Source organism: Magallana gigas, chromosome 5, assembly GCF_963853765.1.
Source record: "Magallana gigas chromosome 5, xbMagGiga1.1, whole genome shotgun sequence".
Classification (NCBI taxonomy): domain Eukaryota; kingdom Metazoa; phylum Mollusca; class Bivalvia; order Ostreida; family Ostreidae; genus Magallana; species Magallana gigas.
In genome coordinates, this window is record NC_088857.1 from 22,974,316 (window position 1) to 23,118,494 (window position 144,179).

A 144,179-nucleotide genomic window follows, 5' to 3' on the forward strand; every position below is an offset into this window, starting at 1 on the left:
TCCCCTAATCTAACAATAACTTTTACAGCAAAATATTTGTTGTACTTAGAGAAAATGGTTAAGATTGAAGGGATGTTTAAATAATGAGAGGAGAGAAAAATGGTTGAAAATTATGTTTGGAACAGCAGCGATTTCAGCGAGGTTGACATATTGTACTTGCAAAGAGTCTTTGACCAGGATGTTTTGAATCTGATAAAGGACTATTGTTATCTTCTATGACGGGCTAAGGCACATCGCTCATTCCAAAACTCGGCGGCTGTAGGCGTCTTGTCTGCAGGCTTCGTGGTACGTTTTTGATTTTTCTTCTTAAAAAATGCCATCACGTGATTATAACCTGCCTATCTATTGAGAACAGACATGCGATGGAGCGATTGTTCAGCAGAAAGCATGTTCTCAACTGCTGGTTTCCGCCTGTTTTTCTCCCCCCTCTGCTTTTTCCAGTAATGGCGACTCTTCGGCATCTTCGCTCTCCTTGCCGCTGGCTTCTTCGTCAGAGGGTTCTTTGATCTCTGGGGTGTCTCGGGAGTTTAGGATTGGACTAGATTCTGAGACGTAATCGTTCGATGTGACGTCACCGTTCTGTTTGACAGATCCATTCGGAATAGACGCGAAACTGGAGTACTTTTCATCAGAGTCTTCCAAAAGTTTGTCATCCTCCTTGGCTTCAGTTTCCTCCTCTGTGTCATCTATGAATTTGATTTTGTCCAACTGTTCCTCTATAAAACAGAAAGGAAAGGAAGCATTTAATTGTTATGTGGTATTAATGAAATCAGACTTCAATAAAACTATAATTATCAAAATTGAGACTTCAATGGTTTTCGGAATGAAATAGTCATAAAACTACACAATTTTTGATATCCTACCTTTATTCAATAACGAAAAACAATTTATATCGTGTATTTTGCACTGATCCACACGTCTTTCATTACAGAACCTACATGTTCATTCCAACGAATCAAATTGTTTTCTCAAGAGTGAAGCCAATTACTAAATATTTGGGCGATAGAAATACACAGTAATCATGTATATAAACAAATCAAGTTTGAATGTTGTTTAAAAATTTCTGGAATCAAAAGACGGCAATTTGACCAGAACGGGGTAAGAGATTGCACTTGGATATAATAATAAATGCAATTTGAAACCATAATGTATTTTGGCGTACCGAGCTTTGGAGATTCCGGGGGGTTACTCTTGCGTTTGTCTGGCACTGCATAAACATCTTCAGTTGAATGTGCTGTTCCATTAGGTTTTCCGTTTTTGGTCGGGGTAGCCGAGTCTTTTTCAATCTCGTCATATATCCCTCCATCTTTGTAGTCTAAAACATTTGGTGTGCTACCCTTTGCCGAACCGTTCTCAATATCCTGTAATTTTACAATTTTGCAGATGAAAATATTAAAAAACTAATTACATTTAGATCGAGCATGTTGCAAATTTTGAATTTACTGAGTGGGTGTACACACAAATTTACAAAATGACATATCTCTTCTGAAATATTTTTTAATACAATTTTGTTAGCAAAATAGCAAAAGACCGATATTAATTTTTGAGTACACTTCTCATCAATTTTTATGAATATATCGATAAAAGCTTGTTGTTAGCTTCCCTACAGAGAGCAAAGGCTGGAAAAGATAATCCAGTATAAGCTAAGAGTTTTCTATATGGAGCAGGCACACCTCCGCCGATTTGAAATTCGTCTAATCTCACGGAAGAAAGTGGGTATTTTTTTAAGATGGTCGAAAACTTCACATAGTTAATTCAGTCTTATTCTAAAAGCTCTGAAAGATCACGTCAAGATTTTTTATTTGCACTAAAGGAGGAAAAACACCCACTCAAAATGACGTGACCCTTTATTACAAGAGGTACAGCTAAAATATTTGATGATAGATTTGAACAAGATTTAAGAACAATGTTGTAATTTATAGGTAAAATATTCCCAATTGCAGGCATTCATCACAATGATCTTAATTTCCCGTGACTCATTGCTATGACAGTCATAAACCGTTTTACATGTATACAAATCGTTTTGATTTTCTATTTGCAGATCTTGTTATGAAATCAAATAACAATGTTTAACAACGATGTTGAGTCAATCAAAACATCAGTGAAGGTTCCAATTTCTGCCTTCGATCTTTCTATTACTTTCTGGTTATTTCTGAGGCCTTAATTCGTTTGGTGTGGGTGTTAGATGGAAGCCCAGCGTTATTAAGCGAATCCGATGAAAAGATCAAACAGCTATTTTTGTCAAATTGTTTCAATTCGTTCTGAATAGCTTGACCATGGGCAGAATTAAATTGTTTTAAATATCTAAGAGGGTGAAAAAAATATAAACACTCTCGCCTTTCGTAGTGTTCTATATTCATCATAAGATTAGCAGAGTCGATAAGAAAATACAGCTTTTGGTAACAAATCTCGATATAATTTTCCGTTTAGCATTTCATTTGCGGCTTAAATCTTAATGTATGACAAGATTTGCAGGCAAGTCAATCTATTTCAGTTGGCTTGTCATTTATGGCTCTATAATTAATTGCTTATCAAAGTTTTAATGGATCGCTTTCTGTTATGTCTTCTTCCGGTTGTTTTGAGATGGACCGTGAAATCCAAAACGAGGTTAATCACCAGTGTTACACTGGTCGTTTCAACAACTCTTGTAACTTGCTTGTTTAGAATCTTTTTTGTCTTTGATATTTGTGTCATCGTTTTGTTAGAAAAAATTGTAAAATCGTTAAAAACGTTCCTCGTTGATTTATTTGTCATCAGTCTTATTGAAATCATCTCTGGTAAAGTTAACGCATTTACAGTTAACATATAACATGAATTTTACAGTGAACATTATTGTGTTAACTGTAATTACAGTTAACACAATTACATATTTTTAATAAATATTTGGGCGTATCTTTACAGATATTTTTTTAACCTATTGCAGTTATGCATGTAAACGTGGACTGCATGTATAAATCATCTGATAAACGATGACAATCCCGTTTTTGTCGATCAATTACACGTAATACTATATATCAGAGAAATACATGAATTGGACATTGATTTATTACCATCAATCTTACTAAAACCATGTTAACATATTTAAATACGTAAGAATTTTCAAGATCAACGTGAAAGGTTTCTAAGTACATTAATTTCAAAAATAAGATACTTACGTTTTTGACCTTGAATGACCCTGACCGCTTCTTCCTACAGTATCTACTGACGAGAAACCCGACGACAAAGAAGATGATGGCGGCGACGATAACAACAGCGACAACAATTCCAATCTTCACCCCGTCGTCGTCATCCTGTCAAATTAATTCGAACCACTTGACATACATCCATCAATGTATTATAGTTATAGCTGAGGTTATGACCATAAACAAGAGTCGGAATCTAAAATTAGGTCAGTTGTCAGAAGAAAAAAAAGACAAATGACTGTGTAAGTTTGCATTTTACGCTAATTTTAAAGTAATAAATTGAATGTAATATATAAACGAATCGTGATTGAAAAACGTGACCAAAACAAATACAGGAATATAGGAAACCTTTGTATCAAATGTTAAGAGGGTTTGGACAATGTACTATAGTGGGTTTGGGCTTGAGTGCAAGATATATTATAGGATTCAAAAGGTTAAAAGGTGTGACGTGACATCTTACCATTTTCTTTGAGCCCAATGCACCTGCTTTCAAAGGAGACTTATCTTTGGTCGCAGTATCTTTTAAAGAGTTATCTGAAAATAGAAAACAAAAAATATTATATGATTTGTCTTGATTCGAAACAGACCAGTACACAATTCTTCTATTTTAATTCCCATTGAAGCAAGTGCAACGATTAAATGAAACATGCAACAAATATCAAAGTGAAATAAAACAGACATCAGATTCATAATTTATAAATCTGTATATAGATTTCAAAGCATGACTATATACCTCTCAAGTCCCACCTTGGGTTAACTATACTCCGTTACAACGAAAGCTCAATGGCGCAAAAATTCCAGAAAACACCCTGTTTTATCTTGTTCTCGAGTTACAGTATCAATCTCAAGATACACGAATAGTATTAGGGCTGGTCTAAATATTTTGACGTCTTTCCAAGAATATATTATTATTTGATAGATTTTATGAGTGCACAGCACTGATGAAATTTGACGTTGAATGTATCAATGATTTGACTAATGACGTATTGATGGTGCAGCATGTTGTCGATCACGACTTGTTTGTATGTTTTTTTTTCTTTTTGCAGGTTTGGGTTTGCATCTTTTGAATTCCTGATTGAACTATTGAAAACAAACATGCTCTGCCAATATCACTCAGGAAATACATTTTGATAACGTTCCTAAACTAAATCGCTTATCTCTTTTAATGGTCTCTCTGGAATACGTTGGCTGTAGGGGGCCGCCTTGCAGCAGCATCTATCACGTGACGTGTAATACTACGCACAGGCGGTAAATTTAAATGTTCTAATACTAGTAATACGTCGAATTTACTTCTCAGTAACAAGATACTCTAATCATATGTTATGTATTTTAACTTATACATTTACCTAGTTTACTGGATCCTTTCACACGTATTACATAATCTAAACATTCAGGTTTACAATAATTTGACTGAAACGAATCAATTTTCATGCATTCGTGTCGTACTCAGTATGCCCTAAGCAACAAGTTTTGTCCCTAGCTGCAGCACTGTGTGTCTATGGAAAAAAAATCAGCACAACGCAGAGCTACATGTCTGCAGCTGGATTTAACCATTCTCACCTTGCAAGTCTATGAAGTCCTCCTCTTGTTTTCCTAGATCAATGACTATGCCGTTGTCCCCTGAGTCCAAACCTATCGTTTTTACGGTGGTGACCTTGTACTTGGGTCTCGGTGTGGGTGTAGTTCTCAGATCAATAATTGTAGAGCCCCTCAAGTCAATGATGACCATTCCGTCTTTGTCCGTATAGTGGAGAGGTTTTGTCTTTGTAGTAGTAGTTGTCGGTTCCGGCGTTGTTTGGACAGTTGGTGTGGTTATCTCGGGTTCTGTTGTAGATGATGTCGTTGACATTGTTGTTGTTGTTGTCGTAGATGTTGTTGTTTGAGGTGTTGGTGTACTTGGTTCAGACGTTGGTTCAGGTGTTGGCGTTTCGGGTGTTTCCAATGGTTCTGTTGCTTTCACCGTTGTAGAAAATGAAGTTGGTTCAGACGTTGATGTTGATGTAGATGTTGAAATTGCTTCTGATGTTGATGATGCTAATGGAGTGTGCTCAGACGTAATTGCATACCCAGTATCATTCGAACTAGAGTCAGTTTTAGATGTCGTTATATAAGCTGAAGTGTTTAGATTTTCAGGCAGAGAGGTAGGAGATTGCGTTACAATAAGTGGTTCTTCTGTTGTTGTCATTGATTCTGTAGATGTGGTGAATGTAACATTTTGATCAGTTGGTTCATATTCTTCTTCAGGAGACACACTAATCGGGAAACCTTCACCGCTTCCTTCCGTATCCAGAGTCTCGTTCTGAGCGTGAGGTAAACTAGTCACGTGATGCGACTCCTTTTCTATAAAGACGTCATCAATGACTGTTGGTTTGACTCCGTCACGGTTTATTATAAGTTCCCCGTCCCCTGATCCTAGGTCAATGGACTCCTCGGTGGTGCTTTCCCGCGGTTGATCATTTTGAATCTCCTTTCTATCATGAACACAGTCTATCCTATAACTACTTAAATCACTATACTCTTTTTGACTACAAGATCCACACACAGTATCTTGTCTAAATGTGCACGATTTGATCTCAAAGAAGCCCTTTCTACACGTTGAGCAGGAGAAACACAGTTCCCGTGTGTTAGATTTGGGGGTATATGTGCCCTCTGGACACTGGGCACATATCGTGTCATGAAATTCGTTACAATGTCTTTTAGCATAATGGCCAGCTTTACACTGACGGCAATCCGTTCGGGCACCCAGTACCTGAAACACAGAAGATGGAATAGATACTGATACAATGATAATTTAATCACAAAGAAGTATTTTCATAACTGATCTATGTGAAAAAATTCATTTTTTTTTTCAAAATCAATTTAAAAAAATTGTATTCAATATGAGTTCACTAGTACTCTTACTGCGTTTCTAACATGTTTCTTTGTGTGAAAGAGAACATAGCATGGGATTTATTATTTTTTGCAATGTAAATGCTATTATGTCATTTATAATATTAAAGACGTGGGCCATGAATAACGTAAAAAAATTATTTCAGTGAATGAAAAAACCCTCATCTACCCAGTTCTGGTTCAACAGATCAGGTGATAACAGCTGACAAAGTTTATTTTACTGGTCGATCTGTATTTATCTAGTACTTGTCTGGTCTTTAGCGAAATAAGAAACTCGCCAAAGATTACGATCAATTTAACAAACACGCACATGCAAAGTGTGCACCCTAGCTACCTTAACGAAAAAAAAAACGTCATTGCTCAAATTCAAATAACACTCCATTAAAAAAAGGGAGCTACATGTACATAGGTTTACAATCTATAAACCGGTCGGACACGATGCGAGAGATTAGTGGCAGTAGTTAACTACCTCAAAACGTTTAAGGATTGCGTAAGAATATTTCAGATAAGGTAAAAGGTATAACCTTGTTTAACATGCACAGCATGCACACAGTCAGATTACAATAAATTAAGCGAAGCTGTTCATTGCAACATTGTAGACATTGGCAATTAAACTGCTCCGCAAATACATGTTCTTAGATAAGAACGAATAATACTCTACGAAACACTAAATTTGAGAACTTCAAAGTATAATTGTAAAATTGTTGTCTTTGATACTGAATATCTTTTATTTTCTATTTCGACCATATTTTCTCGCGTGATGAAAATATAAGCTCATAAAGACCCTTATCCAACATTATTCAACAATATTGTCAAAAGTTTGATAAAAAAAAAATGAGAGAGAGAGAGAGAGAGAGAGAGAGAGAGAGGGGTGTTTTTTACCGATATTTAAAAAATGTCAATAGGCTGTTGACATCATTTACATTTAATAGTGATGGAGTGTATGAAAATATCAATATTGGCACGTGTAGAAAAAAATTGCCCTTTGTTCAAGAAATCAGAATTCACTAACTGAAAACGTGTTCATAAAAAATGGTTTTGGGAGTTTCTAATTATACAAATAAAAGTAATTGACTCTCTTTCTGAGTGTTGATTTTATGACCCCGTTTTATTGCCGTTGCACATGGCTGGACGATTTGCAATATCTGCTAAATTTTCTCCACTGTTCAGCTGCTCTGTATAAGATTCAATATTGATAAACATTCTCTTCCTCTTTGTTTACCTTGGCGTCTTAATAAAAGTGTTATACCAGGTCGACCCTGATGGATAATGCTTAAGTTCATCCTGCAATCACCAGCAAGGTCTGACCAGCTGGGAATGTTTAAAAAATGGTTCAGAAAGTGCAAAAAGGAATTCAAAAGATCTCAAAACTGCCAAAGATTGTCTGCTTCGTCTCTGTCGGTCTAGATTAAACTTTTATAAACCATCGGCTGGCCACAGCTAATTATCCCGAGATCACCGCGGCGGAGTAATGGCTAGGGTGTGTTCGAATCGTTTTCTGAGTTTGTTTATATACTCTATTACTACAATATTATAAACAATTTAGACATTTTTGTCCAACATGACCGCTAAAAATTTGCTGATGAGTAAATATTTCCATCGGAATCTTACTTGTGTGTATAACTGTATATCCATATGAACCCTAGATTTTTTTTTATTGAAAGTGGCATTTCGTTATATTAGTCGACAGATTCATAATAAATACAGTATACGGACATTTCAAGAGATTAAAAGTAATCAAGTCCATGATTTATTACATTTAGGGGGAAAATGTTAATCGCTTCACAATACCCAATTTACTGATACCCCATTTTATCATAAAAGGTGCGATATAAAAATGTTGCTGACAAAAAGGAATTTCTCAAATCAAATTCATATCAATAATCTCCATAAAACAATAAATACCAGAGAATGTCTCCTATCTACTCAAAACTGAATCCGATAAATGAAACATATGTTTGCTGCATGCAACGGAGCTGATAATTTTGGTGCAAACTCAAATTTAACAAAAACCAGTTAATTATGAATGTTCTTCCCTTATCTCTTCGACACCAAGGCCCCTGTTAATGTTGTGATATTAAATAATTGATCATTTTTCACATATTTTCTCTACCCTTTTTAAGGACAATTAATTTGTTTAATCAACACACAGAAAGTAACATCTGCATCCGTGTTGAGATAGATAGCTGTTGATAATTTCGCCTTTAACAAGTTCACACCAGGTGACTCGGATAAAGGGGGTCAGGGTTCGTGTGTGGCGCAAGTACATCGCGCAACAAACCCAGATGTCGGTCATGATGTTCGAACAGTAGACAAAAGAAATCTCACTTTGTCTTTAAAACATTCAACGCTTCAAAGAGGACAACGGTCTGTTCCATTTCAGACGCCTCATGCCTATCTGAATGTACAGCGGAACAGTGATGTCTTTCTGACAACACGGGTTACACCGCCGCATGGTCACGGTGAAGCTTTATTCGTTCGTAGTTCCTGCTCAACGGGCAAAATTGTTCCGTGCATTGAAAATCAACTAATGAAAACTTCAACGACAAATGGACGACATTTATTTCATGGTTTAGACAGGGGTGTCGGTAAGACGGTGTGTCAACATAGCAGGGTCTCGATTCCACAATTGATTTGTCAATCGTTTCTACGGTGACACAACATTTTCACTGCCATGTCATCACTGCCTTGCAAACTTTTCACCTACACACTTTCAGCAAAAACGTTATTTACGACACAAACTTTCAAGAAAAAAAAGAACCCCCGACTACCTCACCAAGTTTGTAAGAATTTGTTAACTCGCTTAATTGAAGAAAATTGATTTGTTCCGCTGAAGTAATCAACTTGCTTCTTGTGGATTATGTAACAGCGCATGAAATGTCTTAGATGCCATTAAATTAACCTATCTGAATAATTCATTCTCTGACGAGACGAAAATTTCCTCAGATTTACTCTTCACATTAAATATTCATTACGACAAGTGTGAAGTTTACACACAAAAGAACACACCAGTACCACCTAGTTTAAGCGTTGTAAAAAGGAGAGAAAATGAGGAAACAAAGAAAACCAAATACTTAAACGTCCCCCAATAAAATACAGATGAGTTTCACCACAGGAATCATTTCAAGCATTGCAATTTTTTTTTAAAAAAACAACGCCTATGTTAAATATTTAACGATGGATCGTTTTTGTAAACATTTGGTTTTATTTATTTTTCTTCAATCTTAAAGCATATATCACAGTAATTTTGCCACTCAATAACACATCCAAGAGACGATGCACGTATTTGTTGTTATAGTCGATGCTGATGTTCAGAAATTTGTTAGAAAACTCAAACTTGCTTCAGGTTATTGTACTGGATACCAATTTAGCTGATGAAACCCTGTTTTATATCATCAAACAATTCATTGACAGTTCACTACTTAGCTGCCCCTGGTCAGCTTATCACTTACATTATCGTTAGTGAATTGGGCTGTAATGTAATTGAATTATACACAGTCATAGGTACGAGGGGCTGGAGTAAAATCCTCTGAACCAAAGAAAAGGATAAAAAAAAAAGATCTCACGATTACGTACCAACTTAACTCTACACAATGAGTGTAAAGCATAAGCATACGGTTGGAAGCCAAACATATGTCATGCTTGTTACCATTTCATTTGCCTGTTTTCGTCGTTGTATACATCAATTGCATTTGAACCGTGTGGCAATCTGTTATTTGATAAACTATACAACTACTTGAATTGTGTTAATTCAATCAAAGGGCATTATCTGTGCAGTACAACAGGAGCCTATGTAGGTAATACACCTTGTACAAAAATTGCCCCATTATGCTCAACTCTTTACGTTTAAATCGCGTCTCTCCGATTTCCGACCGCCTATGGTCCACGGGAAAATCTGTATAACTTTGTATGTGAAAATTATTCCTACTTTTGAATAGTTTTTGCCTCCTGGGCGGCCAAAATACTACTCTTTAGGACATACTGACGCCATGACCATAAATGCAAGCATGTTAATTAATTTTGATTAAAAGATTTCTCTTTGAAAAGAACCAAAAGATTCTTTATTTGCTATCGTCAACCAGTTTCCGGTTTTCACTGCACCATTAGCGTTCAGTAATTGGAGTTAAGGCAAATTGACATGCCCTTTACAAATTTAGCATTTTTTGTGGCAAAACTCTCATTGTTAATTGAAATTACCTAATTATATAATTATCCTATGACAGTTAGGCAAAAAACAAAAATCCATGTATCGAATTTTTTGTTCACATTGTATGAGAAAATACAAAAAGTCCTGATTTTGCTATATGATTCCATCACCGCGTGTGGTACTAGGAGCAACTTATTTCCCAAATATTCTGTTATGTAAAGGAGGTATATGTGTTTAGTTAAGATATGTTTGAATGACAAATTACTACCCTGTGCATTAAAATTTTTTTTTTTTATGAGATACCGATATTCAGATAGAGTTAATAAACAACAGATTCAGAAAGATAAAACGATTCCCCGGTATCCTGTTGGAATCTGTGACTGTTACAAGGGACTTTGCAATTAAAAAAATGAATGCGTCGTGTTAACCCCAATTAATTAAGCGAACATCGTGCTAATCAAAGGAATCTTATTTCCGTTTAGAATATTAATACTATGTTAAAATGTTTACTGCTTAACCTAGCAAAAAGTGCAAAATGTCGCGAGCGGAGATGTGCGTTGTCTGATCAGCATTTGTCGTACGGGACAGTTCCTGTTACATGTACTCAGTGAATTGCGTGATATGGCTAGGAAAAAAAACACCATTTACCAAACAACCAACCAGCAACTGGAATTACATGTTCATACCAACAATAGTCCTAAAGAAAAACATTTAACGTGTTATATCCGTGATTTTATTATTGGTAAATGACAAAGACCCCCCCCCCCCAACCTTCAACATTCACATATTTAGTCCGAAAACCATTGTTTGGTCCAAATTCCGGACAGTATACGCCCTCGCAGATGAGTACACAAAGAATCTTCACCGGTTTTGAACAAAAAGAATCAATTTGAAAAATCTCATTAACTGACCATTAAATCGCCCCTTTAGTCATCTTATATTCGGAACATTGAGTCACGTGGCTGTCATGGCGCGGTCACCTAATGAAGGAAATGGTTGACAATGTGACCCCGGTTTTGCGGTTTTGTAGACGTCAAGTTAATCGTAAGTTTGGTGTTTCTACGAGAATAAACTGCTTGTCTCCGGTGATGCCGTAAAATGATTTTTGTCAAACAAGAAGAATGCCACAAATCAAATAAACCACAACTTATCTTAGAGTAAAAAGAACTTTCTGTATTGCCATAAGGACAATTCATTTATCCACCTTAATTATCTGAAAAATATCGGTAAATAGTTTCATCAGTGTAAAACTCTAGATCTTTGAGAGCTGTAGAATATGTGGGTTTTTTCAGTGATATTCTGCAAATGAAATTTTGTTCATTCGATAAAAGACAACATGACAATATTTTTGTACAGATATAGAATTTCAAAATGTCATATTTGATGAAAAGTTCAATACTTGTATCTTAATCAACCCAGTACTTCGACTTTCTACTCATTTCAAAAAGTTTGCGCTCTATTATTCGCTTTCTAAAAAAGCCTTTAAAGCTATTGAAACGAACATCGATTGTAATCTCTAGTCTTGCTTCAGACCAGGTCGTGGATCAATTTAGGTCATAATCTTTTGTCCCTTTTTTGTGTCACTGTGTCGAGAGCCATTCACACCGGTTGAAAACATTGTTTGAAAACATTGCGTCATTGGCTCTGTATATATACATGATTAGGAGTTAAATCTACCATAATCAGGCATAGTTAGGCCGCTAATAAATAAAACAAGGATTTGTATAAAGGGTGTACTATAAATTCTATAAATCGTCAAAATATTTTTCAATCGCTCGAATGGGTCTGATTGTAAGTTTGTGATCAGAGTGCCGATAGAGTAGAAAACCAGGTGGGTGGAACACCCTGGCGGAACGACCCTACGTCTAGTATGGTGGGCATTCAAGTCCCTTCTCAGTACACACAATTGCGCCATTGACCTTGCAAAAGACGCCTAACTTTATTAACTGTCAATAGCATGGTGTCACAAAAATTTTGTCTCTTTTCGTTCTCAGATAAAATTTGAAAAAAAAATTCTGGATAATTGAATAAATAAACTGTTGTATTGTTCCACAAACAATTCAGTTGGACAATATTTGAACGTTTGTGTGCAAAAAGTTTAAAATTTGATCAGATTTTGAGAGCATTACGAGGACCAATCCCCTAATCGGCCTCTAAACAAGCACAATGCGTTTCTTTGTAAAAGCAAACAGTTAAAAGTATTCAGTGTGTTCTTATAGACCATCCTAAAAGACGGCTAGTTGAATAAGATTATATGAAAATTCTAACGTTTGCAAATCGGACTAAGTACATGTATTTGTCGACTATCCTAAAGACTATTGTAAAATATGCAGGTCACTACAACAGAAAAAACCCTAAAACTCGTCAAGACAGTTAAGTCAAATTAATAAAGAAAACTTTTGGATGTCTCCCAACACCCAACAACCCTCTACCTTAAAAACTACATACAATCAAACCGATGCAAAAGGCGGTTGTTTCTTGAATTTCAGAAAACCCAATCTTGTATGGCGTGTATAAACAGAACCAATCGGTGAAATGCTTTTTGTGAATGGCCGGGTGTTTCTATGTGTGCACATGAACACGAGATTTATCTGTTGTCATCAAACAATATTAGTTATTGTTGACTGGTTGTCATCATACAGATCAAAGAATTAAACCCATTGACGGGATATACGTAAGAAAACGACAGACGACATCTTATAGTTGAGATTTTAAATTGACGTTTATGAATCGAATCCCAGAATCTAGGCCGTATTGGGAGTCTTTTCTCTTAAAGACCTTAATGTTTACAAAATATACGTGAACCCTTTATCAAATTATTAAAGTACAAACTACGTCATGTGATAAGTAAAAAAGACAGGTATATGGATCACCGCAGGGTAAATGTATACTTCGTATAGTTACGTAATAAAGTTGTAAAAAAAAGGGGGTGGGTGATTTTGGTGTCTCGATTTGACCGGTCAAAACCAGTTTTGAGTGGATCCGTCATGATTACTGTGAATCGAATTCTCCATGTGTCATGTATAGTTTATTCAACCGATGAAAAATGTCATGTACGTATATTCCATATCTAATTTCTCTTGAGAACCGTGTCCGCATCCTAAGACAAAACGACCTTGATCTGATGCCCTCATCCGAAATCCCCACGACATTTCTCGACTTTGATCACAGACACTTTATCAAATCTTGATTATCATTAACCACATGAAGTCTGTCAAGACAGGTGACATTACAGTTCATAAATCAATCTGTCAACTGAACGTAACCTGGGACAGATGACGGGGTCTTGTACATGGGCTAGATATGTCTACTTGAGGATAGAGGCTTTCATCTGCAAGGTCCTGTCCTTAGCCTGACTTACTGACTGTGATTCAGAAAGACACCATTTCCGGGTTTGTTGGTCTCAAATACTTCAAACCAACACCAAATATAGTATCTCTTTTATTTAGTTCAGAACGTTTGCCTGTTAGTTCAGCAAGTTTAACTGCTTTTCGGGTTTTACGCAATTCATGTACAGCAGACCAAATAACCTACGACGCAACCAGTGAGAGTATTAGCGGTAGTTGTACCCAATGAGTGACCTGGGGGTCATACAATGCTCAGACGATGACCCCCACATCTTAACAACTACCCCTCGTCGTTGTTCTCACCCTTGCTGTGATCTGAAGTTCGTTAGATGTCAACACGGACGAAATTCGTGCATGTTTGGTAACCCAGCTTTATCAGCTGATAGAGCTTAATCAAATAGCTTCTCTATCTCGTGTTTAAAAAGTTTTTCTCCTCTCTATAATATATTTAGAAACATCTATCAATAAAGCAGTGTCCCATTAAATTGTTGGCCAATAAATATCACAGGGTCAGCCATTCTTGTTTGACAACCATGAAAATGTCTTATCATTAATGTAATTAAGTACCTCGCCTTATTAATTTTTGGATGACATATCTATTTTGAGAGATTCTGGTTTATTCTAAATATAGACGAGACAATATATGCATCCCATAAGTCGGTCGTTCTTTGCACAAGGATTGGGGGTAGGGGCTTTTTGCTTGTAGACTCAAAAAGTCAGGTAGGGACAAATTAATGACGATTGCAAAGAGACAACAGAGAAACTATATACCGGGTATTGCAAAGTTGTTAACCATGCAGGGATATACTGCAGCCATGACGTATGAATTTGTCCCGTCTGGTTTGCAGAACAGTGGCCAGGTAAAATGGAAATTGCATAACTGCCAGGATACAACTAAAGTTGTCGTCAATTTATTGCAACTAAACGGGGAAAGGTATATTTATCAAACGAAGTGAGTCACTATTTCAGTGCAGACCAGCCCGGTGACAAGATTTATAAGCAGACAAAACCATTCGATCCAGTTCAAATCCATACAGATCGAAATCTGTGAATTCGAGAAGGCACATGTTTCACGAATTATTCATGTCGTTATCTCCAACCTCAGAATATCTTATGTCCTTCATAATTTCTGCAGGCAATTATTTTTCCAGGTTGCATGACAGCGGTCAGAGAAACCAATAAGCATACTGCGTAGTTTATTTTGTATAAATAGCCAACAGCTAAAGAGACGGTACGAATTTGTCATTGGCTGTAAGGCAACTAAATTTTTCTGTCCTGTGTTTTGAAAATCTATTTAATCCATATATAAGTTCCGCTGTGATTTTTTTAAAAATCAAACCCCGGTTGAAAATATCTCTTCTGCCGTTTTGTGAAGATCATTATATAATCTTCTTTGTCACTCAGAGAAATAATAAATTTACTGATTGAGTAAGACAGCTACAAGCGGGCCCTACTGATTCTGAGCCAGAGAAGCCCAGGAAACAGGAAATGAAATCCAGGACGGAAGCGACAGGGTTCATTACAACAAAAAATCTTAGTTAAATCCTTCTGTTCATTTTATTATTTTTTTGATAACAGTATGTGAAAAATCTGCTTTCATCACCAACAGCTTCTGTGCTATTATCGAACCGTGTGTCCTCGATGTGGCAGGATTATGGAAGGTCACTTCAGTGCTTAGCGTTTGAACAGAAGGCAGCGGAACGTCATAATGTATATCAGACGATTCCACATGCAAAAATCGTCTGCGGACTTCCCTTTATAGGTCTTGATATACAACGACCGCTCAAATTGTTTAAAATAAACACAGTAACACAATTTAAAGACATATTTGCTTTACCTTAAAAGATTGTTATGCTATATACTGTTGGTCGTTGAATTGTTAATAAAATGAATTTGAAACATCAATGCGTTCAAAAAGAAATGCTAATTGGGGAAACTCACCAAGAACCGTATATAAAGGGTAAACGTAAAAAGGATAGAGGACCTTTTGGAGATTAAAGTCTGTAAATGTTACAATTAAAAGACGTATACATTTTTTATCACAGTATCGCATTAAAATGGTGCACCCAGTAGATAACATAAAAGGGGACAAGATTACACAAGCTTACAAGTACGACAATGTTAATAGACCAAGGACATGCACGGTATTTAAGACAATCGATCTCCATGTTATATATGGGGGAGGGGGGGGGGGGTCCGACTGTGTATATTATTTATTGATGAGACCCATGTAATTACATGTTAAATAAAGGTTGCACATATCTTGAGTTTAATAATTTAGAGAGAGAGAGAGAGAGAGAGAGAGAGAGAGAGAGAGAGAGAGAGAGAGAGAGAGTTGCATCATTTGATGACTGTGCTCCTTTTCACCAATTCATGTTACGGTTGTCGCCGAATTAGCGTACAACAAAGACAGAACTCAAGATTTCTGACAGCTAAACGGTGGTGATATTTATACCGCAGGAAAAAAAGTGTTACGATTGCGTTCGTTATCATAAATTAGGAATAAATTAGCTCCCAAAGTGTCCTGAGTTAGAATTTTTATAGACGATTTACTACATAACCACTACCTGAAAGATTCCTTTCGTGTTTACTCGAGGAACCCGGAAAAATGTTACACTATAGGCAAACTTGAAAAACGTTGTCATTTTCGGTGAAATAAAAGAATATAAAGTGCTGTCAACGTAAGAGTAAAAAAAATCCCATTACAATATCTACGACAAATTTCCGACCAGTATGACATTTTTTCAGATCACTAGTCAACTTAAGTGGTACCTAAGGACCACGCCAAATGGAGTTCCGGAGTAACAAGGAAGCATGTGTCTGTAAAAGCCCAGTCTCTATGACATTGTCAGGACTGAACTAGTCTACACGTTGAAAAATTCATTTTGACCCCCCCCCCCCCCAAAAAAAAAAAACCATCAAATTTTTTAATTAAAATATGTAGCGAAATTAAAAAGCCCTACTTGTAAAATCAGTTTTAATATTTAACAAAATCAACCTTAATTAATAAAAGAATAAATTGAAAAAATACCTTCAAACTCAATTAAGAGCTAAATTGATTATATCTTTAAGTTGTTAAGCTTTGATTGATTTACATTTAAACTGAAATTGATAGAAAATATAAAAATATCTTACCTGTGCGACACAAATGAACATCAAAGCTATACATGACACCTTCATGGTAAAATTTTGGAGGTCTTCGATGTATATCAATTTCCCAGTCAATTAGAAACAAAATACTCGAGAATGGGGAAAAAATAAATAAAGCAGTCAGTGTAAATACTGGATATTAGAGTAGAACATATCCAAGGAGATATAAAGGTATTAAAACTCCTTGGTCTGTGACTGGATCACCCTTTCACACACGAGCGTCTAGCCCAACTGATCGCTTCATTTGATTTGACGAGAGGCCCGAACTAGAATCAACTGTCACTCATTCATGATTCCCTAGCGTACACTAGTACTACGTCATCACAGACATTTAAATTTTCCGATGCAATACCCATTCAGAGTATTAAAGTTTTAAATTTTTTAAAAATACTCTTGGAATTATTTTAAATCGTGAGTTCGTCGCGTCATTGATTATGATATTGTCAATGGTGTACGCTGGAGTGGTTGGAAGAAGGAAGGTAGGTATATATATATGAAATGATCATACACAGAGAGCTGATAACAAAATCACGTCCTGTTATGTTCAAAGGTTTCTATACATGTAGGACGATATGAGACTGGGTCAAAATAAGGACAGACAAAGGTTTATTTTCTTTAAACCTTCTTACGCTGAAAAAAAAATAGATTTAGAAATCCCACGTTTAAAAATATAAAATGACAAAGTCACTGAAAACATTTTGAAATAACATTCAAATTAAAGTTCCTTAAATACTTCAAATTCGAAGAATTGTATGCGATTTTATTTTTTTATGAAACACGGTGCTATAAGGCGTACACTACACAAACGTGCTGTTAAAGTTGTATGATATCATTGCCTTATTTGAATTAAACATTTAATTCGAATTTTTATTCATGTAAATTTTTGTTGTAGTGGAAGGAAAATTTACAGGTGTTTAGTTTAACCATTGAGACTAGAAAGGCCAGGTCAAATTTTTTTTACCTTGGTGCTTATAGATTGTAAAAGAAAACAGTTAGGAGAGAAAGCGAGAGCTGCAGAAACAAAGGATAACTGAACAAAAAGAAATAAAAAGAGGAGTCAAATCGATAGAGCCAAATAAAGAGCTTTTCAACGATTGGTTGAAAAAAATCGACTGAGATGTTACAACTACCCCCATAGGTTACTGACCGCGTGCAATAATGAGCAGATCTTAATGGCGTGCAGCTAACCCTCTGCTGAAATATGGCTTCAGATATGCTTTTCCTATAAAACAGCGCTTGAGTTTCATCAAAATATAAAAAAAGCAACAAGGTTTTGTTTAACTCGCGAGTGCATGAACGAGCAATTACTGCTAGACTCCGAAACTTTAGCTCGCTGAGGATCCGCAGGAAATCTCTGGTTCCCACGAACCCTTAGTTGAAACCAGAATAACAGAATGATCTTGTCAATTAAGCCTCATCATTGTACTTTTTCTGAATGTTATATAATCTAACATCGTCTGCGGGCGGTACAAATTATCACCGCCAAAATCTACGCATCGTGGTATCTCGTGTTGAAGAACTTTCATTTGGTTAAGCTTAATACTGACCTTAACCTGACCATTTCGAATTTTGCAGAGTACCTTTGCATGCAATTTTAGGCACTAAAATATTGAAATTTATTTGAATGAATTAAGACTAGTATATCGTTAAAGTGATTAATTTTACATGTATGGCTGAAGGAGAAGGCTATATGGAAAATCCAGTAAGTTTGCTGAAAAAGCTTAACTTTTCAATGAACGAGTTCCAGCTCGGTTCATATACAAGGAACTTTAACTCCCTTAACTCCCTGTCTTGATAAAAATTCTCTCGATGATATGGTATCTAAACTTATGTTCATGGAAATATTTGAACCAGAGAAGTCAAAAGTTCAAAAGAAAAAAATCTTGAGCATTAAGTCAGAAATATTTGTGTTTTTACATATTTCGGCATTCAGAATTTTAACCTTTTCCCCTGCCCTTGCGGAATCTTCAGCAGCCTAGACATTTTATTGCTCACTCACCGCAAGTCTTCTGAAATTTTTTTGACTGGTATATGTTGAATCCAAACGAATGAAAACATCATTTTTTTCGTATAGCCTAGAAATAATGGCATTTACTTATAAGAAACTTTATGTGATATATACATTATACAGTAAACGACGATGAAAAAATTGAAATAAAAGTATATGCTGTATCTATAAATATTTATTTAATTCCCATAAATGCCACTGAATACATGACAATTTAATAGAAAAATCGTTATATTTTTAGCAAAGCAAATGTGATTTAAATAGGACCAAATACAATTTACGAAGATATATCTTATTCACTAAACTCTTGCATTCCATAAAATGGTGGAGGTGCTTTTTATTAACTGGTTTGATACATTTTCAAGCTTATGGTTTACATTCTTGAAAAAGAGCCACGCAGTATTTTTTTTTTTTGCCATAGAAAAGACGATATTGAAAATAATTTTCCAATACTTATCAAATATAACTAATAATTGAATTTCAATAAATGCGACTTTTCGGTATTATCAGAAATATCTCGAGCAGATTTTGAATGTGTCACATGAAATATACAGCTGCAGACATGAATAAGGTTTTATAATTCATTTCATAATCCATCTTCCTTATGAATCACAATCAGTGCATCAGAATGACGTGTCAAAAATTGGATTTTGTCACCCATCATTACGTCAGTAAAAATTCAACTCAGATAATGAAATCTAAATCAGTTGATTGGTATCGTTGGCCTTAATCTATGTAATAAGGAAACTCAAAGACCATTGCTGCATATAATTGTTAGTATTTTATGGGGAAAATGTTTATAGATTTAATAAAGTAAAATGTTGAACTTGAGTTGAAACTCGAAAATGCTGCAACTTTTCATCAGAGAGAGAGAGAGAGAGAGAGAGAGAGATTACTAAATGTCTTAAAATTAAATTATTGGTGAGCACGGGAAAGTAGTTCAAAGAGCATCTCGTCTCCGTCAGTTTTAAAAGGTTTAGAAATCTGGACATGCCTATCATTTTTTTTTATTCAACAAATTAAAAAAGCTACCTCCTCCATTTATATCTTGTTTGTGTAAAAACAAAGAGATGAAAATCGCACAGTCAACCAATACGGTATCATTTCCAAGTAAACCTAATGAATATCTCTCAAAGAAAAAAAAACCCTTCACGATGGTCTAGACTAATTAAGATTCTAAGACTACAGCAACCAAACAGTAGCAAAAGGGTTAAATTAAAAAAAATCAATTAACTTTTGTAACTAAAACTGGTTTGTTTGGTTTTTTTTTTATCAAACTCAACCACAAAACGTTTTCATATATTTCAGGATGGAACAGTCGTGCCAAAAATGCGGATCTGAATGCATGTGACAAATAATGCTATGTACACGAATCAGGCTTCAATAAGAAGTTTTGTCATCCTTTGTCACCAATAATAGTTTTATTTTAATATCATGACATATAGAAATTTTTGAATTTGTTATCTTTAGAAAGAGATGTCTTGAACAAAAAAGACATAAAAAAAATAAAATACATCGATCAGAGGTACCCTTAGACAGTTAACAGACATTTGATAAATCAGGGAGTTTGTTCGACCTTTCAGCTTAGCTGGGCTCACTGGGAGGAAAAGAATGGTCATGGAAATCAAGTTATAGTTACGTTGATAAAAAGGAAAGTTCGGTATCCTTTCTGCAAACCAGTCAAATCAGTCTTATCTAAAGCAGTTTTTTATGTTCCACATGTCTAGAGAGAGAGCATCCTCCTCTACCCATGCTCAACCCCTCCCCCCTCCCACAAAAAAAAATACCCAGAAAGATGATATATTAAAATCATAATGATTTTCGTTTGATATTCTTCCTAGACATTTTATTAGACTTAAACAGTAAACAAATGTTATATGTATTGATGAGAGCCAGAAATATACCGAACACAGCGATATTTTACGGTATCTTAAGTTTAATGGACAAACGGTAATTAACTTATCTCGGTCCCATATGCTCATGGCTTGGGAAATCCTAGGGCACTGCTCGTTTTATTGCATCTGAAAAATATGTTGGCATTATTTTTCATGTATTTGTTGTTTTATTTTTTTTTTTTCATGTAGGTCTATTTTTTTGATAACTCTTCTGAAGATCGCATCATTGGAGACTTAGTTTTTTTTTTCATGAGATGCCCGAAATTTTACAGAATTTTACCATACCTAATTCATTTTCTTTACTTCAAATACTAGTAGTTTGTAAATATCATAAGTTGAAGGATAAAACATACAAATATATATTTATTGCTTTATCCTAAAATTATGTAAAAGTTACAGTAACAAGAACAATATTTGTTTTCAAAGTCTGCACTATTGCAAGCTTTCCTTTTCTAAGAATCCATTTAAAAAATATAACTACGATTCCTTTTCTAAGAATCCATTTAAAAAATATAACTATGATTCTTTTATTCAAAGGAATCCGATCGAATATTTCTATTTTCAGTCAATTTTGATAAATCTACAATATTGGGTACCTGACTTGCTCAATTTCCCGTTATTTTATTGAAACGGTCTAATATCTTTTATTTTACAAAATAATGTGAGCTCTCGGTTTTCAAAGCGGTGTTTAGTCATGTTTTCTGATTTTGACATGTCATATTTTTGAAAATTTTATAAGTGGGTGCTTTAATAGCGTTTCATCCGGGAAGTCAGTAATTATTCTCAGAATACCGGAAACAGATATTGTCATAACACCATGCGTCACTTTTGTTCAAAGAACACTAACTCCTGTACATGGCGTTAAAAAATATTTAGTACAATTAACGCGCGTTATAAAAGGGAGAGCAGTGCAAACATGGGGGGATCTAACCCCTATTTCATTTCACAAAAATTTCATTTCATTCAAAACTGTCACTGTACAAACGATTGACTTTAGTTGCGTAATTTACAGACAAGTTCTATCTTAATATAAAGTTAAATAAACAAATCGTAGATTTTTAAAAAAAATTTTGGTTAATATATCCGAATCATCATCAACACTGCGCCATATATACCTTAAATAAATAATTATTTGATTTCGGAATAATTATCAGGAGGGAAGCATTAACAACATATCATTTCAATTCCGAATGATTTTTTGAAAGAAAATTTCCATATTTACTAGGTACTAAGAAAGGTTCAAATGTAATCTGTTCAATACTTTGCGAAATGCTAGCGCTACGACGATTTTGATTTCTGAATCATGGTAATCTAAAATATGTTATCGTTAAAATTTCAAAACCACTGGGCAAATAACAATATGCCCGTCTCCAAATTTGCAAAATCAAAAATCAAAAACTCCTACGAGACGATTTGTATTCCTTTTCTTTTTTGTGGTACAACGACAAGAATTTATTTAAACAATAAAATGCTTTCTTTAGTGATTCATTCGGGATATGAAGGTAGCAACATTGCAGAAAAAATACATAACACGCGTTAGCTAACTATTAATTAATAAATTGAGCGTAAAAAGTAAGTAAAATTCACTAAATTACTGTTAATGTACAAAAGTACGTTAGCTAAAAGAAACATCCAAATCGTCTATTGTGAGACTTTGGGTCTGATATCATGATTATTTCGTGCAGTCCGTGATTTTTCTTAGGTAGCTGTAGGTCTCGACCAATCGATAAATAGGGTGTGTCAATTTCAGTCCTGTCACTTTCTTGTCATTTTCAGCCGCTGTAGATTTCGACTAATCGATAAACGGGGCGTGCAGATTTCAGTCTGGCTGTTTCTATAGAGCTATGAATTAACTATAAGTTTCCGTAAGAAATAGAGAGAATAATACTTGGTAGTTGTAAATATATACTTGCATATGATTTCACAGAGACTCATTGTTTTCAATCTTGATATCACAAAATCGCGCGAGTTCATGTCTAATTTTTAAAGTTTTCTCGGGGGTGGCCTCTCGAATCCCACAAACGGGAGGGGGCGATCCCTCCCGTACCTACCCCCTTTCGTATCTACATGTACGCGCCTCATGTGAATCTCCATTCACATTAGCCTACACATGAAAAGAAGGGAACATACGCCACTGCCATCATGTTCTAAATCTAAAATGCATACACCTTGCTGCTGATACCATAGCTTTTACTGGAATTGCTCAGAAGTACATGAAAGCAGGTGGTTTACAATAATCCCTAGGCATTTAGCATCTGTCAAGTACACATGTAGTATAATTAAGCTCCTAATTGGTAAAATTTCTGTTAGTGTTCTTGTGTATGAAATTGATAATTTTTATGAGTCAAAAATATGCATTAATTCTTAATTTTTGAAACTTCTTTGTGATGTAAAACAATTGATTTATTAAGGGTATTTTATAGGGCTCATAAGAAGACAAAAAGCATTGTGGAGAGAGGCATGGGCAGGGGTTCAAATTTATTATGATGGTCAAGTTCATCAAGGACTTTTTAGGATGGATTCATTCTTTTCATATTTCATGTATTCATAAAATGATGAAACTAAGCCTGTAAAGATTTTATGACATGCACATTTCAATAAAACCAAAAAAGTGTAGGATCATCTTGCTTAATTTTCTATGAAGGTCATTTGAAATGTCAATGCTAAAAATAGATTTTTTCCATGTAATAACACAGTAATTCCAAAGTGATATCTTAAATTGATGGTTTAAGGAAAAAAAGATGATTAAATGTAAAAAAAAAAAACAAAAACAAAAACAAAAAACAACTGAAGTCTAAAGTTCTATGATAAAGCATGGTATTAAGTAGTAAAAAAGCGAACTTTTGTTCTTGAATCACACAAAATATATTTTCCGAATTTCCTCTGTAAATCTATTAATTGTATTTTTGTGTTCCCAAAATCCCTTTTTTTATTGATTATTTCGATATAATCATATATCCAGAATTTAATTTTTTTAGGATCATAGAACAGATCCATATTAAAAAAAAATTAACAGTAAAGAAATCATTGGGTATTCATGCTCACAAGATTGTCAGATTAGCTCGAATTTCCTCATCTTAATATTTTCATTAAAAATGAAAATATTTTAATGCATTTTCTTAGACAATACTCAATAAGGCCGGACAAGCAGTTTGATGATATATCCTTTATAAATTGTGATATTATGAATTATTGTTTCAAGTCTATAAATAGTAAAAATCTTTGTCCGAATTTCTTAAACATTTTCCAAAGAGATGGTATTCTTTGCTGTCTCTGTTATAAACAAGTTGTAAAAAAAAATGATTCTTTTCATATTTCTTATATTATCATAACCTTAACATTTTGCAATAACTGAGGTGAATTTAACAAGTTTAATTGATACAAACTACATGAAATACGTATTTTAAAATTACTATGAGGTTTATATAAACCAAACTTGGGAATATGTATGCAGTCGAGTGAATGAACTTTTTTAGAGTTGTCTGCCCCTTGCAAAGATTAGGAGAAAATCAATTTCTAAATATATGTACGGTAAATTGTAAATTTTTTGGTATTTTCAAAGAAAGAGAAAGCTTTTGCATCTTTTTACTATGAAATTTGTGAGAAAATTATTTGTACTATATTTTAAAAATTAATGCATTTTTTCCATAGACTTCAATGTTAAATTCAAGATGTGATAAATCTAATATTCAAATTTTCAAAAGTTTGAAAGATGAATCTTTATTTTTTGATGGACCCCTGAAAATCACTCTAAGATTTTAGTAATCATACTCGCAGTCTATCGGATATGAAATTTGATAGTTATGGATGGACTACCTTAACAAACTTGTATCCGCTTTACCTAAGATGCTTCGTGCCAAGTGTGGTTGAAATCGGCCAAGTGGTTCTGGAGAAGTAGTCGAAAATGTAAAAAGTTTACAGACACACAGAAAAACAGACGGACGCCAGACAAAAAGTGATCAGAAAAGCTCACTTGAGCTTTCAGCTCAGGTGAGCTAAAGACAGAAATGGAGACAAGTTTTCACCTTGCTGTACCCTAATAAACAGGTTATAAAATATGAAAATATATCATTTATACTGATAAATTCTTTGGTACTAGTATTAATGTATTTATTAAAGGTTCCAATAACATATGTTCATGTTTATTTACACCTGTAATTTACTGATTAGTTGTTGGTCTCTTTGTCAGGTGACATCTAAATATTCATTGCACGGGTTTTAACTGACCAACGTTAGTTCAGAAAGTTATATAGCCATTTGAAGGCTCTTTTCAGTGCAGATAACTTAATTCCTACTTACCAGCTCTTGCTTCTGAGATGTATACAAAATGTATCGGAAAATTATGTTAAAAGTATTGTTTTATTTTGTAGAAATGAAAAGAAGAAAATTTAATGTATTTCAGAAATATACAGCACACCCTGTGAAGCTCGAAGGGCTTCTTGGTAGATTTGATCACGTCCCGATCAACTTCATATCCCGTTGAACTTTTTTACATTACTCTTTATTACTTTTATTTACATTGGGAAAAGACGAATCGTTCAGAACTGTTAAAATAACCGAGATTTTATGTTTACAATAATCAAAGCGACAAGCGATAAGCACTTGCTATGATCATTGTGACTGCACAAAAACATTTGCACAGAATTAAATGTTTTTGATTTTCTAAAGATTCGTATCAGGAAAAATATTTGCAAATGTAAATATAAGTAATAAAACTGAAATAAGTAAACTGCACTTCAGAGCACTTCACATCCTAACATATGTGTTTGTGTTTTATTTTATAAATTATTTAAGTTCGTTTGAATGAAACGAATAAGAACATAATTAACATGTTTTTAATGCAAACAAAACACTTCCAATAAATAGCATTTTATACAATAGACCACCTCTCCAAATAGTGTCACAAGCTTGCTTAAAATCAATAAAAGTAAAGAATGCTACCAATTTACCGGTATGTGTCTTTTTTGTCGTAAAAAAAAAGAAAAAAAAGATACAACAATTATAAAAAGTGGGGGGGGGGGGGGGGGGGGGGGTGAACCCTCTATGATGCTATGTGCCTAATGGTTAGGTCTAATGTTGCAAAAAAAAGTGGGGGGGTGGGTGGGGTGGGGGGGGGGGTGGCTAAGCCCCCCCAGGTTCCAACGTCTATGCCCAATTTTTATGTAATCTACAATAACTAGTTTCCCATAATAATTGATTTGCACCTCCTGTGGTTAAATGCATTAGAGTTGTGATTAAACAAGAAATAAATGCCCTGTACTATCAGTAAACAACGTCATTTTGATGCCAATTTCAACCATTCATTATTGCTCTGTACTGTTTCTGGTCTTCCACCATTTTTCTGAACACCTGATACTTTTTATCATGGAACCTGAAATTACACAAAAATGTATATGGTCAATCAATTCACTAAAAGATTTTAAGTGCACTTTAACTTTCTTTCAGCCAGTTAATATCACCTACATGTATCTTACCTACATGTATCTTATTCTTCAAATAAAAGGTTCACATTTATTTGTTTATTGACTACAGAGTACATTTTAAGTCTTATAGATAAAAGTGAATGTTTAGGGTATAAGTGCATTTTCTAGATCAGCAATTAGTTGAATATATTTGCTTACTTTTACAAATGATAATGTTTTAAACTACCCTTTCCTTCTTCACATGGTGAAATTTTTTGCAATATGGAGATAATATAAAATGTCTATATAATTTCATGTTTACCATTATAAGGGTTCTTGATGCAAAGAAGACACACTTGAAATATGTTATTAGCTATGAACAAAGTTTATATTTCTCATACTCAGTCTCTGACTTGGATGGCTCTGTAACTGTTCCTTCTCCACACATACTCAGCATGGCATCCTATTAAAAATTGTAAGAAAAAAAAAATAAAAGTATATAGATGCCAATCAGTGTAAAGCATCAGATGATATTGATTGATTTGTTATGATTGACCTAAATTAACACATGTGATTTCCTGTATAGATATCACTGTTTGGGGTTGGGCACTGTAACTAGGTATTCAAAGAATTGTTTCATGAAATAAAATTCTATCCCTTAGTACTATTATTAGTAGTTAATGCTATTCATTACAAAACTGTTGGTATTTTCAGTACCTGTATGGTACTGAAGTCCTTGGACGCACTGGCTCCCAGTACCGCTGACCCTACAAGCACCGACTCCTCTTCTAGTGGCAGAACCATAGGTAAACCTTCAAGGAAGAAGTACAAAGCGTCACTCTATGAAAATACCAGGGCTGTACAAGAAGGAATAATGGACGTGATAATTCCTACCATACAGTTATCAAGACACTAATCGCAAATCTAACATTGGTGTACACGCTGCGAGCGATGGAGGATGCATTGAGTGACGACACTATTGGGATCATGAGTTGCAGTTTATAAAACTAAACACTCAACCGTACCGTGTACTTTCATGTTAAATTTGCGATAAACAGTATGCAAAAGTTCTAGGGACAAACTGTTTCAATTTTTTCTCACATCATATTGGATTTTTAAAAAAAATACTAGATATAATAAATATTACTCAAGTGGTGTTATCAGAAGAAAATAGCTGTAGCAATTCTTTCATTAAAGATTTGCTTGACATCAATATAAAGATAATGCTTAACAACTGTTACCTAAAACATTGGCATGGGTTTCCACATACAGGGAATTTTTGCTAAGACCTCCACAAATGTAGATAATTTCTACTGAATGTCCGGCCTTTTTCATTTCATCAATGATGTGCCTAGTCCCATACTAAAAATATAAAATCAAACTAGACTTTTGTTGCTATGGCAACAGAAAGGTATTCTGTTCTTATACACATGTATCAATCTGTAAGAAATTGATTTTTATGTAGTAAAAAAAAATATGCAAATGTTAACTGTGAAGGAAATTTCCAGGACACCGCAAAGCAGAGCATCCCCTTGCGTAATAAAAATGTGAGGGGAAATGCATTATTAAGGAATAAACATGCAGCTGAAGAGACCAATACTTAACTTGTAAAATACCACTTTGAATTAAAATATTTCATTTATTCCTAACCCCATGCACGCTCTAAGGTGCATTTACATGGTTGTACAAAATCCTTTCATTAACACTACAGGGCTCTACAATAACTTTTTTTCCTACTTGTCCATTCGGACGAGTGACCAAAACATTTACTATAGTCCAAAGTTCAACTTCACTTGTCTGTAAATATTCTAACATTTAAGATTAAATATTGACAGCTTGAAAACTACAGTTTTGTATTGCTAAAATAAAGTCCTTTATTATTAATAGTTCTTGCTTTAATCAATAACCCAACTTTTCAAATGGAAACTTAAAGTGTTTTCCCTAAATGTATTTGTTCCAATGTAACATTAAACATAATTTGCCAGCTTTAGCTTTGTCATGGCAAATTTTACAGGATATTTTAGCATCAGGTTTAACTGTTTGTCATCCAATATTACATTCTCAGCTGTTTTTTAAAATATACATGTAAAGTCGTCATAGTGTATCAATGATTCCTGAAAAAAATTACATTTCTTTCCATATAATCTTTCATCATTTTGTTCCTTTGTCTTTCTTAACATGTGTGTTTTGTCTGGTGAACCAAAACTTTGTAAGAACTTAGATCCACACCTTTACAGTTCTATATTAAAAGTTGTTTGAAATTAGTGAACTTCAATCCCAATCAAGGGTAACTCAATTGCATTTCAATTTGATGTCAGGATCGAAATTCAAAAAACTGATAAACTTATAACAAGACTACAGACAAACTTAACACCGAACTTTCTTTTCTTTTTTTTTAATTTTGGAGACTTTTATATATAAAACTGCACTTGTCCTGTCCGACAAGAGGCCAGCAATATTCACTTGTCCCTATTTATTTTTAACTAGTACCGGACAAGCATTAATGTTGAGCCTTGCACTAGCGAAAACACCACAAACCTGTTAAACTCTAGTAATATTGTAAATGACTGACCACGTTTTCACGTCAAAATGTTGTGTACGTTCTAAAATTAGCTTGTCACATCACATGCTTTGGAATATTTTAAAGTTGGGCGTTCACTGACCGACCCGGTTAGTAAATAAATTAATTAGAATTTATATCTAATATTTTCAAACGCGTTTGATTTAATCTGTATAATTTGCAGAAAGTGTATATTAACTTTAAATTTGTAGCTTACTGGAAAAACGCAAAATTTCTTTCTTTTAAAGGCCGGATCTGACCTAGTTGAATATCCACACGGACGGCAATTAAGCATATTAGGGAGAAGGCCACACCCCCAACTGATAAGACTACAGAGTGAAGCTATAAATAGATACCTGCATAGCACAAACACGTGTTGAAATAAAAGACAGCAGCACATGGTTTCACTATTTATTTTCCCCCGCTTTGAGTATACTTGTTTAATATAGGGTTTATATATATATTTTGAATAAAACAATCATCAAAAATCTCAATTTTCCCTTTTGTAGAAATAAAATGGAATGGACCAGTTACAATGAATCATGTGAAGTTGAAATATTTTTTACAGTGGGGAGGCACTCCCTGCATCCCGCCAAATGTCAATAAATCTATTAATCAGCCTATCTCCTGGGATGGGCCCTCAGTGGGGATCAAAATATTTGTGGATGCGGGGAAAAAATATGGTGATAGTTATTATGTTGTAATAGATTTCCATGTAAATATTTAATAACAACTTTGATGGACAGAAAATAAGAATTTAATGCTTATAAAAATGGCCACATACATGATGCCATGGTAGAGAAATCTCCTTTGGTACCCCATGCCCTAAAACTTTCCCTCCAATTCTGGCCATCATTCTTGTAACAAACTGGAGGAAAACGAGGACACAAGTATAATTACTTTGAGGGTGAACTCTGATCAAAGGGAATCAATAATTCAATTCATCAATTTTAATGAATGGGAGTTAGAAGAAATGATATGTGAAGAAAATACAACTGGGAATGAGGACATCAGTGCTGACGATTTTGAGAGGACATTCTGTATCCCGCAAAGTCAAAACTGTGATGAATGTGAACATTGTTTTTGCAAACCCAGCATAACAGACGGGAGAAACAGACAAATGTGGTGGCCTTCTGAACCAGCATTACCTGACAGAAGAAATACCCCGTTCCGAAAGGAAAAGTATAAGTTTTTTGGACAATGCTTTTTCATAGAGGAGTTTTTCTTGATGAAAGATATAGAGAGAGAAAAAACTAAATGTTCTTCAGTTAGACCCTCGGTTTACCAATGTTGCAAGCCATCGTAGGGACATTCTACCAGAATGTGTTGTCAACTTGGTGCGAGTTTGGATTCCCAACCCCAAAAATATCCCATACATGGGACACTGTTCGCAGTGACTGTTATTTTTTATTAATTAAAAACAATATAATTATACACATTATTTTTATTTAAATCAGAAAATTTTGTTCAAAATTTCTTTTTATTGGAATTTGTTTTTGTGAAAATTACATCTGCACTGGACTCTTATCTGGTCACTGAAAGGTTCGTGTAAATTGTGCTAAGAGCAGTGGTCAGGAGATAACAGCCGGACTCGGCAGGATGCACATTCACGCTTACATGCAGTGTATGTGTTCTTTATTTATCAAATAAATGGATTTATTGGACTTAACTCTTTCTCTCTTTGCTGAGGTAGGATGATTAAGACATAATCTTATTAGCAACCATTTTGAATGCGTCTGTGGAGATAAGAGCTTCCGGTGTAATGTAAACAAAACGTCTGCTGTCAATCAAAATGGGCAAATTTGAAAATCAGTGTCACTTCAGAATTTTAATTGATTAATTCTCCCTTATTACATACATTTGAAGTAAATTATATGTATTTTGAAATGCAGAACACATAACTTTATATACACAACAACTATCTTAAAGTGGTAATTGGTGATATTTGTATAAATTTGAAAAAATATCCCCTGAAGTGAAGAGTGGCAAGAAAATTGAAATTTCCTCCATTTCCCCGATTGGCTGCTATTTATACCCCAGAACCGGCCTTTAAAATTTTCATTTCAAACAGCATATATACCTTTAGAGGAGGTTGACAGGTCACATTTGAACCAAAGGAAAGAAAATGGGCTTTCTATGTATGTTACACCATTGAACCCATTTTTGAACCTCAGTCTAATGTAGAGAAATCTCATGAATTTCCAGAAAACAGGATAAAAGCATTTCAGAGGATTTTACCGGTACTCTCTTGACCTATGAGTACGAAATTTTCCAGTTAGCATAGGTTTTTAATTCAAACTCATTTCCCCTTACCAACAGGGGTTTTGGAGTTTAATCTGAACAAGACTGATCACTATAAGTCACTCACAGAGCGGGACGCTAACAAAAGCACAAAAAAATGAAGTACTGGAATGTAAAAATCTAAATATTGGTTCACTTACTGCTAGTGCCTGTATGGAAGCCAAGTATTGTGTGGCAAGATCCTTTAAGTTTATCGAGAAGGTCAATCCACATTTCTGCAATCAAATCAAAAATTTATTCAAACATCATTTTGTGCACCTTGAATAATTTTCCTCATAATTTCACCTTTATAAAAATCAATAATTGATTACAATTTTCTACAAATCGTATTTTTCAAAACAAATTGTTTTAAATGCAAGAGGCCAATAGGCCTTAGCGGTCACCTGAGTATTATAGCCCATGCACAAACTTGTCGAGGAGCCTCATATATGCATTTAATTAAGTTTCATTCTGGAGTAGAAAATTATAATATTGTAATGACGACCACCTTCCTGCCTAAAATCTTTCAAAAAGGACTATGAAACCTATAATTTTAGCGAAAAGCTTATAAATTTCATAATAGAGTGCACAACCTGATATTGAAAAGGTACAAGAAAATAGTCGAAAATAATTTTCCAACATTTGTTAACTTTCAAAATAGGTTTATGTGTATATGTAATCCCCTTTGCCTAAGGATACTTTGTGCCAAGTTTGGTTGAAATTGGCCCAGTGGTTCTGGAGAAGATGTTGAAAATGTGAACAGTTTACAGACAGTCGGACGACAGACAAAATGTGTTCAGAATAGCTCACTTGAGCTTTCAGCTCGCAAGACACACGACAACAAAAGAAGACCAATTGCAAAAGGTCACCTGAGTGACTCAGGTGACCCAACAATGTGAGGGAGTATGCATCCACAAACACCAAAACACCCATGGCTAATTACATGTAGTTTTTGCTAACTTGGCCAAATCATCTCTTGAATAAATTTACTGTTATGATATTCACCATTCCTTTAAGAGTAGGGTCAGCTAATGGTGACCTATTTCCATAGAAATCTGGATACAGATGGAAATCTTTGGTCAAGTAACTAACAAATCGCAAGTTGTCTCTCGTTTTGTAGGTGTTCAGCCAATCATTCAAATAATCATGGATATGAACTGGTTTGCCTCTAAATGAAAATATTAGATAATATCAATTCATTACTTAAACTTGTTATGGCTAATAAGCTATACTGATACTAAATTTTAACTTGTTAATTTAATATGAAACATATACATGTAAAATTTGGTTGCAGATTTAAGATATTATGCCCAAAATAAATTTTCAATTTGAATGCATAAAAGTTAAATTTCATTGAATTCTTTTCATGCATAAAATTAGGTGTCACCTGAAGCGTGTTCAACAAAGCCTGTGCTTGCAAGCACTCGCCAAAATTCCCATTACCAGCAACACATATTTTGGCAAGCACTTATGTGCTAAACACGCCTTAGGTGCGATATTTTTTTAGCTATTATATGTATGATGTTTATAGAGGGATCAAGTCCATCCTGAGACTTGATTTTCCAAAATTCTTTTACCTTTGTTTACTGAGTGCCTCAGCATCTTTCATAGCCTCGATGTAAGCTGGGTGAGACTCAATTATTTCATCTATCTGAAATCAGCACAAAAAATCAGCTTATAGATATGCAGTATGCCCCTTGCAAAAATCATTCTTTATACATGTAGTATGGCCCTTGATGACACAATAAGACTTTTTTAAAAAGTTTTTATTTGCTTATATATGGCCTTATCCCTGAAAATAAGGACCTTTTATAGTTCTACACTGAAAAACGAGAAAATTTGGCACATACCTATTTTAGTGCAAATGCAAGTGCCAAGATATTGATACAATTAAATTTTAGCGAACGCACCTTTTATTTTAAAAAAGGTTAAATAAAATTTGTTCTTTTTAAGATCAATGGTTATTCTAAAATTTAATTCCAGTATCAGCCCTCGTATCAGCCTAAGCGGTTGGTTTCGGCCTGTGCCCTTCGGGCTTGAGCCGATACCATTAAAGGGCTGATACCAGGGACGAGATCAAAACAACAGTGTGATTTTGTTTATATCATATATCTTAAATCAAAGACTTTTATTAAAATCAAAGTCTAAATAAGGAATATAATTTATCATGAAGAAGCTACATCATATATTTTTCCAGATTCACAAAACTCATTCGTTTTTATTCCTTTTAATATGTGTTAAGAACTATAAGAGTTGTCAGACTTTGTTGACAAACCACCATCATTTGAAATATACAGCAGAAGGGGGTCTGTCGTCTGAGATGAAGCACTAGTATCTTCTAGATTTCAAAATTATTGAGAGAGAAACTTCAATCCTACGCAACTTCGTAATGAGTCAAATTTTTTCACTGGGATTTCATAATTTTCCGTCAGATTCCATTAATAAAAATCCATAACGTTAAAGCAAGTTGTTTGCCAACGTTCATAAGCGCGTCCATTACTTTTACAGTACTGTTAAATTGTATGCTATGGCAATGTATGTAATGTATACACCAATAAACTACTACTACTACTACTTAAACCACTTAATTTTTTACAATCTAAACTCTGGTTTTATACGATTTGGTCTTGTTCCATCCTTCTCTATATCCTCCATAATTTAAATGTTAATTGATATTAAACAAAGCGTGCTATTGTTCTAAATACACAACCTTAGTATAGGTTACCTCCCCTTACTTAGATACATATTGCTCTTTGGGGCTATTTTTTGAATTATTATTTTTCAATTTTTCAGCAATAAATAAAAATATTCAGACGTGTATTCTACTGACTAACTGACATTTCACTGATTCCTGCATGTACATATTATATAATATAAAGGGTAACAATTACTATCTATACAACAAGTAATTATAACTGACCAGTTTACCCCCAGCACTCTGCCCTCCCTCTGCATTGTAGAGACCTGGAAGAATGGCAGAATAGTATGGACCCCAAACACCAGGCACAAAATGGGGATTCCTGCTTATCTGTAGAAATAGGAATGACTTAATTTCACCAACACTATATTCACATCTGCAAAGTAAACATGTGGTATTTTTTTTAAAAAGCTGTTTTATTCCTGAAATAACAAGTACTATCTTGTATATTTCACATCATGAATAAAGTGATACTTTCTTGACTTACGATCATGTGACAATTAGATGTTCCACAGATAAGAACCAATCTGGATGTTAGATCTGGTAAAGGAAATGGTTTTTCCTCTGTGGTGGCCTTTGGAACACAACCTACAGACCCTATCAAACACAAAATAGTGGTAATTTAAATCAGTCCGCCTAGATACCAGACAACTTTAAATCAGCCATTGATGCCTCAGTATGAGAAAAGGAATTACCGGGTACATAGGAGTATCAGTTTTCGGTAGAAGATGATGGTAGATTCACTAACCTATAACACCAGCATGTGCATCAACAATGGATGTTCCCACTGGAGTCCCTGCATTAAGCCCCATTGCCATGGCTACAGAGTCACACAGGCCGCTCCCACAAGGGGCCCCTGGAGACTGGATGTTCTTTCCTGAGAATATGAATGTGAAGGTTTAAAAGATATCAATGTAACAGTTGGATTAAGCTTTGAGAGAATACAATTTTCACAACCTTAGAGTTAGTTGACTCCAACCAAACCTCAAGTCTGGGATCTGTGTCTGCTCAGGGTCTGATTTGGGTCAGCTAAGACGGACCGAAAGCTGACCCTGAGCAGACCCCCAGGCCAACCCAAAGCTGACCCAGAGCAAACCCCAGAGCAGACACAGAAAGCAGACCCTAAAAGCAAACACGGGGTCTAGTCTAATCATGATAATTAAGAAAAAAAACAACCACTAACCAATCAGAGCACCGACCAATCAGATCTCTAGTTGACAACTCAATCGTGCAGGGAAAATGTTTGTTCACATTCAATACTGAACAAAGTACAAATCTAAAGTTATATATATATAAATAGATGTTTATTACGGTAAAGTCTTGTGTAAATTAGGGTCTTTTTTAAAAATTAGATATAAAGTTAGGATTGCAAATTATACATAGGAACAAAATTTAACCCCATTTTTATTCAGGACTTGTTTCTAGATCATACATTGCTGCAGGAGTAAGCTGGTAAGACAGTTAATATTGTGTGTAATGCAAATTGTAAGTTTACAGAGCATCTTATCGAATCAAAAATGCTTCATTCTACTTTTTGAAAACGCACCAATTTTTGTAGCACTGTTACTCAGCAAATCCTCAAGTCCAATGGTCTTGTAGAAATCGTGGTTCCACTCTCTAGTTCCCAAACTGTCTGCTTGATAAGACCACTTACAAACCAAAGAACACAAGGATCTGTAGCACATATATCAAATGTTGCATTAAGATTACTGATATATCAAAGTTAATTTTTTGTTTTGATCTCTATTCTTTACAAGACCAGTTTAAATGTATAAATTTTTGAAAATATTTTTTTCAAACGTACCTTGATGTGTCTCCTGTTGCTTTCCAAGTGAGAAAGTCCGGCAAATCAAAGAAATAACCGGCCTTATTCCAGGTGTCAGGCAAATTCTAGAAAGAATTTACCAGGTTAACCTACATGAATTTCCATTTCATGTCTTAGAGTTCTCACTAAAATGCTTAATTTAAAATTTTTATATAATTTAGTATAATATAGTACCTGCAACATTTTTTTAAAACTCTATCCAATATAATCGTTTATCAATCCTGTCATATCGTGTGTGTATACTGTTCTATCGTGCATTAATCCTATCCTATCGTGCATTAATCCTCTCAACTATAACAGTTTTTCCATTTATCCTATCATGCTGATCATTTGGTGCCTTTGTATAGGCAAGTGATTTTATTTTGAAGTTACCTTCAGTATGTCTTATTCAAAAATTTATCAAACAAGTAATATACAATTCTATTCAGCATTCTGTCATACTAATTTCCAAATTCTTTAGACCAAAATTAAATAAGATATTACATGTAAATCATATTTTTAGGCAATGGAAATGAAAGATTAGTGTAAACAATCAAATTTCTTAGGAACAAGGTAACAATATGTTTACCTGTATGTCGAATATATTAAACCTATGGGAGTGTATAACAGCATAAACATTAATTTGTATGTAAATAATATAATTCATTATTTTATGCATTTTTTTTACTGAAACTAAATCTTTTATGATAGATTATTTTGATATTTTGTGATCGGCTTGGGTGTTCGGTAATGAAAACATTGTTAACAATACAGAAAAATAATTAATCATTTAAGCTCATATTTTTAGTTAATAAATTTTAACTTGTCATTTTTAGATGGGGTCACGTGACCCCGTCTATTGGTTTACTGTCAGCCGAAGTCTCAAACCGGAAGGCACGCATAGAACACATGAATTGAGTCTACGCGTAAGAAAATAGTGCAGAAAGTTTTCATGCGTTTCAGTATATATGTATTATAAAAACACGCATTTAATCTTTTTAAGTCCTCTGGGTATCAACAAAATTCTATTTAGAAAATAAACAAATAGTTTTATTAATCAAAATATTCTTGCTCGGGTTCAGATGTGGAATGAGTTACGTAACTGAATGCACAGCGCTGTTGATGATTCAGTTGTGTACGAGCTCATTAATCAATAGAAGAGGTTGATGGTGGAATCGAAATTAAAGTTCCCAAACGCAATGTGCCATTTTTGAAAAGTTGTGAATTTTATTTTGACAACCTTTCACCTTAATACTACCAAACTTCATGCCCAAGCCGAAGTTAAAATCGGGACGGGTTATACACAGATGTTTTACAAATTAAATAGGTGTTTCATTGGCTTCCAGTCTACTTGCGGTATGACTGCTGTTCGTCTCTAAAGGAATTTTGTAGTACAAAGAAAATAAAAACAAGTCTGAATTTGCCTTCTCGTTCATTGGCTCTTTAGTTGAATAAACTGAATTTAAATTTTAAACAATGCATTGTAAGCAAAATCTATAATAGAATATACATTTTGGAAGACTTATACATCATATAATATATACAATCTTATCGATTGAAGAACCAAGTTAAATGTATATGTTCATGTTTTCCGGCTTAGTTGGAATCAGGCTTACGGTGAATTACATTGTAAAATAATGCATTACATTACCATTACTTCATGAACTAGGGCATTAAATTACCATTACCATTACTTAATTTTCTTGAAGTAATGCATTACATTACCATTACATGAGTAAAGTAATGCATTACCATTGCTTTGTGAAAAGTCAATAAATTTTAAAAAAGTAATTTAAAAACTAAATAAATAGTTTTTGTAAATATTTCATAAATAAAACATGCTTAAAATATTTACAGGTTCATGTTCATGTTCACCATCAGGTTCAAATTTAATGACTTATACAAGATTGCTGTTGCACTTGTAGTTCTCAAAGTAAGGTTGGTCCCGTAACATTTACACGCTAATGGCGGAGTTGACAATCTCTGTTATTGATTTTTAATGAAAGGAACGGTTGTATCGTAATTTGTGTAGGTGATGCACGAGTTTACACAAAAAAGTAGGAAGTGGCGAACGGATTCACTTTTACCTATTAATTTTGCATGAAACGCAAATGAAGAAAATCGTGTCAGATAAGTCGGTCTTAAAAATCAAAATGGCGACCGTGACAAATCTTTTTATTGTCAAAGTTCTTGGAATCTTATTGTAATAAAAATATTTCTAACGTCAGGTGCCTGTGTTTGTTATCGGTATACAAATGTTCACTTTGTTTGTTAATTCAGCAGTTTTAGAGTTTTCGGGGTTTTCATAAAACTTTTATTACGGATACTGTCCGACTTGTGGATTTTCCCTTGGATCACAAAATTGAATAAACTTAATGATTAAAATTATCTACTTTCAATTGATATAGTTGTTTGATTTTCCCGGTTAGTAGTAATTTTTAAAATTTTTCCTTAGGGTCTTATTTTACATAATATACCGTTGTGTCAATTTTCTACAATTATGAAGGCCGGGATTGAGTAAAATTTAGACAAGGTATCAGACAATTGCAAAAAAACCGAATTAACATAAATTGTAACAACTAAATCAAACTCGTAAATTTTGGAAGCATATTTCGAGGAAATCCAGGACACTTTCAAGACCCCGTCTTTCAGTACTCTCAGTACTTTGATTGTATATTCTATCAATGAAGCAGCTAGGATTAACGACTCGGCATTTGTAAATAAAAAGAACTTCTGCATATATCTTGATTTGTGCGTGTTCAGCTGTTCTTATCAAATTCTTCCATTACCAGGTTAATCATGAAGATCATTTAATGTGATTATATATTTATCATGAATAACATCTATCGTATCATGCTTGTATACTGTTCTATCATGCGTTAAATCTGATCCTAATGTTGAGGGTACTGTATATCCAGCTTTTCTTCATTTTCATTAACTACAGTCATTTCAAAGTTAACAGTACCTTCTTCAACCACAAAAGTTTTGGAGGCTGCATCTCCAGCGACATTTGACCCCCCATGCATTTCAGGGCTTCATGGTTGGTCGAGTTTATAAATATGGCTTCCTCTGACGCTCTGTGGTCCATCCACATTACAATGTTACGTTCCTCATGAGAATAACCTTAAATTAATTCAAATAAATCCCTGTACATATCATTTGTAACTGAATCTAAATTACACATGTAAAGTTATAAATAGAAGTATGAACATAATTCTATTTTACCTACCGGGTAATTATGTCATACATGTATTATATCATTGCTTTCAATTTTGTTGAGTATAACAGCAAAATGAAGGATAAAGAAATCTGCATGAATAGTTTTATTTTTGTGTGTGCAGAATCTTTACATAACACATATGATGAGTTTTGACTGTATTTTTAGTACAGAAATTTGAATACAGGTCTGTATTACTGGTAATTAACAAACTAAGAGATTAGTATTGATATGTACATGTACTTCTTATAAATTAGAGACATAACAACTGTAAATTCCTAATTAAACACGAGGAATTAATATCCACGTAAAATCGCAAGAAGCATGTTTCACGAATTTTAAAATCTCGCCATTATTTTCTGAGAGTTGAAAACTATAAAAAATAAGGAGAAAATTTCAAAGTTTGCAATTTTATATTTTCGCTATTTGATACAAACCAGTGGGATAGCGGAATTAAGTACTCGCGTAATATAAGGAATTTACAGTATCAAAATTGTGTTTGAGAGAATACTCACCATGAGAAATTGATACTGGCTTTCCATCAGCATCAAGAACAACTAAGGAGCATGTTGCATCAAAGCCAATTCCATGGATAAAGTCCTTTTCTACACCTGACTTTTCTATCACTGCCTATTCATAAAAAATATAGATATAAAGTCATTAACACTTACTAATCAATAAGTCACTTTGTATCCTGGAACCCAAGAACTAATTTTCACTGTAACAGCATGAGAATAAACATGATGGACCTGACTGGGATTCTGACCAGGGCCCCCTGAATCTTGAGTCAGGTGATCTACTAACTAAGCTACCTAGAGCTGACAATAGAACAGATCTGACCATCACCCTCACCCTACCTCCTTATTGTTCTTTGAAAGCAAAGATCTTATCCAAGAATCTTTAAGTCTCCTTTAGTCTGTCCCAGGTTGCCGTTTCCATCATTTTTTGACAAAGGATGACTGCACTTAGTGCCAGGTTTTGGGTCTTTTTCAGTTGCTTCTGTTGCGTTTATTTCTTAACCTAATATATCACTTTTGTTTATTTTTTTAAAGAGTCTAGTCAATTTTGAATATGAATTAAGAATTTAGACTGTGATACAATAAGATCATTCTATGTTTTTCTCCTTGCAACTTTCGAAAAAGAATAATTTTTGCTTACCTGCCCTTGATCGAACATAAGAATAAAGATTGACATTAATATGCATGAGAGGTGGAGCTGACATAATCAGAATGTACCAAGAAGGATGATCTCTAACAATTCCACTGCTGGTACACTCAAGCGACATACTCTGGTTTCAACAATATTCGTCAAATACTAATTTTCGTGGATTTTGTAGTTAAATTGATCGACAAAAATAATTTTATAAATGTTCATTGAAGTGTAATTTCTACTAACATTTTGTACTGATAAGATCATTGGCCACGAAAAAGAATTGATTGTGCTTGCAGTCAGCCCATTGTGCATGCCATGAATGTGAAATGACAACTCATGGCATGACATGACATACAGTGTATGAACACCTGGGAGCCCAGTTATTTAAATTACCATAATGTGATAGGTATGGCATGCCAAATTTACAAAAATGAGCTAAACATAGTTTCACAGTCAATAAACTAGATTTATCAGCTGTTAACTATAGTTTACGAATGATAATCATAGTTTATCTATCTGTAAAAAACGATAACAATAGATTTTGCTGATAAATATAAATTTACATTTTTTAATTATAATTTACAATCGTAAACTAAAGTTTAAAATTGTTAATTATAGTTTCACAAATCGTGAAACTATATTTATCAGACAAATTCACAAAAATGAGCTAAACATAGTTTCACAGTCGATAAACTAGGTTTATCAACTGTTAACTATAGTTTACGGATCGAAAACTATAGTTAACGACGTTAATCTATATTTCACGTCTGTAAACTATAGTTAACGCAATGGTGAAACTATATTTATCAGATAAACTATTTTTAACAATCGCAAATGATTGTTTTCAGTCTTAACTATAATTTACAGATGTGAAACATAGATTATCGCGTTAACTATAGTTTACAGATGTGAAATATAGATTAACGTCGGTAACTATAGTTTACGATCCGTAACAGTCGATAAACCTAGTTTATCGACTGTGAAACTATGTTTAGCTCATTTTTGTGAATTTGGCGTGCCATAGATAGGAACCCAACCTTATGTGAAAGGTACTTTTAAGTTATATATTTATATCTACTGAGTATGATTCCCTCTATTTCATACGGAAACTTATAGTTAATTCGTAGCTCTACATGCCCCACTTATTGACTGGTCGAAACCTACAGCGACTGAAACTGAAAGGACTGAATTCTACAAACTACTAGAAACCTACAGTGAATTAAAAAAAATCACGGACTGCATAAAAAAATTACATATATGATAATGTCAGACTCAGGTTCCCATATGAAACAATTTTGCTGTTTCTTTTAGCTAAGGTACTGATGAACATTAACAGTAATTTTGTTAATTTAACTTACTTTTTACATTCAATTTATTAGTTTGTTCAAAGAAAGATGTAAATATAAACATTAAAATGCTTTCTTTGATGATTCGATCATACCTGTTATGAAGGCAGCAATCAGTGCAGATAAAATTTACATAACCAGCATTAACGGCATTCTCTCACCAGAGGTCATGCTACACAAGTTTCGCTTACACAAGTTTCGCTTACAAGCGTGTAAGCGAAACTTGTGTAGCACGCCCTCTGGTGAGAGCTAGAATGGCATTAGCGGGTTAAGTATTTTTTCTGCAATGTCGCCACCTTCATATTCCTCATGAATCACCAAAGAGAGCATTTTATTGTTTAAATATAGCATTTCGTTTTACCTATATACACAGAATTTGAGTATATGCGTCCCTGATTACAGCACACGACTGTATTTGACGCATGACAAGATAATCATTTATTTATGTTTCGATTCTTTTTAGAATCAATGTTGAAACCAAACACACTCTCACAGTTTTATTTCAAACACAAATGAAAGTACACTACCTTAACAGCATGAATCACTGCTTCCCATATGTTCTCTGATGACTGGACATAAAAATCTTCATCGGGGTTCCAAATACGAATATCTTTGGTTGCCTTAGCAACAACCCTTCCATTCCGATTAACGACTGCAGCTCTAACACTTTTAGTTCCAACATCAACGCCAATATAACAAGCTGTCATCGTTTTTCCCGCGATGATCTAGCAGTTATTCGGAATACCTCGGTCAGTCCTCTACTTTCACTTTGAATTATAGTTGTGAATTCATTGTAAATTTAACAAGTTAACGTCATTTGTGAATGAAAGTCGTAATGTTTACATTTTACTGTTTAAATTTATAAAACTTTTGAAAACGAATTGGTTAATGACAACAAAAATACATCATTTTCCGGAACTCAATCATAGATTGAGTCGTAAAGTATATGTGACAATTTTTTACCCATAATTCCTCGTGCTTGCTTGGTTACAGTGACACAAAACGGCAAGGTAAAAACGAGGGAAAGGATACCTTTTGTTTTGGCAATGTAGGTTATGTTTTACACATCTCCTCGGTAGAATATATATTTTTTCTACTTTATTGCCAAATACGACACCTATATTTTGAAAAAATGAGTTTCCAAGAGACCAAAAATGAGCCAAGGCAGGATTGGCAGCAAACATCAACAGGAGTTGGTCACCATCACAGACCAGGATATTATTTCCCGAATTCTGATTTTAAGGTATTTACACCATCAAATATAATGTTATTTGGCATTATTGTCAATCGCAACAATACAGCAGATGGTGGAATGCGGATGATTGAAAGAAGATATAGTTACTATGTTTTACGGTGTGACCATTTTGAATTAAGCCAATAAACACAATTGCATTTTCACTATTAATTTGCAATAGAGATTATTCGGAAACGTGCACAGTTGTATTAATAATGCTAAATGTTGTGCGCTCATGCAGTCTACATGACATCATATAATTGGTAGAAGCAGACATCATTTCATTTGACAATTTCCATCAAAGATCCGAACATATTGTTTATTGAAATTAAGTAGGTACATGTAAATAAACCAGTTTCAGAAGAATAACATATTTCATTATTCTTTTAAATAAGTTTATTTCATTTGGAGTGTGTTAATTGTTATCACTCATTTTACATCACAAACAATATATATCCCCAAACATAAAGTTTTTACAAGATTCAGCATGGATGCCAGTAGTAGACAGATAAACTTAAATTAGTGTTTTAAAACTATACATAGTTTACAACCATTAAATATGGTTTTACAGATGAAAACAATAAAGTAAAGAATCATAAACTATAGTTTACAGTTTGTAAACCATAGTTAACAGCCAATAAATCTTGTTTAGCACATTTTTGTGAATTTGGTGTGCCATAATTCTTGCTTATGTACATGTATACACCATGTGTATTTCTTAGGCATTGATCTATGATCCTGTCCCTCCACCATTGGCTAGGCAGGATGAAATCACGAGAGATCAGCACTTCAAAACAACATACGGTGATTTCCACGACACCAAATATGGTAAAGGTGTCTATGGAAATCCAATCCACCAGAAGGCACCTGGACACTGGAAAGTGAACTATGTCAAGGATCTTGCAGAAAAAGTAGGAACACTTTAAAGGAACATCGTCACGATTTTAGTACAAATTTATTTTTCAGTTTTTAAGGTTTACAATGCTTTGAGAGTGATTAAAGCATTTCTAATATATTATATAGTTATCCAGAATTTGAGTCGTAAAGTTTTAAGCAAGATACAGAGCTCACAATTCTTCGACGAAATTAGCAGCATGTTAAAAGTTCACCAGGATATGAACTTGGTTGGACACATGATCAAATCTTCTGAGAAGCCCTTTGGGCTTCACAGGATTTAATCACGTGACCAACCAAGTTGATATCTTAGTGAACTTTTAACATGCTGCTAATTTCGTTAAAGCGTGTGCAGTAACCATTGGGACGTCAAGAAAAAGTTCACACAGAACTGAACATTTTCACTATTCTATAGGTTAATATAGGAAACATATTTGCAAATAAAAATTTTGTTATGTAAACAAAGCTCAGCTACCTTTAAATATTATTTAATTTGTTTTACATTTTGAATGTTAAAAATAAAATTCAATTTTTAAACCTAAAATGAATGTGACAAATGCTAAGAACTGTTTATGTTCAAAACGAATCAGAAGATAGTTAAAAAAAATTAGCTGAAAAAAGAATTTTTACTAGTATATTGAACCAATTATAAACAAAAACAAGGCACATCAGCCTTGTTAAAATAACAAAGAATTGTAATTGAGCTCTGTGTCTTGCTTATATATATATAACTCTACAACTATAACACTCAATTTTGGTTGATCATTACAATGAAGATATGCTTTACTAAAGCATTGTAACAATGAAAATAGAAAAATAAAATTTTGACCTAAATTGTGACCATGCATGCCTTTTTAACTTTTTGTCTCAAACTTATCTATCTCATGTACAATGGATTTGTCAAATGAGTTGGATTTCTCAACCAATTGTACAATTGTTAACTTTTATGATTTATATGTCTCCAACTTTGTGTTTCCCAAAATTGTTCTAAGTACATGTATCATATATCAAGTTCATGATAGATATAGTATGAGATTTTAATATATACAATGTTATAGGCATTTAGAGGGATTTTTTTGTTAGATTTAAGTTTCGGTATATCACTTGTGCAACAGTTTTTATACTTAATACACCATTCTCATATGAAACTTTTTCCCACCTTATTATTAAGCTTGATAAGGGAGGATGGAGAAAACCCCTCACAATGGGAAACCAGTTAACAGAGACCAAAGAGGAGTTCTCCAACAAGGCAGGTGTGAGACAGAGGTATCACTTTCAGGACACCGCTGGTCTAAATTTACCTCAACCATACAATCTGAATGATCATCACAAGGAGGGCCCATCTAAAGTAAGCACCACATTCTGTGGATATAATTATATAAATTACTGAAACATACTTATGAAAGTATTTAACCTTTTTGTTGAGCCAGTCGATCAGTTTTTGCAATTCAAAAAATTTACCCAATGACAAAGTGGAATATAATTTAATTATCTGTGTACCAGGTATTTTATTTTTGGCAATATAAATCTGATTTTGAAAATGGAGAAAATTAAATCAGGAAAAAAGTGGATATATGGTAATATATTATCTCATACATTTCAAACTGTTTGCATTTTTTTCTTTTTAGTATGGACAAGGAACAACTCAGAATCCAAAACTTCAAGGTCAACCCTTCTATGTTAGAGACAAAGGAGTATTAAACTTACTAGACCCTTACTTGTCCACAACTCATAAAGACCACAGGTCCTTTAAACCCAATGAACTTAAAAAATACCCCAAAAAGGATGTGGCCACATACTGGGAATGTGAGGAGTACCCCAAAGCATGGGGCCATGGGCTCAAACACAAGTAAGCATCAGGCTCATTTTACTTTTGGTCAACAATATAAATTTACCCAACAGATGCATTTTATCTCAATTAAGCCAAATAAATCTTCAAATGATTAAAAAATGTGATGTGGCTTTCATGAAATAGTTTCTAATATATACATGTAAAGCACCCTAAAAAATAAATTATAAAAATTGTAAATTATAAATCATACAATAGTGTGTTTTTTTGGTAAAAAAATATTAAAATGAAAGTATATTTTTCAATCATATTTTGCCCCTGTTTTTTTTATTGACATACAATTTTGCGAAATTTTTCCATTTATTACATTTCATGTGAAATGATACAATATTGTATATGATACAATATTGTATAATATGATACAATGTCATATCATGATACAATGTCATATCATCATTCATGATACAATGTCACAACATGATACAATATCATATTGTATCATTATGTTATACAGTACTACATGTATATTGTACCATATAATATATAAATAGACACATTATAGTATCACAGGATACAATACTGTGGAATCATTAGAATTTGTGGTGGCTCAATATTTTACATCCTCAACAAAAACAAATTTAGAAAGAGTTATCTTTGAAACTGAAACTGAAAACCGGTGCATCCACGAAATTACATCCCCACAAATAAGCCAAAAACCCACAAATTGGCTCCCACGAATTTAAATGATTCCACAGTATTGCATTGTATAGAAGTATATTGGTAAATATTGTATCATGCAATGCACTATGAAATTTACATATAATAAGATTATTATACAATTTTGTAAATTATGATTTTATATGATATTGTGTCAGACCACACTTCAGTATCCAATATTTTAAGACCATAGACTATGATTTTTATAATATAATAAAGCCTGTCTCAGTGAGCTTTGTAATCTATGATTACCTATGTTTATACATGTATTTGTTAATTAACCATTGTTTTGGTTTTTTTTTTAATGTATTTAGATTTTAAAATTTAAAACTCATCAAAGTTAACTCATTATCACAAACCCTACAGTAACGATGAGGAGAACTCTATATCAGGTTATCTGATATTAATAATTCATGTTTATGATACAGAAATGGAGGAGGAAAAGACAATTAAAAGGATTAATACAGTTTGTCTGTGGTTCTCTGCATTTTAATAATATCTCTTAATGTTTTTCATTTTTCAATTAAAGTCCTGTTCCAAAAGACAATGTACCACGAGAAAAACTACCTATGGTGGACCCCACATGGTTCAAAACCCGCACCACCATACCGAGGCAGCCCAAAGCCCTGCTGCCAGTTCCCCATGGGGGCCTCAAGTCCCTGTACGCTGAATCATTTCAGCAACCCACAGATGTCAAGGCCAAGGAGAATTATTACTGCGCTGTGGATACACCTTTTGTCCTTCCTGGTAAGTTTTCTTTTATGTGAATCCTCAAACATTAAAGGGACTTGCACACGATTTGAGATCAAAAATTTTATTTTTATTTTTTATATATAAAATGGTTTATTGGTGCATTTTAAATGATTGACCAAAATATTAAATGTTAAAGTCAAGTTACAAGCGAGATACAGAAGTAAGAATTGATTGTTATGTAAACAATGCTCGAGTCTTATAGTTGTTTACAAAAAATATAATGTAGAGAATTACCATTTCTTAGACAAAATGGCATGTAAAAAACAATTTAAACTAATTCAATATCTTCTTAAATAATATTTTCAACAAAAGAAAGTTACATTTAATGGAAAATTTACACCAATACAACGAATATGTAAAAAATTACAATATTCGAGCTGTGTTTACAAACAAAGAATTATAAACTCTGTATCTTGCTTATAAATTGATATTTGAGTTTCAAATTTTGACATGGCATTATAAAGTTCTATATTTTTCAGTATAAACATTGAAAATGGAAAAATAAAATTTGAAAATTTGAGGTCAAATCGTGTCCAAGTCCCTTTAAATTAAGGTTTATACATGCTCAAATCTCCATGTTAAAAAATGTTCAGACTTAATTACATATAAATAAGTCTTTATGATGAAACTGAATTGTTAATCAGTAGCAATTGGCACTAATTTTTACACAGATGAAAACTATAGTAACAAATCGTTGACTATAGTTTGTGGTTCGTAAACTATTGTTCCCAGCCAATAAACCTAATTTATCAAATGTGAAACTATGTTTAGCTCATTTTTGTGATTTTGGCATGCCATACATATGGTGTCTTCATCACTGGGCCTTTAATGAGCTAAGAAACTTTTCTTTTCTGCTATAGAACCTGGATCCAAGTCTGTGATGACAGCCCCAAAGATGTACAACACTGAATATCAGCATGTTGGAAGCAATAAGCCAGTCATGGTTTGAAGAGAGACCATTAAAACAACAAACAGTTAAATAAAAAAAATATGTTTCTGCTTACCAACGTTTGCTACATAAACTGATTTTACATCTCAATTTATCTCATTCATTGGAATACCAACTTTCACAAAGTTTTTTTTAAATTCTGAATTGTACAAAACATACAGTATATTTATGAAAGAAACCATGTTTCTTACCTCTTGACTAGGTTATAAATTGTAAAGAAGAATATGGATATGGACGGAGTTTATTTTGTTAGATATACTTTTGTTTATCTTCATCTCAAATTTTATTATTGTTTTATAATGCATGTTACTGTCTTTAAGGAATTTTTCCTTTTGATGTTCTTTATGTTGATTATAACAACTGTGATATTTTATTTAAGAATAATTAAGATTTTCACTATGCTTTATAAATTGTGTATATTCATGCAGTTTATATGCTGACAACCCAAATAAATATATGAATTTTTATAAATGATAAATATTGCACTTTGTTCTTGATGGAATATTAGAAGAAATTGTGATATAATGTGTCCAAAAATAAATGGATATGTTCTATAATTTTAATGTTCGTTTTTATACGTTTTAATAAGGCGCAGTCACAAAAAAATCAATAAAGCCTTTATTTCCATATAACTTTAATTTTTTCGCCATAGTTATAAGCCAACCGTAGGCACTTAGCATTGTTTTTTAAAGTGTAATGGGTGCGCTGTTTAAGGGGTTGATCGATGGCTTGGTCAATAGGGGCTTTTCGTTCTGTTAAAATACACCTAAAGTACGGTCATATAAAACTCTTCAATAAGGGTTCATCTAAATAATTAAGGTCAAGTAAGGTCTATTAAACGAAAGGTGCCTTCAGGTTCATGAAATTCAGGATTTAAATTTTATCAATGATGCTTCATAACAATAGCATTGTTTAATAGGGTGTACCAGGGCTTAAATTCTTGGTATTAAAACACAATGAAAATCATATTTTTAGCTGTCGATTTTTACGTAATATCAAGGAAATGAGTAACAAATATCGGACGGACAACGGATGTCAGAAAAACTCACTTGAACCTTCGGTTTAGGTGAGCTAAAACGATGTTCAGCAATGAGTTCCAACTTTCTATCCGATTACTTCTGAATTTTCCTCGATGAATATGAAAAGATTAAATGAAACCATAATGACATAGGCGTAACAATCAATGACAAGAAATAACCAAAAATAGGCCTTGGAACCCCCCCCCCCCCATGGCAAACAAAATTATCCCGAGACAAAGTCTCAAAAGATTATAAAGCAAATTCATTTGACAATATTATGACCATGTTCTATTTCCACAGGGTTATTACAGCATTATGAAATTTCTGGAATCACTGTAAGATCACAGCCAGGGAAATTAAAAAGAATTGTAAAATTTCATAATTATGAAAATTTTTACAAGGAAAGACCAAGGCGCTTCTACAGAGCTCCCAAGGAACTGCATTAGTATGGGGTTCTTATAATTTTGCATTAGTGCTTATGAAGAGTTTTTGCCTTGCATATGAAGAGTTTTTGCCTTGCATTTACAAATATGCGCCAATTGCTAGCACAAGACACATATTGTTGCGACACAGTGAGGACTCTGAAAAGTCTCTGTGCACATTTGACTTATCACTGCGTTTATACTGCGATTATGCGCGTTTGATATATAAGTTCACTGTGCCATGCAATGGGGCTCTTTTTGGCATCGCTGGAGACCCTACTATGCTCAATGGCATGTCCACTTCAGTTCTCATAACTGCGTGTTTATCAGATGGAAGAGCCACAGCTCATACTTTGTGTATGCTTAAAGTGCATATTGTTTCATGGAGTTCTAGGCAACCTTACTACAAATAAAGATGCTGCTGCATATTGTTGCGCCACCATAAAAGACTCTACTGCACGTACCTTGGTTTTCCGGGTTTTTTCCATGGACACATCAGGATCAACTTATTAATATGGATGTAATTGTGTTGTAGTCATTTGTAACATTATATCTTATGTGGGTTTGAGATTTTTTTCTTGAATAATTATCATAATAAGACAATTTCATGATTTTCTTATTTACCTAGAAAACATTAAAAAAAATATTCCTATTCTGCTTTGCATACCATTTTAATTATAAGACTTTATGATATGGCACAAATGTCTGTGTTTTGAAATGATTAACTGATTATTTGGTTTGAACGAGTTACATTCAACTAATTAGCAATTCTGCAAACAATTTGCCATTTATCGATCCTAGCTAGTTAAATATATATCTATGATTTTACACATGTATATTGCTAACAATGAGGATTAAATTTCAAAATTCTTGATACTTCATAACCAACCTGAATCCATATATCTAACATGTTTATGCACATTCAATCATATTTTTCAGGAGCAAGGATACCATACATTTAATCTTGTGATGTGTCGGTGTATCTTTTGCTATGGTGTGGCTGGGGTCCGAAACGACTATCTAAGTATAAACAAGACAATGGTTACCGTTTTTACATTGCCTGCCACATGGTGATGTCAAGGTTGCGTGCGACATTCACCAGGATTACCTGTACATGTACCTACTAGTATCAACTTGCATGCCCGAGACACGCCAGAATGCTCAACCCTATGATGTTTGGGAGCTGGTCAACAAGATAACTGGAGAGGTTATGTCTGGTGGATGCTTAAGTGTATAATTTCCTAATTTTGACAACCTTGTGTAAAAACACTGAGTTTGCCTTTTATCATATTAATTGCTTTTTTCATTGTATTGACGCATGGATATTTATATTAATTAAGCAACAAATAATATTAGTTTCATTGATCAATTTTTGTTATTTAATATTCTTTAAATAGCTACTAGGTAGAATATATTATTAAATTAAAATTTTTTCATACCTCTGACCAGCTCTACCAATTTTATGTCAATACACAAAATAATTTGAATTCATCCAGATTGTAGTTAAAGAAAAATTGTTCAAACATTTAAAAAATCATTTGTATTTTTTTTTAGGGATAATGGAACTTGCAAACATTGCGTTACTTTCTTGTTCTCTCACACAAGTTTTTGCGAGCGGCACAGAGACAGGGGAACGGAAGTTGGCACGGATACGCAGTGTGTCTGGAATAAGTCCAACCCCCAGGAGATCATCGACACGAGGGTGGACCCGACACAAAACCGACCCTAAACCTACTGCTGTTACATGTACAACGGATATCGATTCCTTCAACCCAATTGTACCGGCTCAGGGACCCCAACCCTACCTTGAGAAGGAGTTATATGAACTTGTAGAGATACTGATGTTCTTGTTTTGCAGACTTTTGAAAGTGATGATGGTACCGTGATGATGATTATGTGATACTGCCAACTATGGCAGATGCTTGAAAAATAAGGCAGCCTCCTTTTGATATTTTGTCAATTACTGAAAACTTTTTTTGATTTAAATTTTTTGATTTATAGAACAAATTGTAAAATTGAAGATCAGCCAAAATGAAAGCATATTACCGGTAACCATTTAGTTTATATTATATAGTTGATTTTAAGCATCCACAGGTTTTTGACGGAAAGATGAAGATTGCTCCACCGAGGCAGTCATTAAGCCGATCATAATTCTCAGGTAGTTAGAATTTTACGATATAAAAAAAAATGATTTTCTGAATCAAAATGTTTTTTTATATCATAAATTGGATTTATTGATATCAACATTAATTTTTAATATGAAAAATCTACTTTTTGATATCAGAAAATCATTTTTCAAATTAGAAACTCGAATATGTAATAAATATAAAGAATTTAAATTATTGATATCCAGAATTTATTTTATTATATACTTTCAGTTTACTTTCAGTTTAATTATTGTCAAATAAAATTCAGAAAGAAGTTAAGATATACAAGTATAAAAAAATCCATAAATAGATCTTATAAATTAATGTCAAAAGAAATATCTTTAAGGGGAATTTAATGCATGAGTCTTTCCTATATATAAAAGGTACTTAATTATAGCATACTAGTATATATGATACGTGTTGTTGAAAAGTAAAAGAATTAGCAAAAAAGACTGGAATGGATTGTACCATTGATGCCCTTTTAAAAAAATTGTATTTTTAGATTTACAGGAATATGCATTTATTTCTTATATGTATATTTATTCTAATTTAACTGAGATGGGACATCAATGTGGACACAGGTAAATTCTACCAGTGCCCCTTTAGAGGACCCCATAGTTGCCTAAAATAATTAGACAATTTGTAATTAGATAATTAATAATTAGATAATTTTGGCGAGTAGCTGTTCGGGGAATAAACCGTTTAATCACCCTTTATCACACTCCTTATAACACCTTTCCGAAGCACCTTTGCATTTTTTATTCGGATTACCTCGATTCCTCGAAAACTGGCTTTCTAAATTCAAATATATATTAATATATCGGACCTCGGGCTGATATTGGAGTCTCGGGTTGATATGGGATGTGATACAAATTTTGCCCTGTATTATTCTCTATTTATCATACCAGAAAATACTTAAAAAATATATTAAACGGCGCCTCATATATTTCTGACATTAAAAATTATCAGAACACATTCAAATCTGACAATGGACTTATATGGGTGCATAGCGGCTCTTTCTTTGATTCGAATAGTTTTGGCAGACTATGAGCGACCCCCTACAATATTTGTTGGACTTAAATATTTACTCAATCTTTAATGGTGTTTTCACCTGATTCTTTATTTGGGATAAAAAGTGCAATCAATTCCGATGTACAGTTTTTAATGTCCACAATTATCAGTTCACATTGTCCGGTAACAAAAATAAATCTTATTTAAAAACGCATGTACATCTATTTGAAAAAAAAGAGGCAACGAATATTTAGTCTAGTTAACACAAATATATTGCAAATTATAAACTAAAAAGAATACCACTGCCATTTTCGTTAATTTTGGCATCTTGCTAAAATGCCATGTGCAATTGATACACTTGTACAAGTCATCGTAGATCTTGTGATATGTTCGGCTTATACTGCTTAATTACCTCATGAATTTCTGAAGTATATAAGCTTTCAAATTCATGAAATAGGTAGGCATCAACACAGTTAAACATAAAAATCATATTTCAATCGAAGGATGCTGGGTGATCGACATATTAAAAATGTCAGATCTACCTTTAGATTTTAAAGAGGTATAGCGCCTTTTCCCATTATTTCGGCTACAAAATAGAGCTTTTGCAAAAATCAGAAATGTTTTCAAAGAAGACACATCACACTATTACCATGTTTAAAGACTATTAAAGAGTCTTAATTGTCTGACACTACTTCATTTAAATCTTTAGGTTTTGTTTGGGATATATAGGAAAATAATTAGTATGCAATAAAAAGTGTGTGTATATTTGACTATTTTAACCATTTTAAACCAAAGAAATCCGATTAAAATAATGTTCTACAGGTTTTGTAGTAAACGTTTACATTGAATTAATTTTGGTTTAACGTGGTCTTTGTACTAAAAATTAGACAAATATTTCAGTACAGTGACTTTTCTAATACAACCATATAAATAACAACATAATTATATTGAAAAGACGTACTATTTAAAATTTGTTATATGCGTGGCCTAGTGGTAACGTGTAGGTCTTTTCATTTTGCGGTCGCTTTTAATTTCAATTTCAATTCCATCAATTAATATTTTTTACCTTTTTACTTTAAGCATGAGAAGAATAGCGATTTTAAATTACATGTATCTAATCTGCTGGATTTTTATTTTAAATTTATTTGTTTAATTTTAAGTATGGGCACAATCAATATGAACAGATCTTTTCAATAACTCTATACTCCATTTATATTTATATTCATTCTATTTTGCTGGAAGACATAACGTTTCAGAATATCAAATGTTTTATACACGCAGTTCTACATATTCATTTCTCGATGCAGGTTTCCTGAATTTATGACAAATAAGTGGCTACAGTCATTAACAAAAAATCAGTACCTAAGTATTGCGACAGTTACCTGTATCTTTTTTTATTAACAGGTACTTTCCGTTCACACACGGGTGTAGGCAAAATAATGGAAGAAGGCACTAAACCTCTTTCTTTATCCATAAACCTTTTAATCTAGTAAAGAGAAAATCCAAATATTTTGGAATTACTTAAAAAAAAAAATGCTTTCTTTGGTGATTCATTCGGGATATGAAAGTAGCGACATTGCTGGAAAAAGACATAACCCGCGTTAGCGGGTTATGTAAATTTTTCCTGCAATGAACGATGTGAACATCATCATGATTATTTCGTGCAGTCCGTGATATTTCGTAGGTCGCTGTAGGTTCAGACCAATCAATAAATGGGGCGTGTAGATTTCAGTCTGGCTGTTTCTATAGAGCTATGAATTAACTATAACTTTCCGCAAGAAATAGAGGAAATTATACTTGGTAGATGTAAATATAATATATTGTTATATTCAGTAGTATATTCTCACTATATAACTCTATATAGACGAATAGTCAATAAATGTAATATTAGCTCGTCCGAAAAATATTGACCGGTCAATATTTTTTTGATATTGACCGGCTAGGAATAATATCTAGAGAACATTCCCTCTATTTCAAATAATCGACTCTGATTTGTTGATTCGTAAACGATGACGTAAATAACTCTTCGCGACTCCAAAACAAGGTGACGTCATAATAGACAGTCAGTCAAGGCAAGTAAACAATGGACGCGCAATGCGACGGTTTGCTATCATAACGGATATAAGGATTTGCGAATTACTGTGAAGTAAAATCAGGTAGAACATCTGTATTTTCATTCTTCCGGTCGGCGGAATATCAACAGTGACCGTTTGATGCTGAGGATATTTTGGAAATGAACTTTGCACAAATTTGAATTCTTGAATTCTTTGTTGAGCTGAGAAAATTACGGCGATCTGTTTTCAATTACTTTCTTAAATTTTTGGTTTGTTTCTTCATATAACAAAACAAATGTTGACTGTGTTTTCGGGCAACATTGATTATATTAGCCCCCGAGGGACGAAATATTGCCCGACGCAATATTTGTATATTATAATACAGAGCTCTTCATCCCAAGGAGAGTAATATCGTTAAAAAGGGACCACGACCATCTAGTCATCGTATGATACAAAATAGTTCAATATCCGTAGTAGTGCTCATTTTTTGCCTGATTTCGCCAAACGTGACAGATCATCACAAAGGAGCAATCCGCCAGTAACACAGAGGATACAGATCCCTAGATAACCAATATGCGCGGCGCTTGGTCGGGGGTCTGATGCGCATGTCAAGGATCGGCGGTACGCACTCGTGTTTTTGGTATCAATCGTGAGATTCTTTTTCAGGTCGTCTACTTTTTCTTGTAAAGTTGTGATGTTGTATATTATTGTGTTAGTGGTAAACACACAGGCAGTTAATCCTAATAATAAATAAAAAGAAAACACAAAATATGTTGAAAATATGCGGAACCAAAATACAATGAATTCATTTTTTGAAATAATCTTGAGACAAGTTAACTTTACCTTAATGCAACTTTTGAAACACATAACGCATACGCGTCGGAACCGGGGGGCTTAGCCCCCCCCCCCCCACTTTTTTTTGCAAAGTTAGACCTAACCATTAGACACATAGCATCATAGAGGTTTCAGCGCCCCCCCCCCCCCCCCCCCTCCACTTTTTATCGCAGCAAACATAATTGTTCTTAAATTTACCTTGAAAAGATTGAAATATTGAGAAGTTGGAGTCATAGGTATACTAGCCCCCCCCCCCCCCCCCCCCGGATTTTTCATGATTTTGGGAATTTGGTTTTGTCAAGATTTCTGAGGAGTAGTCTAGCCCCCCTCCCCACTTTCAATTTGCTTCCGACGCCACTGCATATAAACATTCCAAAAACACATACATTTACTAACCACAGCTGTGAGGAGAGAAGCATAACTATCCAATATTAAGATGCGTATGTAGAGCGTTTCATAACTATTACATATTAATCTTAGTAACATGAATGTGTGCTATTTTAGACAACACATAATTATATATAATACGTACAAGGTCATTAGTTTCTATCAAGGGATAAACTTAAGAACGAAGAAAAAATATATATTACATGAATAAATGTAGTGCAAATTTTTTAGATATCACCTATAAGTAATGCACCCTTCATCAATTATTGAAAAATATGAGCATGTGCAAGATTTTCATTTTTAGCTCACCTGAACCGAATGTTCAAATAAGCGTTTCTAATCACCTGCTGTCCATCGTCTGTCCGTTCGTTTGTGTACTGTATTTTTTGTAATATATTTGAAAAATCAATAAAAAAAACCCACAAAATCGGGTATATCTTGAACGAACTGCCAATGTTTCGAATTATCTTCCACTTTGTGTGCACATCGAACACGTGTGTCGTTCATTTAGTGCATAAAGTCTGCATTATATTGTAGTCCCCGACACATCTCTTTTGTTCAACCAGCATTTTGAATAAGAAGTTGTCATATTTTCTTTCACGTTTCTTTAAGTTTTTTCAGCCATTGTAACATTTTAGGGCGAGTGAATCGAATGAATGCACAAAAGCAAGAATAGTGTTTTTATTTTTATACATGTATAAGAAATGTGTAAGCGAAAGCGCAGAAATTGAAAACTAATATGGCTGACGGGTAATCAGAGATAGAGGGAATACTATTCATTTCCCCGAGCTTATCACGAGTGCTTGAATATTTGTTCCTATTTGGTTTCATTATGAATGAATGTTTATAATTAGACGAAGCTTCGAAATCAGTACAAACAAATATGTTGTCGATTATTCTACGACTAACGGTCACCATCGTAACTAGCAATTAACCGTTAACCGGTTAACAACATATACAGAAATTTTTACATGTATAGATGTAGAAGTAGACACATTTTACCTGTATAAATGTAGAGGTATACACATGTTGATTTTAACACTTTACCTTGTACTTTTGGAGGGGTTCATGCATAAGTGCAAGTGTGCCTGTACGCATACAAGGCAATGCTTACCTGTACAGTTGAAGTCCGTCTGCTCCCATTGAGTCCCTGTGTAAGCAATGACACTTTTCCCACCATTTGATTGGTAGCCAGGCATGCAAGTATATACAGTGGTGTTATAAGAGAAAAATTTGTAGGCGTTCGCGATATCATCTGGGGGACTTGTTACACCTTTTAAAAAACCACCATTAATACTGTATTAAAATCGGTTAAACTTTTAATATATAACAGTTTTGACACAAATCTGAAGTTTTTCTCTGTAGTTTAGTTAATCAAAAGCTTCTTTATTTAATTTAATTTTAATTCTTGTCGATACACAATATGTTTTCTTCAATATGCAATATCACGTTAGAGGCATATATACATGTATATCAATATAGAAATAAGATTTGATTAGATGGGAATTAAGACAATTGGCATTTTAGTATTTAAATGTGGTTAGTGTGTTCCTAGTACCTACATGAAGTTGTAGGTGTTTTCTTAGTAATTAAATGGAATTGTTGTTCTCTTATGCAGTTCTTGTTGTGTTCCTAGTACTTACATGTGGTGGTAAGTGTGTTCCTGGTACTTGCACGTGGTGGTAAATGTGTGTTTGGTACTTACATGTGGTGGTTAGTGTGTTCCAAGTATTAACATGTGGTGGTAAATGTGTGTTTGGTACTAACATGTGGTGGTTAGTGTGTTCCTAGTATTAACATGTGGTGGTAAATGTGTGTTTGGTACTAACATGTGGTAGTTAGTGTGTTCCTAGTATTAACATGTGGTGGTTAGTGTGTTCCTAGTATTAACATGTGGTGGTTAGTGTGTTCCTAGTATTCACATGTGGTGGTAAATGTGTGTTTGGTACTAACATGTGGTGGTTAGTGTGTTCCTTGTATTCACATGTGGTGGTAAATGTGTGTTTGGTACTTACATGTGGTAGTAAGTGTATCCCTAGTACTTGCATGTGGTGGTAAGTTTGTGTTTGGTACTTACATGTGGTGGTAAATTTGTGTTTGGTACTAACATGTGGTGGTTAGTGTGTTCTTGGTACACACATGTGGTGGTACATTTGTGTTTGGTACTTACATGTGGTGGTTAGTGTGTTCCTTGTATTTACATGTAGTGGTAAATGTGTGTTTGGTACTTACATGTGGTGGTTAGTGTGTTCTTGGTACTTACATGTGGTGGTTAGTGTGTTCCTGGTACTAACATGTGGTGGTAAATGTGTTTGTGGTACTTACATGTGGTGGTAAGTGTATTCCAGTCGGACGAACAATTGGAACATCCGCATCCTAGCAGGTTGACAACAAATGAAAGATTAACTTAATTAGGTGATTATTTCATGAATAGCTATACTTGGTCATTAAACAACATGAGTGCCTTATTTTTCGTTGGTTCATACCGAATTGCAAAAAAACAAATTATAATTCAGGTCATAATGTCATCCCTGTATATAATTTATTTTTGCAATGTATGATAACTGCTATATGAATTTATGAAGAAAACATGACATTGTTTTTTAACAAATGAAATTGGTGTAAGATCATTAAATTAAAGTAGTGAATAACAATATTCGAACTGCATGTTTGCCAAAACTTAAACTGTTATAACCAAATATTCAACCAGTGTTTGTTAAAAGAAATCAAAGAGATAATACTTTTTCTGATGAAAATGATTAGTTTATATACAACCAAAGAAAATTTCATCATAGGAGGTATATAAAATAACAGGATTACCTATAATGCATTGTAATGTTTTTTAAACTACTATTTCTGAGGAAAAGTTCAGTGTTTAGGTGATAAAAACAAATTTGCAACTGATTTGTTAAAAAAAACCAAAAAACATTTCTTTACTGCATAATTATAATTTATAGCCAAAATATCTCATTTGTAATTTTAAGGCAAATCTGATTTATAATTTGATGAAGGTAAATATTAATGTGAGAAACAATATTTTAAAACAAAAGAGGTTATACTTTTCCTATATTCTCTGTGCAATGGTCTGTTTTATTGTATTCATCAATTTTTAGAAAATTAGCTCTTCTAAGGACATTATCATCAGGCTTTTTTTTAAATGATTTGGTTTTTAATTTCGATAGGAAACTCCTGAGTAACTAGTATTACTCGTAACTTACCCGGCAATGTTGAATCCGCTTTAAAAACTTTGACTGACACACTGGCTGTAGTGGATTGCTGTGTAGGGGCTCCAAGACCCCAAGTACCACCAATGAATATAAGGTAGTCTCCAGCACCCGGGTACCACAGATTGATTTCGTCCTGATTGTACGAGTACACCACAGCACCTATCCTCGCGAAGAAAGCCGAGCCGTCACTAAGCGCTGACCCTGCCCCCTCAAACATGTAGTTGATATAGCTTCCGTCCACAGCTTGTGACTTGAATAAAACAATGTTCCATTTTTAAATATCTCTTTTTGGTGGGTCAAGCAATAAAGAAGATGGGGATAAGATAGCGCAAATGCCCATTTAATTTGTTGCAATCGTAAAATACGTACAACTTTAACTTTATTTTTTCAAATTAAATATATTCAAATATATTATAATACAAGTTTGCAAAAGCACAATTTCTGACTATATTCAGTTTCTAATAAATTGGACTAATGATTAGAAAAAAATATTGCTTTAATTTCAAATTTGATGGCATCGAACACACGGCATAAAAATCCTAGGTATATAAGGTTTAAATTATGTCTAGTGCTTTAACTACTGAGACATTTCAGATACAACAAAGTATCTGTTTGAATACTATGTGTGACTTTTGCCACGAATTTACGGACTTGTATCATTTTTTCAAAACGTTTAAGGATCCTCGACACCCCGTGACTTCTACTTTTTTATGACTGTACGTCACAACATGGCGATTTTAAAGCATTGTAAAACAGTTTATATCTCCAAGATTCGATGTCTTACTCTGTGGTGCAATGGGGGTAGCTTCAGTCTACCAACAAGCAAGATAAAAAAAAAAAGGTCTACCAACCAGCAGGTCCAGAGTTCAACTACTGCAGGGCCTTTTTATTAATGGAAAGCTGTAAAATTTAAAAAGATGATTTTTCCTCCGAAATTGAAAATTTTGGGTCATTTTTAAGTCGAACACATGCTAAAAATCCATATCTTTAAGTATTTAGAAGAATTGTCTTGTATGCAGAACATTTCCCTGGTGTGTGGAGGACCCTTAATTGTTGGGATACAAAATGATATATTTAATGTTTAGTGGGTCATCTTTCCACGTTTCTGTTTACTTAAATCGGTTTGTTTTCAATTATACCTTATTTAGAGTATGAGAAACATATGGAGCACAGACCACTCTATGAAAGAAAAGGCCCTGAAGTCTAAGAAATGAGACTATTTGGAGGTTTGATACGTACACGCCTGTTTGAGTCCAAGTATTCCGAATATTGAACATATTTGAAGGCTAAATATCAATGATATATATATATATATATATATATATATATATATATATATATATATATATATATATATATATATATATATACCGGTATTCAATAAATCCTTTTTCTTGGTACCCGGTAGGGCGGAAGCGCTATAGATAAAAGATATTGTTCGTGTCGTTGGTTATTTTTAGTGCTTTTATATATATATACTAGTATACACACACACACACACACACATATATATATATATATATATATATATATATATATATATATATATATATATATATATATATATATATATATATATTTTATTTTTATTTTTTTGAATATTAAAAAAAAATATATCAGATTTATTGAAATCTTAATTTTTGAGCTAGTATCTTATCCGTGTATAGGTATTTACACGCTTAACCACACATCTTCTTTGGTACCTTCACTGTAATCCACCGTAATTCACTGAGATGCGCTTTTATTACTACATACCTGCACAAGAAATATGTGGTTATCTATATTAAATGGCTGTGGCAGAGTGATGGTGGAAGAAACAGATATTCCCGAGCCTCTTGTGTCCGTCTGAGTGAACAGAATGTCCGAAATGCTGAATTTCCATGCTTGCACATAGACATCGGCGGATGAAAATGTATATGCTGATTCAATAGTACTCCATCCATCCGAGACACAAAATACTCCATCTGAATCAAGAATTCAATACTGTGTTTGCAATGACTTTGACCAAAATCTTGGAAATCAGATTAATTCTGTGACTTTTCATTGTCAATGAAAGTTCTCTAAAGCTGTTGTGAAGATGTAATTGAGTATTTTGACAACGGTAACTGTCGGTGAGGTTTAATACAAGTAGTTTGCCTCAAACGATTCGATAAGGGTGGGATGGATGTGTGTCAAAACAAATATGGCTGCAAAAAACAAATTTTGGAAATTTTACGTCCTTATACACAAAAGAGACTAAAACCTTTTATTTGGGAGTTTCATGGTGGTATTATTTTGATCACAATGTCCAGTGTAATGTAAAACTGGTATCAAAACAATCTATTATTTTTATTGGAAGTGCTTTTCACCCCTATTCCCCTTCTCTTGGATGTGTTCATTAACAATAAAAGATCAAAACTTTGAAACCTTGATGATCATAAAGTTAACAAAAATGTTCTATTAGATGTGAACCTGATATTGATATCAAAGAGTGTTTCATATATTAAACATTTCCGTAAAGCTTTTATTGACGTTTCAAAAAGTAACGGTAATAGCAATGCATTACTTTACAATGTAATTTGCCCAAAGCGTGATTCAGTGAATATTTTTAATATCTGTATTTTATCTACATCCACTAAGAGTGATTTCCTCTGGGGTTTTTTAATTTAATTTTTTTTTTGCGGATTTGATTGTAATTCACATCCAATTGCGCTACCCTATTGGGGGTTACAATGTTGTGGAAAAAAAATTCACATTGAAACTTACAAGACTGAAATCTACACAATCAAGTTCAAACCAGTTTATCGATCGGGTGAAATATTCAGCAACCAAAGAAAAATCAAGGAATGCACGAAATAATCATGAAGATGTCAGACTAAAATTCCAATATACATGGAAGACCATTTGGCCATATTTTTGATCCAACGTACTGATGTACATGAACAATAATTTAGTTGCTTTTATTTCCTTTTACAATCAATTCAACGAAAGATGTTAATTAAACAATAGATGCTTTATTTGATCATTTATGAGGGTTATGAAGGTTGCGATCAATTCAGAAAAAATTCCGTAACGAGTATTGTGTAACTTTTCTGCAATGCCACTACCTTCATACCCCTCATGAATCTCCATTACCTTATATATAGTGTCTGTTTGGTGACAGTTGAAATTACCATCCCGAGAAAAACATTGTCAATCGACGGTTGAAAATGTATTTTGAGGGATATCAATTTTTAACTGTTACCCTCCCAAACAGCCACTTCTGTATATAAGTCAACGCGAGGAATTATTTTTCGCGGAAAATCGCAAGAGGCAACTCTTGCATATTTTCTAATATCGCTTTTATTTTACAGACAGTTTTAGACTATAAGAAATTTTAACTTTAATTGGTGATCTCGATTTTATTTCTTGCAATTTGATAAAAAAAACTTCGGAATGAAGTACTCGCGTAAAATAAAGAATTTACAGTATTTATTCTATTATTCTAATATCTAAATTTAAAAGAACATATATTTACATTTGACACATTTTTGCATGTAGTGTTGAAAGATACTGCAGTTATAAGACCGTAACATACACAGGGTACACAAAGGTTAAACTGACGAGTTTTATTATGAGGTCACAAACGTAGAACGCTGTAAAATGCAACGTCACAAGCAAGAATCAAAGCTTCTGTTGATAAAAATACATTACAATCAAAATATTTTCACAGGTTTAGAATTTTCAAGTTTTACAATATTTCACACACAAAAAAACTGAGTGTGTTTTAAAAAGATTTGGAAAGATTAAAATCATAAAAGCCTCAGCAGGATTACCTACAGACTCGTTGTGTGTGCTCCAACCAAATGCACTACCCTATTAGGGGTTACAATTTTGTGGAAAAATACTTATAAAATTATGCTTCATATTGTTAAACAATCAAATGAAGCATAATTTTATAAGTATTTTCCCCCACAAAATTTTGATAGGAAGTACGTAACAATATGGAGGTGTCCCATACCATAATTTTTACAACATAGCATTAATTCGCAGAAAAAAACGCATACAATGAATAAAAAACTTACATTGTCCAGACCCAATACCATTAGTCGCTGGCCAAAGACGAATGTTGCTGCTGTCATATGCCATTATTACTCCACATACACTGTTATAGGAATTAACGGCTTGCTCCTTAAATACTGCACCTTGTATTACATACAAAATAAATCGTTTAGTGAAATATGAGAGAGAGAGAGAGAGAGAGAGAGAGAGAGAGAGAGAGAGAGAAGGTACCTTGTGCTTCAGAAACAAAGCCATTTGGCAGTTTTAATTGTACAACAATAAGATCTGGATAATATCCAATGTTGTGTGGTATATCAGTGTAAGAAGAGCCTGTAAAATACAAACGATGAAACAAATCTTTTTATTACAGTAATAAAGTTGCATTGCATCGTTTCGGACAAAAGATAAGGCTATGCAAAACTTTTGAACCAGTTGATTCCATTTTCCTAGATTTCTTGGTTACACCAAAGATTTTACAGCCGTAAATAAGGGTGACACAATGTATTTATTTATTCATTGATTATTAAAGTAAATCTGTGTATAGATTATTTTTAAGTTAGAGCAATTTCTTTTTTATATAATAACAACGTACAATTTATTAGTAGAATAGACAAAGTACTAGTGTTTTTTTTTTTGTGGCGATACAATCATATATAAATGCCTTCCGCAAAAATGAATCACAAAATCAGAGTCAGTAGTTATGTGCTGTAGAAAAGAAAGTTATATTTGTTTAAAAATAAGATAAAGGAGAAAATATTTGTTTTCTGAATCTTGAAGAAATCGCTAAAACGGGAGGGGGTAAATAAAAAAAAACCTCCCAACAAAACCAAATGAAAAGTCATAACAATATATCTGTTACATTAAAAGTTTAAAATTTATCAATTTAAACTTAACTACAACAGTTTATCAAAGTTAAGTTTAAATTGATAAATTTTAAACTTTTAATGTAACATATCGAAAGCTGTTGACGCAGATAGAAACAATATCAATTAATATTTCTACTAGTACTGTTCTGTATTGTTTAAATGAGCTGTTAATATCAATATCAGATTCACAACTCCTTTACCTGAAGTAGACACAGTGTGAACATTTGCAGACGTAAAGTTTGCTGGCGGGAAATCGCACATTCTCCAAACCCTCACTCTGATGTCGGCTGTTGCGTAATTACCCTCAAATGTTCCGTTGAACACAGCTCCACCTTAATAAAATGAGCAAGTACACCTACTATAAGAAGAGTAGTTGAATTTGGCCTCGGAACATAGTTAAAAATATTATAAAAGACAATAATTTTCCTCCTCTTCATTGGCTGAAAGTACATCAAGTGACATTCGTCCTTTTCCAATATCGACGCGAAAGCGCGTCCGTGAATATGGTATTTAATTATTCTCTTATATAATATTAGTGATTATCACAAAAGGGATAGCTTGAATAGGCATATATATATATATATATATATATATATATATATATATATATATATATATATATATATATATATATATATATATATATATATATATATATATATATAAAGCACTAAAAATGGCTAACGACACGAACAATAGAAATTGTCAAATTTTCGGGACAACCAGTCCCTTCTTCAGGACCAAAAAATAAATTACATGAGTACAAAACAAAGAAAACAAAATCTAAAGCTACTACTAAACTACTTAAGAAACTTAACAATACGTCGGTGAAACAGGTGACCTCCGCAGAAGGATTAACAACCACCGCTCTACCATAAAGACCAAAAAAATCAAGGAGCCCGTCGGAGAACGTTAACATTTTAATACAAGTGGCCACAAATGGGAAGACATGACAGTATTGGTTATTGACCATAATCCTCATTGGACAGACGCGGAGAGGAAGAGCAAGGAAAAGTTCTGGATGCACAGACTCAAATCATTCAGACCTGATGGCATGAACAAACAAATGGACTTCACTAAAATGAACGTCTCATAGCCACACATCACCTGACACCCACATAGTAATTTCATGAAATCTGTCAACTGCGCCTCTTCCATTCATTTATTAGTTTCTTTACTACCTTTTATTTGTAAATCATTTTTTCTTAATTTTATTTATTTATCTTCATTTAATTTTATCTCTTTTTAATCAAAATTCGAGTCTATATCTTAAGTGCCGTACGAGTTAACAACGGGGGTTCAAATTTTCATTAGTTAACTCGGACGCCAATTTTAATTAGCTAATTAACTTAATCATGCGTGAAGTTGGCAGTCGATTGATTACTTTAGAGCGATCGGCGACAGTAGCAACACCTTCTTTAAGAAAGTGAACAAATGTTTATAATGTAGCTCTTCTTTTTTATAGTTTCTTAAGTAGTTTAGTAGTAGCTTTAGATTTTGTTTTCTTTGTTTTGTACTCATGTAATTTATTTTTTGGTCCTGAAGAAGGGACTGGTTGTCCTGAAAATTTGACAATTTCTATTGTTCGTGTCGTTAGCCATTTTTAGTGCTTTTTATATTCAGTTTACTGGCTTAGTATCTATATATTAGATCCGACACTTTAAAGATATATATATATAAATGAAAGACAACACAGAGTAAAACGTTAGTGCTTTCATTCAATCTTCAGACGTCTGAAGATTGAATGAAAGCGCTAATGTTTTACTCTGTGTTGTCTTTCAATTTTAAAATTTTCTTTATATAAAACCGGACAGTGTGATATTTTTTGGATATATATATATATATATATATATATATATATATATATATATATATATATATATATATATATATATATATATATATATATATATATATATATATATATATATACACACACAAGTACACCGATGAACCCCCTTCATATTTTTTTTCAAATTTTTAAATTTGACAAATCAAAACAAGTCTGTACCTGCGCAGTTCGACAGCTGTTCTGAGTGACTAAAAAGGCATTGTCCGGTTCTTGTATGCATACTTCTCAAACAAAATGGCAAGAAGAACTTTATATTTATTACTTTTTTATCTTTCGGCAACATTTATGGCCAGTTTCCGGCAGAAACAAGCCAGTTCAAGAAAGGTTTACATTCTTTTTCTCAAATGTACAAGATGGCCGCACATCCTCCTTAATTGTTTTCTTAACATAATTCTTTAAAATTGAAAAAAAAAAACAAACCACCAAACTGAATAGCTGGTCATTTATCTTAGAGATGAAAAATCTAAATTGTATTGGTTTATATATACTAATGTACATGGCCTAATTTCTGTTGCAGCTGTGTGGAAAATGATAACAATGATTTTTTTAAAAACCATTTAGTGGGTATTTAGGGCGTCATATCTCTAAATTGTGTTCTTTAGGTCAAGTTTCACACATTTTTTATCACTGTTCCAATTGAGAATTTCTGATAAAAGACTGATTCGGAAAAAAAACAATTGGGGAAGGTGGTCACCCTATCCAATTGAACTTCATACTGTTACTGTCATTTTTTCATTTACTAATTGACTTCTAAAGAACAAAATCTGTTTCTTGTTTACAAATTAATTAATTTCTTAGGTTAACTTCACTTTTCCCGATGACGTTAATTATTCAGAGAGAGAGAGAGAGAGAGAGAGAGAGAGAGAGAGAGAGAGAGAGAGATTTTAAAAAATGACGAAATCTATTTGAAGAAAAAAGAATTTTGCGAAGCCTCTGGATGACATTCATGACAAAAAAAGTCTTAACAAAGTGTATTTACTATCTAGACTTTCTGATGAGTGATTTTAATACATAATTATTTCAAAAAATAATTATGTATCAAACTATTCTTGTTGAAAAGTCCCAAATTTATCAAATTAAACAATGTATCTGAGTGTTTTATCAATGTTACTATTGTAAAATGTCTTACCAGTATAAGCAAACACGCCGTCCTGGTTACTGGATAGAGTATTGGAGATGATAGGGGTGTAGAGCTTCACTTCTTGATGGTTATAGATGTAAACAATTCCCCCATAAGGATTAGGATCATCATCATCACGCTGACACGAACCAATCCCAGAAAATATCTGCTGCTGTGAGCCTTCGGTCACACGGATCTGCACGTCCACTTTGGCGGGGTACTCGTTGAGGGGGTGGGGGATAATAGTCGGACTGGGTTGGTATTGTGTGAGGGTTTGCCAAGTACTCAACCATGGTGCTCGGATACAGAGCATATGATCTGTTATTGCTAGTGAAGTGAATATGATTATATATATCTTAGCGGTTAAATTATTGTTCTTAAGGTTTGTTGGAAATTAAAATTAATGATGCACATGTTATTTTTTCAAGAAAAAGAAATTATATAGCTATATGAAAACCGCTTTACAAATTCATAATTTTTTTTAAAATTCAGTTATTTAAATGATATTTATAAATGTTAACAAGAGGCCCATGGGGACACATCGTTCGCCTGAGCAATAATGACTTTAAGTGGGCGTTCAAAAGATATTGTGCCATATGGCCCCTCGGTAGAATAACAAAAAGTGAATATTATAAAGTATTCTAATTTTACACTTATTTTTGTATATGTAATGCAGGGGGTACACTATCTGTCAAACGTTACTATGGGAAAAAGGCCTGCGTAGAATCAGACCTCGGAGAACAAAACAGATAGACGCAACGTATGTACAAGATCCTGGTCTCCCTTGACCTGGCTATGGATGAAACCGAGCACTGTCTCAATTTCTCAGTTAGGTGTCTTAGACCTGTGGCCCAAACCAGTGTCTCTAACCAAGCGATTTAAATCAAGCACAAGGTCTTCGTGCTACCTGGTGACTCTTTACCAGGTTACTTCTCAGTAACAAAGGTTACAGCGTACTACTGGGTCTATAAAACAGAGGTTCAAACACCTCGTATACCCCAGTTCACAATAGAGAATACCAACTGCTCTCGTAGCCAAAATGCTCAACCAAGGATACAAACACCTCCAAGAGCCCGACACCCAAGAGAAGATGCCAGCATACGGCCTGTATTATACAGAAACCTCTGTAATCTCTAAATCTAACTTTTTATATACAATGATTATTATTGTAAAGAAGAAACAATAATATACTAATGATAAGAGATAATTAACAAGTATTTAATTATGTAAATTAAAAAAACTAAAAGAGTCTACTCTATCAACAAAAATGCGTGCCTCGCTACATACCCCCTTCTTAAGTTTATGCGCCCTCGCATAAAATACGTCTTTGCCTAAGACAACTGGCTAGTATCTCACATAGTCTTGCAACCCGACTGGTGGTCTCCGTGTTTGCTTATTCTCTGAGCAAACACCCTCATGACTGCTTTCCCTATCCGATTCGTCCTCATCGGATCTTGGTATCTTATCATCATCAGCCTTTAGATCAGCATCTAATACTTCATCTGCCAACACTTGCGACTTGTGTAGCTTCAGTCTGTCTGCATGAATGACCTGTAACTTGCTACGATATCAACATTCCACCTCATAGAGCAGGTCAGACTTCTTGCCTACAATAGTGTATGACCCTCTCCAGTAACTAGTAAACCTGGGATTGTGGCCTGCCTTCCTCTGTGGGAAGAAAACATACACTTTGTCGTTCTTAGCAAGACGTTGCCAGTTCACCTTTGCGTCCCCCCAACTTTTGCGTCATGATACCGCTTTTGTCTTGCCCTGTGTGATAACGCACTGCACTGTACGCCTCTTCCATACGAGCTTTTAGCTCCCATGCCCAAATATGCGTTGGAACTTCATTAACTTCTGGCAGCATCTCGTACATAATATCGAGAGGTGTCGCAACATTTCTCCCAAGCATCAGAGAGTTTGGAGTAAACCCCGTAGTCTCATGCTCTGCAGACCTGTACGCCACCATAACGCCCGGCAAGTGAACATCCCAAATGAATCTTTATGGTGTTCATCTACATAGGCGCTAAGCATTGTTGCAGTGTTTTTTTAACGCGCTCGACCATGCCGTCAGACTTGGGGTGATACGGCGTTGCCCTTGTCTTCTTTATCCGTAATAGTTTGCAAACCTCTGTAAAAAACGACTTTCAAACTGCGAGCCTTGATCAGAGTGAATTACATTGGGAACCCCAAGCCTCATAATGTATTGTTCCACTATAACTTTGGCAACGGTTTCAGCTTCCATGTTCTTCATAGGAAAGCTTATTGTCCACTTAGAATAATAGTTAGAAACTACCAAGATATATCTATTCCTTTTCTCTGTAATTTGTAGTTCTCCAAGTATGTCAGTGGCAATGCGCTCCATTGGCACTCCTGCCTGTGTTATCTGCATAGGCGCTCGTTTGTTTTTCTGGCACCCTTTTCGTCTGCTACATTTGTCACATCCAGCGATGTATGCCCGAACATCAGACTGGATCCCTGGCAAATAATAGCCCTGAAGGATTTTAAATATTGTCTTAGACACATCAAGATGTCTTGGTGATCTGTTGTCATGGTATTGAGCCAGAACCGAGCGTCGCTCACTGTATGGCACAATGGCTTGCATCTTTGCACCTTGGTCATCGGCCCATTTCCGATACAAAATACCGTTGTCAATAGTCAGAATTTCGAACTGAGACCAAAGTGACTTAAGAACTCGTCCTTCACTGCTGATTGTAGCTTAATCGATATCGGGTTTCTGTCCACTGTCGACCCATTGTTTTACCATCTTTAAGCTTTGGTCGCTATCTTGGAGAGTTGGCATGGGCATGGAGGAAGGTTTAACTTCGACATTAGAGACAAATGGTGCAGTTTCACGTTTCTGGTCCGCAGTAAAACCACATTGCTTACATAGTTTGCGACTGAGTGCGTTAGCATTAGCATGTTGTTTGCCGGGACGTGTTCAATTTTCATGTCAAAAACGCTTAGTGACTCTAGCCACCGAGTCAACTGTCCCTCGGGATTCTTGAAGTTTAGCAGCCAATGCAAGGAACTATGGTCTGTGCGAACTGTAAACTGCTTTCAATACAGAAAATGTTTGAAATACTGCTGGCATCCATATCCAGGATGAATTCATGGGTAAAATTTATGATTGCCAGCACAGGTGCTTTACATAGTCTCTCTTTCCAATCAAGAAAGGCTTCTCTCTATCCTTTGTCCATTTCATGGCACTTCCTATCTCTGTAAGCTTGGTCAGAGGTTTGGCTCTTTCAGCAAACTGTGCTATAAACCGTCTGTAAAATCCACAGAGACCAAGGAAGGAACGCATCTTGCGCACATTGCATGGCTCAGGCCAATTTTTCACTACCTTAACTTTCTCTGGATCTGTTGAGATTTCTTCTTCTGAACTGACATGTCCCAGGTATAACAATGTACACTTTTTAGCTTTCAGTTTAAGGCCAGCATCAAGAAGTCTTTCAAACACGGTTCTTAAATTCTGAATCATGTCTTCCCTACGATGATAATATCGTCTAGGTAGATCAAGCAGGTTTCCCACTGCAAACCTGTCATAACTTTCTCCATAAGTCTCTGAAATGTTGCCGGTGCGCAAGTTAGACCAAATGGTATTTTCTTAAATTGATATAGCCCTGTCATAAATGCTGTCTTTGGACAGTCTTCTGGCTTAATTGAGACTTGCCAATACCCGGAAAAGAGATCGAGAGTATAAAACCACTTGTTGCCTGACAAGCTATTTAAAGACTCGTCGATCCTGGGAAGTGGGTACGCATCCTGTATTGTCACTTTGTTGAGCTTCCGATAGTCAACACAGAAGCGTGTGGAACCATCCTTCTTACGTACTAAAACTACTCCAACAACCCATGGGCTCGACGACGGCTCAAAGATTCCATCTCTGAGCATTTCTTGCACATGCTCATCTACTGTGTCAGCTGCGTGGTATGGAAGCGACGCAAAGGCTCTTTTACTGGTTTGGCATTACCAACATTTATCTCATGTTTTACAACATTGGTAGAACCAAGCTCAGAGTTGTCCTTTGCGAATAAATGATATAATATTCTGAGAAGACTCCACACAGCTTCTTTCTGTTGGTCTGACTGCCGGAAGTGCAAGGCAGAAAAAACGAAAGTGTGAAAACAATTAAACCTAACTATGAAAATAAATCTGTTATTGAACCTTTTTTAGTGGATAATTAATAATTTTAATCTATTTAATGAGATTATGCATCATATCCAATGATGATGGAGCTTTGAATGAAATTACTACTTCAGATAGAACCACATGTAGTTTTCCTAGTGTCGGTTCATTGCGACAGAAGTATTATTTGGCTGGATATATTGATAGATATACGGGCAAAACAAATGCAAATGGCAACCACTTATCATCAATTACTATTATAAAGAGTTTTAGTGAAAATTCAATTTCATAAAGTAACGCAAAATAAAAACTGTTCAAGTCCAGTTTCAATTTGACAGGAAAACGGTACGATTAAAATAACAATCATATTATTTGTTTTAATAGCATATTTCCACAATTATTTTCCCTTCTTCATTTATAAGTCTATTGGCTATTTTGAAATTAATTCGCTCCAAAATATTCGGTCAGAAGTGATAGAGGGTGCTTGATTCGATACTGGAAAACGTATTCGAAACTAGGAAAATGGAGGGGGTGTTGAAATTACTATCTCCGTATTTTCGGAAGTTTGATACATTTTAGAAGGACAAAGAAATGTGATTTAAACAAAAAATAAAAACATTTGGAATTCCGATAATAATAGTCGCATGCACGACGAAACTGCATACTGATTCGTTACCGGTAAAACGACTGTATTGTTACTTTTCATTTACAACCCATGGAGAAAAGAGTTCCAAAAGTTCGATGATGAATACACCGACGAGGGCCCAAACCAAAGTACCGTGGTACACGAGACACTCTTTATGATACATGTGTATTGCTCTTTATAGTTTATAGCATTGTCTTCATGCATTTCACAACGGAAGGGTAAATTAGATATACATTGTAGGCTAAGGTTATGCGTGTACCCCAATACCCACTGAATGTATTTATTGTATGTTAAAACCTTGAGATATGCTGTAGGACACAATTTCAGCAAGATTATATTAATTTCAGACCAGGATTTGTTAACTAACCCATTCAATCCTCATTTGTTCAGGCCAGCAACCCTATTCATGTCATATTTGAAATTTGATAAAAAGAGTCCATCATAACACGAAATTTGTAATTTGGTGGAGTTTAATGTACATTTGCAGGTTAAGTTAATGTTTATATTGTAACTTTAATTTCATATCACCAACGTTTTTCCCAGAAATTGTGATCTAATATGTCTAAATGGAAAAACAAAAGAAATGCAATTTTACTTCATCTTCAACCAATCATGGTACTATAACATTGTGTTCTAATTGTGAATACATGTACTAGTAACCTTCAGAACAAAGTCTACGCAGCATTTCTTTATCCCCCAAAAAAAGAAGAGATAAAAGAAGCGATAAAACCTAATTTTCCGTTTATTATAGGGAGACTCTCTGACGCACCCTGTGAAGAAAGATTTTTCTTCCCTTTCGTTCGCGGACTTCGCTGCTACCGAAAGCGACTGAAAATCAAACGGCCATTGGTTAACTACACCGAGTTCTGAGCCTCGTTTCATTCCAAAAAGGAGGAAGAAACTCGCGCGTCATTTCGGTCGCAAACAATATATACCCCGGGGAATCAATCAATGAACAGGACAGGGAGACCTTAGGGGTCAGGATAGGGAAAAAAGTACTCATCCTCTGGTGTCAGGGCAGGCACGTAGCATCGGGGGGAGGGGAGGGGGGCTTGCCCCCCCCCCCCCCCGGATTAGGATTTTCAGGATTTTGGATAGTAACCTTTCCCCCTGTTTTATTTTATTTTTTTTATTTTATTTTTTTGCTTGTCAAGATTTGATTTTTTGGATGAGTCTGGCCCCCTACTTTCAAAAACGATGCTACGTGCCTGCAGGGAGAGGGTCTCCTTCCACAACTGTGGAATAAGACTGTGACATTATAGTCAAATAAATCATGGTTCGGCCATCTTATAAGAATAGTGTTTTGACGTATATGAATTTAAAGAAAGCAAATAAAAGGCGAAACATGTTTTAAAAAACAAAGCGCATCGGCTAAGTTTAAATGAATAAATTTAAATTTCATGAATACATTCAAAACATGCTTGAATAGCATATTATGAATAAATACATTAAAAACACACTGTAAACCATTACGTCCTCTATAATTTCTGTTAAATTTTAATAATGCAATGAACATTTTTTTTTTCTAAATAATTTTAGAAAAGAGAGATATTGACAGGGAAATCCCTCAATCAATGCAATTAAAAATAAATAATATTGTTAAAATTGAGAGGGGGGGATAGAGTATTAGTAGAATAAAACTTCAATTCACATTATATAAAAAGTAACCAAAAAAAGGGCAAAAAAACTTACATGCAAATAAGACTAAAACTTTCCAACAACACAACTTCATGTTCTCTTGTTTAGAATCCATTGATAGGCACAGAAATAACGCGCATCTCCTGTTGTTTTAGACCTAAGCTCGAAATCATTGATTGAACGGGTACTTCAATGTTTCACAGCATCTATACAAGCAGAGGCTCAACCGGGCACAGGAAATGACGTATGGTTAGATCAAAAATAACATTTAGCTGTGATGCCCAGTGTTTCATAAGATCCCCGCTGCGTCATTGTAATTCCTACAATTCAGAGACAAATAAATCCATCGGATGGCTTTCATTCTGTATAGTTTAAACTCAATCAATGCACTTCTTAGCGATTTAAGTGTAATTTAAATGTACTTAAATTGATCTTCGTATACTTTTGTCGTTGAATAACGAACTTTAACCAAAAAATCAAAGATAAAAAAATCTATACCGCTGTTGTAATAAAAAGAATTAAAAATCACATCAAAAAAAAAAACCCACGAAGTTTCGTCCGTGCTGCTAATTTTAGCTTTAGATAAGGAAACTGATTGTAAACATTTCTTGATTCTTTTTAATTATAATATAAAATAGTTTGCCATTGTTATTTAGAATTCGTTGTAATTGAGTGTCCTTATTTCCGGACAGTTTAGCAGAAAGATGGTCTACGTATACATTGATGTAACAATGACATCAATAAGCGTTAATTTTAGGAGAAGCAACCTTGTAAAATATCTCATTATTCTACAACTCTGAAAGTTAGCTTTAAGATTAATCATGCACCGAATGTCTTTCCATTGGGTAAAAACGCTATTGTCAAAGAGAATGACTTAAATATAATTTTAAACGTTATTATAGATGTTTCCATGAAAAATTAATTTGGATGCCACCAGTTTTTAAAGCCCCGAACATTCAAAGAAAGTGTAATGGATAGACTATGTCAATGATGACAGAAATATTCTACTCGTAACCAATGCCCGGAATGGCATGGAGAACGGTGCCTATTGACTTACTTCACAAGTGAATCTAGCTTACAATTACTTACTTTTCATATACTCTTTACAAGAATTATGTAAAACGGTACGTCTGCATCGCTTAAAATGAACGCCAACAAAAACCGTTGACTTTGCAAACTATGAAAGACTGTTATTTCATCTATTTCAACATCATTGTTCAACAGAATAAAGGAGTCACTTTACACTGTTTCAAAATTATTAGTACTATATATTCATGTAAAAAAAAATTACCTCCTACAAATCCAATAATCAAGACATTTAAAAGAGTTTTACATACATTGGAGGCATGGTCAGTAAGAAATGTTGTAAAGGTGAAGGCTTGGAATTAGAAATAGAAACCGGGGAGGGGGCAAACTTATCCGAATTATTGACAAGCAAAATAAATAAATAAATAAATAAAGACTAATCGCCAATCTTCACAATCCTAATCGCCAATCTTCACAATCCTTATCTGTGTGTGTGTGTGTGTGTGTGTGGGGGGGGGGGGGGGGGGTGCGTATTGCCATGAACTCGTATTTTAATGTTAAAGTTAAAAAAAATATTATTTTTTATTTTACACCACTCCCCCCTCACATGCGTGTCTGCTGAAACATCATCACAGGATCTCTAAGGACACACGTGTTTTCTGTAACCTTTATAAATATATTTATGTTCATATTTACCAGTTCAACCTAACAATAAAATAGTTTTTTACGATTGATAGAGTCAAATGCTTTGGAGAAATCTATAAAGACACAATAGATCTTCCCTCGTTTTTTTGTAATGTATTTCTGCACTATAGATTGTAGAACAAAAATATTGTCAGTTGTGGAATATCCGTGACGAAATGGTAAGATGATCACAATATTACAGTCTATTTATCACCGTGTGTTAAGTTGTGTTAAAATTGGAAACAAAATTACTGAATATTTTACATGTAATGTCGGTGTTCGTCAAGGATGTATTTTAAACCCATGGCTTTTTTCAATGTACATAAATGAATTTATTGAAATGTTACGTAACTCTCAGTGTGAATGAATCTATATTACAGAACAAATATCGGATATAACCGCTCTCCTGTTTGCTGATGATCTTCTTATGATATCAGACACTGTAAATGGACTACAAAAGAAAATAAACGTACTACAAAAGTACTGTCTGAAGTGGAACCTAACAGTAAATATGTACAAATCAAAAGTAGTGGTTTTCAAGAGAGGTGGAGTAGTTGCAGGCACAAAAACGGGAAACCTATGGATGTTGAGTCTTACTACAAGTACCTTGGTACCACATTTTCCTGCCGACTGAAATGGACCCAATGCTGTAAGTCACTGGCACTACAGGCACGAAAAGCATGAAATATGTTAAAACATTCCTTGAAAATCCCGAATCACCGTGATCCTAAGGTGTGTTTTAAACTTTTTGACAGCATTATCGTTCCTATTTTAACATATGGAGCAGAAGTCTGGGGAACTGATATCAACGAAGAGATTGAAGCTGTACAGAATGACTTTTGCAAATGGATATTGGGAATAAGCAAAAAGCCACCAATATAATGGCTAGAGGAGAATGTGGAAGACTATACTGGCTGAAAATACAAAAAATGGAAACTTCAAGATATCCAAGACAGTGTTTCGAGATGCTTTATAATTTGGATTTGTGCAGCAATCGTTCAACTCCAAACTGGGTATCTTAATTGAAATCAGTTTTAAATCACTACGGCTTTGGGGACGTTTGGTTAAGTGGTGGCCCAGGAGATTTAAAGGTCTTTATGTCAGAACTGAACCAAAGGGTGAGAGACTGTGCCCTACAGGAATGGAACTCAAAGTTAGACAATTCACAAAAGTGTGCTTTCTATGTGATGTTTAAAAAACAACTTGTATTTAAGAGTTACCTCTCATTTCTAAGCTACCCCTTAAAACAGGCATTAGCCTCTTTTAGGTGTTCCTTACACAAATTACGCATTGAAGAGGGTAGATTTGAGGGAATTGATAGTGTGGATAGATTATGTCAACTTTGTAATTTAAGACAAATTGAAAATGAAGTACACTTTTGTATTTCACTGTCCAATGTTGGAGGACTTTTAAAAGAAGAATTTTTTTGTTTCACTGTCCATCATTCAGAAAAGATGTTCCAATTTGTATTTACCATCTTTTTAACAGCAATGACCAAAATGTCATCAAATGTACAGCAATTTTTATTTAAAAAAAGGTCTGTCAATAAGACAAGAAATGCTAACTCTATGACAATCTATGTTAAAACAATACAGTATTGATCCTGTTTCAAATTTTCTATGTATTTACATTATGTATATAACATGTTTATGTTGCATATAGATATGATGCCTAAATGTACAGTGGGCAATGGCCTTTAAGTACCAAATAAACATCTTATCTTATCTAGTTCAACCGAACATAAATTATTTATAAATTAAAACACAAACACATAATTTATAGGATGAGCTCGCATGCGCGAATGCAACAGACTTCGACAATAAAGAAAGCAATGGTGGCATCTTGCTAAAATGCCATATGTATTTGATACACTTGTACATGTCATTGTAGATCTTGCGATATGTTTGGCTTATGTGGTAGAACAGATTTATTACTATCTATTTCATATGTATTTATTCGTTTTTGGATTTTCTATTTTCGTTTTGTGCAGTATATTCTTAAATATTATTCATCTAAAGTTTTATTGCGCGCGTATGGTTCTTTAATTTCATTGGTTCATATTATTATCCAATAAATTTGATTCTCTATAGTATAAGTAACCGTTCAACCTAAGTCCAATTGGGCAGTATTTCATTTTAAACGACGTCGGACAATCCAGTGTATATCAGCTGCATCTTGTGGTATGTTAATATTATATTAAGTTATATATTTCTTTACTACCATGATAGTGATTAGGGCATATTATTTTAATTGCAAGGTTTATACTTTATCGTATTTTTGCAGTTAATCTTGCCATTGTAATTTCTGAAACTTGTTTGTAAGTTCTAATATTAAATTGCTACAAAACATGTTTTACCATATAAATGAATACTGAAGTAACGGTTGCATTTTTATGAACAAATTATCGAAACTAAAACATATTGAATTTACATGTAAAATTGTATTTTGTCTAATGTATTTTTCTTTGTTATAGGTCAATGCTTTAAAACGTTTAATAAATCTGTTAAACAAAACGGCTGTCTTTTGGAATTCCTTACTGCTCGGTTACACTTATACTGCTTAATTACTTAATTAATTTCTGATGTATATAAGCTTTCAAATTTATGGTATAGGTAGGCATCAACACAGTTAAACATAAAAATCATATTTCAATCGAAGGATGCTGGACACATTAGATGTCAGATGAAAGATTAAAGAGGTATACCGCCTTTTTCCATTTATCGGCTACAATATGTTTTCAAAGAAGACAAATCACACTATTACCATGTTTAAAGACTAAAGAGTCTTAATTGTCCTACACTACTTCATTTAGATCTTTAGGTTTTGTTGTATATATATATATATATATATATATATATATATATATATATATATATAAATATTTATATATATATATATATATATATATATATATATATATATATATATATATATATATATATATAGTATGCAATAAAAATTAAAGTTGGTTTTTGACTATTGAAAACACTTAAAACCAACGTAATCCGATTAAAATAATGTTCTACAGGTTTTGTAACAAACGTTACATTGAATTAATTTTGGTTTAACGTAGTCTTTGTACTAAAAATTAGACAAATATTTCAATTAGTGACTTTTCTAATACAAACATATTTATAACAACATATATTGAAAAGACTTACTAATATTTGTGAAATGCGTGGACTCGTGGTAACGTGTAGGTCTTTTTGATTTTGCGGTCGCTTTTAATTTCAATTTCAATTCCATCAAGTAGTAATTTGTTTTCCCTTTTACTTTAAGCATGAGAAGAATAGCGATTATAAAATTACATGTATCTAATCTGCTGGATTTTAAATTTTACATATTATTGTTTAAGTATGGGCACACCTAATATACACATATATTTTCATAACACCATATTCTACTTTAGGATTACAATATATTATTATAATGAGATCTTCATCCCAAGAAGATTAAAAGGGGGCCACGACCAACCAGTCCTCTAGTGATACAAAATAGTTCAATAATCGTAGTAGTGCTCATTTTCGTCTGATTTCGCCAAACGTGACAGATCAGCACAAAGGAGCAATCCGCCAGTAACACAGAGGATACAGATCCCTAGATAACCGACATGCGCGGCGCTTGGTCTGGGGTCTGATGCGCATGTCAAGGATCGGCGGTACGAACTCGTGTTTCTGGTATCAATCGTGAGATTCTTTTTCAGGTCGTCTACTCTTTCTTGTAAAGTTGTGATGTTGTATACTATTGTGTTGGTGGTAAACACACAGGCAGTCGATAATACTAATAAAAAGACAACACAAAATATGTAGAAAAAATGCGGAACCAGTTTAATACAATGAATTCATTTTTTGAAATAATCTTAAGACAAGTTAACTTTACCTTGATGTAACTTTTGAAAAACATAACGTAAACATTTCAAACAAACATTGTGTCACAACTGTGAGGAGAAAAGCACAACTATCCAATGTTAAGAGGCGTACATGTATGTAGAGCGTTTCAATAACTATCACAGATTAATCATAGTAACATGAATGTGTGTTATTTTAGACAACACATAATTATATATAATACGTACAAGGTCATTACTTTCTATCAATGGATAAACTTAAGAAAGAAAAATATATACATTATACATGAATAAATGTAGTGCAAATTCTGTAGAGACCACCTATAAGTAATGCACCCTTCGCCAATCATTGAAAAATAAGTACATGTGCAAGATTTCCATTTTTAGCTCACCTGAACCGAATGTTCAAATAAGCGTTTCTAATCACCTGCTGTCTGTGTACTATATTTTTGTAATAAAGTTTGCATTATATTGTAGTCCCCGACGCAACGTTTAAAATATTACAATGTATTGTCATCAGTTTCTACATATAAAGACGATATACTGCAGAGTATGTTTGCGCATGTGCGATATTTAACAGAGCGACACAGGAAAATGAAGAATTTATATATATATATATATATATATATATATATATATATATATATATATATATATATATATATATATATATATATATTTCGTTTTTTTGTTGTTTAACCAGCATTTTAAATAAGAAATTGTCATATTTTCTTAATCCTTTCTATAAGTCTTTTCATCCATTGTAAAATTTTAAGGCGTGTGAATCGAATGAATACACATAAGCAAGAATAGTGTTCTCATTTTTTTTATTACATGTATAGGAAATGTGTAAGCGTAAGCGTAGAAATTAAATACTAATTTGGCTGACGGATAATCGGAGATAGGGCAGAGATTGGGGCCGGAATACTATTCATTTCCCCGAGCTTATCACGAGTGTTTGAATATTTGTTCCCATTTGGTTTCATTGTGAATGAATGTTCATATATAGACAAAGCTTCGAAAGGTGTCCAGGTAGCGTAGTGGACAATGCACTCGCTTTTCACCGCTGCGACCCGAGTTCGATCCCCGTGATCGACAGAGGTCGTATGTGATAGGGTTTGGCGGTCGCCCGCTTGGACACGTGGGTTCTCTCCGGGTACTCCGGCTTCTTCCCACACCAATGACCCCCTCGCGCTAATATCCGTGCCAACGAGAGATATTAATATAAGTTGTAGAACTTGTTTATCAATCGTTGTAAAATAAATAAAGTTAAGTTTAAGTTTAAAGCTTCGAAATCAGTACAATGACGTTAAAGAAAAAAAAGATTTTGTCGATTATTCTACGACCAACCGGTTACCATCGTACCTAGCAATTAACCGTTAACCGGTTGACAACATATACAAAAATGTTTACCTGTATAGATGTAAAGGGTATATATATGTTGACTTTAACACTATAACTGGTACTTTTGGAGGGATTTATGCATATGTGTAAGTGTGCCTGTACGCATACAAGGCAATGCTTACCTGTACAGTTGAAGTCCGTTTGCTCCCATTGGGTCCCTGTGTAAGCAATGACACTTTTCCCTCCATTTGATTGGTAGCCAGGCATGCAAGTATATACAGTGGTGTTATAAGACACAATTTTGTAGGCGTTCGCGATATCATCTGGGGGACTTGTTACACCTTAAAAAAAAACACCATATATACTGTATTAAAATTGGTTAAACTTTTTAAAAATATATAATAGCTTTGACACAATTCTGAAGTTTGCCTCTGTAGTTCAGTTAATCGACACACAAAATGTTTATTCAACATGCAATATCACGTTTGAAGCATATGTACATGTATGTCAATATAGAAATAAGATTAGATTAGACGGGAATAAAAAACATTTTGGCATTTTAGTATTTAAATGTGGTGTTTAGTGTGTTCCTAGTACTTACATGGAGTTGTATGTGTTTTCTTAGTAATTAAATGGAATTGTTGTTCTCTTTGAAGTACTCACATGCGGTTCTTTTGTGTTCATAGAACTCACATGGGTGGCTTGTGTGTTTGGTATTTACATGTGGCGGTAAGTGTGTTCCTGGTACTAACATATGGTGGTAAATGTGTGTTTGGTACTTATATGTGGTGGTAAATGTGTGTTTGGTACTTACATGTGGTGGTAAATGTGTGTTTGGTACTTACATGTGGTGGTAAATGTGTTTGTGGTACTTACATGTGGTGGTTAGTGTGTTCCTTGTACTTACATGTGGTGGTATATGTGTTCTTGGTACTTATATGTGGTGGTAAAGGTGTTTGTGGTACTTACATGTGGTAGTTAGTGTGTTCTTGGTATTTACATTTGGTGGTTAGTGTGTTTCTGGTACTAACATGTGGTGGTAAATAAGTGTTTGGTACTTACAGTTGGTGGTTACTAGTATTAATTCCTAGTACTTGCATGTGGTGGTAAATGTGTGTTTGGTACTTACATGTGGTGGTCAGTGTTTTCCTGGTACTTACATGTGGTGGTTAATGTATTCCTAGTACTTGCATGTGGAGGTAAATGTGCGTTTAGTACTTACATGTGGTGGTAAATGTGTGTTTGGTACTTACATGTGGTGGTTAGTGTGTTCCTAGTACTTATATGTGGTGGTAAATGTGTGTTTGGTACTTACATGAGGTGGTTAGTGTGTTTCTGGTACTTACATGTGGTGGTAAATGTGTGTTTGGTACTTACATGAGGTAGTTAGTGTGTTTCTGTTACTTACATGTGGTGGTAAGGGTATTCCAGTCGGACGAACAATTGGAACATCCGCATCCTAGCAGGTTGACAACATATGATAGATTAATTCAACTAGGTGATTACTTCGTGAATAGCTATACTTGATCATTAAACAACATAAATGCCTTATTCGTTGTTGGTTCATACGGAATTGCAAAAAAAATATAATTCATATCATAATGTCATCTCTGTATATAGTTTATTTTTGCAATGTATGATAACTGTTATATGAATTATGAAGAAATCATTGCCATTGTTTTTTATCACATGAAATTGGTGTAAGATAATAAATTATCATCCGGTTTTAATTCGATTTATTCATTGAAATAGTGAATACATGTAACAATATTCGAACTGCATGTTTGCCAAAACTCAAACTGTTATAACCAAATATTCAACCAGTGTTTGTTAAAAGAAATCAAAGAGATAATACTTTTTCTGATGAAAATTATTAGTTTATATACAACAAAAGAAAATTTCATCATAGGAGGTATATAAAATAACAGGATTACCTATAATGCATTGTAATGTTGTTTTAGATAACTCCTTCTGACGAAAAGTTCTGTGTTGAGGTGATAAAAAAGTTTCGTAGCTGATTTGTTAAAAAAATCCATTTCTTTACTAAATAATTATAATTAAGGCCAAAAATATCTTATTTAAAAATTTAAGGCAATTTATTATTTTATAAAGGTGAGACAATATTTTCAAACAAAAGAGGTTATACGTTTCTATATTTTCTGTGCAAGGGTCTATTTTATTGTATTCATCAATGTTTAGAAAATTCGCTCTTTTAAGGACATTATCATCAGGCTTTTTAATGACCATGTCTTAACTTTCGATGGAAACTCCTGATTTATTACGCTTAACCTACCTGGCAATGTTGAATCCGCTTTAAAGACTTTGACTGACACACTGGCTGTAGTGGATTGCTGTGTAGGGGCTCCATAACCCCAAGTACCACCAATGAATATAAGGTAGTCTCCAGCACCCGGGTACCACAGATTGATTTCGTTCTGATTGTACGAGTACACCACAGCACCTATTCTCGCGAAGAAAGCCGAGCCGTCACTAAGCGCTGACCCTGCCCCCTCAAACATGTAGTTGATATAGCTTCCGTCCACAGCTTGTGACTTGAATGAAACAATGTTCCATTTTTAAATATTTCTTTCTGGCGGGTCAAGCAATAAAGAAGATTGGGATGAGATATCGCAAATTCAAATATATTATAATACAAGTTTGCAAAAGCACAATTGCTGACTATATTCTAATAAATTGATCTAACGATTAGAAAAAAATTATTGCTTTAATTTCAAATTTGATGGCATCGAAAATCAAGCATAAAAACCTTAGGTATATAAGGTTTAAATTATGTCTAGTGCTCTAACCACTGAGACATTTCAAACAAAACAAAGTACGCTGTTTAAATACTATGTGACAAGTTTACAGACTTTGTAACTTTTTCAAAACGTTTAAGGATCCTCAACACCCCGTGACGTCTACTTTTTTATGACAGTACGTCACAAAATGGCGATTTTAAAGCGCTGTAAACCAGTTATATCTCCAATATTCGATGCCCTACTCTGTGGCGCAATGGGGGTAGTTTCAGTCTACCAACCTGCAGGTCCCGAGTTTGAATACCAGTAATTGCAGGACCTTTTTATTATTGAAAAGTAGTAAAAGTTAAAAAGATGATTTTTTCCTCCGAAATTGAAAACTTTTTGGTCATTTTCAAGTCGAACACATGCAAAAAAATCCATATCTTTAAGTATTTAGATGAATTGTCTTGTTCACAGAACATTTCCTTGCTGTGTGGAGGACCCTTAATTGATGGGATACAAAATGATATATTTAATGTATAGTGGGTCATCTTTCCACATTTTGTTTACTGAAATCAGTTTGTTTTCAATTATACCTTATTTAGAGTATGAGAAACATATGGAGCACAGACCACTCTATGAAAGAAAAGGCCCTGAAGTCTAAAAAATGACACTTTTTGGAGGTTCGATACGTACACGCCTGTTTGAATCTACGTATTCCAAATATTGCACATATTTGAAGGTTAAATCAATGATGTATCAAATATATATACATATATTGTTTTTGAATAATAAAAAAAAAATTAAGAAAATATATCAGATTAATTGAAATTTTAATTTTTTGGCTAGTATCTTTTCCGTGTATATGTATTTACAATCAGATTAATTGAAATTTTAATTTGTGAGCTAGTATCTTTTCCGTATGTATTTTCATTGCAATCATGAGATGCGCTTTAATCACTACATACCTGCACAAGAAATATGTGGTTATCTATATTAAATGGCTGTGGCAGAGTGATGGTGGAAGAAACAGATATTCCCGAACCTCTTGTGTCCGTCTGAGTGAACAGAATGTCCGAAATGCTGAATTTCCATGCTTGCACATAGACATTGGCGGATGAATATGTATATGCTGATTCAGTAGTACTCCATCCATCCGAGACACAAAATACTCCATCTGAATCAAAAATTCAATACCGTGTTTGTAATGACTGACCAAAATCTTGGAAATTCAGATTAATTCTGGGACTTTGCATCGTCAATGAAAATTCTCTAAATCTGTTATCAAGATGTAGTTCAGTATTTTGACAACGGTAACTGTCGGTGAGGTTTAAAAACAAATTTGGCTGTGAAAAACAAATTTTGGAAATTGTACGTCCTTATACACAAAGAGACTTAAACCTTTTATTTGGAAGTTTCATGGTGGTATTATTTTTATCATAGTGTAATGTGTAAACTTAAGATAAAACCTATGAAACTTTGATAATCATAAAATCAACAAAAATGTTGTATTTATCATTAATTAGATGTGAACCTGATATTGATGTTAAAGAGAGTTTCATATACTGTGGAATCATTAGATTTCGTGGTGGCTCAATTTTCGTGGAATTCGTGGGTACCTCTCATCAACGAATTAACATCCTCCACGAAATAATAAATTAGGGTAATAAAGTCATATTTCCTCTGTAGGTTTGAGAGAATACACGAAATTACGTCCCCACGAAGCTGTAAATTTGTAGCAATCCACGAAAATTGGCCCCCACGAAAATTAATGATTCCACAGTATTAAACATTTCCGTAAACCTTTTATTGACGTTTCAAAAAGTATTGGTAATAGCAATGCATTACTTTACAATGTAATTTGCCCAAAGCTTGATACAATGAATATTTTTAATATCTGTATTTTATCTACATCCACTGAGAGTAATTTCCTCTGGGTTTCTTTTAAATATTTTATTTTGTTTTGTTTTGCGGAATTGATTGTAATTCACATCTCTATTGAAACTGACAAGACCGGGATCTATGCAATCAAGTTCAAACCAGTTTATCGACCGGGTGAAATATTCAGCAACCAAAGAAAAATCAAGGAATGCACAAAATAATCATGAAAATGACTTAAAGACTTAAATTCCAATATACATGGAAAACGATTTGGCCATTTTTTTTTTAATCCAACGTACATTAACAATAATTTAGTCGCTTTTATTACCTTTTACAATCAATTCAACGAAGGATGTTAATTTAAACAATAGATGCTTTCTTTGATTATTTATGAGGGCTAAGAACGTAGCGATCAATTCAGGAAAAATTCCATAACGCGTATTATGTAATTTTTCTGCAATGCCACTACCTTCATACCCCCATGAATCTCCATTACCTTATATAAATAGTGCCTGTTTGGGAGGGTAACGGTTGAAATTGACATACCGAGAAAACCATTGTCAATCGAGGCGAACGAAGCGGGGATTGAAAATGTTTTTGAGGGATATAAATTTTAATTGTTATACTCCTTTAAAACAGTTACTATATAACTCTATACGAAAAAAAGTCCAGCAATTTGACTGTTGGGCTGGAATTGGAATCTTGGGCCTTGGTCAACAGTTTGCGAGCCGGTCCGACAGATCAACTGTTGCCCTCGACCCCAGTCAACAAACTGTATACTGTTACCCTCCCAAACAGGCACTCCTGTAGATAACTCAACGCGAGGAATTATTTTCCGCGTAAAATCGCAAGAGGACACTCTTGCGTATTTTCAAATATCGCTTTTATTTTATTGACAGTTTTAGACTAAAGGAAATTTTAACAAAAAATTGGTGATCTCGATTTTATTTCTTGCAATTTGATATAAAACATCGGACTGAAGTACTCGCGTAAAATAAGGAATTTACAGTATTTATTTTATTATTCTGAATGTCTTAATTCTAAAGCAATATGAGCTGTATTTTTTCGAATTTTATTTTGCTGCAAAAACCTGCTAGTATGATAAGTCTGCATGTAACTTAAACTTTTATGGTAAATAAGATTGGAAAAAATCATTATTTTTTGTAAGAAAAAAATTCTCTTCTAAAGAATTTATAGCAGATCAATTTGTACAGAACGACAATAATACAATTTCGCTCAATTAAGGCTTCTAAACGGCTTTTTTTGTCCGTTTTTGACTAATGAAATATATCAAGAATGTCTACAGTCTCGTCCAAAAACGGCATTAAACAAGCTCTTGACCTCCTCTTTAAAATGATGTCAAATCGAATATAGGTACCTTTGTCCGTGATTGAATATAGAATGTCAAAATATTGTTTTATTTTCCTCATAATTCCTTTAAGATCAATTCTATGTAAGAATCAAAATTCGGTGGCCACGCATAGTCACGGATTTTCTTCATATTTGACAATTTGATAGACTTTGGTGAGTAAAATAGCCTAACATCATTTGTTTGTTGCTATGTGGTCCCGTTGCTATATAATGGTAACCGAGGGCAAAGATGTAAAAATGGCATTTTAATGCGTATTTGAGAACATATTGTGAGTAATGTGCAGAACTTGGGGTTTCCAGGGTAAAATACATTATTAAAAATAGTTGTCATTTTTCAAAAGAAAGAAAAAAATTCATGGAGAAACGCACATTTTTAGAGCGTTTCCATGGTTACTAAACAGAAATTTAATTTTTTGGTAAACACTATTATGATTGTGCAATCAAAAATTTAAATATGAAAATTGAGAACCGTTGCTATGGTAACAAGCTTAAAAATAAGGAAAATTATAATATTTTTAGGCATCTTTAAATGGATATTATTCACTTATATTGAATAATTATATAAAATCAAATGGTGAGAAAAAATAAAGTATGTCCTTAACTTTAATGACACTTTAAAAAAATCTGAAATTTTCTAAAAAATAACTGCCTTTGCTATGGACTTTTCAAAAAGTAAGAATTTCTGTGTGATTTTTTACGCAACTTAATTTTCCATAGCAACAACACTTCTCTGTTGCATAACAAAGGTTTTTGTGGTGTATAATGAAAATTTAGATATATTTTTACAAGTTCCAACTAAAACAATTGCAAATAAATTCTAAAAAAAAAAAAGGAATGAAAGCATATCAAAATAATTTTCAATTTCTCAGTTTTTCTAAATTTTTGGCCTTGTTGCCATAGCAACGGATGTCAATTTTCATGATAAAATATATATTCCATTGACATTGATATGGATGTAAAAAATTTACAGTTTCCCATTTGGGCTTATTAAGAAACCGCAGAAAACTGATTTCAAAAATTTGTAACGGTTTCCATGGTAACATTTTGAAAGTATTGGTTTCTCCATCAATTTTCTTATATAATTAAATAATTGAAAATAGAACAAAGGCTGTTTTATGTCTTTGATAGTTTACATTATTTGGCAAAACCTTCTAATATGGCTTCAAAATAGATAAGTTTTTCTTTTTTCGCATCTTTAGCCTCGATTTCCATGGCAACGGTTACCCCCAGCAACGAACTTTTAGTGGGTTTTTTGTCATTGATTCTTACATAGAATTGATTTTAACGAGGCCGAGTACAGAACGAGTACGCACGCTTTCGCGCAGCGTTTCATTTGTATTGTGACATCATCTTTTTGCTTGTTTGACGCCAATTTGTTGAAAATTGCTCGTTTAATGCGTAAAATTAATGTTATATTGTGGAATAAAAATAACTGTCTCGAAGTATAAGCAATATTTGGGCTCGGGTCGAAAAAGTGAAGAGGGTTCAGCAGGCCAAACCCTCTGTCACGTTTTCTTAACCCGCCTAAATATAGCTTAATTCATATATTTCAACACAGTAACCATGTATTTTATATTAATGACCCTTAATATGTGATTTTATATATTTTTTTATTACTTAAAAATGTCTGAAGGCTTTAATAATACTATAAAGATCACCTTTTCCGCCTTTGTCAAATAAAAAATAGCCATTATCTGACAAATCTGGGAAATTGGGCATACAAAAATCAACTTTGATAAGACCCCTGGAACAAACCAGGAGGTAAAAGGTTTTTTTTATTTGACCATTTGATGCCTTTTAGCAATAACTTTAATATGTAGAACAGAAAAAGAAATCCCTAGGGCAGAAGTTTAAAAAAATGTGCAAAATTGATACATTTCAAGCAAAATCCCATAGGGTCCTATGTTAAAGATTAACAAACTTTGAGATGACCCCCTAAACAAACGGTGTGGTAAATGTCTTATTTTTTAATCTTAAAATAATAATTATATCAGTAGAAATTCAGGTAAAAAATTTCATTAAAAAATCTAGGGCACAACTAATTAGACCCGGCCTCGTTAAGCTATGTAACTTGCGTATAATTGAACGAATATTGTAGACACTTTTCACAGCGTTTTAAGTTGGTATGGGACGCTTGACGATATTAATGTTGATTAAAGTACATTACAATCAAAATACAATATTTCACACACAAAAAAAAATTGAGTATGTTTTAAACAGTTTTGGAAGGATTAAAATCATAAAAGCCTCAGCGGGATTACCTACAGACTCGTTGTGTGTGCTCCAACCAATTGAGCTACCCTGTTAGCTTACAATTTTGTGGAAAAAATACTTATAAAACTATGCTTCATTTTATTAAACAATAAAATGAAGCATAATTTTATAAGACTAATATCTTTCCCAACAAAATCTCGATAGGAAGTACGTGACAATATGGAGGTGCCCCATACCACTTTAATTTTTACAACATAGCTAAAAACGCATGCAATAGATAAAACACTTACATTGCCCAGACCCAATACCATTAGTCGCTGGCCAAAGACGAATGTTGCTGCTATCATATGCCATTATTACTCCACATACAATGTTGTAGGAATAAACGGCTTGTTCCTTAAATACTGCACCTTGTATTGTATATAAAAAAAATCGTTTAGTTAATTATTCAAACCGCGCGCGCGCGAGCGAGCGAGCGAGAGAGAGAGAGAGAGGGTGGGTACCTTGTGCTTCAGAAACAAAGCCATTTGGCAGTTTTAATTGTACAACAATAAGATCTGGATAATATCCAATGTTGTGTGGTATATCAGTGTAAGAAGAGCCTGTAAAATACAAACGATGAAAAAAATCTTTTTATTACAATAATAAAGTTGCATTGCATCGTTTCGGACAAAAGATAAGGCTATGCAAAACTTTCGAATCAGTTCATTCTTGGTTCTTGGTTACACCAAGGATTTTACATCCGTAAATAAGGGTGACACAAAGTATTAATTAATTCATTGATTATTAAAGTTAATCTGAGTATTAGATTATTTTTAAGTTAGAGCAATTTCTTTTTTATATAATAACAACGTACAATTTATTAGTAGAATAGACAAAGTACTAGTGGGGTTTTTTCTGTGGCGAAACAATCATATATAAATGCCTTCTGCAACAACGAAATACATGTACCAAAATCAAAGTCAGTAGTTTTAAAGTGCTGTAGAAAAGAAATATATATTTGTTTAAAAATAAGATAAAGGAGAAAATATTTGTTTTCTGAATCTTGAAGAAAACCCCCCGCTAAAATCGCTAAAACGGGAGGGGGGGGGGGGGGGTAAATTAAAAAAAAACCACCCAACAAAACCAAATGGATAGTCATCACAATATATCTGTTACATTAAAAGTTTATAACAGTTTATCATAGTTAAGTTTAAATTGATAAATTTTAAACTTTCAATGTAACATATCGAAAGCTGTTGACGCAGATAGATACAATATCAATTAATATTTCTACTAGTACTGTTCTGTATTGTTTAAATGAGCTGTTAATATCAATATCAGATTCACAACTCCTTTACCTGAAGTAGACACAGTGTGAACATTTGCAGACGTAAAGTTTGCTGGCGGGAAATCGCACATTCTCCAAACCCTCACTCTGATGTCAGCTGTTGCGTATTTACCCGCAAATGGTCCGTTGAACACCGCTCCACCTTAGATATAATAAAATGAGCAAGTACACCTACTATAAGAAGAGAAGTTGAATTTGGCTTGGGACGATAGTTAAAAATATGATATAAGACAATAATTTTCTTCATTTTCATTGGCTGAAAGTACATCAAGTGACATTTGTCCTTTTCCGATATCGGCGCGAAAGCGCGTCCGTGAATATGATATTTACTCAGGGGCGAAAAAAAATCCACTAATAGGAACTAAAAACTACTTATTATTCATAGTAGCCCCACTATTGTGGTGTTATTTTTCATTTTTAAATAACTAGGTCAATGACCTACTTTTTCTGCTAGTGACCTCTAAATGTTTTTTGAAAAAATTGTCAAAATTTGTCAAAATTGTCCACCATTTTCAAAGTTTTCTTTATTTTTAATTATCAAAAATAATAAAACGATTTGTAGATTGGGAAATGATAAAATACGAATAGCTTTACTAATTTTATATTTAAATGAATATTTTAAAGCTCATATATTAACTTTAATTTAGTCCGAATCTGCTCTATCAATTTCTAAAATTGTACCAATTTTTGATCGAGTTTTACAAAAAAAATGACTAATAGGAGCTCCAAACCATCGATTGCATAAAACTGTTTTTATTGTCTGTATTATGTTGTCATTAACATTATATTAGGTAAATGATCACGAGATATTTTATCTTGAATCGATTTTATGTATTTTAAAGATTTTTCCAATCGCGTGCCAGCCAGTCATATAAATTTATAGACGAGTAAATACAACCATAAAATATGTAAAATGATATGAAAAACACATAAAAACTTAACTTTTGCAATTACAATGCAACAAAAAGTCTTTAAGAAAAAATAAGAAAATGAAAAAATTATTTCCTCTGCTTTAATTTTAATCTACCTTTTTCGGGGAATATCTTCCTCAAATAAACAAATCATGGATATCAATATCGATATTTGTTAATAACGTTGTTCTTTTGTGCTTTTAAAACAACTTTGGACTTCAGATATTGAACTTTGTAAAAAAATAAATCTCAAATCCTGAGTAAACGTAATCCTTAACGTTAATTATTGTCTTATATAATATAAGTGATTATCAAAAAAGGGATAGCTTGAATTGGCACATATATTACTAAAACCGATTTGGTTTGACTTTACCGATCGCGTCGCGTTCAACTCTTTCAGCTACGTCATACATAAACAATACCCGCACCTTAACCACAATTTTTTATTGGTGGATTCAGCTTACTGCTGATTGGCTGCTGGTTAACTAAGACTAAATTATGCACTGACAGAACAACAACATAATTCACATGATTACTCGTGACTGTCGAAATTGGGCTATATATAGCTGTAGCTCTATGTATAAATTTTGGGTTAGAAAATATTATCAAAACCGATTTGGTTTGACTTTTCCTATAGCGTCACGATCATTTCTGTCAGCTACGTCATGCATAAATTATACACGCCGCCGGTGTGAAAACTATGATTGGTTAACTCCCATTTTTAGGCCGAGTTATCAGTATACGCTTATGCAATGCCAGAGCTGAAGGATTTCTCAGAACAGTTTATCCCCCCCCCCCCAATATTATTCATTCAAAATCGACTATCCCGTATGTTTAAATTCTGTGCTAAACCCTCTCTCTCTCTCTCTCTCTCTCTCTCTCTCTCTCTCTCTCTCTCTGTGTGTAAACGGGCGTTAAACCATAGCCTCAAGCTACGGTCCAGAGTACGGCGTTAAAAAAAATATAATATTTAAAAGTTGCATGTGCTAAGCGTTCATTTCATGTAAATACCGTAAATGTATAATGCACATGTATTACCTACTAACTTGCCAGTCAAAGTGATAGGTATGAATTCCTCGATTTCTACACCTTTCGATCGGCAATCGACAGTCAAGAAAAGTATTGAACGATGGTGTGAAAGAACGAGACGGAAGTGGAGAGTGCAAGGAGGTTTGTACATGTGCGTCTTCATTAGGCAAGTGTCCGATTCGTTTCTCTTCTGTTGCCCTATCACTTTCGGTGTAAATATATATACTAAAATATCCACAAACCATTTACTGCAGATTTCTTTATTTTACCTGTCTCTGAACCCCCGATCACCCGCTCCATACATGAACACTGGTTTGTTTACATCACAGGAGTATGAATTTTTATCAATAAAGCCAAAAAACTTACTTTATTGACTGACCCATGAGCTATGCGTAAACTCCTGTGTTTACATACATAAAAAATAAAGTTCTTGATCCGCTTTCCGAGTACGGTTAAAGGTTGTTTAATAGGAGAAAGTTTGGGGCGGGTAAAGCTACAATTATTAACAGTAGTAAACTAAATGAAGAATTATTTAAATGGATTATTTGCACAAAATGTGGTATGGTATGATGTAAATATTTTTAAAAAATAGTGTTATTTTTATACGCGGCAAATTGCCGTAAAGTTTTTTTGTACATGTAAGTATTGTATGCACTGTAGCTTTATATTTTCTGACCCAAAATTTATACACAGAGCTACAGCTATATATGTTATGTACCGTATGTATTGTTTTATCACAAGTGTACACTTTCGAAAAATAGCCCAATTTCGACAGTCACGAGTACCCATGCGAATTTTTCATTCTCTGATATGTTGTTGTTCTGTCCGTGCATAATTAAGTCTTAGCTAACCAGCAGCCAATCAGCGGTAAGCTGAATCCACCAATAAAATAACTGTGGTTAAGGTGCGGGTATTGTTTATGTATGACGTAGCTGAAAAAGTTGAACGCGACGCGATCGGGAAAGTCAAACCAAATCGGTTTTAGTAATATAAAGCTACAGTGCATACAATACTTACATGTACAAAAAAACTTTACGGCAATTTGCCGCATATAAAAATAACGCTATTTTTGAAAAAAATAATAATTTTTCATTTAGTTTACTACTGTTAATAATTGAATTTTACTTGCCCCAAACTTTCTCCTATTAAACAACGTTCTTCCGTACTCGGAAGGCGGATCAAGAACTGTATTTTTTATGTATGTAAACAAACCATTGTTCATGTATGGAGCTGGTGATCGGCGGTTCAGAGACAGGTAAAATAAAGAAATCTGCAGTAAATGGTTTGTGGATATTTTAGTATATTATCAAAACCGATTTGGTTTGACTTTTCCTATAGCGTCACGATCATTTCTGTCAGCTACGTCATGCATAAATTATACACGCCGCCGGTGTGAAAACTATATGATTGGTTAACTCCTATTTTTAGGCCGAGTTATCAGTATACGCTTATGCAATGCCAGAGCTGAAGGATTTCTCAGAACAGTTTATTTCCCCCCAATATTATTCATTCAAAATCGACTATCCCGTATGTTTAAATTCTGTGCTAAACTCTCTCTCTCTGTGTAAACGGGCGTTAAACCATAGCCTCAAGCTACGGTCCAGAGTACGGCGTTAAAAAAATTATTTAAAAGTTGCATGTGCTAAGCGTTCATTTCATGTAAATACCGTAAATGTATAATGCACATGTATTACCTACTAACTTGCCAGTCAAAGTGATAGGTATGAATTCCTCGATTTCTACACCTTTCGATCGGCAATCGACAGTCAATAAAAGTATTGAACGATGGTGTGAAAGAATGAGACGGAAGTGGAGAGTGCAAGGAGGTTTGTACATGTGCGTCTTCATTAGGCAAGTGTCCGATTCGTTTCTCTTCTGTTGCCCTATCATTTTCGATGTAAATATATATACTAAATTATCCACAAACCATTTACTGCAGATTTCTTTATTTTACCTGTCTCTGAACCCCCGATCACCCGCTCCATACATGAACACTGGTTTGTTTACATACATAAAAAATACAGTTCTTGATCGGCTTTCCGAGTACGGTTAAAGGTTGTTTAATAGGAGAAAGTTTGGGGCGGGTAAAGCCACAATTATTAACAGTAGTAAACTAAATGAAGAATTATTTAAATGGATTATTTGCACAAAATGTGGTATGGTATGATGTAAATATTTTTTAAAAATAGTGTTATTTTTATACGCGGCAAATTGCCGTAAAGTTTTTTTGTACATGTAAGTATTGTATGCACTGTAGCTTTATATTTTCTAACCCAAAATTTATACACAGAGCTACAGCTATATATGTTATGTACCGTATGTATTGTTTTATCACAAGTGTACACTTTCGAAAAATAGCCCAATTTCGACAGTCACGAGTACCCATGTGAATTTTTCATTCTCTGATATGTTGTTGTTCTGTCCGTGCATAATTTAGTCTTAGTTAACCAGCAGCCAATCAGCGGTAAGCTGAATCCACCAATAAAAAAACCTGTGGTTAAGGTGCGGGTATTGTTTATGTATGACGTAGCTGAAAAAAGTTGAACGCGACGCGATCGGAATAGTCAAACCAAATCGGTTTTAGTAATATATATATTACACCGAAAGTGATAGGGCAACAGAAGAGAAACGAATCGGACACTTGTCTAATGAAGACGCACATGTACAAACCCCCTTGCACTCTCCACTTCCGTCTCGTTCTTTCACACCATCGTTCAATTCTTTTATTGACTGTCGATTGCCGATCGAAAGGTGTAGAAATCGAGGAAAAGTTTTGCACAGAATTTAAACATAGGGGATAGTCGATTTTGAATGAATAATGAACTGTTCTGAGAAATCCTTCAGCTCTGGCATTGCATAAGCATGTACTGATAACTCCGCCTAACTCAACCAATCATAAAGTTTTCACAACGGCGGCGTGTATAATTTTTGCATGACGTAGCTGACAGAAATGATCGTGACGCTATAGGAAAAGTCAAACCAAATCGGTTTTGATAATATAAGAAATAAGGTATCATTTTTGGATGTATATCGGGATATAAAAAAGGGTTGGTCACGTGATCAAATCCCATTTGAATATCTAAATGAAAAAGTGAGATAAAACCAACAGAAAATATGCAAAATTTCTTACCAGTATAAGCAAACACGCCGTCCTGGTTACTGGATGGAGTATTGGAGATGATAGGGGTGTAGAGCTTCACTTCTTGATGGTTATAGATGTAAACAATTCCCCCATAAGGATTAGGATCATCATCATCACGCTGACACGAACCAATCCCAGAGAATATCTGCTGCTGTGAGCCTTCGGTCACACGGATCTGCACGTCCACTTTGGCGGGGTACTCGTTGAGGGGGTGGGGGATGACAGTCGGACTGGGTTGGTTTTGTGTGAAGGTTTGCCAAGTACTCAACCATGGTGCTCGGATACAGAGCATGGGATCTGTTATTGATAGATACTCATAATACAAATGACGCCAAATTGAGGCGCCAGCGGGGTTTGTTTATTTATATTTAAATAATAATCGTACGATGGCCTAAAATTATATAAATATAAGTAATAAGAAATCATTCTTTGAGTATTATGAGGTGATAATTTCGGTCGGGGCGTGATCAAATCTATCATAAAGCCCTTCGGGCTTTATTGGATTTGATCACACCCCGACCAAAATTTCATATCCTGGTGAACTTGTTAATATTGCTGTTTATTACTTACATTTACGTTTGAAAAAGGCAACCGACGTTTACAGTTGCACATTGTATGAAATGCGAGAGAAGAAAAACTGTTTTAGAACCCCCCCCCCCAACAAAAAATACAATCAATGATTAGAAATGTCATTATTTGTCAATATCAACTTGTTTAACGGAAAATAACAAGTAGATGTAAAAAAAAAGATCACAATAAACGTGTACAATCAATTAAATTAGGAAATCCGTATTCATGGTACTCATTAAAAGTAGCTGATGGTAAATACGCCGTTATACAATTGCTGGCTCCAGTAACTGCATAGGAGCTAGAGTTGAATTAAAATCAACTCCCAAACACCATCAACTTGAACAAACTGATTTTAAATATTATATTTTAAAGTAGTCTCTACATGTAATAAATAAAAATATGAGATATAGTGTTTTATCAAACGTAAAGCTACAGAACCAAAATAACTTAAGCTTTTATAATTAACTGCTCCTCAACATTAGCTAGCATTAAAAGTTTTCAACTGCACTTTAAATTGTTGACTGTAACAAATGTTTTATTTTTTGTCCGTAAACATGCACAAATGCCTATTAAAACGAGAAAAAAACAGAGAAGTTCCGTAAGGGGTATGATACGGATCCGTATCAGCCCTAGGGCTGATAACCTGTATCAGCCCCGAAGGTCGATACAAGTTTTGTGATATCATATGTATCACATATGCAAAAAACCCGTATTTATTACTAAGTATAAAATAAATTCTGATAATGATCTGTTCATCTTCATTGATAAATCTAAATAATGCATTATTTTTTTATGGTTCCTAACAGAATTTGTCACAAAAGGTAATAATTCTAGAATAAGGGGTAGGGTGATTCCTACAGTAGTATTTTTCTTAAATGCCAAGAAAGTTGCCGTGAAAATTTTATAAGTTTTAGAGCATGTGCTAAGGTTGATATATGAATTTTTTTTTAAATCATTGATAATTTTTAATACAGTATGCCATCACATTTTGTTCAAATTTAGAAGAAAAACTTAAAGAATTGAATGCTGATAAAAATATGATATTGCTCTAAAAAAGAGTCAACATTGTGAACAATTTTGAAATTTGTTTTTGTTCTTAAAATTAATGAATATGATTTGCAAATAAATTCCTTCAAATAAAATAATTATTGCTGATAATTGAAATTGTAAAAAAAAAACCCATAATGCCAGAAAAGGGGGATAATTCCTATAAAAAAAATTTCCCTTGCAAGGTGAGAAAGTAGTCATGAAAAAGATATATGTTGTAGTGGACATCTAATGTAAATGTGTTAAAAAAAAAAAAATCATTAACAATTTATTTTACACTGCAACCCCTGTTGCCCCTTAAAATTAAGGGAAAAAGTCTTGCTTTTAAATTACTTTATTCATTAATTGTTTAGTATTTACTAGTATCAAAAATAGTTCGACAGTTTGAAAATTTATTTTACTCTCCGTAGATCATACCGAAAAATCCCGCGCTCTCAGGCTCAATTGTACATCTGAGGCGAGTTCAACAAAGCAAGCGCTCGGTAGCGCTCGCCAAAATTCCCTTTACCCTATATCGCGAGCGCTCGCTCTGTTGATCTCGTCTACGATACGAGTCGCGCATTGATGAAGTTCCGGTCAATTTTTCTGTTGATACGTCGATAAATAGAAAAATGATTAAATAAAAGATAAGCGCATGTAGTAACTATTTTCCATTAGATTTTTTTCTTCAAATTATCAAAATGTTGTTAGGGAAAAAAATTAATCGTGAAAAAGATTATATTACGGGAAAAAAAACCCGATGAACAGTTAGTTACACAAGCACTGGAGATACTCGTATTATTTTTAAACAAAATTAATATAGTTTATGTTGATCACATAGATTATTAAATTTGCCTTTGTTATCTTATTTTAAGATTAACATTGATATTTTTTTTTCCAAAGTATATTCTTCACAAGTATATTAGTATCCTTCTATTCATAGAATAAACTTTTTTTTATAGTCAGAGATAAAACAAAAAAAAAGTTATTTTACTTACTTTTAAGGGATAAGAGAGCAATTATAAAAATACGTAAAATGAATGTTCTTGATAAAATCGCCATCCCTCTCCTCGTGAAGTATACCTTTACTTTTGTTACACTAGTTTCCATAAAACATGTTCTTTTCATTGACCTAATCAATAAGTAATTCGAAAAGCTATTTGAGCAGTGTATATTTAATTAACAGTTACTATATATTCACACAATAAGCATTTATCTTTAACCTTTAATTTCATAAACAAGTAATTACATAATCATTTATACTCCTTAACGTTTGTGTATCGATTTAAAATAACCCTTTAAGAAAAGGTAAAAGTTTTCTACAATTATTTTTTTAATCTATTATGAAACTGTGTTTTTATCATTATTTGTTTTTGAAAACTATGCAGCAATTAATTAAATTTCTATATACGAGCGGTGTTCAGCTCTAACGACCTCTGTAGTGTAAACTCAACTAGTGTATCTATTCAAGGCCAAGGTTTTCACCTTTTTCCACCTGAATCAGGTATTACATGTAAGTCTCAGTATTTTTGTATATGTCTTTTCATAATTAAACTGTTGAACACATTACAAGTTGCTTTATATCGGGAGAGTTAAACTTGGTCCAGTATAAATAAATTGCGGAACGAATCTGGGTAAAAAATATATAAAGTAGGATTTGACGCATACACACTAAATGATTTGGTTTAATCTGTACATGTATGTGCAACATACAATGACGCTACAGGTCTGACAAATGAATCCCATTGCTTTTCAAAACGAAACTGGGATGGCCAGAGATGTTTGGATATTGAATTAATTGCTGAACCCCAAACTTCAAGACCTTTCTCGTCGTGAAGAAAATTATGAATACGATTTCTTCATCTCTCCATGACAACTGCATTGTCAGTATATTGCCATTTACGTCTTGGCAAATGTATTATACATTAGGGAAACTCCCATATAAAATTCTAGAGTAATCTTGTATCTTTACAAAAGTTTTTCTAGAAAATTTCCTACAATATTGATAGAAATGTTTTTTCCAAAACTTCTGCTTAATATTGACCATATGATTGATTATAAACTAACTACATGTATTTACTTTAGGAAACAAACATAACAATGTTGCATATTTATGAAAATTTAAATGATTTTTTTTTTACTGATTGACGGTTTTTTTTATATACTTACTTTTTTGAATACATGATGATTTGGAACATACTTTACTGGTGTAAACAAAAGGATTAGGCAAAATGTTATCCCCTACCCCCAGTTTGCCCTGTAAGTCCGTATTTTCTTTCTTTAGCTCTAGACCATCATTCACTGGCTTACTCTCCGTCTACATGATTGTATATACCAAGCTTTCCTTCATGATGACGTTTTGGTCTACTGCTTTGATGCTATTAAATTTCCTATGTAAACTGCAGAAGACGGGAATGTTTCATTATCGGGGAAAATCCTTTTGTCGTCTATAAAAACTGAATGACATATTCTTTATCTTAAATTCGATCGTTTAAAGGTCCTATAAAAATGATTTTTAACGCAATGATTTTCTTTAATAGATATAAAGCTTAGTATAAAAGAATGTTAAAACAATGTTTTTTTTTTGTTTTTTTTGGCTACTGCATGATAACTCAGCATCTGATTTAGATTATCTGGTTTACATCCAATCATGATCGTAATCATAGTTTATATATACTACATTTGTACGGTGAAAAGTTATATAAAAAATGCCCCAAAATGATTTTTTAAGCTCTGCCACTGAATGTTAACTAGAATGTTACCTGAAAGGTGGCTAAAGGTCTTAGCTACAATGCCATTTACTGGCATTAAGGCACGTACCTTTCATTTTCGTTTCAGTAAGACTGAATATCAGATCCTCATCCTGTATGTATCACAAGTTTTAGAATCTGCCATTCTAAATAAAACTTTCAAATAAATTTTATTATTATTTTCTTGTATGTACTATTATGAGGTTGCCACATTTACATGTAATCTGTATTTTCTTCTCTTTTTTCACACAAAAAGAGCAGGCCAGTGAAAAGTTGAATTTGTTCAGTCATTCCAAATGAAACTGTAAAATGCCGCATAAATGTACCGATAGCTCATATATTTTAGATTTTAACCAATAATTGTGTCCTGACACAGCATATAAAATTCAAAAGGGCTACAGACACTTGGCTATAATCATGATTGCAAAAGTAAGCCGAATGTATAGAGTAGAATTGTCCGAAATATTTGATGTCTTCCTGACTTTTTTAACGATTTCGACATTTTAAATGCCAGGCATTTAAAATATCAAAATCGTTATAAAAAGGCCAGAAAAACGTCAGATATTTACGACTAAGTGTAGAATACTTCGACTATAAATCATCATTCAGAAACCCGAATCAACAATGATTCGCTTATCTACAAGTAATCATCTAACGTACGACTTGACAAACAATGATAAACAATGGAGGAAAGTCGGACACCTTCCCCTACTTCAGAAAAATCAAATTCAGAGATTAAGAGCAGTGATTCATTTCAGGAGTTGATGCAGATTATTAAAAATGAACGCACTAAAGAATCTACTATAATTTCCACAGACGGTAATTATTAATTTCCTCTTAAATTAAATTATACACCGAGTCTAGGAAAAGTAAAATTTAGGATGTAAATCAGCTGTAAATTGTAATAGTAAATGCAAGGACATGCATTTATCGGTACTAAATTTAAAGCATGAGGTTGTTGTTAAGAGAAAGAAAAGTTTATTTGAAAATGTTCTAATTGTAATCAGATTTCAAGCTCTCTCTCTCTCTCTCTCTCTCTCTCTCTCTCTCTCTCTGATAAATGACAAATTTTACACTTTACTTTAAAGTAACTATATATAAACATTTAAAACCATGAATTATATATTTGACTGCTGTGGAATAGTGTATTATTTAAGTGTAATATGTAAATGCAGTGTGACTGTTGGGCTGAGCGCAGATTTTTATGGTTCAAAACGAAGATAGTAAGATCCACCTGCCGACTCAAATCATAGGCAAAAGTTAAACTAAACATCGCATGCTCAGTCTACATTATGATGTCTGGTTTCATACGTAAACATGTAAGTTTTCTCCTCGTAAATAGCCGAAGAAAAGTATGCAATTCTGAGAATTTTTATTTCTTATTTCAAGGATTATCAACTTCATAAGTTAAATATTTTACTTTATTCAGTATCTAAAAGATTATTTCCTTGATGTTAATGCTTTTATTTTCCTCTAATTATTTGAAAGGACATACGTGAAACTAGTCTTATGTCCTGTTTAATTAAAGTACTGTCAATTATTTTTGTTTAAATTACTTTTGATTGAAACATTGGAAAGATTTTGATAGAGTTAATGGACAATAAACATAAAAAAGCGCCAGTCATTTAATGATCGAACTAACTTTTTGAAACAAAATGGCAGCCAGTATGGCAGCACCCAGGGCTGGAAGAAAATTTTAGCCCTCAGTACCCGTGATTCATTTTTCACTGATTTTCTTACGTGTTACCAACTTACCATTAAGCCTTGCTTTGCGAGTAGGGCTTTGCCCGCCTTTTGCTGCGCTTGATATAATTAAGTTTTGAAGAATGATCAGTTATATAAAACATAGATTAATAAATTACTTTTCACTAAGATAACCTCAGTTCAAAAATTCATATATTTGGCTTCATGCAGAATTTTTTTTGAAGTTGAGTTCTTGAACAGTATTAAATAGTATATGATTGTAGAATAAACTGAAGGATACAAAATATTTGTTATCAGATTTTGTCATGAAAATTTTAATGACACTGACAGTGTCACAAAAATGTCTCGCCTCCTTTTGAAAACAATGTTCCAAGATATTCTAGAAATAATGCTGAGGCTAGAAAAGAGTTTTGCAATAAAGTTCTCAAGGTATATACAGTAAAACACGGTTATAGCGAACACGCTTATAATGAATTGACGCTTACAGCGAAGTGAATTTCATTCCCCAAGTCCCTATTTCATGTTGTAAACTTGACAGATATAACGAATTACGCTTATAACGAAGTTAACGAGGCCGAGTACAGAACGAGTACGCACGCTTTCGCGCAGCGTTTCATTTGTATTGTGACGTCATATTTTTGCTTTGTTGACGTCATGGCGTAATAGTTTCAACTGCAGATATTCAGCAAAATTTGTTGAAAATAGCTCGATTGGTGCGTAAAATTGATATTATATTGTGGAATAAACATAAATGTCTCGAAGTATAAGCTATATTTGGGCTCGTTTCGAAAACGTGAAGAGGGTTCAGCAAGCCTAGCCCTCTGTCACGTTTTCTTAACCCGCCTAAATATAGCTTAATTTCTATATTTCAAGACAGTAACCATGTATTTTATATTAATGACCCTTAATATGCGATGTTATATATTTATTTATTACTTAAATGTGTCTGAATGTTTTAATAATACTATAAAGATCACCATTTCCGTCTTTGTCTAATAAAAAAATAGCCATTATCTGGCAAACTGGGAAATTGGGCATACAAAAAATAACTTTGATAAGACCCCTGGATCAAACCAAGAGGTAAAATGTTTTTTTTATTTGACCATTTGATGTCTTTAAGCAATAACTTTAATATGTAGAACAGAAAAAGAAATCCCTAGGGCAGAAGTTTAAAAATAATGTAAAAAACGTGCAAAATTGATACATTTCAGGCAAAATCCCATAGGGTCCCATGTTATAGATTAACAAACTTTGAGATGACCCCTTGAACAAACGGTGTGGTAAATGTCTGATTTTTTTTCCTTATAATAATAATTATATCAGTAGAAATTCATGTAAAAAATTTCTAGGGCAGAAAAAATTAGACCCGGCCTCGTTAAATTGCCCGTCCCCGGGACTTCGTTATAAGCGTGTTTTACTGTATTACACATTTTACCTCCTAGTGTTGATGAAAATGAGCACATTTTTTCTATTGAATGTCAATCTTACTTGTATATTCAAGATTCTTACAGATTTCTATTTTTCTTGCAAGTCTTGCTTCAATTCAAAACTGACTGATTTTAAAATAAATGTTTTAAATCAAAAGTTGTATAATAAGTGTATATATATATACTTCATAGCTCATCTGAACCAAAGGTTCAAGTAAGCTTTTCTGATATCACATGTTGTCCGTTATCTGTCCATCAGTCCATCCATCTGTAAACTTTTCACATTTTTGACTTCTTTTCTAGAACCACTGGGCCAAATTTACCTAAACTTGGTACAAAGCATTCTTTTGGAAAGAGGATTCTAAATTGTAAAATTAAAGAGGGAACCCTTTTTTTTAAAGGGAGATAATAGTAAAACAGTGTTAATACATGTATGGTATCACAGGATGAATGACAATCTTTAAGTTCTCCTTAAAGATAGCTTAAAGATGCTTAAAGGTAGCTTAAAGACGATCTTTAAGCCACCTTTAAGCTACCTTTAAGCTATATGTGTTGCTTAAAGATGGCTTAAAGAAAGCGTAAAGATGGCTTAAAGGCAGCTTAAAGACTATCTTTAAGCCACCTTTAAGGACAACTTATAGGTCCTTAATGTCCAAACTTCTTTAAGCTACCTTTAAGCCATCTTTAAACCACCTTTAAGCCACCTTTAAGCCATTAAAAAATCTTTCAATTCAATAGTGTGCTTAATTTACCAACAAAATATATTAACTATATGATGATGATAGAAAAGGTATTAAAAACGGTTTTTGTTCTAGAAAATAAAATGAAAAAAAAAAATAATCAAAACGCCCAAGACGAGGATTGAACACGGGATCCTTCGTTTACCAGCACCACCTCGCTTCCTCTGCGCCACGGGTACTTACATATTAAGGGAGGTTTTTATATTCTATATATCAGTGGATATTGAATCAATGTATTCAATGTGTATTTTTTACTTGAAAAGATTTCGACTTCCATTCAAATTGTAACAATCAATCATATCTAATTTATAAATTACATGCATGCATATCAGGCTTGGGGTAATGCTAAATGTAATGGTAATGCATTGCAATGCATTACATGTTTTCAAAGTAATGCTAGTAATGTGTAATGCCTCAAAATTAGCATTACAAGTAATGCTAATGTAATGCATTACTTTCCAAAATCTAGTGTAATGCTGGCATTACATGGCATTACTTTGCATTACTATGCATATTTATGCATGTTCACTTTAAAAAATGTGATGAATAAATGAATAGTTGAAATTGAATTTGATTAAATTTATTTTTAAAGATGAAAGAAATAATTCTAATTGAGAAAAAAATGTTTTAATTGTACATGTTTTACTAAAAAAGGTTTTTTAAAATTCATTTTTGAATTGTTTATATTACTAAAGATAACAGCACAATTTCATAACATTTTAAGAGTGTTGTTATTAAGAGTTTTTAATCATTTAAACAATTTACTCCCATTAGTTTGCACTTCAATAAGAAGTGATTCAACAACACACTATGCCCCCAGGATAATCTAAGTATCAAAACAATCTATTGTTATAAGAAGTGCTAAACACCCCAATCCCCTTCCCTTCACTATGTCTCAATAGAATAGGAGACAGACATGCACCTTTATCGATAAAAGCAAAATGAATGCACTGTCCATCCATGATGAAAATCAATATTACTTCCAATATTATGATCTATTTGAGAATAATCTTACTTATTTTCTCTCTCTCTCTCTTTCTCTCTCTGTCTCTCTCTCTGTCTGTCTGTCTGTCTCTCTCTCTCTCTCTCTCTTGTATATTAATTACACTGTACATTAGTTTGGACTGATAGAAAATACAAGATTTATGTATTTAATCTATTATTGCACTTAATATATCCTAAGATAAAAATCGTCAAACAGTATTTTCCAGTCCAAGCTTTAACTGCTCCTGCAAAACATTTATTTAGTATAGCCCGGAAGATGGATGCATTTAAAAGATGAACCCTTTGAAACTTCGATCTTGAAGTGCAACAGCAATCTTTTGTCTTAAAGTGTCCTCCGTAAAAAGAAATACGATTAAAATATATTAAGAAATATAACTGGGAAAAATCATCTGTTTATAAATTAATAAAATTAAGTGTCCAAAATTATAAAGATTTGTGTAATCTGGTGATATATTTATATTTAGCTTTTAAAAACCGCAACATTACTTTCAAAAAATGTTTTTTTGTTACGCATGTTATCCTGTGTCTCTATTTCAAATCTGATATTGTATCATGCCAAATGTCTATAAATATCATTTTACTTATGTAATATGTTGTTCATATTGCCACAATATGATTATATATTGAGCAAATAAAGAATGACTCTTGTTTATTCATTGAATTTGAACCTGATACTGAGCATGAAGCTGTAGATATGTTAAAGAGTGTTGCATATTTGAAACATTTGCAAAAACTCTTTATTAGCTTTACTTAAAAAAAAAGTAATGGTAATGGTAATGCATTACTTTACTCATGTAATGGTAATGTAATGCATTACTTCAAGAAAATCAAGTAATGGTAATGGTAATTTAATGCCCAGAGTCATGAAGTAATGGTAATGTAATGCATTACTTTACAATGTAATTCGCCCCAAGCCTGATGCATATATATAGAATGAAATACGGAACTTGGTCTTCAGTGAAAAAAAAAATATTATACCATAATGAAACCGTTAGGCTTATTTAGTAAATAAATTTAAACCGAGTAGATAAACGTTCATCTAATTCACAGCTAAATGAAATGCAAGGAAGAAGATGAAATCATTTCTTTTATTAAATGCATTGAAACTATTAGGGTATAAGTTCTACGCAATTTTCCTGGTTTTCATGATCACGGCGCCGTTCCAGTATGTTTAAACATTTACTTGTATACATGATTTTTAGACTATCAATTCTATAACAAACAATATTACCAATAACGGGTGACGTATTTACTGCATGTGGCAATTGCAAATGATGTGTACATATACTTGTACATACAATTGTATGATGTACCAGGCCGGGTATGTGACATATTTACTCTTATACATATATTTAAACAATTAACCCCTATCTATGATCACCGGTACAGGAATTAATTAGCCTCTAGATTTTACTCTTACATACATGTATCTTTAATTTGTAGACGTAACATTTTTAAAACACAGAGTTGGATAATAATTCTTTAAAAATGAATTACAAATGTAAATAAACTTTTATTCACTAGACTTATCGTATACTCGTACATACTAAGATTTAACGCCTTTAGAAACACTGACTTGCACCTGGGCACACGACACACCTGTTGTGTATATCTTGTATATTCTGTGTTAGTTCCAGGGGTTTTCTTAAGTTGGACAAACAATAGACTCTAATTAGATATACACAAACATGCACCTGGGCTAAAGACACAACTGTTGTGTATATCTTGTATATTCTGTGTTAGTTTCGGGGGTTTTCTTAAGTTGGACAAACAATAGACTCTAATTAGATATACACAAACGAACAAAACTATGTCTAGACAAACAGTGCAGTAATATCCTGCCCGATATAACAAAGGCAGTTGAGAGTATTTTCATCTTTAACATGTATCTAGCAGATCTAGAATTAGACCTAGAAATAATTAAAATTGAAAAAAATACATACCTTCAACCGATTATTAAATTAAATCATGCAGTTTTGGTTTATTATCTTTATTTTGTTTAATAACCGGATGAACTAAGAGAGAGAGAGAAAGAGAAAGAGAGATTTCACCGATTTATTTATAATAGGAAACAAACATAATTAAATATAATTTCATACACAAATTTAGATACAGAGACTGCGCTCACCCCTACAATAATTTTGAATAATTTTGAAAAAAAAAATTATAAAGAATTTTATAACGGCAATCTGTGTCCATCGGAGCGGTGTTGATGATAGCGATATGTGTTTAATGGCATGAAAAATAAAACCGCCTGGAATATCCCCTCCCCTTCCTTGGAAATTATATCATCACTCGGATCACCCCCTCCCCTCCCTATAAAAGAGCTTTTGCATTTAATACATGTTTTTATTGTTCAGTTTGATCAAACCTGACTTAAAGGGAACTTAAAGACGGTTTAAAGACAACTTAAAGGGAGCGTAAATGCCACTTAAAGATGCTTAAAGGTAGCTTAAAGATGGCGTAAAGGTGACGTAAAGAAGTTTGGACATTAAGGACCTATAAGCTCAGCTTAAAGGTGACTTAAAGGTGGCTTAAAGATTGTATCTCCTTTAAGCCACCTTTACGCCACCTTTAAGCCACCTTTAAGATTGTTTTTCGCCCTGTGTATGTATCTTAAAAAAATCTTCTTCCCAGGTACCACTGCACCAGAAATGCCAAAATTTAAGCCAAAGCTTGTAAATGTAATGAAGATTCTAAATTGTAAAAACCGTGACCCCCCGTACCAATACTGGGGCCCCAGAAGGGGTTCAAAGTTTAAGATAGAAATATATAGGGACAATGTTTTAAACTCTTCTCAAGAACTACATTCATTTGCTACAAATTGTAAAATTATTATGTAAGCATTCTGAGATAGTGTAGATTCTAAATTGTAAAAACCCTAACCCCCGGACCAAAACTGGGGCCCCAGAAAGGGTTCACAGTTTAACATAGAAATATCATGAATATTTAGCATTTGTATAGGAAAAATGTTTAAAAATCTTTTCCTCAAGACCAACAAAGCTTCAAATTGTAAAATAACCATGCAAGCACCCAAAGATAGGGAAGACTCTAAATGGTTAAAACTTGACCCTCAGACTAATCAGGGGTTTAGTTGTATCAACAGTATCTTGCCTTGGTTTTAGAAGACATATGAACACAGACACAGACTGGGAAATAAAATTCTGTAATATCACAGATACATGAATATTTTAATTGCAGGATTTGAGGTGATGAATGATTCCACTTCCTTTTGGACTGATATCTTCACCAAGTACTTCATCGATCCTTCCAAACTGCCTGATGATCAGAGAGATGACATGTTGTTTTATGTCAGAAAAACTCACAATCCAAAAAACAAGTCATTTACATTTCGAGTAAGTCCTGCTTTAATGGTCTGTTTGAATGATAAGATGTACATGTACATGCCTGACTGGGTACTTATTTGTGAAACTCATTGGTAAAATCAGCTTTAGTTACATGTATGTGTGTTTCACCACTTGTAGCAGTTGGTCAAAATAAAGGATATATATTTCTTGCATTTCATTCTGATTTGGTAATTTCTCTGTTATTGTCTGTTTGTATATGATGTATAATGACTTTAAATTAAGGATGACATTGTATTTCTTGCATTTAATTGTGATTTTGGTAATCCCTCCTTTACATTTAATATTAGATTAAAGAGTTAAGTTATGGTAAAGGCGTTTATGTGGAATTTCCAAGAAGGGAACATTTTCTCATTGAATAAACACACAAGAAAGAAGTATTTTAGTAGAAATTCACCTTTTTAATCTTACATTTACAATACAGACTTATAAATCAGAAATAACATTTGAAATTTTTTTTTACAGCCTGAAATTGAAGTATATAGAAGAGACTCTAAGTCGCTCCCTGCCCTTGAGGATAAAACAATAGACTGGGAGGAGACTGTGTACATGAACATTATCTCACACCAGGTAATAAAGGTCCCTGTATATTAATTAAGAAATGAACTCAATGTCTACCCAAGTTATGCTCGTATAACCTGGGTTGGGGCAATTTACGCTGAAGCGGATTATAAAAAAGCGTAAATTGCTCCAACCCAGGTTATACGAGTATAACTTGGGTAGATATTGAGTTCATTCCTTATAATTTAATTTTCTGGAATTTGCTGTACAAATTGAGTCCGTTTTACTTTTAAAAATGATATAAATCTGTTCAAAATTCAAACGTAACGTCAAGTGTATTAGTACGTTGGTGCATTGTGACGTGTCTTGTGACGTGCAAACCAGGTTATACAAATTTAACTAAATTTTTCTATCCAATCAAATGCCGCGTTACAACCAGAATTAAATTATTATGCGATGTTCATTTATCTACCGTACTTTTTATTTCTTTATTTATATTGATCAGTCAGTGGTCCTCAAGGGGCAACAGGATAAATGAATAAAAGGAGACAGATATATAGACACTTAAACATATTACATACATGTAGTTTCTCCCAAGAATATACACTTCCTTATACTTCCCACTGTATTTTAATTGAAATCTGTTAGCTAAATCTGAAAGTAATTGATTTTCCATGTTAAGAATAAATTAAGTTTTTAAAAACATTTTTTGAAAAATGTTCAGTTTTTCTAATCATATTACTTTATAAATGGTCATGGATAAGTGCAGAATGTTATTCATTTTTAGCTTGTGTACACAGCCACATGTGCAGTTTGTACAAGAACAAGTGAACATCATCTTCAAATTCTTAGAAAATTCTCTCAGGTTTGTATAAACATTATATGCACAGTTTAATTATCATAAAATTAATTTCACATTGTCACCTAGTGGTCCTTGATTTACAAATCCTATTTTTAAAATTTACCGTAACAGAGAGTTTACCCTTCTCCAAGTAAAAGAAGAATGGATGATAAAGGAACGGAAGAAGAACTCACTTATCCTAACATATATTTTACTGTTGATAACTTTGAAGAGGTAATTTAAGGTATTCGATGTATAATGGCATCATTTTGTACTGAATAAATGAATGGTCTGATATTCTTAACCATGATATCATTTTGAAGTTGTTATCATGCAAATAAAGATACTCCACCAAAAAATAATTTTCAAAATTTTGATTATTATCCAATTATTTGCACCTTGAATTTTTCATTGAAGTCTATGGGCAATGCATCTAAGATATTGTAAAAAGTAACTTGAAATTCATGCAAATCTCTTGGTGAATATATGCATACACTTTCGTTTTATTAAAATATGAAATAAAATAAGTCATTGAACACAGATGTTTTGACAAAGTTAAGTTTTCTTTTATTCAACAATGAAAGATAATCCTCAAAAAGTTAAAGGTGCAAATGACTGGCTTCTTATGTTGTCAGTCATGTAACCTTGGTTCATTTTATTTTTCCCTGTTATCTAACAGCACAAATTTACTGTATACAAGGTTATTTACGTTCCTTGTTGTTTTTGCCTTTCTCTAGTTCCAAATGGTTTCACTGTTTTGAATTCACTCAGTCAAAGTTGTGTTTTAAGAAATATAATTTGAGCCATTCAAATTCGACCAGTCTTAAATTTTCCATTGACAATCGGGGCAAATGGATTGGAAATAAAACTGGGGGGAATATTTCCTTGTATACAGTAACTTATTTAAAATGATTTAAAATTGTTCAATAAGGCATCATTATACATTGAATACCTCTAGTACATTTAAAAAAAAAATGAAAATACACTATCAGTTATTCAATTATACCCTTTTAAATAAAGAAAATGCAGCTAGAAATCGGAACATTTACACTAAAGCATCAATGTGTGTTTAACATTGATTGATATTTTATGTAAAAAAAAAAAAACCCACAACATTTTATATTCTTAACATTATACTCAGGCTTTTGGAGACATAGTGGTAAGAGATGGCGAGTTAGTGTCTGTAGAACTAACAGCATCAGACAGGCATGGCAGGGCACAGGGGGTTATCTTTCTTGGAGCAGTGCGTTATGAAGTTCTGAAGAAAGTGTACGATGCCAGGGTAAGCTGCCAAAGAAAACTAAATTAGAAATGTATAAATCCTTAATGAATAATGAGTCTTTACGATTTATAAAAAAATATATGTTCGAAATAAGCTGCAGTAATTTAGCACCCCTTCAATTATTTAGGATAGCATTGAAGTTAATTTTTTAAAAAGGCCAGAGAGGACAAGATTTTTAGCAGCAAGTTTTAAATGAATGCAATGCTTAGAAAATGCTAACTTTCAGCTAACTTTTAGTTGATCAGTTGGTTAGTTATATGTGATTGACTTTTGAAATCCAGTTGAGCCTGACGTCAAAGATGATGCAGACCATGTCTTTAGGAATGATAAAACAGAACAAGAGGGTGGAGTTTGTCAGGATGCGGGGGCCAAAGAGCAAAGGTCATGCAGAGATTGCTGTCAGTAGAGTCCCGGGGTCAGGGCCAGAAACACCCAACAAAGAAAACTTCAAACTAGAGGATTTCAACGATGAACAGGTATTCATGAAAGCCATGCTTTTTATAAATTTACTTGGTGTTTTGAACGGTGAATATAGGCCCAAATTAGTTTTTAATTGTAATATAAGACCATCAAAAATTAATTCATTGGATCTCAGGCCAGCGTGCATCTGATTTAAAATTGCGCATTGCCCAATTTTATCATTAAATGAGTGAAATAAATTTCTCTAGTGCACTTGAGAATTCTGGAAAAAAAAATTCCTGGATTTAGGACCACATTTTGAGATAAAATGATTGACTCTAATAAAAGACATTATTGCAAACATTATGATGAATCAAACTAAATAATAACAAAATTTAATGCAAATGGCCGCCGAAACTAGCTATGAGATGCTGTGTTAAAGTTTTGATCGCGATCAGGGATGGGGTAATGGTAATTTGTAATGGTAATCGAGTGTAATTAATTACAAATTTTGATGTAATTGAAAGTAATGTGTAATGTAATTGACACCATCTCTGAATGCGACAGCAATGATTTTAGTGTTGGTATGAAGAAGAACGTTGTTTAACTTCCTGCAGCTTAATTGTACTAAATATTCCATAATGCTTATACACAGGGCTTTTCAAACCTAGTAGCTGTGGTATTTCCTGAAGAACATGATGATTCATATATTTCATTTAGTTTGAGCTAGTAGAGTTCGTTTCAAAATACCATTGATTTTCCCGCTTGGTTAGAGTCAATGTTTACGCAGCTCGCTAGACTCAGTCAGCGGGTCACTTCACCAGCAACAAATACAGTCCACCGCCACAACAACGCATGTGGTTGAAACAGTGCAATTGCATTAAAAAAGTGAAAAATAGTGTACTGCAGGCCGAAAAACAAATATTTTTCTTATGTATACTAATATGTAAAATTATTCTTAAGTTCTGACTGACTTTATTCTATTCAACAATTTGGAGAGAGAGAGAGAGATGGTAAAGTGGCTTACATCTTCACAATGTCAAGGTTTTGTAATTATGGAACTCCTCACAGTTTGTTTGGACTTCCATATTCACAATAACTTGACATTGTGAAGATGAACGAAACAGAGCTTCATCGGATTTAAAAAGAGGTTCCTCAGATTTTTTTTATTTAAGCAGGCTATTAAGAATGCACTTATTTAATATCAACATCATTCTGGGTTGACACCTGATCCACAAGCTATATTCTTTAACATCTTTGCTGATGAAAATTTTCGACTGACTCTTGTCCAATCAGATCGTAGTAGGCGAAGTTAAGACATTCACCGCTCATGACTTGAATATTAGAGAGAAGAGAGAGAGTTTAGGAAGTACATGTATCGAAACGATTCAAACATGTAAATACAGTGTTCAGGAAATCAGTACATAAACAACATTTGTCAGTAAACGCATGTATATAATATGCATGCATGTACCTATGAGAATAAATATAGGGGAAGGAAAGTCAAAAACATATTTTATCTATATATACATGTATTATTAAAATGCATGTAAATACAGTGTTCAGGAAATCAATACATAAACAACATTTGTCAGTAAACACATGTATATAATATGCATGCATATACTTAATGTATGTGAATAAATATTAAAGGGGAAGGAAAGTCAAAAACATATTTTATCTATATATACATGTATTATAAAAATGCTCTGTTTCTTCTAAGGCTCAGGATCCCAATCAACAAAACCAGTACACACATCGGAGGATGAGTGATCCAAGTGAATCGTTCAGATCATTGGTTCGGGGAGGGATCCGTCGTCTCAGCATGAAAAAGTCACGTTCAGAAACAGAGGATGTCAATGCCGGCATAGTCAACTGCCAGGAAGTGGAAGCTACGACATTACAGAGTGGTGAGTCAAGAGATTAAGTTTTATGTTAATTGCCAATTAATGCACACCGTTCATGTTTATGTCCCCTTTCATAGACGAGGGATGTAATACATGTGGTCATTAAACTTCATAATAAACATGCTGGCCATGATATGGCGATGACAAATTGATTTTTACCAATGTTTAAACATTTAATTTTAATAATTCTACTAAATATCATTTGGAAAGGTTTTAAGAAATTATTCATTTATCAAGATAAACCTATTTAAAAAAAAAGATCTCAAAGAAAGCTACATGTACATTTAATTGATGGCACAGCGTTTGCTGTTTCAGAATTGGAGCAGTCTACACATGCTAATGGATTCTTGGGCAAAGCCTTTGGACAGGCCTGGATGCTTTTCAAAGAGCAGAAGAGAGCCACAAGTGTGGCACTGAATTCCTATCTCACATACATTACCCTCCCGTGGCATTGGATCATAGCAGGTACAGTCCAGTGATCGGTTAGACTGCTAATGCAGACATTCAATATAAATACAGTACACATTTAGACTGTTGTCTAGTAGTTTGGGTTAATCAACTTCTGATACATGAAGTTGCTGATACATGTATTTGATAAATAATGTTGAAAAAATGAATAGGGGATGTAAAAAGGAAGATTTAATATTTGTTTGGTTTTCAAGTTTAAACATTGGTAGGAATGGTATGGATTTCAGAAAATTTTGAAAGCATTTTGCTGTAGATTTTATAAAAAATACATTTGTTCCATTTAATTAAAGATAGATCAAAATTCATGCTTTTTTGATTATTGCTCAATTTTCTTGTCCTGATTTATGGAATTACTACATGTATTACAAGTTTATACCTTGTTTGCTATATATAGTTTTGTATTCATTCATAATGGTGTGTGTTTTAAGACAAAAACATTGTTTACTGATTCATGTTGACTACATATAATACTTTAAAAAATCTCCCAAACTGTAGATATCATTTTTATGTGATGAATGCCTATTTAATTCACAGATTTAATCGATGCGCAGCAGAAACCAGTGTTAACATCCTGATAGATATTCTCTTTAGTTTATTATGTCTTATTCATCCAATTGATACTCAAACACATGGCTGTGTTTTCTCCAATGCCAGCGATGGATCCCTATATATGGAAATCATTTCAGGATAGACACTATAGATGTTCAGATTGCTAGGTCCAGAAGGAAGTCTAGTCATGAAGATAATTTATTGGTTGTCTTTAGACCAAATGTGATAAGTGCAATTGGAAATAATACATTCATATTGTGGTTATTTAAACATACTAATATTATTTAGTATAATATACATGTAAATTGTAAAAAAATGGCCACTCCTCAGGTAACATCCTATTTAAGATTCAGTAAAAGGCATCCATGAGATCTTTTTTTTTTTTACATCTAGTTATGCCTAATACAAAGCATAAAAAGTAGCTGAATTTTGTCTTTGGAGCACATTCCAGCCAAAATGTTTATTTGAACTATGTCATGAAGTGCTAAATAAGTGCAATATTGTTGTTAATTAATTTATAGTACATGTATGTTGTAGCTACCTTACATTTTAATTTATGATATACATGCCTACATGTATATGTTTGTAAATACATGTACATGAAGTAACCAAATTTACTGTTGAATATGATGCAGGCAGTCTATGTATATAAATATGCCTGCATGCATATGTTATAGTAAAATGTATATATTAAAAAATTAAAATCGTGTCAACTGATGGAATTTATTCTTTACCTGTATGTTAACATATCCAAAGGCATTATTTGGCAAAAAAAAAAATGAAATATGTCAGTTTATTTGCTATGAATAAGAACAAGATGACTGTTCTGTTCAATGTTCATCTAAAATTGCCAGCAATGACCTGTTGAATTCATTCTCTATTCTTTTGTTACTTTTGAATGTTGTTTGTTTTATACATGAAGGTACACAATTTTTTTTTATTTTTTACAACCCTGAGAGCAGCAGACAGTTCTACAACTTCTATTGAGTTCAGCATTTTGTCTTAAACACAAATGTTAAACCAAACATCTACTAAATCGTACAATGTCTTATTATTTTCAGAATATTTTGCCCCCTTTTTATTTCACCGTGGCAGTAGATCATTCTATTATTACAAGTTTTTTTTTTATAAGACGTGTATGAAAAAGCAGTTTTGTTTGAAATTTTAAGCTTCCCTCCTTTTATCACCAAAGCAGTTCTATTTGGTAGCGCCAAAATCACTAATGTTTATTTACTAGTTTGACCTCTTGGCAGTTTATCCATCATTTTAAAACACTTTAAATACATATAATATCAAGTACATGTCCTCAACAGTATTTTATTCATACATGTATGTAGCTTTATATAAAAATTTACATGCACAGAAATATTTAAATATGATAATCTAATAATTCAAAACATTAGTCCCAACAACTTGTGTTCATAAAATGATAAGGTGCTTTATAGACATGTACATGTAATTCTGTAGTTTAGAGACAGCTAGTAACTGCAAGGCCTTTGTCATAAAATCATGCATGAAATCAATCCGAGATCATGTATGCCTTAAAGGGGGGGGGGTTGAATTTTTTCATAGGATTTAATATACAGAGATAAATCTTCTCAAAAACCATTTGGCCAAAAAAGCTGTAACTAGTGTGGAAGCATTCTCAGACAGGGTAGATTCAAGTTATTTCAAATCATATCATGATCCCCCAAAAGGGGGGGGGGGGGGGAGTGCAATGGTTGAATTTTATATTGGAAAATTTTAAAATTATTTTCGGAAATTCAAATGTAATAATGTATTGTATTACTGCTATTCAAGCATCTTGTCATATTATTGATTTTTATTCTCAGTTATAGTCTGTGGCCCATTGACAATTCTTGGGCCCCACAAGGGATTCAAAAAAGTTTGATGTAGGTTTATATATACATGAACAGTAATATTGTTTAAAGTCTTCTCGAGAACCACAATTCTCAGTATGTAATATGACTATGAATTCATAGCGTTACAAAAGGGACTAAATGTTTAACAAAAATATTTGGGGGAAAATGTGAAAATCTTTTTATACAAGATCAATAATACTACAATGTCCAGATATTTTGTATATAACACCATAAAGCTGATTTTATATTGACTGTCGTTACTCAGGTGAGTGATTTGGCCCATGGGCCCCTTGTCTATTTAGGCCATTTTCAATAAATTTGTGGATATAGGAAAATCACACAATGAAAGAGTTCTGAGGTATAAGGTAGTATCCCTATGGAGGGGATAAAATTTAAAAAGGTATAAACAAACAAACATACATATCATTTTTTAAAACATATTTAGTGTTAAGATTCAATTTCTTAAAAGTTCATTTATGTCTTAAATCTATTGTTAAAAACATACCAATCATATTGACATTCCTAATATGCACCAAAAGCTCAAATTCAAAGTACTTAAATACTTAAATAGATTACAGACTTAAGATTATTAACCTCAAGACATTGTAACATTTCTAGCTTTGTCAATGATCATAATTGGTTGAAATAGTTTTAAAACATTATGTTGAACAGGTTACAGTTGTATAACTATATTGTAGAATAGCTTGTACCACTTGAAGACTTTTCATAAACCAAGAATAAATAGTGAGTATAAGGGGAATGTTAATATGGAGGCAGGCTGTAACTGTTTGGTGCTTTTTGTAATTTTTTTCTAATGTGTAATACAATGTAGAGACATTTATGTAGGTAAAATAACTTATCCTAACAGTGTGTAGTATACATGTATATAATCAATTTGTAGAAAGTAGAGTCTGAAAATTTTTGTTAATTAATGTTGATGAAAGGTACATGTATGTGTACTTGAAGATTATTCTGTTTGATATTGTGATGTAGGAGTGTGTGTTGTTGCATCTTTATACCGCGGTAAATAAAATACTAACTCTATTTCTGGCAATATTTGCGAGATTTTTTTTACTCAGCAGCAATTTTATTTCCCACCAGAATAAAAACACACATATTACTGTTCATAGTTTTTAAAGTCACTTTACTGTCTTTCATCAAATTAGATATTTTATTTTCCAATTATATATTTCAACATCAAATAAAATTCTTGTTCTGTTTTATGTCTAAAACGAATACCATGATCTAAAATTTAATTAAGTAGAGTAAGTAAAAAGCCCTATATATTGTGTTGATGTTATTCAGGCACATAATTCTAAACTTATGAGATATTAAATGGATATCAAATAGCAAATATGCTTAAATGTCAATCAACTAATATGAATTACTTTTTGATTTAAAAGTAAAAAGAGTTATTGAATCAGAAGACTCATTATTATTATGCATGTCTCTATTTTGTTTGCTTGGTAAATTGGAAGAAAAACATATTTGAACATCTCCAATAGAAATTCAGGGAAAACAACAATTACACACATCCATAGACCTTTCTATCCTCAACTCATTTCTAGAGTCTTTTTACAACAATCTTCTTAGATCCACCCACCTGAAATTCCTAGAGTGTGTTTGTATTATTGAAGATATCTTTTGATAGTCTTCTCACACAAATGTTGACGTATATTAGTTTTAATTGAGATCTTTATGTTGTGCAATAAGCAGAAACAACACTTTGTTGTCAGTGTTGTTGCGTTGTCCTTGTTGATATAACAACATTTTTACAATGATTTGTTAAGGATTGTACTGAAATTCCATATCTATTTTTTCTGTTATTTTATATAAGTTGTTGATTGTTTTTTACTCAGTTCTATTGTAAATTACATCAATTTGTACATTATTGTTCAACATTGATAGTTTATTAAATGATTCATCTATGTAGCAAAGTGAACAATTGTTGTTTTTTATTATTATTTACACATTAAGGGACATGGTCTTGGTTTAACCCTCAGCCTTTTAAAAAATATGTAGTTATATACCTTAATTTAAAAATGCCTATACAAAATGCAATATTAGTGAAAAATACTCAAAGGATGCAGACAGGTGAACACGTACATGCAATAGATAGTGCATAGTATGAGTCTTTATTTTTTACACTCCACATAATAAAGAATTATCATCTTAGTACATTACCTGCTTGTAACTACACATATTTGTATCTGAAAATCTTTGTGAAAATAAGATGCAGATGATTTCAGGCAGATAATTTGTTAAAAAAACCTAACCTATTTGATTGTAATTGATATAGCAGTCTTATTCTGATTTAAAGGGGCATAGTCACGATTTTGGTCAAAAATTATTTTTCCGATATTAGTATTTACAATGCTCCAGAAAGGCATTTTTAATAGGCAACCGAAATTTGAGTGTCATTTGTTGAGTTAAAAGCGAGTTACAGAGCTTGAAATTCTTAGCTATGTAAACAAAGCGTTTGTTTACATTTTGAACGTTGAAGTAAAAATTTCAGTTTTAAACCTGAATGTTAATTAAAACGTTAGGAACCGTTTGTCTTTGCTTAAATTAAATAAAAAATATACACAAATAAGCTGGAAAAAGATTTTTTACTGGTATATTGAACCTATGTAAACAAAAACAGGGCACGAGCCTTGTTTACAAGACAAAGAATTGTGAGCATTGTATCTTACTTATAGCTCTACAAATGACTCTCAAATTTTATTGGATCATTAGAAATGCATTTCTTAAGCATTGTAAATAATATAAACATATAAATAGAATTTGACCAAAATCCTGACCATGCCCTTTTAACGCTCCTTTAGCTGGCTTCACACTGAATGGCATGAGTAAATATATTAAAGTGATCAAAGTTAAGGAGGTCAAATCATTTACGTAAGAGAGAGAGAGAGAGAGAGAGAGAGTTACATGTATCGCTATCATAATAAAATTGATGTAAATATGGGACTGGTACATCACGCCTGAGTATTAGTTGACAGGGTTGGCCTGGATTCTCCCTCACAGAAATGTATGTATACTACACAGGACTGGTCTGAGAGTCATCAACTACTGGTATATATTGAAACAATCTGGATTTGACATTTTTCACTTGAAATGACAGTAAACCTATACTCGTCTTGTAGTGACGGCTCTCGATTTTACTTGTACATGTAGGATGACATAAGAATAAGGATAATATATACGGACTACTTGTGTGATTTTTCGTCTAAATTATAATTAATAGTTTCACAAGAATTTTTCTGAGTAAATTTGAGTAGGATGATTTTCTGCAGTTGTTGAACCATTTTAAAATAATTTTCACTGAAATAAAAAAAAATCATATGTGCATACACAAGTATATCAATAAACTTTAAAATTGATTAAAGCGAATTGTTATTTAAAAAATGGCCAGAAAACTGAAACACAATGTGAGTGCAACTTAATCATTGCTGTTTAGTGCAAATGCCGTCTACACTGTTCGAGCTTTTAAAAACTGTCCATGACATTCTGTACGGATGCTGCTGTGTATCGTCAGAACACACCAGTGGGCATTGGGTAGCCGCATTACGATGCCGGTGGGTGCTGTTTCATCAGCACTTCGTCGGTATGAACTTCGTTTCCGTCATTTACAGTTCAAAACATAGCAATGACGTCAACAATTCGATCCATCTTGTCGCTTTACGACGTAACCAAGATACATGTATTAATATATTGACAAACCTTAACTTCATCAATTAATGTGAAATTGAAATGTACAATTTTGTTTTCGATCAGCTTTTGCATCTTTAAAAAAAAAACCTTTCTTTTCGTTTCAAACATAAAACCGCTCAAAAAATGGCTAAAATTTTTTCTATGGAACATCAGATATAATACCGCACACCTGTCAATGCTCACTTTATAAACATATCTAAATGCAGGGGAAAAGACCATATAAACATTTTCTACAATGACCGCAACAGTTAAAGACTGTATGCAACAACGAAGAAAGCAATTTACACCATTCCGTCGATTAATATGTTACACAGATGGAAAAGCCAGACGAGTACTTTTTACATAAATGTATCGCGGTGGTATTGTTACACAAACTTTTTTCTCGTTACGGGTAATATTTCTGAAATCAATGTGATTCTGAAGAGAGTACATAGAGAATAACTTGAAGCTGTTAGAACACAAGTAATGATCATGTTGCAAGCATGAAAAGTGCTATTAAAAGTTATCGATAATGAAAAAGGCATCCACTTGTCATTTCCATATCCATATTTTCCGTTTTATGATATGGTATAAAGCAGGCGATTTGAAGTTAGTCCTTTTTCAAACCAAAACATTAATGCTCTATATATCGATGATGTATTTTATTGAATGACGATATTTGACCGTTTTATTGCCGTTTAACAATTTTAGTTTGTAGACAAGGGAATCATCCATATGAAGTATCTGACCTTTTTATTATCAATAAACTCGAGCTTTGGAATAATGCGTGACTTCTACAAACGAAGGTAATTGATGTACGATGCCCATCCAGGAGTTAATCAAATGTCTTAAATGTAACATTCATAACATTTCAGAAGCAAAACTTCATGTTTATAATGTTGAGATACGCTATGAACGAAGTGCATGTACATGTAGCTTTGTAACCCACATTGGACTTTTGCGTTCTTTCTATCAGACAGACCTAGGTGGAGAAAATGAGTTCGACCTGATAAAGGCGATAACACCGAAATCAATTATGGACAATAACATCCATTGGATTCAACATTATAAGCAGCGTAGGTAATTGGACTTATCCTGGTCACTACGGGAGACCCCAGACTAATGGACAATACGTCCACCGTTACTATTCCAATATTGCGTTGTTTTTGCGTTACTGAGGTCTATAAAGTTCTGGAAAATCAAAAACAACTCAACAAATCCGTATGCCCAGATATTCAAATTTGCAATAAGTATAAAATAGACAGTTTTCTTTATATACATTTAGAGAAAATAAATCATATATCATGGAGGTTTTATTATTTTAACACAGGATACAATCTTTACGTTTTCTTTTCAATTTCAGCGTTTGTCAAGTTGAAGTGGATCGAATTTTCACACTCCTTACATAAAAACAAAAACAAAACACCAGGACAACCGGTACAAGTAAAATAATTGAGAAATTTACCATAAAAACTGAGCTTTGAGCTACGAGGAAAAATTTTCCTAGCATGTGATTGACGGATTTTTTTTTCATACAAAAATCAATTAATTAGTTAACATTGATTTCGGTTTGTCAATGTTCTTTGTTAGAATAAGACAACCAGGAAACATACAATATCTGGTGTAATTAATGTAGATATTTTATTGGTATTTGATCCATAAATGATCTTCATTGACTGTGGAAAATATTTGAAATATTACAAAAAGTATCAACAATTCATATGCTTATCACATGTATTTACAATGTATTTTATTAATCTTATATTGAAAAACCCTAAAGTTTCAATTATTCAATTAACAGTGCAAAACCATTAAATTGCCCGAACATAGGCAGAATACATTTAATAAGTTCAAATCCGACCTACACTATTCCTAATCTATATGATTTACGGAAATTAGTAACAAATTAATTACAATTTGAAATACCGTTTCCTTCGAATTCCCTGCAATTAGTTTTATAAAATAAACAAAAAATGTCAAAGAACAGCTTCGAGTTTACCCTAGATTAAAAAGTACATAGCATGGTATTCTTAATTCCACAAAGATTAAATTAATGAACCAAATCTAAAGAATTCAATGTCTGACTTCGATGACAAATGATTTAAAAAACAACAGAAATTGTTCACTTTGTAAAGCACTTACGACAATATGTATTCCCCCTGCTCACCTGCAGTGAAAGGGAGTTCGGTAGAACGTGGAAGCAAAACCATCACCTGTCCAGTTAAGTTCTACGTTATAATCCCGAATTTGTTTGAAATGCGTATGTGCTATGACCACAATCGAGTCGTCTATTTTCTGAGTACAGGTACAAAGCAAGTTTTTTCTATGTATAAATAACTGCAAACACTTACATAAACATCATTTTAAGAATAAGAATGGTCGTTTATTTAACATGAATAAATCAAATGACTACTTTTCAACAACATACATGCACTCAATATAGACAAGCGACCACAATTATTCTTACAAACAGTTCATTAAAAAAGTGTTTTACTATAAGATATTGATTTTAAAAGATATACAACAACTGACAAATATCCAAATGTAAACATATCATGATGGAAAAGCGTAAAATGAGATGTAACAATAAATTCATGGACAAAAAATATGCAAGATTGGGCGTACATTTGCTATATGTTTTTTTTAAAGGATTACGCATGTATTATAATTATATTCCAGGGCTGGGTTTCACAAAACTATAGTAAGATCTATCATAAGACATGTCTTAAGATTAACATAAGATCTGACTTCCGACAATCTGGGGCTCGTAACATAAAGCATGCTAAGATTTTGTCTTAAGTAGGGTCATAAGTAGGACTTAGGCGGGATCTTAGGACCTACATAAGTCCTACTTAAGTGTGTCTTATACCGTAACATAAAGCAAACTTAGCAATGTCTTAGCTAAGTCATGTTTATGTTAAAAAGTAAAAACGTATTTTTCATTTCTTTTGTCGAATTTGAATGTATTGGTTTTTATAGATACACGTGCATGACATCTTTGATATTAAATGGGGTAGATGTAAATATACAGACAAAACATTCAAGGTGACATGAGTATATATACATATGTGCCTAAAATTTTTAAAAAGCTCAAAGCGATGGATCTTGGACAATATATTCAGTCTATTGTTGTTGCTTGTTTGTTTTGACCAATATTCACTATTTTAGTCGTTCTCGAAGACTGCCTGTGGCGTAATATTGCGATGCCGTAGAACTTGAAATAATTATATAGTGGATTTCTTTTTATCTTTTGTTCTACCTCTTACCTCACCAATAAAGCAACACATAATCTGGGTATAATTCCTTCATTAAGTCGATATATTGAAATGAGGCAGTCGTCGTTTTTAAAATCGCTAAGGGTTTTTCTGTCTTTGAACGTCCTTCTTTTAGTTTCTCAAGTTTCGCGATTTTATATATGCAGTTACTTCTTGTAAATAGACCATTACGTGTTAACAACCTATTAAGCAGTCCACTTGCATACTACCGGCTTATGGAAAATGTGACAGATTATTACGAACACTACTAATATTTATATCAATCAAATCAAAAATTTTATATTGGTGAATATTAAGATATTCATTCTGTGTAAATATCATCATGTGATTAATACTCTGTAATCATATGCTGAATTTAAATTATAATTAATAACAATAAAACTTCTAAATGTGTGAAAACAATACTTCAGACATACTTAAGTCACCTCTACCGACCGCCTAAGTTTTGGGTAAATTGTCTTAGCTAAGCACTCTTCTAGTTACAGACTTAAGTCTAAGAATGTACATAAGTCCTACTTAAGCACGGTCTTAGACTTAAGTACCCTTTATGTTACGAGCCCCAGAAGATCTATCACTTCCATTTCACAAAACTATATTAAAAGTAAAAACTCAGTTCTTAAAGGGACTGATCACAATTTTAGTCAAAACTATTTCTCCAATTTTAATGTTTACAATGCTTTAGGCATTTTAAATAGGCAACCAACATTTGAGTGTTACTTGTTGAGTTTTCTGCAAGTTACAGAGCTTACAATTCTTTGCCATGTAAACAAAGCTTTGTTTACATTTCGAATGTTGGAGTAAACATTCCAATTTTAGACCTAAAATGAATGTGTTAAACGTTAGGAACTGTTTATTTATTCTTAAAATGAATGGAAGATAGACAAATCAGTTTGAAAAAGTTTTTTTCCTTGTATATTGAACCTATGTAAACAAAAACAGGGCACGAGCCTTGTCTAGATGACCAAAAAGTTGTGAGCCCTGTACCTTGCTTACAACTCGACGACTGACTCTCAAAATTTATTTGGTCATTGGAAATGCATTCCTACAGCATTGTAAATAATAAAAACAGGAAAATAAAATTTGACCAAAATCGTGACCCTTTAACAAATCTTGATACATCCGCTTATTGCTTGTGTTTGCTTTTTTTTTTATTGCGAATTGTAAAAAAAAACTATAGCTGCGCGCGCGTGGCGGAGGTTGTTTTCTTTTTACTTATTCTTCTAATGTTTGGATAGAGTATAATACAGCTTGAATTTTAGATTAGTTTTATGCTCTAAAATAACAGTTGATTTTGCAGGAACTTAATATCAGTTTCGTCGGGATCGGGGAGGTGTTATTGCTAATCAAGCTGTCTAAAATATAATTAGTTGGTCATATAAACTTGGAAATAAAAATATTTATTAGATTAAAAATATCTAACTTAAAAGGTATTTTTATGAAGTTTACCCAATCCTAGTAAAGTTACTCTAGTAACTTAATTTACCACTGCATCTGCGTCTGTATAAACAATAGATTTGTTCAAATGCATTCAGTTGTGACTATTTAGCAGGTACGAACTTAGAAGTCCGTGCGGTCAGAAAAAGTGTAGTAATATTGTAAATGCAACAGGTTATGTTTATATATGAAAACTATATTAAGGGCCTAAGTAGTAATGTAGTAAGAGCAGAAAAAACTTGCTCTGAATAGTGGACAGGAGGTAGAATTTTCCCACCGGAATAGGGAAGCTAGACTAACACAAACTGGCGAGAAAAAGAGCATTATCGTGGTTTTAGATTTTAGTCATAAGATAGTTTTGTGAAAACAAGTACCTGAAAGGTAATATATACAACAATGTCGATTTCTAACCAATTCACATTACAGAAAAACCAAAGATCTATAATTTAGCAATCTGCAATAACGTGAAATATTTTTGTTCACCTGTTAAAAAATATTAAACTCAAATTGATTAGTACATTTTCAACCAGTATATCTGTTTTTCTGGTTAGATACAAAAAAAGGGGGGAAACACGTAGATATTTCCTATGAAACAAATGATAAGAAAAACAATATACCAATTTTGTTTCTTCTTCTGTTTTTTTTTTTTTTGTTCCATTAGCAAAACGTTTCATCAGGAAATGCAAACTAGTTGGACGGTCGTCCGTCAGTAACACTACATTCCAGGCAAACAATTGTAAATTGCAGTGACTGGTAACAGGGGGTTTGAATCGCCATTTAGGCTTCAAGCTGGCTGTTCTTGACAAGTCGCATCGACGTTTTTGCAAATCACTTAATACAGAGAAAGACGTCGCAGTGGGGCGTCTACGTTTACGGCAAATACTCTCAAATTTAGATGTACGTCAAATTCTCTCTGTAATTGGTATATGGGATTGGGTGAAGGCAAAAATATCCCAAATGGTTTTCATGAATATTAACAGCATTTAATTAACGAACACCCATGCAGATGAAAATACAAAGCGTAGAGAACGGCGGGAAATCTTGGATAATTATGATGACGTCATGATTTTCTAAGGTTTATAATTACGACCCGTGTTCTCGTTGTTCACTAAGAACTTTACATTTCCCGAAAAACGGAACATATGAACGGTAAGGCTGTTTCTTCTTCTGTAGCAAACAGTGCCATTTGTCGAGACATTCTTTTATTTCAGATGTTTGCCTTCAATTACTTTTCCAAAAAGCATATTTTATAAATAACCGCTATTTAAAAAAAACCCCACGTAATGGCATGATATTACCTCCTGAAAAAATTAAATAGTAAAGATAAAAGTTTAAGTTTTATCACATGTTTTGCAAATGAGGTAGAAAATAATTATGTTGTAAGTAATTGTTCTTTCACTCTGATCTGTTCATTTCTTTTTTTTAATAAGATATAGATATATTCAGTTAAACATTTATAATAAAAATTGGCGCCAAATTTAAACATGTTTTTATGTTTCTAAGGACAAATCACTAAAGATTAATTAAACATATTACTAATATTGTGAAAATTGTTTAATTTATACAAATGCACAAAATCCTACTGTGTATCATTATTTAAATTGGGTTTTTAAAGATGATGCCATTAAATATTCTTTGTCTTTAATCATGCCATAAGCTACTGGCTTGTTGATCCACTGAAGACTTATTCAATTAGTTTGACATTCCGCTGCTGTATCTTCAGATTTTTTTGGTTATTTTTATTATCTTTTTATTGATGATTGTCAGGAAGATGTACTTCCGGCTTATTTTCAACAAAAGGAACATTTTTCGCCAAGAGAAACCAACTGTAATCAAGCGTAATGTTTGCTAATTACTATTTAACGACACCTCCATTGTTTTGAAGAATTTTATCTTAATGTACTTTGTGCTGCTTTAACCATTTTTAATGAAAATACCCAAAGAAGGTTTGTTTGTTGAGTTTATTGAGGTTATTTTTTTCTATTTTAGTAGGTAGGAAAGAATTCATTATTCTAAATTGCAAATTAACTACAGCATCAATCAAAAGATTTTTATGAAATTTTACTCAAATTCAAGATTTTGAATAATATGTAATAAAAGTTGTTCAACCAGCAACATCCGTCAGAGATAAAATTGCATTTTGACTGCAGTTTAATTGGTTCAAACGAAATGAATTTAATCATTTGCTCTTGCGTTATTGTCGATTTCCTTATACTCATGCAATCAAAATTTGTACCCAATGGCTTCATGAAAGGGAAATATTTATTTTGTCGGTAATATTTAGTTAATAACTACATACAGATTGTCGCTTCAAAAATAAATGTTTAACTGGCGTATTCCGTGATTTAGTTCATGATGAATTTGAACGCAAAAACAAGGTACTCCACTATTGTTTAATTAATCATTTTTAATTGGTTTTCTATTTTGTTACATGACAATAATTCATCAATTGTTTTAAACGAACACCTGTTTGAGTAATTTGAAGATTTTTTTGTTGAAATGGTTCTTTAAAAGCCTCAGAAGTATAATTTGTCAAATAAATATCTTTGATGATGTAAAAAAGATTGTTTTCTAAGCTATCGTTTGCACGAGATTACTTTTTTAGTTATTTATTTTATATTTTTTAAATTCAGATCTAATGATGAGTATAATATGGGACATTCCTATCTTTATAAATCACCCCCTTCTCTAATTTCATCTCAGGGGAAAACAACTTTCGAACTTTAAACCAAAAACATATTTTGTTATTCACCGACTCATTTTCAAGTTCGAGAATTATAGATTACATTAATAATTCTTTTTATCGTTCCTGATAAAATAACAAAATCCGCAGTGCGTGTGTACAAAGAATTTAGAATGTTCATTTGTTAATTATTTAATAAATGAAACACATTTTCGTGTTCAAAAAATCAAAAATCTAAATTTTATTGTCCCTAAATGGCACTGATAATATCAAACACGAATAATAAAGACCGATGCTTTACGATTTCAATGGAAATAGTATATATATTAGCGAAACCTTACTCATAATACAAGTTTATTTCACGTAAAAAATTCTTATCATTACGAGATTATTACGAGATGATTTTCTCAGAATTACAAATATCTTTTTGGAAAAACAAATTTCGAAAATGAAAAACCTAAGACCGGATGTCATTATTATTATAAACATTCTTGTAAGTTACAAAAATTATTTGTTGAATTCGAGATAAGATGCCGTAAAATGTAGTTATAATAGAGTTTTTAATACATTGTTTCTTCATTTGCTAACATTTTTAATAATTCAATCTCAAATATTGATTCACAATACAAAAGTATTAATAGCTTATGCTTCTCTGCTAGATCAAACCAAACATATATTTCAGAATAATTAAGTTTTATTTTGATTTTTTGCAACACATTAAAAACATATTTAAAAAATTGTACGTAGTTGACAAATCAGGCATAAATAATTATGGTACCAAAGGTACAAACACCCCATCGCTTAAAATTAATGATTTAAATTGAAGATTTCATTGTGATACGGTTTCCGTATTTAATTATATTACAATTATATGGGTAGCTCAGTGACGCATTGTATATCCTACGTGTAACAAAACGCCAATTTGCACAGGTTCTACTTTTGATTCCAATAAACATCTTTTAAGTTGAATGATTCTTAAACAAAATAAGGTAAAAAAATATTTATTGATTCAATTCACTTAAAAACACAAAGCAATATCTCAAAGTATCTACGATGGCTGTTTGATATGTAATGTGTAATTTAGCACATCGTGATAACGCATTGCACGATATTTCGTGGATGATGAAACTTTTAAATAGCTCTATTCAGAACATTTCAAACGGTACAAACACGAGCCTTCAGCCACACACAGACAGCCAGTCGTTGACCACTGTTGTAAAAATGGTTGGGGAGCGGGTTGAGAATATTGAAGAAATTAGCTTCGGTTATTTGGTAATGCAATGTAGCAACCTCTAATGATACAGTATCCACTAATGATATAAAGTTGCATTAGTGGTCAGACTTTTGACCGTTAATGATACAATTTTATCATTAACGAACTACCTAACCGTCAACTAATGGTACAATTTCAAATTATAGCATTAAGGGTCAAAATTCACGTCCACTAATGATATAAGTAAAAAAAAAACAAAATTAGTACAATTCATCGTTGAACTCAAACGATATGATTTTTATTGCATCAGAGGGTGAATTTCAACCGTTAATAATACAATTATGTATAGGCCTACTACATACTTCAATTTAAAATTTTGCATTTTACATGTACATTGTACCTCTTCATATATGGAATTATATCATTAATGGTTGAAATCCGTCCATGAGGCAACACATCAACTAGGACTAATGCAATATATGCATAAAGATATACCATTATTGATCAATGATTTTTTTTAAAATCTTATTTTTTTAAAAAAATTATCTTATACTTTTCTTAACTAACAGAGCGAGAAGTCGACAGAGTGGTGTCCTTTCTGATATATTTCATTTTGTCAAATAAAATATACAACATGACTACTTTTAGTCATGTTGTATATTTTATTTGATAAAATGAAATATAACAGAAAGGACAGGGGCATGCATAACAGCATGGCTTGTCCAGTGGATAGTTTAGGCAAATCAATCCACTTGGCCTAATGCGATATAATGATTCATTATTATTGGTCAACAATATACTTATTTTTAATTGTCTACTTATGCGAAAGTCCATCTAATGCACTATTCTCAGCAAACAGAAAATTAGACAGAGGGGCTCAATTAATGGTTCAAGTCCACCAACAGATGCAACAGAAACTATATCATTAAACAATTTATGTTCTACATGTTTTACGTTTTTATTTCATATCATTAGTTGATAGAATTTTGACCATATGTTATATGATTTTGAAAGTCATTCCTTATTCCTTAAGAATATGCCTATTATTCCTATTCCTTAAGTAGGCTTGATCCTATGCTTATAAAAAAATTTGTTCACCTCTGGTCCAAATATTCTTGACTATTTATTAAGTTCTATCATATATTCATATTCTACAATTCCAAATTAACATTTTCTATTAACCTTGTTCTAGCATCTGAATATTTAGACTTGAAAGAAGTCACAGTTCCTATTAGCTAAAGATTAAATCTTTTCAAATTAAAAGAACCGGGAAAGTAAAGTCGAATATAAATAATCTGTTTGACACCCTGTTAATCAACAGAGAAATAAACACATGCAAAATGCAAAATCTAAAAAGGTACTATATTGTCCTTAATTGTATCATTAACGGCCAAAGTTCGTCCTTTAATGCAATAAAAACAATATCATCAAAGGTCAACGATGTACTTATTTTGGGTAGTTCGTTAATGATAAAATCATAACATTAACGGTCAGAAGTAACTTCACATCATTGGTGGACATGGACATTGTATAATTGTTGCTACAATGCATATTTTTTTAACAAAATTAGGGGGAGGGGGTTTATAAGGTAGCTTTTAAAACAGCTGAGGAAGGTGGAGAAAGAAATTTCTGACTTGCACAGAGTCAGTAAAAGATGCAGCAAAATCTGACCAAACTGTTACTGCAACAGACAAGACAAATGTCTCAAAAGTCAGGGAAATAATTGAAAGTGATGGTAGATACACGATTCGTCATACCTAAGCTGTTGACATATCGCTATTGGGGATGCATATCATTTTGAAGGGTATTTTGAACGCAGGAAAGTATGGCATGCTCCACTACTTCATGATAATGCTCCATCACATATATTTGAGATTGTGAAGCAATTGTTGAAGTCAGATAAGATCACCTTCTTTCCATACCCACCGTACTCTCTATCTTTAGCTTCTGGTCGTCGTAACAAGTCCCGACAAACCCTTGGCTCAGCCATCAGTTAGAGCCTCAGAGGTCCATCTTAATCCGCATACCCTGACGCATTTCAGAAATGGATTCCGAGTTTGAATTATATATTTCAAACCATCATATTTGATTACATTTATTTGATCGAAATAAAAAAAAACAACAATTTGGGTGTAGGAATGAATGACACTACAATATTTTAGCATTATCAAATGATTACAATTAAACCTGAATCTTAGAAATTCATTTTCCTCTGAAACTCTCGACCGTCGTTCATGATCACATTCAGCCACTAACCAAATATTACATAATTTTTTGTGGCAGTCAAAATTGGCAATTAATATTATGGACTCTACAAAAGAGTTAAGATCATGGACATGATGCTAGTGTAAACTACGAAGCTAGTTCCATCTCCCTGTTTTAAAATCATTAATACTCAGCTTAAAGAAAAATATTTTTACTTGCTATCGATTTAATTGTCACTTTGTATTTCCAATCAAATCACATTCTTTGAGAGCAGACCAATTTCTCTAGAGCTCTTGTGTTTTCATATAGAATCATTAATGGGTTCGATTTTAACATAAACATGAATACAAACTCCAATCTTGCTTAGAAATAACAGACTAATTTTAGTGCAATCTCGTGGACTCGTAAACTCTAGTTATCAATAACCAAGCAGTGTCAAAAAGTGATAGCAATGTCGCCTCTCGCTTCAGGTATTATGCAAACGTCCTCCCTTTTGGCCGTGTTACTGGTGACCCTGCTTTCAGTATGGACTGTGTTGGGCAATGACTCTCTCCTACCCCCCAACAGACCCTCTCGCTTCAGCAGCCCGGGACAGCTCCGACAATACCTGAAAGCTCTCAATGATTACTATGCCATCGTTGGACGGCCGAGGTAACGAGTTTCTCTCCTTTACTTTACTAATAATTTAGCAATAACATTTTATTTTTTTGTTCAGTTTTTTAATCTGATTTTTATCATTTAAAATTAGTGTCTAAAGCTGGTTTGAAGAATTGTTGCAAGATAATGAATGCTAACACTATTTTGAAGATGATGTATTATTTTAAAAGAGTTAAGTTGACATATGTTTGTATCTACGATTTTGAAATAAACAATTAACAAAATTTACTCCTGTTTAACAACAGATTTGGGAAAAGAGATAGCGAATTTTCTTCATATGACCAAGAACCTCGATCAGACGGTATGTTTACCTACCTTTTGTTTCAAAAGAGCCTTGTGGCAACGCATTTTAAAAAAAATTACGCACTTTGAATTTTTTTTCAAAGTGTGTTAAATTATGACCAAGTTAACCCACTTTGAAATTTTTTTTTCAAAGTGCGTCATGAAGGTATATGTACATCAACATTCTTTAGCATCGAGGAACTTAACGCACTTTAAAAAAATATATAAAAATCACAAATTCTGGAATTCAATTTATAATTTGTTTATAGTATGATGATTTTTTAACACTAGAAAATCTAATTTACCGTCTTTTAGAACGGGGATTGGGAAGGGGTGGGAGTTAACCAAAGATACAGGTCAGTTACCAGTACATCATTTTATTGATTACAGGAAGAAGGTCACTACCCCTCATTTTTACTTTTAAAACCTATGATATTCAACAACTCGAAGAATACGTTTAAGATTGGGAAAAGAAATAAGCTTTGTTGCAAATTAAGTACAGTATTATTGAAAAAAAAGGACTGGGCGAAACAATCATTTCTCCCATGGTATGCTAAAGAATCTGTAAAAGTTTCAAAATAAGGCCCCTTTCAAATTCTAATCACTCAAATAAATCACCGTATTGTAAAAAAAAAATACATTGACACACATTAAATTATTATGAACTTAAAAATAGGCATTAGGATGTGGGTTTTTTCTCGCACTGATCTTCTAAAAAATCATATTGTTTTTATAAACATAACTAAACGAATCCTTTTTCACATTATGTGCATCAGCGTGCTATAATGGAGCTCTATCATTCTTTGAGCATATATAACAATATATAAATATTTTCCTTATTATCTTTGTATATACGTTGTCTTCATTATAATTTTCTATTATTGTACGACTGACTGGTTTTCATTATGTATTGTAACTTATAACATGATGTCTCCGCAAGGGGAAATAAAGATTGATTGAATGAAAAAGTTAGCTGAGAATGTATTTGGTTCTTTTTTTAAATGTATTTATTTGTATTTGTATTTATTCGAGTATTTGAAAATATTTTCAAAGTGCGTTTTAACAGCGCCTAGTATAAGATTTCAAAAATTAGTAGCCAGAATCTATTGTTTATAAGGTAACCAAATACACAAATAGCTTGTGCTTTTTAAGATGCCCTGAGCAGTTTTCAAAAACTATTTCATATATACATGTATAAATATTTTCTTTATATATAGAAAACTGGATCATTCTGTTTTTAAGATCTTAATTTTTCTGGTTTGATTTTTGCAGGAATTCTTTCGAGCAGTCGAGACAGAGAGGATTTTGCGGGACCACAATGGTGGTAGCGACTCATCTCATCATCATTTTTGTTCTCTCTGATTTGCATATTGGTGATGGTTATTGAAATAAAACACGAAAACCTTAAATCATAATCAATATTCATCAATGTAAATTTTACGATTAGACAGCTATTTACAAAGTGTTACTGTAAAAACATTATAGTTTCATGATTTAATGTAATATATTTTTGTTTTCGTCAAGGAAAAAATTGGTGTGTCATTTATGCACTTGTCTGTTTATTTCTTTATGAGGACTTAAACCTGTTCATTTTGTTCAATCAGGGTTGAGTTTGAACATTTAAATAAAATTTAATTATTATTATACTGGTATTTCTGTTTTGATTTCAACGCTGTCCCCCCCCCCATATTTTTTGGAATTTATGGGTTGCCAATGCCGATTAGAAAAACTACAATAGCAAAACTCTTTATTCTTTAACCATATGTAATGTACACCAACTCTAGTGTATTTGCGAAGTTTCAAGAAAATCGACCATCTGCTTCTTTTTAGGGGCAATCTCAAAATACAGGCACATTTACTACAGGAATATATAGGAAATTGTCATTTTCCGCAATTCGAAGCAGATTGAAAAATATTACAATAGCTTTTTTCTCAAATTGTAATATGTGATTAGTAATATCATTTTCTATCTTATATGTAAAAAATACTAAATTTTACTGGTTTTAAGTGGGGTCCATCTCAAAATATTAATAATGCACCAAATTTTGCTATACATTCGGAGTATTACAATGTACAAATGAAGATGGGTGTAATGGATTCATAAAAAAAAGATAAGGAACATACCCCGAGGATAGCATTGTTCTGTGTATAAATTTAAACGGCGTATGACTTCTATTTTTCTTTTATGGTAATTCTTATAACGCACTCCTAAAAAGCTTCATTTTTTCATAACGTCATAAAAGCACAATGGCAACGCTCACCTACCGTTCAACGGGAAAATCGTTTAAAAATTAAAATTGTCCTAAAAAAATCTAAATATTTTGTTAATTTTTTTTAATTGTATAAATGATATCGGACAAATTTCATAAAAGGTATAAATACACGGCAATTCACTAGAATGCGCAAAAACATGCGCAATGAAAACTAAAGTCGGCCTCCTTAAACGGGCGGTGATAAAATAAATACAATTTAGGAAACATTATCTTTGGATCAGACCTAGTAATGATTAATCGATTGAATGCTTTGTCGAGATATTTCTAGCAAAAAAAAATAAATTGGAAATTCACCCTTCATTGCATTTTTAGCACAATAGACAACTGAAGAAGTCAATGATGGACCTTTCTCGTGCGTACTTCTATCCTGCTTCTTCTGTTTATGGTCCTAAATGAAAGACCCGTACCGTAAATTATAGATATAATTGTTCCATTTATCTTCAACTAAAGATATATGGAATATTTCTAAATTCAAAAGGTATATCATTATTAACAAAAAAACGCCTTTAACGTGAATGAGATTTCTCTCCAAGAAATCATAGATTTCAAAAGAAAACAGCAGTGAGATAGAGGACATGCAACTAAGCATATCTAATAAATATTTCTCGGTACTTTTTTGCCTGTGTTTATCTCATACGTGTGGTGTATATTATGCTTTATCAAATACTTCCGGTCGAACTATTTTTGACACAGCCCCTCGCTTCAACGCTTCAGTGACCTATTTTCGAAGATTTGCTAGTACTGGACACTTGGTGATTAGCATTCCCCCTTTTTTTTGCAAAGTTATACAAACCGTAACCAAAGACCTTTTTTTGTTTGTCAAGATTTATGATAAGTTTAACGCTTTGGTTGTGTTTATGTACAAGAACTTACCGAAATAATGTTTCTTAAGACTTTTATTCCACCACCAGTAAGCATCCTTATTCTGTATTATCATTAGGCTAGTGTTTGTTTTATAAAACATCAACAACTGTTCCTCGTTCGAGATTGAGTCAATTCAAACTAACGATCATTCGCAACTTTGTGTATGTCAACAAACTTGTTTATTCAAATCTTCTGATCAGTATTTCTATTTAATCTAAGAAAAATTATTAAGCGCTAAAAAGTTATTTCAAGGTTTATTTCAATGAAACTTTACATTAAAACAGATTCATCCCCGAAATGACGTACTAAATTGTATTGCGCACGGTCACAATAACTGCATAACACAAGGTTGCATCATCGTTTTTCATCTTCAAAAAAATTAATTCGTGTCATATAAAGGACTGTCTAAAAAGCTTTATAATATAAATCAAATTGTATGAGATAAATAGAACATCTATAATTGTGTGGTTTTATATTTAATTATTCCAACTCGTTGAAATGGTTATATTCGCTCGGCAAGCCTCGCAAATACTAGTATATACACAATTTCAACTCGTTGGATAAAGCAAATATAAAATCACACAACATAGATATCCTCTATATATTTCACAAGGAACTCAGAATATCTTTGTTGTTCAAACATGGGGAAAAGGTTCAACTAAATCAAATTTTCATTTTTAAATTTCATCTGAAAATTATAGCATTAATACATATATTGCAATGATTGGGTTTGACTTCACACTACTTAGTCTTGCTGAAACTGCCCTCATAACGTTTTGGAGCAATTTCATTTTAAACGGTGTGCAATTTGTCTAAATATCCATTCTTCTTTTTCAAAAATTTAAATTATAAGTCATAATTCTGAATGAATTTGATATATTTTAGATTTATACAAATATAAACTGTGCAGGTGTAAAGAAGAATAATGACCCCCGTCATTTTTCGACGTAGAAAAATGACACCTCTTGCTGTAGAATATTTGGATATTTTTTTTTAAAGAAAAAAAACCAGGGGTTATTTTTCTTAATGTTAAATATGAAGAGAAATGACTCTCGTAGACAAATTACCTCCGCTGTAAAACTAGAATAGAAATGGGTTATCCCGTATCTAAGAAATCTGACTTTGAAATTACTTGAATTTTCTCTCTGCTATGCCGATTTTGAAATTATAAACACCGAACTTGTAAAAAAAAGTCGCTGTATATAGTTTTTCATATCCGTAGCAAACACACACAAACACGCTTACGTTGGAACAAATTGATTGTTAACAGTTATGTCTCTTCTCTCGTGGAAATATGGCGGAAAATAACGCTGTAGTTGCGTAGAATCGGGGGCCCGTTTCACAAAGATTTCCTAAGATGTTTCCTTAGATAGAACTTGTGATATGCCTATTAATAAGTAATAACAAAGGAAGTTCATTAGATTTGTCATGTCTTTTTAGAGCAATGCCATTGCATCCATTACAAGTTAACAGGTATCAACACTCATCCATTTTTCGTAAATATAGAGTTCGGTAATTTTTTTTAAATTTTTGATTGTAGGTTGATTTCTTATTCTAAAATAAACTGTTGTAGGCAGTATGCCCAATTACGATTAAATATTACATTTAAAATAGTAGTCATTGATAAATGGAGTTGTTCTATACTTCACAAAATTAATTTGTACATAGTTTTAATATTGACAAAATGATCGGAAAAAAATATATGTGTCTCAAGTGAAGTTGAGTGGTTATTAAAATTAAAACAGAACCACACATATCTTTCTTAGAAAAAAGAAAACGTGGATGATTATTGATTTTTCGGATCTAGAGATATCATCATTAATCAGAAGAGTTACCTTTCTTTGTATAATTATATTATTTATATATGAAACAACATTTTGTATTTTTCTTTTTTGGGAAAATGAACAATTTTTTTTCTGCTTACACAAAAGTATTATTGTATCAATGTTGTATCATTGATATTGTATCAATGTTATTGCAAAGGAGCATAATCTATATCCTTGGTCCAGTTTCACAAAGATTATGTCTAAGACCAGCATGGTAGAAACGCTGTACTTGTTGAAATTTTTGTTTCCAGCCATATTGTTTCCTATTTTCAATACAATAAAAGTTTCTATTTTTCATTTCGTCTTCACAGAGGTTTAAGTGTTTCATAAGATTATCACAAGTCCAAATTTCGATAGTATTATGCAACAACAATGACATGATTGCCATACGTCTAATCTTATTATAGTCGGAAGAAGACATACCTTAAGACAAATCTTAAGACAGCTTTATAAAACTAGGCTCAGAGGATAATGAAGCAAGATATTTGATGATTCCAATTCTATTACGAATCTGTTAACTTACAATTGAGGTAATTTTTGGTACTAAAACCATATGTGTAAACCAATATTAGGATGCAGCAGTTCAAAACAATTTGATTTAACACCGCACTAATTACAATATTCTTATTAGATTAACACCAAACCTTGTGATGTTTGCAATGTTCTTCTGTAAGGAGTTTCTATGTTAAAAGTGTTTATTTGTTCGAACTTTAGCCACTGCTTTGAATATGTCAAACTAATAAACCATATCGTAAGGAAGAATGCTGCTGTCAATCGAAATAATCCATTACTAAATCGTAACTTCCGAGATACCTAGTCGAACGTTTGCGTGAACAAATCGGATTCAGAGCTTTTGGACCAAGATCTGATATATATTGGTTGGATGGAAATTTTAAAGGGTCCTTTGAAAATATCTTAACAAAAATTCATGACGTTTGAAAACCATAGTTATTAATATTAATATTAATAATTATCAATTCTTTAATATTAATTTAAAATCATTACTGACCTTCTTTGTTTATTTACCCAACTGTCTTATTATTTTTGTAAAAGTGAGTGAGAAAATGTGGGAATGGATAACAAAACAATGTAAATATTTAAAAAAAAAATTGATGAGGTTCTCCAACAAAACAAAGGAAAATTAAAATTCTCGTTATTTCGACTTTATATTAAAGAAAACAACGAACGAGTTTTTTTCCTTGCATTGTATAATTGTGTATATCGTATTAAAACTCTCGTGGTACATATATTAATTCTTTTTCTATGTACGACCTCGTTTATCCTTTGTGCATTATTTCAAATAGCAACAATGCACTTCCACAAAAACTTTGCTTTTGGAAGCAAATAGTGAAAACATTGACAATTTGGATTATAGAGAGCAATTCATGTAACGTAGGTTGTTATATTACCATCTGTTGCGTGAAATGAGCACGGGCAATATATTTATGCAAAAAAGTAATAGAACACATATTACCAATACGAGGTGCTTAGGTAGGGCTAATGATTGATTTTTTTTTCACTCATTCAGTTTACATTTATGGTAGTAAATAGTTATAACAGCTTGGCCAAAGGCATTACGTTTTTCAGTATTTTTTCTTTCTGTATTACATTGTTACAAACAAGATTTAGTGTGTAATTGGGCTTATTTCAGTGCGCTTCAATAAATACTTCTTGTCAAGAAATTATTTGTACCGTAGACCAATTCCATCTGCACTGACGTCCATTAACTGTAAGAGCCAATAGTAGTGATTATGAAAATAATAGATCAGGCGGAATGTATCTCTTTTGGAAATAAATGCATATCATTTCATCTGCATTCAAGTCAATACAAACAGCAGATTATTTACAAATTGCCCAATTTTTTCGCTTTAATTTAATACACGATGCAAATGTTAAACTTGAAGGACACCACTCTGATTTTAAACAGGTTGATTTTTTCCTATTTTGATTTTCGAGCATTTAACGAGAAAAACATCTTGAGATATGATTCATCTTATTACAAAGTTTTGCTTCAATCCCTAAGGATCAAAAGCCAATCCCTTTTTCTGTCATTTGAATCATCAAGCAATTTAGGCAACGTAGGTTAAATGAGAGCAGGTCATACTAAAGACTATTCCAAGGTGAAATCTATTCAAAATGACTACACAGCACCATTTAATATTTCAGCAGTATTTTATAGAAATGTCGTTAAGAGGTTAAAAATAATTCTTTTCATACTTCTTGGTTTTGGTGTATTTCATAACTGTCATTTCATGTTTATCTTAATTGATTCTGGTGTTTGTTTTTTTTTTGCACATCTTTATTTTAGTCAAGAGTTGCTGACAAAAGTGAAAAATGAATGATTAACTAACAAAACACCTCAGCTTGAAATAGCACTTTTTATAGATAATGTTCATTAACATACCGGTATTTCCACATAAGATTTGTTAAGACTTATTTTACACAATGCAATAAAACTTTCATCAAAACGTTTACTAAAAAAGAACAGACAAGCTAAGTATATATGAATGACTAGGAATAAGTGTAGTCGTTAAAAGACGAAATACCCTTATAAGCGGCTAATAAAAGAGTACATTGATAAATAAATAGTAAGTTTCTATCATACTCTCTTTGCTTTGAAATGATTGACAGAAAATAAAGAATTTGGAATATGTCATTTGTCATAAAACCTACGTAGACCATTTGAATTTTGACACAAAAATGTCTGGATAAATGACCTCGAATGTATCTACTATATTTATTCAGGTTTGTATTCTCTCTGTAGTTTGTTTTGTATAAAAAATGTTTTGTTTTTTTGTTCTGTTTTCTTTTTTTAAAAGTCAAATAGTTAATAATTTTAGTAAATGTTTTTCCTTTTTTTCAAGCATTTTCTTCTTCCTTTAAAGGGGCATGGTCACGATTTTGGTCAAAAATTAACTCATTTGTTGAGTTATAAGCAAGTTACAGAGCTTACAATTCCTCGCTATGTAAACAAAGCTTTTGTTTACATTTTGAACGTTGAAGTGAAAATTCCAGTTTTAGACGTAAAACGAATGTGTTAATCGTTATGAACTGTTTATTTATGCTTAAAATGAATCAGAATATAGACAAATCATCTTGAAAAAGATTTTAATGGTATATTGAACCTATGTAAACAAAAACAGGGCACGAGCCTTGTTTACATGACGAAGAATTGTGAGCCCTGTATTTTGCTTAAAACTCATCGACAGGCACCCAAATTTCATTTGATCATTAGAAATACATCCCTAAAGCATTGTAAATAATAAAAACAGAAAAATAAAATTTGACCAAAATCGTGACCATGCCCCTTTAAAAACCCACCAGAAGAAAGGTAACGCATGCTTATCGTTGCTCCATATAAACGGTTCTCTCTCTTTATATAAACATGTTTTTAACTTATTATTAATTTAATTATTAATTTAACACAAACATAAAGCGTTTGAAAACAAGCATGTTGTACTTCTAAACTCTCGATACTAAGTCGTTTTGAAAAAAATAAGTGGAAACTGTGACGCATTTCATTCTTGCAAACGACACATTTTAAAGTCAAACATACATCATAACAATTTGAAAGAAGTAGATAATAAGTCAAAAGATGACATTATGAATCTCAGAATTTGTACAAAATAAAAAGTTATGAAGGCGTATATGTGTATAATAATTAGAATCTCGTTATTGTGAGTTAATCATGCCATCGTATCCATAGTAAAATGACTTAAAATGACATGGTCACGATTTTGGTTTTAAAAAATTCCGATTTTAAAGTTTACAATGCTTTAGTAAGGCATTTTCAATAGACAGCCAGAATTTTACTGCCATTCGTTGAGTTATAAGCGAGTTACAAAGCTTACAATTGTTTGCAATTTAAAGAAAGCTTTTGTTTACATCTTTAAGGTTTAAGTAAAAATTCCAGTTTTAGACCTAAATTAAATGTGTTTAACGTTAGGAAATGTTTATGTATGCTTAAAATGGATAATTTTTTTTACACAAATCAGTTTTAAAAAGATTTTTACTGGTATATTGAACCTATGTAAACAAAAACATGGCATGAGCCTTGTTTACATGACAAAGAATTGCAGGCAATATATCGTGCTTATAACTCTACGACTTACTCTCAAATTCTCTTTGTTCATTAGAAAAACATTCCTTAAGAATTATAAATAATAAAACAGAAAAATAAAGTTTGGCCAAATCGTGACCATGCCCCTTTAATATCTCGTTTAAACACGTTCTAAACTCACACTTTACATAGGTTGCCTTGTATGCTTTAAAATTGAGGATCTAAAGCCAAATGGATGTTGATAAGACATTATGAACAGCTCCCGTTCTAAACATGCAATCATGTACAACATAACACTTTCATATAAAAACTGCATGCACACAAAAAAATGCGTACTTGCTTACTTGGTATGGAAAGATATCTACATGTATTAATAATATTTAATAACAGACCAGACAATCTTTGTTATCCAATTATTTAGATATGTAAATGCTTATGGTGTTTTAATTGTCAACAGAGAAAAAAATCTCTTGATTAATTAACTACAAATCATATACAATAAGAGGATGATATTATGCAGACTAAATACACAACGTAGAGTCTTGTGAATTTGATCTAAGAATCAACCTAAAAAATATTTATCATTAACAAATTTGAAAAAAAGAGATAGTTTATCCTATCAGTGCTTTCCAAAGATCAAAGAAAAAAGGGCGAGAACAATCAGATACTTGATGTAGATGAAGAACTCTTGAATCTCTGATGTGAGATATTGAATAAAAAAAAAAACCAATGTGGCGTTGGAAAGCCATATCCAAATACACACCCTCCCATTTCATCTAAAATTAGAAGGTAATGAAACGAAATGTTTGCGTTATTCATGTGTGAGAAAATTTGCATTTTCGGGTTTTAGAGTTGATCAAATAATATTATAGGAATCCGCATTTTTATGTTGCTTGGTTAATGTGTCATTACCAAAGTATCAGTTTCATATATATCCATTGATAAGCATTGTTTAAGGATTTTTAGGACATGCGTCACGCAAGTGACATATTGCAATTGGTCGTCTTGCGTTGTTCATTAAAATTTTACATTTTTAACTTCTTCTTTTAAACTACAAAGCCAAATGTTACATTTTTGGGGTGATTCATCTCTATGGTAAGAGAAATCTAAATTGTGAAATTTACGGCTCTACCCTCGCAAGGGCACCACACGCGGGACCAGATATGCAAAAAAAAAAAAACCAATTTTTCAAAAATCTTCTTCTCTACTCCCACATATGTGAGGAAAAAACTGAATGCTGAGTTAAAATATTTGTTAATAACTAAATGCATAATTATGATGTCCATGAAGTCCTAAATTTTGAAAACTTATGAACCCTGTGACAGCGGTTTAGGCCCAAGGGTGGGGCCATTTTACCCATATAGTAAAAAATGTAATAAACCTTAGAAAAACCTCCTTCTTTACTCTTCTTTTAAATTACAAAGCCAAATGTTACCATTTTTGGGGTGAATCATCTCTGTGGTAAGAGAAATCTTAATTGTGAAATTTACGGCTCTACCCTCGCAAGGGCACCACAGGCGGGACCAAATATGCAAAAAAACAACAACCAATTTTTCAAAAATCTTCTTCTCTACTCCCACACATGTAAGGAAAAAAACTGAATGCTGGAGTTAAAATGTCCATGAAGTCAGCTTCAAAATTTGTGAAATTTATGGCCCCTTGGTCAAGGGTTCAGGCTTTAGGGTGAGACCAATTTGGCCATATAGTAAGAATGTATCAAGTCTTAGAAAATCTTCTTCTCTACTCCCATATATATTTGTTAAAAACTAAATGCATGATTATGATGTCCATGAAGTCCTAAATTTTGAAATTTATGACCCTTGTGACAGAGGTTTAGGCCCTAGGGTTGTGCCATTATACCCATGTAGCGAAAATGAAATAAACCTTAGAAAACCTCATTCTTTACTCTTACATATGTGGGGAAAAACTGAATAAATGATTATGATGTCCATAAACTCCTCCACCTAAATTGTGAAATTCATGTCCCCTGGGTCATTGGTTCAGACCGTAAAGGGGGGGGGGGCAATATTAGTCTTAATGCATAATGTTTAGAAATCTTCTTCTCTACTCTCACACATCTGTAAAAAATAAACAACATAATTTTGTTGACCACGAAGCCCTCTACCAATTTCATGTCCCAAAGGTAGGGGTTCTCACTTAAGGGCAGTGCAAAATGGTCATATAGTGTAATTTAAACAAGAGGCCAATATTGGCATTGACGGTCACCTGAGTAGCATATGACCCATACACAAGCTTGTCGAGGAGTCTCATATATGCATTTGATTAATTGGGTTTCATTCTGGAGTAGAAAAATTATAAATTTGTAATGAAGACCACCTCCCTGCCTGAAATCTTTCAAAAAGAACTATGAAACCTATAATTTTGGCGAAAAACTTAAAGATCTGGTCTACAAAATTTTGAATTCAGTTTTCCTTTCAGGTGTGTGGGAGTAAAGACGATAATTTTATAACATTATATGCATTAACACCTATACACCCATTTTGGCCCTGACCTAGAGTCAAAACCCATACTCCAGGGGACATGAAAATTAAAATTTCAGTTGAGGACTTCCTGGTAAACATAATTATAAGTCCGTTTTTAATACAGATGTGTGAGAATAGAGAAGAAAATTTTTAAACTTTATATGCATTAACACTATATTGCCATATTGCCCCCCCCCCCCCCATCATGTCCTGAACCCCTTACCCAGGGGCCATGAATTTCACAATTTAGGAAGAGGAGTTAGTGGACATCATAACCATGTATTCAGTTTTTTTGCTCCGTCTTACAGAGGGGTCAAGAATTTCACAATTTTGGTAGAGGGCTTCATGGACATTATAACCAAGCATTTAGTATTTAACAAATATATATGGGAGTAGAGAAGAAGATTTTCTAAGATTTAATACATTTTTATTATATGGCCATATTGGCCCCCACCCTAGAGCCTGAACCCCTAACCCAGGGGTCATGAACTTCACAATTTTGGCAGAGGGCTTCATGGACATCATAATCATGCATTTAGTTTTTACCAAATATATATGGGAGTAGAGAAGAAGATTTTCTAAGATTTAATACATTTTTACTATATGATCATATTGGTCCCACCCTCGAGCCAGAACACATCCAGGGGCCATGAATTTCACAATTTTGATAGAGGGCTTTATGAACATCATAACTATGCAACCAGATTTTTCCTCACTTGTGCGTGAGTAGAGAAGATTTTTTAAAATTTGGCTTTTTATTTGCATATTTGGCCCCACATGTTGCCCCCCGGGGGTGGTAGAGCCATGAATTTCACAATTTATATTCCTCTTACCATAGAAATGCCTCACACCAAAAATGGTAACAATGAGCCTTGTAGTTTGTAAGAAGAAGTTAAAAATGTAAATTGTTAACGCACGACGCCTGACGACGGACGAAAACGGATAGCAATAGGTCACCTGAGTTTGCTCAGATTACCTAAAAATTGTCTTCTTTAATTACTTCCGCTGATTCTGAATAGGATAGGGATTCTAAATGCAGGGTGTGGCAAAAATGGTAATTTAGTGTTAATGTATATAAAATGTTTAAAACACGTCTACTGACATAGAATAAAAACTGACTGGATGTTTAAAAAAGAACATTAAGCTGTCATCTTTAAAAATATTTCATTTCATCTACATGTAAGGCAAGGGTTATGACTGGGATGGGGGATATAGTTGTCTTATTATTTTATTCTGCTCCGGAATTTCAATGAAAGAAATTAGTTAATTCACATAATTAGAAAAGAAAAAGAATTAAGCTGTTTATCAATTGAGATATTGCGAAAGCATTTGAAAAGCGTTCGGGGGAGGGTTGTAACAGTTAATGGATTTATCTTCCATTGCTTGTTCAAAATGGAGTTATCTTTCCTTGCTTCTTCATGATGAAGTTATTTTCTTTTGCTTCTTCATATTTAGTTCTTAATCATTGAATAAAATGTATATAAGAAGTTGTATGATCAAAAGAGTTATGCAAGTGTTTTTGTCAATTTAATCAAAACTGTTTTTGAACTTTTTAAATAAACAAAAATACTTGTTCATAATAAAGTAATAATTGGCTAACCATAACCAGTGATAAGCAGTACATGTACAATGATTTAAGTATAAATACCAAATGGTGATGACATGTCAATGAAGGTTGAATTTTCAAAAGCTGGAACAGGAGTAAATAACACATTATAGCATATAAAGCTGGTGTTATTTTGTTTAAATGCCAACAGGGAGAGTTTCTGTCTGCCCCTGGGGATGGGGGATGGGAGGTTGTTCTAAATAAAACATGAACGTGTATACCAGGAACCTTGTTTTAGATTATCTAACACATATACACATAAAACCTATCTTGAAAGTAACAAAATCATTTTTTATCAGAACCTTGTACCCTTTCAATATCAGGTCATGCAATTTATTATGATATTTAAGTTTTTTCGCCAAAATTATAAATTTCATAGATTTTTGAAAGAGTTCAGACAGGGAGGTGGTCGTCGTTACAATATTATAATTTTCCATTCCAGAATGAAACTTAATGCATATACGTATGAGACTCCTTGACAAGTTTATGTATGGGCTACGGTACTCAGTTGACCGTTAAGGCGTATTGGCCTTTTGTTAATCATTTCAATTATTATTCAAACTCTTTTCTTTTTTATCACGTAAATTGTTTTCCAATATATCAACGTTTTAGTGTGGTTTTTGTTGTTGTTATGGAAGTGATGTTTTTTTATATATCTGACTCTCTATGTTGTTAGTATTTTCGATATTTTAAACACTCAATTGAAGAGATATTTACCATCTCAGAAAGTAGTAATTGCTCTAGGTAAAAAAAAATTGCAACGTGATGTTTCAGATATTTTGTCGGATCACTATTTTCAAAGATAAATATCTCAACTAACAAGTTAGATACAAAAATTAAGAAAACAATAGTTTTAACCCTGTAGACAATATTCTATCTATCCGTATTTTTCAGAAAGTGTACATTTAAATGGAAGAAGAAATGCCGC

General features: G+C 33.0%; 7 protein-coding genes and 1 long non-coding RNA gene across 9 annotated transcripts; 3 read left to right on the forward strand and 5 right to left on the reverse strand.

The window, feature by feature from the left end:
- Positions 1-309: 309 nt before the first annotated feature.
- Positions 310-16,948, reverse strand: LOC105325282 (uncharacterized). The gene is made up of 6 exons (XM_011424818.4): positions 16,701-16,948; positions 4,743-5,931; positions 3,643-3,716; positions 3,156-3,290; positions 1,163-1,361; positions 310-716 (listed from the first exon to the last, which is right to left on the reverse strand). Exons 1-6 carry the CDS (start codon positions 16,743-16,745, stop codon positions 394-396), a joined length of 1,965 nt encoding a protein of 654 aa, XP_011423120.3. The 5' UTR covers positions 16,746-16,948; the 3' UTR covers positions 310-393.
- An 8,797-nt stretch (positions 16,949-25,745) lies between these two features.
- Positions 25,746-41,997, reverse strand: LOC105325364 (FGGY carbohydrate kinase domain-containing protein). Its single transcript, XM_034478828.2, has 15 exons — positions 41,605-41,997; positions 39,095-39,209; positions 38,328-38,485; positions 35,363-35,448; positions 35,105-35,232; positions 34,307-34,435; positions 34,046-34,155; positions 33,781-33,888; positions 32,438-32,511; positions 31,866-32,028; positions 31,022-31,096; positions 27,262-27,382; positions 26,738-26,832; positions 26,422-26,483; positions 25,746-25,989 (listed from the first exon to the last, which is right to left on the reverse strand). Exons 1-15 carry the CDS (start codon positions 41,782-41,784, stop codon positions 25,911-25,913), a joined length of 1,683 nt encoding a protein of 560 aa, XP_034334719.2. The 5' UTR covers positions 41,785-41,997; the 3' UTR covers positions 25,746-25,910.
- Positions 41,998-42,043: 46 nt separating this feature from the next.
- On the forward strand, positions 42,044-47,976 carry LOC117691918 (stabilizer of axonemal microtubules 3). The gene is made up of 6 exons (XM_034478844.2): positions 42,044-42,320; positions 43,034-43,222; positions 44,377-44,553; positions 44,834-45,054; positions 46,241-46,458; positions 47,325-47,976. The coding sequence occupies exons 1-6, from the start codon at positions 42,210-42,212 to the stop codon at positions 47,411-47,413; spliced, it is 1,005 nt and encodes a 334-aa protein (XP_034334735.1). The 5' UTR covers positions 42,044-42,209; the 3' UTR covers positions 47,414-47,976.
- Positions 47,977-54,442: 6,466 nt separating this feature from the next.
- Positions 54,443-63,770, reverse strand: LOC117691929 (uncharacterized). The gene is made up of 8 exons (XM_066085169.1): positions 63,601-63,770; positions 62,766-62,864; positions 62,558-62,677; positions 60,270-60,478; positions 58,506-58,764; positions 57,613-57,663; positions 56,402-56,560; positions 54,443-54,806 (listed from the first exon to the last, which is right to left on the reverse strand). The coding sequence occupies exons 1-8, from the start codon at positions 63,659-63,661 to the stop codon at positions 54,547-54,549; spliced, it is 1,218 nt and encodes a 405-aa protein (XP_065941241.1). The 5' UTR covers positions 63,662-63,770; the 3' UTR covers positions 54,443-54,546.
- Positions 63,771-77,494: 13,724 nt separating this feature from the next.
- LOC105342831 (uncharacterized) lies at positions 77,495-96,985 on the reverse strand. The gene is made up of 10 exons (XM_034478867.2): positions 96,899-96,985; positions 94,293-94,601; positions 89,233-89,364; positions 88,396-88,494; positions 88,183-88,302; positions 83,395-83,603; positions 81,982-82,240; positions 81,097-81,147; positions 79,871-80,029; positions 77,495-78,277 (listed from the first exon to the last, which is right to left on the reverse strand). The coding sequence occupies exons 1-10, from the start codon at positions 96,960-96,962 to the stop codon at positions 77,997-77,999; spliced, it is 1,683 nt and encodes a 560-aa protein (XP_034334758.2). The 5' UTR covers positions 96,963-96,985; the 3' UTR covers positions 77,495-77,996.
- On the reverse strand, positions 91,103-91,987 carry LOC136275495 (uncharacterized). Its single transcript, XR_010714076.1, has 2 exons — positions 91,573-91,987; positions 91,103-91,471 (listed from the first exon to the last, which is right to left on the reverse strand). It is a non-coding gene; the product is annotated as an uncharacterized lncRNA (long non-coding RNA).
- Positions 96,986-99,309: 2,324 nt separating the features above from the next.
- Positions 99,310-116,645, forward strand: LOC105342822 (uncharacterized protein KIAA0930 homolog). Its single transcript, XM_011449875.3, has 10 exons — positions 99,310-99,469; positions 106,728-106,882; positions 107,357-107,461; positions 108,180-108,257; positions 108,366-108,467; positions 109,375-109,515; positions 109,797-109,991; positions 111,638-111,824; positions 112,137-112,286; positions 112,824-116,645. The coding sequence occupies exons 1-10, from the start codon at positions 99,334-99,336 to the stop codon at positions 112,862-112,864; spliced, it is 1,290 nt and encodes a 429-aa protein (XP_011448177.3). The 5' UTR covers positions 99,310-99,333; the 3' UTR covers positions 112,865-116,645.
- Positions 116,646-124,099: 7,454 nt separating this feature from the next.
- LOC105342823 (pro-neuropeptide Y) lies at positions 124,100-131,785 on the forward strand. 2 transcript variants are annotated; one of them, XM_066085682.1, is made up of 5 exons: positions 124,100-124,248; positions 129,671-129,851; positions 130,103-130,158; positions 130,455-130,495; positions 131,412-131,785. In XM_066085682.1, exons 1-4 carry the CDS (start codon positions 124,242-124,244, stop codon positions 130,481-130,483), a joined length of 273 nt encoding a protein of 90 aa, XP_065941754.1. In that variant the 5' UTR covers positions 124,100-124,241; the 3' UTR covers positions 130,484-130,495; positions 131,412-131,785. The 2 variants fall into 2 exon arrangements, with proteins under 2 accessions (XP_065941754.1, XP_011448178.3); XM_011449876.4 differs by lacking the exon at positions 130,455-130,495 and having other exon boundaries at positions 124,101-124,248.
- The last annotated feature ends 12,394 nt before the right edge of the window (positions 131,786-144,179 follow it).

What these genes read in the sequence shown, in the direction of transcription:
- LOC105325282 (XM_011424818.4), bottom strand. Translation starts at nt 16,745, where the DNA reads ATGAAGGTGTCATGTATAGCTTTGATGTTCATTTGTGTCGCACAG. An exon ending in GGACTTCATAGACTTGCAAG is followed by an intron (nt 3,717 to 4,742) that starts GTGAGAATGGTT and finishes TTCTATTTTCAG; the next exon opens with ATAACTCTTTAAAAGATACT. An exon ending in CATTGGGCTCAAAGAAAATG is followed by an intron (nt 3,291 to 3,642) that starts GTAAGATGTCAC and finishes TTAATTTGACAG; the next exon opens with GATGACGACGACGGGGTGAA.
- LOC105325364 (XM_034478828.2), bottom strand. Translation starts at nt 41,784, where the DNA reads ATGACAGCTTGTTATATTGGCGTTGATGTTGGAACTAAAAGTGTTAGA. An exon ending in GAGGCACTCAGTAAACAAAG is followed by an intron (nt 32,029 to 32,437) that starts GTAAAAGAATTT and finishes ATTTTCATTTAG; the next exon opens with AGGCAAACCAGTTCATATCC. An exon ending in AACCCATGCCAATGTTTTAG is followed by an intron (nt 26,833 to 27,261) that starts GTAACAGTTGTT and finishes TCTTCCTTGAAG; the next exon opens with GTTTACCTATGGTTCTGCCA.
- LOC117691918 (XM_034478844.2), top strand. Translation starts at nt 42,210, where the DNA reads ATGAGTTTCCAAGAGACCAAAAATGAGCCAAGGCAGGATTGGCAGCAA. An exon ending in TCAAGGATCTTGCAGAAAAA is followed by an intron (nt 43,223 to 44,376) that starts GTAGGAACACTT and finishes CTTATTATTAAG; the next exon opens with CTTGATAAGGGAGGATGGAG. An exon ending in ACAAGGAGGGCCCATCTAAA is followed by an intron (nt 44,554 to 44,833) that starts GTAAGCACCACA and finishes TTTTCTTTTTAG; the next exon opens with TATGGACAAGGAACAACTCA.
- LOC117691929 (XM_066085169.1), bottom strand. Translation starts at nt 63,661, where the DNA reads ATGTGCGATTTCCCGCCAGCAAACTTTACGTCTGCAAATGTTCACACT. An exon ending in AGCGGATTCAACATTGCCGG is followed by an intron (nt 57,664 to 58,505) that starts GTAAGTTACGAG and finishes TCAACCTGCTAG; the next exon opens with GATGCGGATGTTCCAATTGT. An exon ending in GAATACACTTACCACCACAT is followed by an intron (nt 56,561 to 57,612) that starts GTAAGTACCACA and finishes GTTTTTTAAAAG; the next exon opens with GTGTAACAAGTCCCCCAGAT.
- LOC105342831 (XM_034478867.2), bottom strand. Translation starts at nt 96,962, where the DNA reads ATGGCGATTTTATCAAGAACATTCATTTTACGTATTTTTATAATTGCT. An exon ending in TCACACTGTGTCTACTTCAG is followed by an intron (nt 88,495 to 89,232) that starts GTAAAGGAGTTG and finishes TGTATTTTACAG; the next exon opens with GCTCTTCTTACACTGATATA. An exon ending in GAATACCCTTACCACCACAT is followed by an intron (nt 80,030 to 81,096) that starts GTAAGTAACAGA and finishes TTTTTTTTTAAG; the next exon opens with GTGTAACAAGTCCCCCAGAT.
- LOC105342822 (XM_011449875.3), top strand. Translation starts at nt 99,334, where the DNA reads ATGGAGGAAAGTCGGACACCTTCCCCTACTTCAGAAAAATCAAATTCA. An exon ending in AGAAAGTGTACGATGCCAGG is followed by an intron (nt 109,516 to 109,796) that starts GTAAGCTGCCAA and finishes TTTGAAATCCAG; the next exon opens with TTGAGCCTGACGTCAAAGAT. An exon ending in AGGATTTCAACGATGAACAG is followed by an intron (nt 109,992 to 111,637) that starts GTATTCATGAAA and finishes GTTTCTTCTAAG; the next exon opens with GCTCAGGATCCCAATCAACA.
- LOC105342823 (XM_011449876.4), top strand. An exon ending in GCCATCGTTGGACGGCCGAG is followed by an intron (nt 129,852 to 130,102) that starts GTAACGAGTTTC and finishes GTTTAACAACAG; the next exon opens with ATTTGGGAAAAGAGATAGCG. An exon ending in CCAAGAACCTCGATCAGACG is followed by an intron (nt 130,159 to 131,411) that starts GTATGTTTACCT and finishes TGATTTTTGCAG; the next exon opens with GAATTCTTTCGAGCAGTCGA.